The 109222-nt window shown below is 44.9% G+C and overlaps 6 protein-coding genes and 3 long non-coding RNA genes across 23 annotated transcripts; 3 read left to right on the top strand and 6 right to left on the bottom strand.

Annotated features, from left to right (window-relative positions):
• Positions 1-1608: 1608 nt before the first annotated feature.
• LOC125746166 (uncharacterized) lies at positions 1609-5621 on the bottom strand. Its single transcript, XR_007398870.1, has 3 exons — positions 5362-5621; positions 2913-3817; positions 1609-2818 (listed from the first exon to the last, which is right to left on the bottom strand). It is a non-coding gene; the product is annotated as an uncharacterized LOC125746166 (long non-coding RNA).
• mrrf (mitochondrial ribosome recycling factor) lies at positions 3663-17729 on the top strand. The gene is made up of 6 exons (XM_049019850.1): positions 3663-3840; positions 4154-4306; positions 9062-9180; positions 13284-13375; positions 16185-16344; positions 16546-17729. The coding sequence occupies exons 1-6, from the start codon at positions 3663-3665 to the stop codon at positions 16621-16623; spliced, it is 780 nt and encodes a 259-aa protein (XP_048875807.1). The 3' UTR covers positions 16624-17729.
• Positions 17730-31978: 14249 nt separating this feature from the next.
• On the bottom strand, positions 31979-40659 carry LOC125746842 (uncharacterized). Of its 6 annotated transcripts, none has more exons than XM_049021393.1 (9): positions 40405-40659; positions 40060-40079; positions 35235-35425; positions 34884-34976; positions 34647-34802; positions 34273-34490; positions 33835-33994; positions 33089-33228; positions 31979-32080 (listed from the first exon to the last, which is right to left on the bottom strand). In XM_049021393.1, exons 4-9 carry the CDS (start codon positions 34942-34944, stop codon positions 32063-32065), a joined length of 753 nt encoding a protein of 250 aa, XP_048877350.1. In that variant the 5' UTR covers positions 34945-34976; positions 35235-35425; positions 40060-40079; positions 40405-40659; the 3' UTR covers positions 31979-32062. The 6 variants fall into 6 exon arrangements, with proteins under 6 accessions (XP_048877350.1, XP_048877345.1, XP_048877344.1 ...); XM_049021388.1 differs by lacking the exon at positions 31979-32080 and adding an exon at positions 36511-36697 and having other exon boundaries at positions 32087-33228; XM_049021387.1 differs by lacking the exon at positions 31979-32080 and having other exon boundaries at positions 32087-33228.
• Positions 40660-41138: 479 nt separating this feature from the next.
• LOC125746402 (prostaglandin G/H synthase 1-like) lies at positions 41139-63826 on the top strand. The gene is made up of 14 exons (XM_049020339.1): positions 41139-41354; positions 41466-41543; positions 42737-42853; positions 44236-44376; positions 48696-48839; positions 49146-49327; positions 50010-50093; positions 52977-53223; positions 53485-53771; positions 54906-55053; positions 55511-55859; positions 60473-60651; positions 61436-61617; positions 61697-63826. Exons 1-14 carry the CDS (start codon positions 41348-41350, stop codon positions 62261-62263), a joined length of 2712 nt encoding a protein of 903 aa, XP_048876296.1. The 5' UTR covers positions 41139-41347; the 3' UTR covers positions 62264-63826.
• On the bottom strand, positions 51503-51936 carry LOC125746047 (uncharacterized). Of its 2 annotated transcripts, none has more exons than XR_007398833.1 (3): positions 51888-51936; positions 51718-51836; positions 51503-51632 (listed from the first exon to the last, which is right to left on the bottom strand). It is a non-coding gene; the product is annotated as an uncharacterized LOC125746047 (long non-coding RNA). The 2 variants fall into 2 exon arrangements; XR_007398834.1 differs by having other exon boundaries at positions 51509-51666.
• Positions 63827-64625: 799 nt separating the features above from the next.
• On the bottom strand, positions 64626-68252 carry LOC125746046 (uncharacterized). Of its 4 annotated transcripts, none has more exons than XR_007398830.1 (5): positions 67008-68252; positions 66457-66613; positions 65621-65729; positions 65434-65493; positions 64626-64881 (listed from the first exon to the last, which is right to left on the bottom strand). It is a non-coding gene; the product is annotated as an uncharacterized LOC125746046 (long non-coding RNA). The 4 variants fall into 4 exon arrangements; XR_007398831.1 differs by having other exon boundaries at positions 66457-67156; positions 67333-68252; XR_007398832.1 differs by having other exon boundaries at positions 66457-67521; positions 68018-68252.
• A 275-nt stretch (positions 68253-68527) lies between these two features.
• On the top strand, positions 68528-72271 carry LOC125746736 (uncharacterized). Of its 5 annotated transcripts, none has more exons than XM_049021106.1 (9): positions 68528-68626; positions 69226-69259; positions 69381-69518; positions 69735-69849; positions 69996-70108; positions 70344-70443; positions 70728-70849; positions 71476-71593; positions 71905-72271. In XM_049021106.1, the coding sequence occupies exons 3-9, from the start codon at positions 69428-69430 to the stop codon at positions 71927-71929; spliced, it is 684 nt and encodes a 227-aa protein (XP_048877063.1). In that variant the 5' UTR covers positions 68528-68626; positions 69226-69259; positions 69381-69427; the 3' UTR covers positions 71930-72271. The 5 variants fall into 5 exon arrangements, with proteins under 5 accessions (XP_048877063.1, XP_048877062.1, XP_048877065.1 ...); XM_049021105.1 differs by having other exon boundaries at positions 69378-69518; XM_049021108.1 differs by lacking the exon at positions 69226-69259.
• A 936-nt stretch (positions 72272-73207) lies between these two features.
• Positions 73208-81013, bottom strand: inpp5e (inositol polyphosphate-5-phosphatase E). Of its 2 annotated transcripts, none has more exons than XM_049020979.1 (10): positions 79293-81013; positions 78781-78904; positions 78591-78688; positions 78346-78473; positions 78136-78255; positions 77646-77753; positions 77408-77566; positions 75849-75964; positions 75307-75443; positions 73208-75150 (listed from the first exon to the last, which is right to left on the bottom strand). In XM_049020979.1, the coding sequence occupies exons 1-10, from the start codon at positions 80096-80098 to the stop codon at positions 75018-75020; spliced, it is 1929 nt and encodes a 642-aa protein (XP_048876936.1). In that variant the 5' UTR covers positions 80099-81013; the 3' UTR covers positions 73208-75017. The 2 variants fall into 2 exon arrangements, with proteins under 2 accessions (XP_048876936.1, XP_048876937.1); XM_049020980.1 differs by having other exon boundaries at positions 78346-78470.
• Positions 81014-82075: 1062 nt separating this feature from the next.
• Positions 82076-105636, bottom strand: sec16a (SEC16 homolog A, endoplasmic reticulum export factor). Its single transcript, XM_049020338.1, is given in 36 exon segments — positions 82076-83526; positions 84090-84167; positions 84848-84907; positions 86219-86290; positions 86452-86543; positions 86676-86816; positions 87019-87139; positions 87247-87303; positions 87553-87630; positions 87763-87798; positions 87800-87928; positions 88144-88191; positions 88280-88612; positions 91283-91537; positions 91890-92003; positions 92425-92565; positions 92802-92907; positions 93102-93213; positions 93353-93470; positions 93572-93653; positions 93818-93915; positions 95096-95338; positions 95817-95955; positions 96196-96257; positions 96352-96405; positions 96407-96495; positions 97381-97441; positions 97444-97533; positions 97535-97558; positions 98492-98678; positions 98778-98919; positions 99189-99271; positions 100152-100300; positions 100551-104045; positions 104047-104287; positions 105496-105636. Coding segments are annotated over 35 exon segments (7329 nt in total). The 5' UTR covers positions 104218-104287; positions 105496-105636; the 3' UTR covers positions 82076-83457.
• Positions 105637-109222: the final 3586 nt, after the last annotated feature.

Genomic DNA, 109222 nt, shown 5'->3' with positions numbered 1-109222 from the left:
TAAGTAATCAGATTCATTTTTATTGATAAACAGATGACAGTGCAGGAGGATTGCGGTATGTTGGGTTATAAATGGGGCACTTTTGACGCTCCTGTTTCTCCTGTTCAGTTCACTTTCTCGGTCCGCAAGTCCTAGGCTGTGTCTCACCACAGCATGTCGCGGATTAGAGCCTATATCTCCCACAGATAAATGTTTAACAAAAGTTTATTTTAAATCAAAAGCAGCCAGAATCGTAGCTGATTGAGTTTATGCATTTGCACTGATGTGAGTCTTTCTAGTTGCTAGGCAGATTTTGCAGCTGTAATCCGTGCAATTTGAGTAAATTAATTTGAAAAAGTGTTGGGTTTGTACCAGGAGAGTGGTAAAATGCTTTAGGCGTTTGATTAATCATGTGATCATCTCATTCAGCACTTTGCGAGATGCTTGGCTGTGGAGTGTGGTGACTCAATGGGGGCACAGTCACCTCACACCATCACCTAATTAATGTCTCTGTCAGATTTTTCATTTATGTGTGTGCATGTGTGCTTGCGTTTGTGTGCCCTGTGCTGCTAGGTTCTGCTTGTCCCTCATCGGGATGATGGATGGATGGATGGATGGATGGATGGATGGATGGAGATTTTGATAACATCATGAACTGATGTGGCTCTTTCCCTTCCCATATAGCAGGTTCAAGGCATGAATAGGTGAGGCTTGTACATAAACTGACAGCAAATGCTAATGACATAAAATACCCTTTGGAGAAATAAGTGGGTTTTGAAGCCCAAAATGAAATATTCCTGATTAGAATTCATTAAAAACAATGGCTTTAATATATGCGATTTTATTTTTACTCTAGTAAACATCGGTGTAAAAAGGTGAGTATTAGTATGAGGAAGTGCTCAGATTTTCACCTGTTACTTTATAGTATGATGGCGCTCCCTTGGAAACCTTTTCCGGGAGATGAAATGCGAATCGCAGCCTGGAAATATGTTGCTAAGGTCATGTGGTTGAGCCCTGCTGCAGAGTTCCTAGTATGAAACGCTTTAGAACAGCATGATTATCGCTCTGTAGGTACTGATCTCCATGAAAATGTCACATAGCTTCCATCTAAGTTTGTAAAAATCAACAAATTTGAGATAATTAGCCTATTAGTACATAAAAATGGGGGAATCGATGATTTCCATCATTCTTCCTTTTTTCCCCACATAAGATTATGTGCTTGTCGGATATGGAGAAAGAAGCATAACCCGTAAGCTGTAAGTAAGCTGTAAGTAAGCTGTAAGTAAGCTGTAAGTAAGCTGTAAGTCAAACCAGGCTTCCTAGCTCAGCTGGTTTTTCTGTCTGCCATCCATCCATCCATCCATCCATCCATCCATCCAATCTGAGTGTTATATGTCGATTAAATGACTTAGTTGTTCATAACTATAATATCTAATATACAATATAAAAATACAACTGAATGTAACTGACTAGTTGTGTCTATGCAATGTTAGCTAAAAAGTATTTATCTAGAATCCAAATACTACATGATTAGAGCATCCTCTATTGCTATATGTATGTGTTGTACCAAGAGGTTGTCACTGTAATGGATTTACATGAGTTATGAAGTTGAACTGATCCAGTACAGCATATAATAACATCATTTAATTACTGCCACTTGTACAGTAAGAAAGATGTTGGCATTTGTTTTGAACTGATTGCAGAAAACCAAAGCAATGGTACACCTGCACTGCGTTTATGCTTGAAATCATTATGATTTCAAAATAACATTTGCCAAATGATAATTAACATTGACTTTCACCATTTAAAACAGTTTTGCTGTGGAAATGTCCAAAATATTACATCCAAAACATGGTTTGGCAGCATCCACAAATTCTCAATAACAGATGTCGAACCGTGATACGCAGCCTGAGATGTTTTTATGGCACACAGATCCCTCCCAGAGCGCAAACAGATCTTTCGTGCGATAGTATCATGAGTCGACCAGCTGTCCATCCCCCATCCCTCGGACGAGGGCGTCGTATCGCACTTAACACCTGCATGGCTGTTTTCTGCTTCAGCTCCGACGTAAAGGCGTGGTGCTTTTTCCAGACTCGTGGCCGGTGGCGACGTTTCTGTTCCAACTGAGCCTGAATGCATTTCATCTTTCAGAAAATAAACCCCTATTTTTGTGACTGGGACGTCACTGCAGGTGAATCACGATGAAATCTCAATGGGGACGTGTTTGTAGGAAGAGCCATGGTGGCTCAGTTGTAGCTTTTAGCGATAGCGTTGATACAGTTGTAAACGACAGAATGTAAACAGGCCCTCCAGATTCCTTTCCGCACCTTTCACCGCGTGAGCGTGTTGGGAGGCGTTGTTTTGACTAGGCTTTAACCTCACGCATCGATGTTAAGCCAAAGCCTAGATCCACCTGCATGCCAGCCGCATCTTTCTGTTCACACGTCTTTTCTTGAAAGTCTGTTTCGTAGAGAGGGTGTCGTCTTCTGCTAGACGCTCTCCTCAATTGTTCCCATCCATGGACTGTGAAAGGTGCAGTTCAGAAAGGCAGCTTTTAGGAATTTTGCTATTGACCAGGAAAAAGAGCTGCTCAGCTAAATAGCCATCAGCTGTTTGGTCCTGCCACAACCCCCTTCATGGGGGTGCTCGTATTCTGTAAGGTATCTGCAGTGCCATCTACTGGTTATGTTGGTCATTGCGTTTTCACCCCTTTTCTTTATTAATCCTACCGCGCTGAGGTTTGCGGGGGTTAGGGGGTCACGTCTGTTGTTTGCTTTCATGCTGAGGAGTGACACCCCACTTTTTTTTTGCTTGGCCTTTGCACCTGAGCCGGTGAGCTCTGCAGCCATTGGTTAAACACAAGAAACCAAAACAAACTTAATGTTTTATATTCCCTCCTGGAACCGTGGAAATGGACCGGGAATGTTACTTACGCAGTCATGGTCAGCTCAGCAGGACAGAGGGGGAGTGAGACATCGCCAGCAGGGGAATCCGCCTGTCGTAGTACTGTGGAAGCGTTGCGTTCTGGATGCACGCTTTACAAAGGCAAACATCTGTATCTTACAAAAAGTATTACAAAAGCCACGTGGATCCAGTGCCACTGGTGCTTGGACCCCTAGTGACAGATTAGGTCGGCAGTGTGGTGGGTGGCACTGCTGCCTCATGCCTGCGCCATTCGGGGTTCAGATCTCACCGCTGCTCTGTGTGGGCTTTGCATGTTTTGCCTGTTTCCTTCAGGTACTGCAATATCCCAGTAGTTTGGGTGATTGGTGTCTTTATCTTGCTTGTAGTGTACCAGTGAGATAATGAATGTGTGTCCCCTGGTACCCCTCACCAGGATAAGAGGACAGAAGATTGATGGATAACAGCGTTTTATGGTAGTCACATTGAATGAGTCTTTCTCCTTTATGTCTCGCTGTGAAAATTCGCTAAAGTAAACATGTCCCTAGTGATATGATATTACATGGGATTCGAACAAACAACCTTCCAAATATTCACTGATCCATAACCTGACGGGCTACATACTGCCCCAGAAAATATACACTGAATGCATTTTTATGGAGTGTATATTTAGGAATTGAGTCGTGTATAACTGAATGAACCTGAGAGTGTCTGGTGAATCGACCTTCTCAGGCACGGTGTTGTGGTTTTTGTGTCTGCAGGTCGTGTCCCAAGACTAGGCGATGGCTCTGATTCAGCTGGGCCTCCTCCGCTCGGCCCTGTGTCGCTCTCTGCTCCCCGCGGCGAGGTCTTCCTTGGCTGAGTGCGTGAGGCTGCCCTCTGCCGTGCCTCGCAGCTGCTGGCGCGATGCGGTGCCCGTGGTCCCCCTCACCCGTCACTATGCCAACAAAAAGAGTAAAGGTGAGTGTGGCAGACGTGGCGTGTCCGTCCTGGTGCCGCCTGCACACGTGGGTGCACTCAGCGAGCTCCTGCATTTCCACATCGCGGGCTGGAGTGTCTATCTAAGGGACTAGGGTTCAGCTTGCTTGGGCTTCTTAAGTGTGTTTGGCTGCTTTATTGTGGTCTTATCAAGCTTTTGTTAGTAATGTCTCTGATGTGCCAGCATGCTGGTTCCTCCCTTTCATTTCTGCTTTCCTTTTAAGCAACAGCTTTAAGCACAATAGTGATGTTTCTCCTGTGTCCTATGCCCCCCCCCCCCCCCCCCCCCCCCCAGCCAAAGGGAAGGGGCAGCCGGGCAAAGTGAAGATCAACACCGAGTTGGTGCATGACATCCTCAACCTGGAGGAGGTGAAGGAGAGCATGGCTGCCATCCTGCTCAGCCTCAAGGAGGAGTACAGCCGAAATCTGAGCCTGCGCACCTCCCCCGGTGAGTGCCAGAGTGCGTGTGGCTGGTGGCCGCAGAACTAAGAACAGGCTTAACTTAACCTCCAACCATCCAGTTAGCTGGATAATCACTGTAAAGAGGAATATCCCCGTTTTATACCTAAAAATCACATTAGTTATTATATACCATATAGTACAGCTTAGACTTTAAAATACAGGCTTTTATCTTTATATGCATATTTCATATTCATTACAGACGCTCCTCTACTTATGAACTTTCAACTTACGCACTTTCAGACATACGAACGAAGAGGACTGTATGTCCAAATTGTGTTCATTGGGCTCCCGTTTCCTGTCCGCAACATTAAATTTTGTTCTGAGTGCCATTCTTGCCTAGTACGCCTTCTGGCCGCTATTCCCGCCGGAATCCAATGGGTTTTCCATCCTACCTGGTCTCTAATGAGCCACACATGATCTCAGGCAGATAGTAACTCATTAGATAGGATGGAAAGCCTGCTGTGTTAATTTTGACAGCATATTTTTATTTAGTTTTAGTCTCAGTCCTTTGATGAAAATGCACCTTAGTTCAGCATGTACACACGCGCGTGCACAGATTAGCTTACCTCTGTCCACTCTAGATCCCTGAAGGAAACATCTGTAAGGCTGTCAGTACAGCCTGCCATAAGGTTTGAGCATGCAGTCTTTAAGGAGGCAGATTTAACTGCTGTAATGCGGAACATCACTTTTCTTAAATGGCTGTATATGAAATTTATCATTAAATAAAATATAAAGCAAAAATTTAGTCTCAAACAAAATACTTAATGCACCTTCATTCGTATTATAAAAAATTAAATAAATAAAACTCTCATGTCCTCTCTCAAAAATGTTATCATGTATCAGACTGTAATGCGAAAAGGGACGAAGGGCTTGGGAGATGAAGATGGGGCAAACAAGCTGGGTTTTACTCAGCTAATAAACTGAAACAGAAAGGTAGAGGCTCACGGCAGGGTTGCCATGTTTGGTCAGCTGGCTGACGTGAGATTTTCAGTTCGAGAGAAGTTTGCACGCACATTTACATGTATGCAAGCGTTTTATTACCTTGTAAATCCTGTAAGCAGCAGGAAGCTGAACCTCACTGTGCCCCGAAGTGCGTCACGCCAGCGGGAGGGAAGGCCGATGCCCATCCTGTAAGGAGCTGGACGAAGGCACACGTGCTACCAGTGAGGAAGTGCATCCAGTGGGGATTTAAGGGGCTCAGCTGGTGGGATTGCAGCCGCACGCCTTTCTCTTGGAGAGCTAGCACTGCTCCTCCCCGGGCTTCCAAAATCGGCTTCCTCTTTGGATAGGCGGTCATTTAAAATGCCTGCATTCATTGCGCGACAGAGATGATGACCGAGTTATGCAGGTTTAAATTGAACAAGAATGCAAATGTGACGTTATAAATGTAGCATGTCACGGGCTGGTAGCAGTACAGGTGCTGCGACTTGCGATGGGATCACGTTCCGATGAACCCATCGTAAAACGAAAATATCGTGATTTGGATATGATATGACGATATTGTGCTTTTAGTAGACGTGATGGGAAAATTTGCTTAAATACTTTATTTATATCTATTATTTATATCTATTTTAATTATTTTTGTTGAGGTTTAACCTACACAGAACCCCTCCCCCCTCCCCAGACTTGGCCACCTGGGAGCGATACTTTGTTAAGCACTTTACGAGATGTTTATGCTGGTGATCACTACAGAGACTGGCCGCCATCACTTGGCATCAGTAAAAAGTATGAAATGGTACATCGGCATCCCGGGAACCGGTGATAACTCAAGGTTTGTATGGCTACTAAATGTGCATCGCGATTACACCTTTGTAGAGTCGAAATCATATAAGGATAACCATCGTAAAGTGAGCAGCATCTGTATATGAAAACGACGGCGTGACAGATTAACTAAAATGAGATGCAGGGAAGCCCCGTGTGAGAAGATCTTTGGGTGCTTCATGGTGCCAGCGGTGGACCTCGTGTTGGAGATGGTATAAGGCTGTGAACGCCTCCCCACATTCTGTTCCACGCCAGTAACGGCGCAGCCTAATGCAGTTTTATTCATGTAGGAGGAAGAAGATAAGATGCAGTTTATGCTTCTTTGTTTTTCAAGTGCTGTTGCCGTTTTTGTGCTCAAGTAGGTTATTGGGACGTTTCCCAGCAGCGGCAATGATTCATGCTAATGTGCGAATGCATCGAAAATGGCGCATCCAAGAAATACATATTTATACGCGCAATTGAGGAATGCCCAACCGATCATTTCACATTAGATCTGGCACTTAATTGAGAAAGACAAAAGACCACAGGATGTCAACACTGCTAGAAATGCAAAACCTTTCCAGCTTTCGTAAATGGGGGGGGGGTTGGATCTGCATCGAGAGTGCTGCGTTGCGTGCTCTGTCGGTAGACGTTGGCCGGAGAGCCGTCGTCCAGCATGCAGAGGGATACCTGCTCAAATGTAACGTGAAAGATGGGACGAATGGGGAAGACCCTTTATTAACAGAGTGATGGTTTGCTCGTCCGGTCTGGGTGTCACTGCTGCGCTTTTTTGCAGTGCAGTGTCCTAAGTCATGGGAAAGGTGGCGCTGTGGTGGCCCAGCTCCGGGATTCACTGTCAGGTTTGAGGCGCTTTCCCAACGAAATTCCGGAACCTGGTTCTGAGTTGCTGGGCCGTCTCGACCGGGAACTCCTGTAGCTCGTGGCTACTTCTGTGTGTCGCTTTCCTATCACAAAATAGGAACTGTGACCTTTATGCTAAATAAGCATGGGAGATGCAGTATTTTGTAGGTTGAACTTAACACGTAATTCCATGCAAAACTATTAAGTAGTTCGAACTTTCATTTTCCTCAGAATAAAAATGGATGTAATGTTATTCCAGTAATATGTGCTGGGAAGTTTCACCGCTGCTGCTGGCGATATTAGACAGATGTATGTCGGTTATCGTTTGAATTTTCCAAAATATGGAAATGGCAAAAAATGTATTTCATTTAACTGAGATACTCCACCACTTCTGTTTCTTTTATCCACACTTCTGCATAAATTTCCAAGTTAGCATTGGTGCTTGTGGTCAGCCAATCAGCAAAGTTTATCACAGTGAGCCCCACCCTGTAGTTCTCAGGCAAGCAAAATGTACATAGTCAAGAGCAGGAGCTAAAAAAGGTGCTGAAGTGCCTCCGAGGAGCTAAAATGGAGTCGAGTTCCTGTGGTGGGAATGAGACCAGCTCCTGGTTCCTGAAAAAGGACACTGCGGTGGGAAGGTGTCTTCAGAGTCATCTGCTGCTAGAAGAAGGACCAGATGGGACTGAGCTCCCCCCCATCCTCCCCCACCTGTGATGTCTTCCTTAATCTGCAAAGTTTACAAAGAATAACCACTCCCGCAAGTTTAACACACAGGCCTTATAAAGTCATGACATCATTGGAGAGCCCCAAGCTTCCTCTTACCTTGGTGTGACTCTCAGCCTCAGGCGATACAGTGGAGTGTTATCTGAGGATCGGCGAGTTCGGGTCACGCCCTGACTGGGTCCGTGCCCCTTCATTAATAACTTCCATGCTGATTCCCCCCTCTCTGCTGCTGGGGAATCATTGCGGTGCCCTTTCGCAAGTGCTAGCAGATGTGAAGGGAGCGAAAGACATTGTATTAGCTGCCTGCTTCTTATAGCCTGAGTGTGTAGCGTTTAAATCGCTTCTAATGGTTGACCTATAAAGATCATGTAAAATGTGGCTACAAATATCACGCTCTTTGTGAAGGGTTCATGCAGAAGTCTGGTCTAAAGGCCATTGCACTGTGGAGATTCTCCCCCCGAGGCACCTGCGAGATGTTCTCTGTGGAGTCTGCGTGTTCTCCCCACCTTCATGTCCGTATCCAGCAGGCATTTTGTTGTCTTTCCCCAGGCCAAAGACAGATGAGCACCTCTCATTTCCTCATATTAACTACCATGTTTGTGCATAAACCGATGTGTCCTCTTCTGTTCTTCAGGCTTACTGTAACCCCACATTAGATGAATAGATGTTTGATTGATTGATGGATGGATGGATGGATGGATGGATGTTACATTTATATAGCACTTTTCAAGACCCCCAAAAACGCTTTACAACATCAGTGGGGAGCCACTTCATCCACCACCACTGTGCAGCACCCACCCAGATGATGCGATGGCAGTGAATCTGCGCTGATATGCTCACCACGCTGTAGCTATGGTGGTGCCAGGGCAAAAGGGAATTAACCAGTTTGATATAGGGGATGACTAAGGAGGCCAGATCTGACAGGGCCACAGTGGGCAGTTTTAGCCTTTGGGTCCCACCCCTACTTTTTCGAAAGATGCGCAGGAATCTTTTATGACCTCAGAGATTCAGGACCTCAGATATACATCTCATCCAAATTGCAGTGCCGTTTTTATAGCGTAGTGTCACTGCATTTGGGCATTGGGATCCACACTCACCACAAGATGGGCTTCCCTGCTGGTCAGTCCAACACCTCTGTAGCCAATGACATACTAGGAAGGAGATAAAGGGACTTAGTCTATTGGCAAAGATCTATAAATTAATTGAGATACAAAAATGTAACAATAAGTGTAATAGTAGCTCAGATTATGCTTACCAAGGGACCTATGTGTTCTTAGCAAATGTAAGCTAAGTCTGAATAGTGGCAGAGGGTTTGATTGTGTTCAGATTCGGTTCCTAGGGACATCCAATCACAAGCCACTTTCAGACTGTGTTCCTATTGATGTCCAATCACAAGCAACTTTCCCTTCCTGCTCAGGTGCTCTGGATCATATCGTGGTGACCACAGCGAATGGCAAAGTCCCACTCAAGCAGCTGGGACAGATCTCAGTGAAGTCTCCACAGCTTATCATAGTCAACATGACCGGGTCCCCTGAGGTATGATGCTGTCGAACCTCGATCTTCTCAGTCTCAGTCATTGTACTGCTTTGAGATGCATCACTCCATTGAAAACGGGTTGATTGTTGATCTGCATGCACAGTGTGGTGTTATGTGTGTCTGTGTGTGGGCACACACCGCCTGGATGGCACGGAAGCTTCATTAAAAAGCTTTGTATGCATTTTTGGTAAAGAAGCCCTTTGTTTTTCATTTTGGAATAAATCCATCCTTGTTCAGTTCTGTGTTGCAGAAAGGCACCCAAAGGCAGGTGCGTCATCGGGTGTCCCTGAGCATGTGGAGATGGTGCCCTTTTAAATCACCATGGCTACAGCACAACAAAAATGATTTGTGTCCCTTTTAATGGCACAAACATCAAGGTGGCCAGGAACTATTAACGTGGGGGCGGGATGTGGCTCAGTTGGTTAGGGCACTGTGGCTGTGATTGGAAGGTCATCAAATCCCAGTGTTGGCAGAGTGATTTCACCAAGCAAGGCCCCCAACCCCCATTTGCTCCATGGACCCTGTATAAAAACGTCTGCTCGATGAGTTAAATGTCTAAATAAAAGCATTGATTGTTCTAATGGGAATGTTCTAGTTAGTTCTTTTTGGAATATTACAGACAAAAAGGGTGGCTGGTTTCCTTAAGCGTGGGATTCGCTCTGCGAATCTGAGGTGTCCCAAAAAATGGCAAAACTAATCCACTTGGCAGCTCAGCTTTTTGCATGCGAGGGACGAGGCCAGAGTCTGCTGCCGAAACAGGAATAAATAAATAAATAAACAGACAAATTGATTGATTATTTGGGAGCCTTTTGTTCTTCAAGAGCTATTGAAACAAAGGCTGAGAGTCTGCAGCCTGCTGTCAGGGGGAGGAAGTGACCGGGCGGTGCCCCCCCCCGCCCCCCCACTCCAGGCCAACACTTCACAAGCCACCGCCATGTTTTTCACCTCCCCCAGCAACATCCTCGGCTGTTATTGATGAGGGCCGCCTCTGGACCCAGCCTCTCTGCAGGCACGTAGAGATTAATGCGTTTTTTCCTGGATTATTTTCAAAGCCCTGTCTCTTTTTTATATACCCTGGGGGCATGTGTTTGGCCAGTGATCTTTGGTCACAGCTAGCACCCTCCCTTGTGCCCCCCGTGTGCCCCCTTGTGCCCTCCTTGTGATTTCGGCAGTCTTTTGGTTGGTGCTCGCGCTGAATCCGCCATCAGGGTAATTCCTGATCTCCAGCCTGGGTATGTCACCCATTCCAGTGACTGACTGCCTGCTAACTTGGACGTTAACCTAACTGGCTGACAATATTTCTTTTTTCTTCATGAGGCATTCAATTAATTAAATTGATTAATTAATTAAATTTAATGTGTAGTCTCGGGTCACTGAAATCATCTAAACAAACTTTTAAAGATTTTTTTAAGCATACTCAGAATTAGACAGTCATTTTGTAATTGTCCCCCATGTATTTGTCCAGTTTTAAAAATCATCATGGAGCAGTATCTTCGGTTTGTTTTAGTACCGTGTTTATTTTAAGTTGCTAACATAACTAGCTAATTTGCGTGTTTGAGATTGAAGCCAAACATAGGGTTAAATACAAATGTCCACTGGAGTTTTGTTAGAATCAAAGCAAATTAAAGCGCTGTAACCCAAAAGGTCGATCGCAGCAATTAACAAGAAGTTACTCTTAACTTTTCCAGAATTATCTAACGGAAATTTGGGTAACTGGAAACACACATCTGTAACAACACTGTGTATAAATAGCTTGATTAAAGTGTTTCTAAAAATGGGTGCTGGAAATGTCTGTAGAACCGAGGCAGATTTCAACAGAGCTGCTTGCTTTCCAGGTCTTATCAGAACAGAAATGGAATTACGTGGGGAACCGAAGGATGATATGAAGGAACAGAACTTGCCATGGTTCTTGGTTTGGTTTGTGTGGTTTTCCCCTCGTTCTCCGGCGGTGACACCCTCCCCCTCCCCGGGGTTAGGGTGATCAAATGCAGGAGTGGGGGCCACCTCAGGCACCTCGGGCTTGGTCTGTACCAGACTCTCACCATACCTACCCGCCTATTACAAGGAAACCGATATTTTGCTGCTCTTACGCAAAACAGTGTTTGGTCATTTGCGATGGAGACATAGCTACTGATGGAGCATCTGATAACTCGTATACTGGGCCACACTGGGGCAGCCCTCTTCTGCCCAGGAACTACTGGGAGAAATGCCCGAACTGCACTGGTAACATTTACTGCTACTTTATATTGTTGTAAAAATGCTTCATTAAAGTTCTGCTATCGGCACTCGGCAAAGGCCCATTGTGAATGTTTATGATGCTCGTCATTTGTCAGTTCATATCAATTGTGGAAAAGTAGGGAATTAGCTGTTAATTATAAGCTGATTGGCTTTTATGGTCTCTGCTGGTCCAGTTATTACATTACATAGGTGAGGTCGCCTAGCTCACACCTTGGTTCCTGGTTTATGACGCCCCACTTATTGGTAACGGCAATGAAGGAGCCGCCCTGAGCAAATTACCCGGCGGGCCTGTAAGCGTAGCTTCAGGGTGACTGCAAACCAGTAAAAACAAACAGTCTTGTAATGATTCTAATCCATTATGCACATTTATAGTTGGACTCTGATGTCTAGCAATTTATTCAAATTATATCCCATAAGGGTTCAAATTATAACCCAGAATTATAAAGCCCCAGAATGGCCGTTGCATCATCTTACAAAGAATATCAATTTCAGCACTCTGTTCCCAGGAGAGCACCGCTTGTGTATTCGCTCACCCCCCCCCCCCGCCCCCCCATGTTGGAGTCTCCGATGCCTTTGAATCTGCGATGCTTAATCAAACGCAGCGGAACTTCATTTTTAACAAGTTAGCCAGAATGGGCCAGCTGCTCACACAAGTGCGGAGGGTATCCCAGCATGCTCGGTGAACAACATGATATCGATATGGATTCCGTTTGAAGAAAACACAGTGGGAAGGTATCATACTTGTGCTTCTCTCACTTTGGGACAACATCTGGCAGTTAATCGAGACACGTGGACAAAGAGCGTAGAAATGAAGTGGTGTTTGGTCTCTGGTTCTCTTGTCTAATTTTTCTGCAGAATGCCGATGTTGTTTTGCCCGTTTTCATATGAGCTTATCGGCGTGGCCAGGCTCTCACTTCACGTTCTCATGCTTGTTGTAAGTACAAGGAGCCGGGCATTAAAACTGCAGTTTCTCTGTGACCTTGGGCGTAGCTGCGCCACGTGGCATCCCGTTCCGGCTCGCTGGGTCCTGCTGTTCCTCTGACGTATCTCTCTTGTGCTGGAGCAGCTTCCTCATGCGGCCTGAAGGCGCTGTGGTGGCTTTTATGCTTCCCTGCAGTGGCTTTTATGCTTCCCTGCCCAAAGCTCGCGTGTAACTCCTTGCCAGGAAGTTCTGTCGCGATTTTGATTGCATCTCTAAGGCAAGTGGCTGGGATTATCCCTGACAGCACTGTGGTTCCTCAAACGCTGCCTCCCCCCCAGGGAGGGGGGGGGAGTGCTCTGACACGCCACTGCAGCGTTTCCACCCGCATGGGCCTTGTTTCTGGTCTGTTTCTGTGTCTCTGTGTTTGTACTTTTCAGCCAGATTAGCTGTGACGGGATAGCCGCCTTTCTGAGGTTATGTGTCCCTCCCCCACCATGCAGGGAAATCAGACACTGGGGGGCTGTACCCACAAAATAAACATTTGTGTAATCTCCTTAAATAACAAAAAAAAACTTTTTATAGGGTTGTGAGATTTTTTTGGGGTGATTCAATGCAAAGCCCATGTACGTATGTGTGTGTGTATGTGTGCGTCCTCATAGAGATGAATGGAGAGTCCCCACAAAGATGTAATTACAAACCTGTGTGTGTGTGCGTGTGTGTTTTATGCTCGCCCATCAGTGAGGAGATGGTACCCAGTCCCCCCCATCTGTCTCAGATCAAAGCCCGAGAGTGGCCCACCCGCTTCCTGCCGCTTCTGCATGGAGGGTTGCGGTAGGGGGGTGGGCTGAGCAGTCGACAGGCAATGTCGGTGCAGGTAAGTGCACTCCAGCTGGTAGCCATTAGCACTGATGCCCCCCCGCCCCCGGCTTTGATCGACCCCCAGGTCACGGCGGTGGCTGCCCGCGCCCTGAGAGAGAGCAGCCTGAGGCTGAACCCAGAGGTGGACGGAACCATCATACGGGTGCCTATTCCCATGTGAGTGAGCAAGGCGCCCCCCCCACCCTCCCCACCCTGGGCCGCTGTGGGCGGGGCCTGCGCCCATCTGCCTGCCACGCCCACCACTTCCATGCGCCTTCTTGCGGCCCGCCGTCATTTGCTGATTGCTCGTCTCTAATTTGTTTCAAGTTTCAAAATGTTATTTGTCACATACACAGTAATACTGAGTACAGTCAGCACTGAAAGACATAGCTGCCCCAGACTGGGGGAAAAGGGGCACGAGTTTAATAGGCAGGAGAGAGAAACATGTATTACAAAAATTAGACATTAAATAAAAATAAGAATCTATGGTGTACAAAACTGGCAGTAAGCGGAGGTAGTGCAAGAGCCCAGAAATAATGTGGCTTTTATGGTCTGCAGATCCTAGACACTACCCTCATTTAGGGTCCCAATTACATTATTTGTTTGTTTGCTTATTATTCATAATATTAATAAATAGTTGTGGTAGTATTCATTATTATTTTGTAAGTAATACCACATCTATTTCAGAGGATAAATTATGAGAATTAACTTTATTGCTCATTATTAAAATGTTATTGTCATTTAAAAACATTTCCCTTGGAAAAACTCATTTGGAATTGTAATACTGTAAAATAGATTATCTTCTCATGTCTTCAGTTTGTTTTGTTCTTTTCAAACACCAGCTGCTATAGATTTGTATTATTCATCTTATTGTACTGATCTGTTGCTGCTGCTTGGGACTTTGCACACAGTAATTTCACTCAGCTGACCTCTACCAGGTATCAAGTGGTCTAACAAATACAGTGATTTGATTTGACTCTTTAGAGTCAGTATGAACGCTGCCCGGTCATTCCCAGCCCCTTTCAAAGATATAATTCTGTAATTCTGGCACTTACTATGGGAAGGTAATGTCAGTGTATTTCTTTGTTTGTTTGTTTATTGTTTTACATATAATTTAATTCACTATAAATGCACCTCATCATTTTAATTTGAAGGTACAAACTTTTTTTGTAGTTAACATAACTTTGATAATCATAATTAGCTACTTGTAATTTATACCGTCGGTATTTTCGATACGATTCATCCCCCCCCCCAGTTCAGATGGCTGTAAGTTTGCCCCCTAAACCCACTGTTTTCTCTGTTTATTTTCATTCCTCGTCAACACCGGTAGGTGCTCGTAGTGCAAAGTAGGATAAACGTTTCTCTCGGCAATCAGTCTGGGCACGCAGATTTACATTTCTATTTACGTCTGATTGGACCGGAAGATGCAATTACGGTTATTGTTTGCGATAAACAGATGCTGCTCATGGACTCTGTTTGCGAGTGAAGGAAGGCCGTGCCAATTAAGAGGAGCTATCGTATCGGCTGAAGACGTGCGACACGAGAACCTCCCTTAGACAAGCCCATGTAGCTAAATTGTTGTGATTTTTAAGTTTGAATCGCACCAATTACTGTACCTTTGAAAGATTCAAAGAATGGGCATAACTTTCAGCTATTTTTCATAAACAGATTAATAAATGTAATAGTGTTTGTAACAAAAACTAAAAACAAAGCGCTGTTTTGCTTGGTGATGTGTGCTCCTCCGTACGTAGTTTGCAGACTGTTCTCCCTCAGGCTATTTGACTTATTTATGACTGGCGTTCCCTCCCACAGATTTAAACTTAATTATTGTGGGCTAGTAATCATGCTGACCTGTAGTTCAGTACAGCTTATATATGCTTATATATATATATATATGTGTGTGTGTGTGTGTGTGTGTGTGTGCCACAATTACATTCACAAAAGCTTTGGTAAACTACCCTGACATCGGCATTTGGATTGCTTTCAGGTGTCTGCTGCATACTTATTTGTTGTTCCTGCGTTGTAAATCAGTACAAAGTAAAACCTTGGTTAGCAGTTAGACTAGTCTCAGTAATAATCAGACACATCGCTGTGGTATCAGTGCCAGCTCCCTCTCTCGCACCTTCACTTTCAACTTTGCCACAGTTCTCCCATTTGCACTTAACAGCGACTCAGCTGAGAGCCCAGAATTGCGCACGTCATAACCTTCAGGCCGGGTTTTTCAACTGAAGGTCTTGACGATGTTCTCCATGTGCAGGACTTTATTCCTGTCAAGCTCCCAAGGCATTTAGATGACGCTGTTAGCAAATTGGCATCTTTGAATTGCTTGAGGTGTGTGTCTGCATGTGCCACGTGATGAACGGCCATCCTGCCTGGAAGCCAGCCTAGTGCCCTGTGCTGCCTGGGACACTCTGCAGGCTCCCTGACACCCTGTACTGGGTAAACTGTCAAGATGTCCTGTTAGGACTGGATACATCATAGGAAAGTCCTTTGCAAAGTAGTAAATCTGCATTTCTATTACTTATTTATTTATATTTTGTGTTTAATTTCTGTCTCTCAAAGAACTGTGTGTAACTCACAGGATTGTTTTTCCCCTTGATCTTGATTAAAATTGTAGTATAAATACTGTAAATAAAAAAATAATTTATTAATTGGCTAAAAATGGATTTACCCTAATGAGGACACCGTTGCACTCCAGTGGCAAAATTAGTAAAGTAAACCACAGAACCTCGGTGTAGAAAGAATGGGGGGTGAGTTAAACTATGTCAGATCGCAGTTAGAATCCAATCAACCACTTAATTAGGCCGAGTTCATTAAGAACTCTGAGGGAGAGTAATCGGGCAGGTCACAGTGGGTCCCCGAGACCAGGACTCACACCCCAGGTTTAAGTCAGCAGTGTGTATAAACTTGGACTTGTTTTCCCAGAAAGCACTGTATGAATCCGGGGTGAGGAGGTCCTGCATTCATTGGCGTGTGTCCCCTGTAGGGTTACGCGTGAGCACCGGGAGAACCTCTGCAAGCTGGCCAAGGAGTTCAGCCATAAGGCCAAGGAGTCGTTGAGAAAGGTGCGATCAGGGGCCATCAGCACACTGAAGAAATCTAAGGATGGAGTTTCAGAAGATACCCTGCGCTTGATAGAGCAGCACGTAAGCCTACAGTGTCGCACTGGCCCTGGAGAGTAGCTGTAACGTTAAATTGTAACGTTAAGTCTGGGACTGTGTTGGGAGTCCTGTTATGCTCTGTGTTAGTCTGTCTTCTTACGCGGCAGTGCCTTGTCCAGCCCAAGAGTAAGTCCAGCTGGGCCGGTGTTTCCATTACTCTTCCTGTACCTTGTTCATTGTTCCCAGGTGCAGCAAATGACAGACAGCTTCACTGCTGACATAGACAAACAGCTCGCCGCCAAAACTAAGGAGCTTCTAGGATGAGACGTCCTGGAGGAGTCGCCCTCAAAGGACCTGCCAACGGACCCCAACCCCCTGTCATCAACCACAGAGCGGCTTTAATTGTCATACGTTGTCTGTTACTTTACTGTGGACTGGACATCTTGTTGACATGTGACCTTTGCAAAACGAATAAAAGAGACACTAGCATCTGTCGCTAAATCGGAATATGGAAAATCTGAGCCCACGGCGCTGAACGTGCCGCCCGGCGTCGACTGGCCTTGTCTGCCGACGCCCATAGCCAGTTGGGCCCTTTGTGTGGCGCGTCTTCAAACAAACCGACAGAAAATGGACTTTTAATGGGACTTTGAGTCCTCCTTCTAATCAAACTGCCGGCATGAACAGCGTGTTTACGCACGAAAGCGCCACACTGAATGTAAACTGTGGCATGAGCGTCTCCTTCACATGATTACAGGTATTAATGTTTGGCCAACATTTTGCTCCAAAAACGGCATAAAACAGATTTCGCGAGCTCGTTTCATCTTGTTTTCCACCCGTTGCACCATATCTCCTCAAACCTACTAATGTACACAGAAAAACGGCGACACCATTCACCCATGCTTTGAGCGTCTCACTTTGAGAGAGTTCTGGTTTTAGGTTTTTTTGTTTAATTTTTTTTTTTTCCTCCAAGCTCGGCTCCCTTAAATGAGAGCTGATTGTGACCACACTGCATCGATCTCATCTGTCATAGTCTTTTACATGCAGGCTTTAAGTGTCCCAATCTGGAGTTTCTGACAGATATTTGCTATGACGTGACCTGTTTTCCCCAAACAGATCTGTTAACTCTTGCCGTCGAGTTAGTGGGTCTCTGTACCGTCTCTCTACTGCTGTTAAACACTTAAAGCATCCTGTAATATTTTTGCCTTAAATTGTCAGAAATACCCCTTAAAAACTGTTTGATGTGCTCAGTAGGTTTTCTGAGATGCTGAGATATTTTCTGAGTGATTTTTAAAAGGCACCGTTATGATGTTGATTTAGCCTTCGAGAAACTCAACTGACTTGAATGTTATTCCTCTTGCTGTGTGGATTTCATGCATTTGCCGACTGAATATATCACACAGTTTGAGTAAAAAGGACACAAGTAATGATGACAGATGCATTGGATAATTTTGGGTTTATCGATCAGGAAATGAGCAATGAGCTCATGGTACACGAGACACGCAGACAGCAGCAATTTTCAAAAGAAAATCATGAGGTTCACTTACTGTTCAGCAAAGCATTACTTCGACTACGAGGCTTGATCTTGGTGATTTTGATAGTGGTGATGTTGTCGGAACCATATGTGATGGTTGCAGCATCTCAGAAACTGCCACCTTCCTGCGATTTTCACATGCTACAGTATCTAGAGTTTACAGAGAATGGTGTGATTTACAAACACCATCCAGCCAGAAGCAGTTCTAGAGGCTGAAAACATCTCGTTAACGAGAGAGGTCAGAGGAGAATGGCCAGACTCATTAAAGCCAACGGGAAGACCACAAGTCAAAAATAACGGCTCAGTACAGCAGTGCACAGAAGGTCTTCTCTGAATGTGCTGCTAGTCTATCTTAGAAGCGGTTCTGGGGGCTGGAGTGGGTCCTTTTTGATACTAGCTAGATGTACCTAATAAAGTGGCCACTGAGTATTGCTTCAACAGTACCACTATATTAGCGTAGTCAGAACAGGTATAATACTGCTGTACCAGAAAGACCTGCCCTACAATGCTGTCTGTACCTTTCGTCACCCCACTTCAGATACTGCTTTCCTGGGAAGTTCTACAAAGAGCAACGGGAATGGTACAATCTCAAGAGCTGCAGTCTAGTTAATGTGAGGCAGGGCCGGTCGATCCTGTAGGTCAGTGTTTCCCAACCTTTTTTGAATTGTGTACCCCCTGAGAGATTTTCTCATACCACAAGTACCCCCTTTGTCAAATGTGTTGATGATTCAATAAAAGTAGAACGTACAACTGATTATCAAATTTAAAACATTTTATTAAATCTCCATAACTTGAACATTTAATTCATTAAGCAACACATCCCAGATAGATTTTCTTTCTATACCAGGGCACAGCTAATGGAATGGCTGATAATATTTACCCATCATCAGGGAAATTAAATATAAAAATTTTTTCCACGTACCCCCTGTAATGTGCTCGCGTACCACTAGGGGTACGCGTACCCCCGGTTGGGAATCACTGCTGTAGGTGACATAGGCGACTGCCTAGGGCACCACCTTGTGAAGGAACTCAGACTTGCTGGTCAATTTCACTTTGTCTCAAACGTGGGGGGGGCACTTGGGCTAAGACAGGTGAGAAAGTATAATTAAATAAACACAAACGTTTGGTCTCGGTCCGAGTGACCCACATGTTCAGTCAGGATTCAGATCATGTGGTTCATTCCTTACACATTTCAATTAACGCGAATTAAGCAAGTTTTGTGGCATCCTGCCAGGATCGGGCCGGCAAACCAGGGCCCAGTCACAGAACCCGGGCGTCCTCTGGACCGGACCATGAGATGCCAGGTAAATCACCAGAGTCGTACTTGGTGGCTATGATGACAATGAATGGGCTCACATGTTGTGTTGGGTTACGGTCCATGCAGATATCAGGCAAATTTAAATCCTACACAAAAGCTAATATACAAAAAAAAAATGGCAGTGGCAAGATTTTTTTTAGTGTGTTTTCAGTCCATATGTCAGCAATTTGAGGGCATTGTGTATCTTGGCCAGACGTACTGATTCTTGATAGATGAATGAGTGAAACACTTGGGTCTGCTGCCCGAATGCAGAGCGGCAAATTGCTTTCAGCTGATGGCCTTCATTCACTTGACATTTATCAAGCGGATTACAGTATGTCTTTCTGTTTATTGCCGTGACTCAACAAACAACAAAGGCGAAACCGCCCGGGAACCTAATGTTTCTTTGTCCGTCGATGGTGAAAATATACAACCGCGAATAGGATCACTGCCCTCGGTAATTGATGGTGTGCTCACTGTCTGGACCCTGGTAGCTGGTAAGTCACTGACTCCTGTGCCGCTGATGTGACCCCACATCTGAACCTTTCGGCTGTAGGGAAATAGGTCTTGATGCGCTGTTAACTCGGTTAAATCCTAGACACACTAATGCTACCAATGCCATGTGTAAAGCTACCAAAACAAAATGGCTGGGGTAGGCCAAAATGGAGAACAAACTGACGACGGACAAAAGCCAGCCTGAAAAGGAGGAGAAGTGTGGCCTTGTTTGTGTGTCTTACCTGCGGTGCAGAAAGAGGCTCCGACATTGTTACCAGTCACTGACATTTAAGACTTTTTAGAACCTGCATGACACCTTCACTGACTAGGAAACCAGTGAAATTGTAATGGTGCAATTGTATAGATATGCATCGGTTATACGGTTATTTGTTATCATTTTTTAAGGAAAATAGAATTTTAATTAACTTGGGGGGGGGGGGGGGGGGAATATTGGGGGTTTTTGTTTCACGGTTTTCAAAGACCAGTTAAGGTGTCATTGCAAAGAATTTAGAGGAACAGATTTACAGCATGAAAAGTGATTGCTGTTGTAAATCGTTTGGCCAGATGCTGATTGTATTTTCTAAGTCGATTTTCTGTTGTTAAATATGGAAAATATGGCATTGTTTCTTTGTGGGCTATAGCATAATGCAAATGACCCAATGGATAAACTATTTTGCAATATTCTAATTTCATTTAGCTAAAGCTTGCAGAAATGGTTTTAGAGGGGGGGATCTACAATCTTGTTTGAACATTGAAATTAAATGTATAAAAAGTCAGGCATTTGTTGTTTAGCCGTCTGGTCCGTTTGCAGCAGCAAATCAAAATGCTTTTGACAGCGCAATTTCATTTGGCAGCTTCTGCTTGTGGCTCTGCTGGTGCGCAGAGGTGCTTATGAGTTTAGAACAAAAATATCCTGCAAGTTTCAGTGCATTTTATGCAGTAATGATAGTGACTCAACTGTGAAAACTCGAGTTTTTAAAGCAGGGAATCGGATAAAAGTAAGTAGGGTAAGAGTCACAGATCAAGATGGAAATTACAAAAAAGTACTAACATCTCTGAATATCCCACTGAGGACGGTCTACTCGGTCATCAGAAAAAATGGAAGAAGGGTCTCGCGCGCAGTGCCATCACTCCAAATTCAGCCGTCAGCTGAGGAGGAAGCTGGTGGCACCGAGGGGCCGGCGACAAATTTCCGAAAATCGCAAAAGTGCAAATGAGTGCAACGGCAGGAAATGTCCGCCAGCCAACGATATTCAGAGCACTTCATAAAAGTAGTGAGTGTGACAGAGTGGTGCAAAGTAAGGCATTAGTTAAAAATAAGCCATTCCAACGTGGAATATTGGCACCTGGAGCTTGGCGAGTGATACGATCAGGGGCAGAACCATCCTCACTCAGTAACAACATCGCTGCAGCTAAGCGTGGCGTTGGTGCAGAAATGCTACGGGCTGCCTCTCCTCACCATGGGCCAGAAAGCTTATTAGGCTGACAGGAAAAATAGATGAATGATTCAGGCAAACCTGTTGAAGTCTCGCAGCTGGCTGAAGTCTTCCAGCAAGACAATGGTCCAAAAGACACAGCCAAAGGTGCACTGGAAAAATGGAGAAACACTGCATCCTTGAGCTGCCCAGTCGAATTCCTGTGTTGAATCATATTGGGAATCTGTGGAAAGACTATAAGACTGATCATAAACAGCCTTCATGCAATCTGAGGGAATATTACCAAATCTGGCAGTGATGCTGGATAGCGCATTTACAGAGTTATTTAGTAGGTTTCAGTGTGACCTTCTGTCAACAGTGCTTCCATGAAACCCTGTCTTCACAAGCCTTAGTAGTTCAATCAAGTCTCAGGTAGAAGGCAGGGTTCACCAAAGATGGGATCGCAGGGCAATCGGAAGCACAGGCACACACAAAGATCACATGGCTGATTTTTTATGCATTTAATGAAAGCTAATTAAGCGAGCTTGCATGGTGTACGGCCAGGATCGGGACAAGCAAACCCAGGGCCCGGACACAGAGCCTGGCCGTCCTCGAGAGTGGGCCATGAGATGCAAGGTAAATCACCAGAGTTTTATATGGTGACTACCTCTTTAACAGTGAATGGGCTTGCATGGTGCAGGCCGATGGTAATGCATTAGCACAGACTCACACCAAAGCCTATTTCAATTGCCGTTTCATGCGAACCACAGATCTTTGTATTGTGTAAAGAAGCCAGCATGGCCAATGAAAAGTCAGACAAGCGTCAGGAGAATGTGCAAAGTCCCCAACCAGGACTGAGGCCGAGGTTGTGCTGGAGACAACAATGCTGTCTGGTTTAGATTAAATATTTTGTTCTTTTTTTAAGCTCGTGCCTTATTTCATTATTTTTCAAAACGAGACACAGGATGAAGCAATAGTTTTGCAAGGCTACATATAAATTATATTTAAGCATAATGTTCTTAAATCATGCTCATGTTACTGTGCAGAATTCCAGCAGTGAGGTCTGTGTTTTGCTGTTTCTAATAGCATTCTGTAACAATGTAGGTAATCTTTTTTACTGCATTACGTTCAAAGTCATACTGACTCATACAGCTGGATTTGAGAAACATGCTTATAAACCTGGAAAGAGAATTGCTAGTAAGAAGTGTATTTGACACATTTGTATGCATTTTTTGTGCTACTCATTCATGGGCTATATGGTAATAAATACATAAATAATACACCAGGGATCTGTAACTGGGTCCCAAATCAGAGTTAAATTGTTATTCGAGGGTGATAATTCTAACAAGAATTACTCCGGCAATGCATTATATTCATGAAATCATTGTTTGAAATTAATAGCGTAATATGTTGCGGAACATTTCTGCCTTTGCCTCTGATGATGTGAATGAGAGGGGATCTTAGCTTGCAGGAATAAGTAAATTACAGAAATTACAGAGAGTGATTAGAACTCAAGGTGAAACATGGTGTGACTTAAAATTATAGCAATTTCTCAGGTTTGCTATGGGGAATGACGCTGGAAGCCAAACCACCGGTTTGCACAGGACCAGCGTTCTGTCCATTTTATATGCAGATTATTCCGGATTAAATTATTTTTCAATTCTCTCCTCTTGGGGGCTTGAAGCAATGGCCTAATGTTGATATGCCAGTTTGCGGGGCCTACGTACTTGACAGGCAACGGGGTCCCCTACAATAAAGCATGCTATTATGGCATTCTGTCTGTGTGCACTGATTACAATTCATCTACACGTTGACGTTCAGACGGATCCACGGACTCAAGAGTGCATTTAATCACTTCTCCAGCATGGAATTGGCACCCGAACGCCCATCACATCCTCGCCTGTGGAGTGCATAAGCTACTGCACGTCCTCATCAAGAAACCAATCAAGACCGCACTTCTCATGTGGAGGAAAAAGATTTTGCCAGGACGTTTGTGAGATAAGGACATTACTGTGTATGCAGATTAGACTGGAAATTCTTCCCAACTGGATTCAATTTTCAAAAAGTGGCTCAGGTTTATGGGTTGGGGTTAAGGGTGAGGGTTAGGGTCCTGCTTAATGATTTAGAAAGTAATCTGTGCATAAGATGGAATGATAGTTAAAGCTCTAGCAATACAGGATTTGGGACCTACCACAGAGGAAACCGTGATGCTAACAGAGTTAATTTGTAATGTTATTTAGACTAACTTAGATCAATGTAAAGTTCGTCATATCTGCCATTGCTACAGCATCTATAGCTGTCTCACTTAAAGCCTGTAAATTATACTATGAATGGATATTTATATAGTATGACTGCTATGCATTATGGAGTTTCATGTTAGGACATTTTTATAGAAAATGAATACAATTTATTGCTTATCAAATTCATTTTTTTTTTAGTTTTCTCCTTTCATCCTATTTGTTGATGAGGTTTTAGTGAGTGTTATGGTGATGGTTTGGATAAAAATATGTTTTTAAATCTTGGCTTTAGAGAGAAGAGTGTTATCTCACTTTTGCTCTTTAGATACATTTTGTGGAGGAATAGGTAACCGTATAATCAAGTAACTAATTCCAGGGGGGAAATTGTTTCCTTCCCCCTGGCTGGATGTGAAGAGAGAGACTTGTTGAAATCAGCTCTGTGGAACATGTGCCCATCTGGGGGGGCGACAGCAGTCAGTGCTCCCAGGACACGGAACGTGCGCCCATTTTGGGGGGGGTGAAGTGCCCCAGACAGCAGTCAGCGCTCCTGGGACACTGGCTGCCACGGAGCCTCCTCCTCCAACAGGACTTCTTTGAGATCTGAGTGGTTAAACTGTCAATTCGAATAGTCTGGACACTGTAATTACTGGCGTGAAAGGAATTATGCATTTAGCTATACGTCTGGCGCAATTTCCTACTCCCGCGTTGATCCTAAGTGACTTGTGTGTTTAGTGTCTCTTGTCTCCCGAAGAGTTACACTTGCACCCCAAGAAAGCTGCAACTGGCGAAAGCAAAATGGGGAGTAAAGGGGTGGCAAGGATGAAACTGCTGAGGACTAAGAAAACAAAACACCTATTTATTTATTTTTACATATGTTTCTGTTATTTGCAGATGACGGTCTAATGGTGTCCATGGTGGCATAAAGTATGATGGCGCTTTGCTCAACTTCAGTCACTCAGTGTCCGGAGATATAAAAACGAGCAGGTTAGCCAGTGTCTACTAACCCTTATACTGCGAATAAACACTAAAACACTAATAATTACAAGGCTGCTGACTGACAGATTTTCTTGGGCTTCTTGTCCTGAGCACAAGTGGATTTACCTGCAGCAAACTTCAATCAAGATGATCTCCCGAAAGGATATAAGGGTTTTATTTGTCACATGCTGGCTATACGGCCAGATTATAACCGGCAGTGACTGGTAAGGTCATTAGCTCCACCATGATAAAGATACTGGGAGGCAATAAGACAGGAAGGTAGGAATATAATTCATATAACAAATAAGGAACCGAGAGTCATACTGAAATAAAGAAGGAAAAATAGACCACAGACATGCAACACAGTTCAAATAAAGTACGAGGTGCGTAAATAAGAAACAAATGTTAAATTTTAACCGTGGATTAAGTATTTTGTAACCTGTTTGGCTTGAGAGTAGCCACTCCGGAGCCTCTGGGTTTTCACTGAGAGACAGTGGAAGCTCTTACCAGTCCGACTGGCTCGTGTCCCTGCTGACTATAAGATGTAGAGCTTGCCTCTAATGCCTACCTCTACTACCCATTCGCTTAGGGGGGCGTCCACAAAGGCAGACAGGCCACAGTTTCCACAGTTCGCTCTCCCCGCTGAGGAACAGAAAAAGGGGGTACTGGATTATCAGTCAGCAGGAGGGGTCCAGCACGCCGGCGGACATGATTATCACCTCGGTCAAGAAAAATTATTCATTAAGATTAATACTAACATGAATTATTTATATTATGCTAATGGTGATTCTCCCACGCTGTCTTTAATGAAGTATAAACATATAAGATAGCTGCATGCTATTTCCCGAACGTTTCTCCAGAATACTCAGAGTAGGTCGTTATTAAGGCCATCGCCGATTAATCGGCTAGCCAGCTCTTCCACTTCACCAGAGAGGACCGTGCACAATGAAGAAATGGCGGATTTCCTTCCTGGCTCGTTGCACGCCTGACATATCGGTCACCCTGTGCAGCACTGAGGTTACCCTGATTGGCCTGCATTTGGAGAGATTACTCAGAGTCTGCTGGAGTAGAGCAGGGCCTGTGTTTTTTTTCACTGAACTGTGCCTGCTCTCTGACACATGACGGATGAAGGCCGCCAGTGTCCCTGCCCCCACACCTTGGCCCCACACACCTTCAACCCCCCCCAACCTTCCCACTGGTCCACAGTGGGGATGAAGGAATGGCAGACATACCTGTAAGCAGCCCTTCATTAGCTGCAGATGCAGCCAGACCTCTAGGTTTTAAATAGTCTCTATTCTAGCATGTACTTGCGCAGATCTGGCAGCTCTTTGGTTAAAAACACAAAAAACAATAATTATTATTAAAATTAAAATAAATAATTTAAAAAAAGTTGCAAAATTTTTAATTTATAGACCAGTTTTCACACAGGTTCACATACTTTATTAGTTTAGATTTATTCTTAAAAATGGACAGCATGTTCTCAGCACCCCTTTTGCAGGCACGCAGTTAGCATCAGGGACCGATGGGGTGGGTCCCCTTCAGATTCAGAGTGACCTCGATCCGTCCCCCCCCACTTACAGGACAAAAAACTTACAACAGGCTAAATATGAAAGCCTTTCTAGGGTATCGATATTATGTTAAAATTAGTTTCAGCATAATTAAAATTAGTGCTGTCAGCGTTAATGTGTTAAGGCAGTTTTGACGCAGATTAATCTGACTCTCCGTGCTCCGAGCGAGCATAGCAACATTTCGTCAGGAAAATGAGCGAAGAGACTGACAGCTTGGTCTAGCCTGATGCATCGGCCCCTTTCACATCATTTCACTTTGTGACCCCTAGTACTTGACATGTGTTCACTACACGGTGGCAGATACTTTCTGCTTCCACCAATCACTACAGTTAGGTTGTGACATGTGATACGTGCTGGAGTGCATCGTTTGAATTCAGCGTTACTGCTTTCAGCCTTCCCTCTGCTGATTGGCCCGGCTCTCTGACGCAGTTCCTAGAGGTCAATGAAATTGAGCGGCGCTTGCCTGGCTAAGCTTGGTCCCCCCAATTCAAAAATCCCATCTGTGCCACTGGTGCTTTGTACACGTTGTAGTGACTGCACCCTGTTCCTAACCCCTCCGCTTGATATCTCATTTACAGAATAAGCACCGCGTGTAACCACAGCAAACTCCATCCTGTCTGAAAGTTATTCATCTAAGATGGGTGACGCTACTTAGCCAGAACCATTATTAATACAAAAAATATTATTACGATTTTTTCCCGGAATATTTAGTTGCATAATATTTACTGTAAGTAGAGAATGAAGTGGATCACACTCAAACTGTTGAGTAATCACGTTGGAGTACCTACACCAACTAAGCTACCCCAATAACTCCTGTAAGGAATACATAAACACAGAGTAGGGCCTGCGTTTATTATTGTTTAATATTAATGTGTGATGTTTTATGTCTTTACACTTATGTTAAAGCATTTCACTATACAATATACTAAATATGACTGTGATGGTGACAAATAAAAATTTGATTAATTGATTGATTGATTGATTGATTGAAAAGGTCCCAGTGGATATGAAAGGATGCAGCTGAACATATAATGACTAACATGAAAGTTGGGTCATTTATTTTAAATGATGTACATAGACTGTACTTTTATAAAGGATTTTATTCAATAAAGAAATGTAGAATAATCAAAGTGATCAGTAAGACAAATTGAGTATTGAACAGACAGACAGTGTGGCCTGTAAATGCGTGTGAGAAGACGCTCACCTGGATACCTGCTGCTAAAACAAAGGATTTAAGTGCAGCTTTCTAGCGAGGTGTCGCCTCACTGTGATTTATTGTCTTTCACTGCCTTGACAACAAAGACAACTGCACGCAGTTACAGGTTAATACTAATGTCATTTTTTTGCTAATATGCAGTTTGTGCTGCACACCCACATTCAGGAAGCAGTACAGGCCCGAACACTGCATGGCGTTGCCGTGGAGACACCCATGGTCATACCTCTATGTGAAATGAAGTTCACGAACCGTGCCCGAGATAGTCCAGAATCAGTTCAAAGCGACTTAAAAATCCGATGTCAATCAGATGCTTCTAATTCCCTGGGTTACAGAAGACTTCGTCCCCAGCTCTAGGCACCGTATAGTTGTATAGGAAAGATTGTCTTAAGTAATACATGATGACCCTCGCAAAACTATCAGCTGAAAAGCAAACGCGTGGAATGGACAGGAAGTCTGCTAATCTGTAACGCAATACCGAGGAAGGAAGAGGTCCGGAAGCAGCCTTCAGAGCTTTCGCCAATCATATTCATCACAGGCTTGGCCCAGACTCATTAGGCTGCATTGCTGCACTTAACTAAACATCTTTTTCATGAAATAAATGCTTCCAGGTTACTTAAAGCCCAGGTCATGCAAGCATCTGATCTCAATTACCACGGTGATATCGGGCCTTTCTAACACGGTAAACCTACAGTACCATGGCAACCAACAGACGGTGCACTTCAGTATAGATATGTGTCGTCCTTCTCTTCAATTTGGCAGGGGGGGGTTATTAGGTAATTGATTCCTGATGCACTTCTTATCGTGGAATATTAATTGCCCAGTGATTAAAACTTCTTTGCATTGTTATAAGGATGGTTGAATGGGGGCAGCGTTAGCATTCGTAACTAATGGTCTTAAGTGTCACTTTGAATGAGAATGAGATCAGATGTTCTAAGTTTAACCCCAGACAGTAAAGTTCCAGCTTTTCAGAACTGCAGGGGTAGCTAATGATCGTGGATGTGTAGTTTTCCTGTGCATAAAATTAATATGAGAACAACTGAAGCAGGAAAAACCTGCAGCACACATGTTTCCTTAGTGAGGGAAAGTTGCTTTTTTTTCTGGAAAATGCACCATTTGGATGGGAGGATGGAGAGCTGGCAGAACGGCTCAGACCGAGCCTGGCTTCTCCTCCTGACATCCACAAAAACACAAGGTAACACAAACCTCTTTCTCTTGCCTTTCATTTTTTCGGGGGTTGGAGTGGCATGGCAGTATCCATGGCAACAGAGTGCTGTACCATTTCTAGCCCATTAGTACGAATACATTGTACGCAGTCAATAGAGACCGATATATAATTTAGACAATACTCCCCCCAGTGGCCAGATACTGCACTTTTGATACGGATACTGTAACAACAATTAAGAAATGTTTTCCTCAGTTGCTGGTCAGCGAACTGGAATTCAAATACAATTTATGAAATAATTAAATTCATATTCTTAAAACTGATACCAGTTATGGAAAGTATAATGATTTTTAAAATTGTTTTTAAAATGATTTTTTTATAACAGACCAGAAAAAGGGACTACTCTCAGAAAACGTATATGGGTGATTAGGAATGATGACTTTCTGTCTGTTCAGACGATGAGGAGATGTGATAAAAGACGCTTTAAAGTTTACTAACAATTAATATCCCCCTGGGATACTGCAGAGTCAACGTGACGATGGAAAAGAGCGTTTTGGGCAGCTGGTGTGATCCTAGTTATATGTATTACATTACATAACACTGACTGCTTCAGTTGCCGAAGACTTATTATATATATATATATTCTAGTGCTAATTTCTTAGATTTAAAGGGTTACAAATCTAAGGTGTTATTACATATACGATACAATAAAAATTTACAGATTTATTCGGAATATTAATTTTGTATGCTCAACTTTCAGAAAATGAGATTTCAAACTATGATTTGCACATTATAAAATTCAATTCAGCAACGCTGAAATCTCAGAATTTGACTTTTCACTTCCCTTCCCCCAACCATATTTCACCAATAATATAAAGTAATAATTAAATTCTAACAAGTTCAGTTTTTCATTGTATGTTATTTTTGTGTCTTGTTCTGGTTACAAGCACATATCACTAACAGATTACTTTTATTAATCTAAGATACACTCAAAAGAATTGTTCAAGATAACCGTTACAAAAAAAAACAAAATATAACATTTTCTTTCTTTAAAGCTTTGCCAAAACTGTGCATCACTTTGTTGCTTTAACAATTCCGGACATGTTGTATAATTTGAAGTTACAAGTACACACAAAACCTATGCAGGCATTTAAGGATACCGTCTCTGAACACTGTACCCTGAAAGTGCAGTGCAAAGTGCAAAGTGTTCTATAACAGCTACTACATACAGCTTTCATTTTAATGTAAATTTTAATGGCTGTTTATGTACCATATACATAAACTCTAGGCATATTTATTTACTTAACTCTTCTGTGCAACATAGTCTGCAATGCATATTTTTATGCAGCATAATGTAATTTTATTTTTCAATTTCTTAGCTTCTGTATTTCGTGTAGTTTCTTAACAGAAACCATTTCAGGTGATGCATGGAAAAATTAGTTTTGCATTGGAAATGTAAAATGACAATAAAGGCTTGTCCTATTCAGGGTCGCGGGGGGTCCAGAGCCTATCCCTGAACCTAGGCAGAAGGCAGGGTACAACCCAGGCTGGGGCACCAACCCATCGCAGGGCACAAGGCAGGGTACAACCCAGGATGGGGCACCAACCCATCGCAGGGCACACTCACACACACCATTCACACCTATGGGCAATTTGGTCATTTCAATTAACCTCAGCACGTTGTTTGGACTTTGGGGGAAAACCAGCGTACCTGGAGGACACCTCATGACAACACGGGGAGAACATGCAACACAGGGAGAACATGCAAACTCCACGCATGGAGCCATGGGGGAGACTCAAACCCAGAGACATGAGGCAACAGAGCTGACCACTGCAACACGATACAGCCTTTATCTATCTATCTATCTATCTATCTATCTATCTATCTATCTATCTATCTATCTATCTATCTATCTATCTATCTATCTATCTATCTATCTATCTATCTATCTATCTATCTATCTATCTATGCAATGTCTAATAAAATAAATTACTTTGATATTTTCCATGAACATTTCATGACGCTGAATCTTCGAGTTAAAAAATCTGATAGCTGAGCACTTTTAAGAAAAACAAATAATTTTATTAATCTAGTAAATAGACTGCAAGCTGCTTTTCTTAATTGCCATTTAAACAATTAAAACAGTAAAACCATTACCCAATTAAATTGCATTAACTGCTAATCATCATTATGATGATTTGCAATAAACAATGTAGTTGCTTTGGGGATTCATAAAACCTACATCACAATCCTGACTCAATCATGCCACTGATTCACATACGGTACTATAGTTTCTTCAATAAATTCATGTAAACTTAACAAAGTTATAATGCTTTTTGACTAAAATTCAGATTTTCAGCTGATACCTGAATCTATTTATATCGGCCTATATCTTTTCTTCTTTGCCATGTATGGACTCTCAGGTGTTGTTTTATCAAGGCTTACTGTACGAAATGGACAGTTATCTTGATACTAATACGAATCAATTTAGATATTAGCGTGAAATACATTATATTGCCTGCTAGTCGAGAAATTATTTTGCATGCACTGAGACCACCATGCATCATGCCAAAGAACTGTTTTTGCTTTGCTTATTTCAAGAATGACAACAATAATGACACTTATATGGATATATAGAGACTTAATTTATTATGAATCAGCAGGCTTTACTTCAATCTCGATTAGTCTGAGTACCCAAAATCTAGTACAGATTTAGCTAATAATACGTCTGCTTACCTTAGCAACATTTTCTGACACACACAAAATACTTTTGACAGGGTGCTTTTCTACAAAAGCCCAGAAGAGGGAGGCAAAGCGTTATAAACAGTATATTTTTCTCATTTTTCTCATTAGATTTATTAACGGGATAGTACTAGTCTGACTGGTGTAAGGGATCATTTTCATTATTACAAAAAAAAAATCTCAATAGATAATAGGACGATTCTCAAAATAACCATACAAAGGAACTTTGATATAACTGACTCAGCAGGTTATGTACAAAATTGACTAGTTTAAATTTATATTCTGCAAAGCTTCTTAATTAGGTGTGATTTCAGTCCACGAACTGTTCAGAGGCAATGAATGAGTAAATATGACAAAAATATGAAAAAAGATCATATTCGAAGTCAGTGGAGTTGGTAGACTTACCCCAGATAGCAAAAATCATTTGGCCCAGATCTGGCCCAGATCGTTCCTAAGTTCTGGGCCAGTTCCGCACAACGGACTTGGGCCGGTGTCCTTTGGCACAACGGGCCAATACCGGCGCGGATCCGGTTTCCTTTATCTGGACCAGAACTGGGCCAGCTCCAGACCAGATGAGGATTCTTTTATAGTGATTTGGCCCAAATCTGGGCCAAATGTGGACCAGTTCTGTAGTGAATCTGGTCCACATTTGGGACAGATCAGGGCAAGTCTGGTCCAGATCCGTATTGAATCTGGACCAGCTCATTTCGTGGATTTTATAAATACTTAATATTACTAGTAAAGCAAGTAGTAGCATACATTTGCTGAATGTCAAGCTAATTTTATTATGCCACTAATTCAAATTAGTAACTAAATCACCACTAGGAACTAGATGCTTGAGGAACAAACTCCTTTACGACAATAAAGTGGCCCATCCATCCATCCATTTTCCAAACCGCTTATCCTATTGGGTCGCGGGGGGACAATAAAGTGGCAATTCTGGGAATTTAGCAACATGACAGCACCACCTTGTTAAAATACATTTATATTTCAGATTGGAAACGTAGCATTTCTGGCATTATGAAATATGACTCAAGAAATTTGAACATTTGAAATTTATTACAAACAAAACTATACAAAATTACAATGGTTTTACATAAACATTTTGTTTCCCAACGTAGTGCTTAATCCTCAAGAGGCATCTGCAAACAAAAAGACCAAGAAAAAAAGCTGTTAGTTGAATATTAAAGATTTCAGCCAAAAACAATAAAATTTCAGGGCTTCTTAAGTTTCAAAAAGTTAAATTTAAGACTAAGATCTCTTTAGACCTCTTTGGAGACATTTCACATTCATACTGGCAAAAAAGTACAAAGGCTATGAAACAAAAGTGATCTGAAGTTTTAATCAAATTTGATTTATAGGTGACATGAGGGAGAGGTGGGTGATTAACCGATGTTCAATCATTTCAGGTAAATGAAGTTTTTATGTCGTCCAGCTCCTGTTTCTAAAAGGGTTTACACGGGTCCTTAAGTCTTAAAATATCTTATTTTTATAGTTCTTAAATGTATTGATCATGTCTTACGAACATGCTTTTTAATGTTATGTAAACTTTACCTCTATAATGTTGCATTAAATGACGTGACACCTGTGAGCTAATTCAGGCAGCCACACTTGAATCCTGCACTGTGCACTGCATTCACATGGCACTTCCTCTCATTGAAACATAAAACATCAAAGCGCATTAACCATGGCAGCAAGGTAGAGCACTGGTGTTGCTTTGTCACCCGGGCCCAAGATAACGGTGCATTTTGCTGGTCCAGAATACAATTTACGGTAGGCTAAAGTTTCGCTCAGTGTCAAGTGGCTGCATGACCCAGCTACAGACAGCCGTTTAGGAAATACATTTTGTATGGTTATACTGTAATATTATATCTTGCCATACAAATGTGCTGCAGCTGCATTCAGGGAGCACTGTTATTGTAGCAGGGTATGACATTAAATGCTAAATGTCCTTTTCCTTTTGGAGGTCAGCACCTATTGCTCAGAATATGATTCCACATACTAACTGTACTATGTTGTGAACACGAGTCAAGTCTAAGTCTCAGAATAACCAAGACAACCCAAGTTACATTTTTAAAATTGAACCAAGTGCAAAAATCAAAGCTAAAAAAACACACACTGCCATAATGCTTCTTCCATAGAAATTTCACCTCAGTTGATGCCTCTTTGGCTCTTGCACGTTCTTTCCGGCCACCTCCACGGTCAGACGCCAGGTTAAACCAACGGATGGTGTAAGAATCGACCTCACTATCTGCTACACCGGAGGAAGACTGGTTCTTCCTTACAGCTCCTGTTGAGAGAAAACATGCAGCACTTGAGAAGCATCCCCAAAACCCCAAGCTAATAAGGCCTTGATTGAAAGCTCTGGTGTGATGTAGATCAGGTAAGGAAAAAACAGCTATGTCAGTGATTAAAATATAAATTTTAATTGATCAAAATTGATCACATGATGCGCAACTTGAGGAAATACTACACATGATGAATTACTACATGCTGTGCCTTTCTGTTTGCAAGGACAGAGTTAGAGGTTTATGGACTCGGGTTGTTTTGCTCTCCAGGGCTAATTCTTTTGGCAATGAGTTGGTTCACTATATTTTACCTGTACAGAAACTCTGTATAGAAATAGAAACTCTCAACCATCAGTCAACTCAAAGACATGCATAACCTAATGCTGAGACAAAACAGAGCTGCCCAAGAAACATTTATAGCCAATTGTCCAATTATTTGAGTTCTTGCAATGTTGAAATGTTTAAAAGAAATACTAACTTGCATAGTTAAAAAAACTGTTTTAAAAAAGTAGCATCTTTGCCCCATGTACCATGAAATTCACATCTTTTATAACAGTCCTGCAAGAAAGGTGTCTAATACCCAGCTTCTCTGTATATACCATACTTACTGATCAACAAACTTCTTGTATGCATTTCTTTAAAGCACTTTTTCCCATTAACTCCTTTCCAGTTTATTTTTTTGGCTACTGCATCTGAGAAAAGCCTTGAAAGTATGTTCCATGTGACTCGTTTAGCGTTTTGTCCTCCTGTAGCACCCAGAGCAGAAATCTGAAAAGACAAAAATATTTCATATAAAAAGGCAAAGATAAGTATACATACTAACTGAAAACCAACTGTAGAAGATCCTGATCGTACATCAAATCATGTCATACAAACAATTCAGGGTTTATTAAACCTAATTTATTATTCGGTTTTGCTGTTTTCATTAACTATGTTAAAGTTAATCGATGTAAGAAGTCAGTTTTCAGAGATCTGATACAATAAGCAGTATATTGGCCCAGCAATGATTGTTTTATTTAAAATTAAAATTTAAAAAGTTACAATACCATGTTTTGCTTAGCATGCGAGTTTCTTGAATCTTTAAGCCACTCCTCCAACTCCTCAACTTCAGACATGGTGGCCAGTGGCAAACTGATATTGGGAGGCATTTCAGCAACAACAGTGTCTGTCGCCATACGTGCAGCAAGATTATTAACGATAGCAGCAAGCTGCATCTGCTGTTCCTTGATATGTTCCAACAATGTTAGGATGTGCAGTTGAGCGGCTACAAAGAGTTGGGAAAGTATTTAATTAAAATAGTTGATTTACATATTTTTTATAATGTGGTCACAAGGTCAATATTATCTACCAAGTTCTCAATATTTATTATTTTAAACATCGTTTAGTCACAGACTCAGTTTCCAAATTAAACGAATTTTACCAGAGCAAGGAATAGGTCCAGTGCCTGTCCTCCCCAGTCTAAACCTGGGGTTAAATGAATGGTCTTGATGTTCTTCAGAAAGAGGTGTAGCAGAGACCTGGCTCATAGAGCTTGAGGGCATGTGAGAGATGGGGGTGGTAACTGCATGCACTGGAGCTGGAGAAAGGAAAGCAGAATGCATGTAAGTGATCGCTTTCATGAGCAAAGCCTTATAAAGTAATCATAAAAGTATAGTACCTGTGTAACGGCCGTGTTCAGAATGTCTAATGGAGAAGTGGTGAAGAGGACTGGAAGGCATGCCAAGTGTCGTAATGGGGGCAGGTGGCACAGCTGGGAAAAATGACAATCATTATTTTTATGTGAATATTAGAAATAAACACAGCTATTCGTATATAAAATAATTCACTATCATAGCAGTAAATTAAGTTTCAATGACTCATCTGACTGAGTTCTGCTAAGCACATGAAATTACAGTAACTGTCAGTCCTTCAGAACTAAGCCGACTGAATAGTAATATTAATGTTTAATAGGTGGATATTAGCATAACCGGTGCTTACAGAATAATTCAAAGACAACAGAGGAACATACTCGTAAAACAGGGATATTCAGTATGCCTCAGGTTTAGCAGAGGTCCAGTAGAGGTCTGGCAAGCTGAATCAGAGGGTATGTCAGGAGTAGGTGGAGGAATAGGTGGTGCTGGTGCAGAGGAGATACTGCTGCATCTCCTCTTTTTACCCACTTCTAGTTCATTGTCCGAGTCTGTATCACCAAAAACGTGCCTAACAAACAAAACAAATCAAAATCAAGCACAGTTAATTTTTTGGCACGACTAAAAACAGTCAAAACCGACAGAGACTCCTTGTATCAGACTGTGTTCAGTTTGTTTAAACTACATCAATAAACTACATTAAAATGAGTAAGAATTGCTTAAATTCAACCAGGCACTAAATATTCAGTCTACTCTATAGATCTTGTCAATGAATCCCTGTGTCATTTGAAGTTGTGCAGAAGTAATAACCACACTACAAACTACCTTTTACTTATTTGATAATTAGGGAAAATTACCATAGCAGCACAACATATCAGTTTTGCAACACCTAGTATGTCCTCTCTGGTTAAATATATCTGCCTAAATGTTCTTATATTTTCAAATGTTGCCTATGTCTCACATATCAAACCTTGGCTTAATTTTTCTTTTCCTAATCACTTGTTCCTCGTCGTCTGTTTGTAACTCAGACGTGTTACAGGTCAGTGAGGCCCTCAGTTTCTCTCTTGCCTTTCGATAATCACCTGATCAGAATTCACAAAATGCCAATAAATGCAAACTCACACATAAGAAATGCTTAAATGTATCACTTTACACAAAATACACAAGCAGTTCCATTTTGTGGCATGATCTGGCCCTTTAAGTAATGCTGTTTTCATGCATGCGAACTCCAACATGAAGGCTACAACCTTACCTGCTGTTGTGTCTTGCAAAGCAGATTATTTACACACTGAGCTCTAGTTGAACTATTATTTCCTATTGGTCACTATACTAGCTAAGTAGTTTATTAAGCAGAGTACATTTTTAAGATTCCATTTAAGAAATAATTTACACTGCTGTCCTTTTCTCTTCTTTGAAAAGAAACTAATGCCAAGTTTATAGCAAAAAAAATAGTATGTGTTCCAACTCAACCAAATGCAGACTTAAATTTATGTAAATTAAGGGATACATTAACATAGTAACAGACATTTGTATAAAGCAAGTAAGCAAATCTTGGTAAAGCAAGTTCATAATTAGAATTTTAATTGTGTTCATAATGGAGTCCGTATATTTCAGAACACAGTTGGGTTGAATTTTGTCTCTACAAGAGATCCTTACCAGTTCTTGAGAGGACTCGAACATCATACTGTTTCCAGCCTGTTCTTGGTTCCTCACACTTTTGTACAGCTCTGTTTATGCGTTCATCATTACTATAATTTGGCCACCAAGTGACACCATCCTCAAACCATGACTCGGCTATAATATTAACAGTCTTGGTTTCCAGAAATTCAACAACCAAAAACATCTGAAAAAGAAATTGTTATACATTTAAATACACAATCCATAAAATATTACTACCCCTTTTGAATCTATGCTCAAACCTTTTTGACCAAACCTCAACATTTTCTTTCAATAGTCATTTCATGTCTTTACATTCTGTGATGAATTCTATTACAAGCAGAGTCTGCCTTTTGTTGCAAAACATTCAAAATGCACACGTACAAGGAATTGTACAGTGTAATCCAGTGTTGTGGTACATAATTTAATCTTATGGTTAGAAATCTTTATCACTTGCTGTCTTTCAGTCACAACAGGGTTAAGGTACAGTAAAAGCAATGGAGAATGGGCTAACAAATAGCACCAGCTTACTCTCACATCAAGACCTCCTCCTGTACTAAAGATATGGTTGATTAATAAATGTATGAAGTGCAATTAATAATATTGATTTTGCACAATATTACCCAGCCCCATAATGTTTCAACATGATCAACAAGATTTACATATATTATTATGTATAAGATTTAACATATATTAATTGAAAATGTCTCAAATGGGCTGCAGCAGCTAGTTTTGGCACCACTTTTATTATTATTCACTGGGTATACTCACATCATCAAAATGCACATACATACAGAAACTTTTGTGGAAAAAAACAGTTAATCTTCAGTTCTTCAAAAAGTTAAGTCAGTTGTCAGTCAACATAAATTTTGTCGCCCACTACTCTGCTCCCAAACATAAACTTTCCACAACTCCACCTATAACCTAGTACTAGAACTGTTGATATGTAAGAGGGGCATGACAACAAACCTCTCTTTATAAGGCAAAAGCACACACTTATGAGAGACCTGTGATGCTTTGGCCACCTTCAATGGCCCTGTAGGTTGAGACACAATAAATATTCTGAGAAAATCAGAGCTCATCGGGTAGTTGAAGAAAGTTTCCATTTGTGTAAAAACTTTAATTACTACATATATTCCGTCCACAGACTGAATGATGTTATGTATGACACAAATGTCTCCATCTATAGCAAAAACATTATCACCTGTGGAAACTTTCATTGACCATTGCTCAGTCTGCAGCTCCCTGTACTGTGCTGTTGCTTGAAGGCCATCAGGAACAGGTCCAACATAATGTTGCATCCTTAAATTCCTACAGGGCATCTCAATAATACTGATCTTTTTAACCTCAGATAACCTTCTTATAATTTGTGCAAGGGGAAATTCTGGCTTTCGTACAAACCTCTTCAATTTACGGAGATAATTTTCATATGGAAAAGCTGAGACAGAGTCCAAACAACCATGCAGTTGGGCATCTGCAGATAGGTGGACCAATGCATGGACATTATACACTAAGGCATCCTTGCCATAAAGTTCCCCAAAATGACTTACAAATGTTGTAAGTAATGTGTTTGCATAGTTACAGTACAAGGAGCACAGCTGAGGACTGACAAGGATGCAAATACCTGTATAAAATAACATGAAATTGTTATATAAATTACTATCTAAATGTGGTGCCAGAGCAATAGAGCCAGTATACAACAGAAACTGCCTTAGTTCAGTTGCTTTCCAACGGTCTATCTCTCTTAGAGACCTTGGCTTCCTTGCAAACTCCACTGGTATATATGTACGCATCTGAATCAGACTTTGAGAAATTCTATCAACGACATTAGAGGATAAGCGAAATTTCAAAGGCCCCCTCAGCCAAACATTTAACAATCTACGTGTGACACCTAAACATGCGAGGTGCATGTAATCTAGAGGGAATCTAGTTACCATACCAACATCTAGACCAGAAAATCCATGTGGTCCATTGTGGTGATGGTCCTTGTCAACTCTGTCTGAAAATGATGAATCATTGCGCAATACAAAATTATTTATGGGGTATGTCATTCTGTTGTTAACGTAAACACCTGGCTGGCAACACTTGTCACATCCATGATATGCATTGTGAGCCTTTGTGTTTTTTACAAATGCCCTAGCAGGGGTATCACATACAACCGAAGCCAGTTCAATGAAGACCTTTTTCCCTCTAAAATTAAATCCTTCCTGCAGCTGCTTTAGCTCATGGGTAAAATCACTTAAAAATTCATCAGGGGCATTTGGTTTTTTTGTACCACAAAAAAGGCCAATAACAATGGGTTCCTTCATCGGGACACTTAACAAAAGTCCTAAAATGGGCCATAACTGTATATTTGTGCTCTTGAACAATGGCAAGCCATCAATATTTATCTGTAATCTAAAAGTAAAGCCATCTGCAACATTCTTAATTAGCTGGGTTAGTGTGTCATGCAGTGCTGTCAAGATACCTCTATAATGATACAAACCACCACATTTTTGTTGGATTTTATATTCAGTGTTTGTTTGAAGGATGGTTCGAGCATCCTTGGGCAGTTCTGGGTGGTACACTCTCAACAAACTAAGGAGGGCTGTGAGTGCTACTAAAGAAACTCCAAACTGTACAGACCAATTGGCTAAGCTTGCAACAAGGCTGACTGGCTTGTCAACAAACTGAGACTCTGACTCAGAATCAGACTCTGAAGCATCTAGTCTCTCTGCCTCTCCTCCAGTATCATCTGTGCAAAGTGCATCTAAATGGTCATCTATCGGAGAGAGACTTGAGTCACTGCAGCTATCAGTGTCATTGGTGGTGAACTGAGAGTCAACTCTGTCAGCTGTTGTTTGCTCTGATTCTATCAGACAGTCTTCTGCAATGTCATGCAGTCGTTTTTCTAAAGAAATGCGAGCCCTCCGCCTGACTCCAGAGCTTGTTAATGGAGATTCCCTCCTTTTCATTGTCTCTAAAAAGATTTAAGAAAAACAGCTTTACAGTGCATATGTACTGCAGGAATATGTTGCCACTAGCCAGTATAATTTAGCTGCACGTGCCTTTAATGCGTGTGTGTGTGATATATATCTCAATGACTGAAGTCATTTTTACTCTAAAAAAATTTTTCACATTCAACTAAATGAGCAAAGAAATATGAAGAATAGAAAGCATGAAATATACAACTATGGTACAGTTACAGAAAAAACGTGAATGGCTTTTTCACTCAGAACTGATATCACAATTCTCTCACGATTCTGCCTCGAAACGCTAATTTATAATGTTCAGTATAAATACAGCCTTCAATACATGTCTGTATGATTTCTGAAGGTATATGCGAGTGGAGCATCGGTTTGATTCACAGGCGAATCTAGCCAATAATACTCAAAACAAAAACCAAATGACACTGAGACACTGACCGTGCACTGAGATTCTGACCTATTCATTAACGTTTAAACGTTTCCCCCCTAATTTGTATTGTATAATTATCAGACAACAGTTTTACACGGTGGTATTTCTAATTTTTCCAGATAGCTAGAATATTACAATAAAAAAAACACTTACCCTTGGATATGTGGTCGAACCTAAAACGGAGAGAGTATGCTATTGAATGTCAAATGTCTGCACTTTCTCTCGATTAATCTACTAAATCACCCGAAGAACACAATTAATTGAAATACATAACATATTTCATGGTATTATAACTCTCAGTTACCTTTTATTAACCGACCCACGCTTATTTTAGTAAGAGCTATAGCTAACAGTCAGATCAGTTGCCGGTTAACAAACTATATAGCGACAAAAGTCACACATTTTAAGATTAACTTAACAATTAACGACCCACCATAATCAAAAAGGTATTAATTTACTTCTAACACAGTTTAACCGCACTGTGTGTCTTGTACGTACCGGAATAAAACTGTTTCCTCAAACTTTTCCTGCGCCTCGACCCAAGCTGCGGTTATCCTGTCAGATTCCAGAAAATGAAAATTCGCGCGCTCGTTCCCCGGATCCGGCCCGTAGCTGCTTTGATTCTGCTGACATTATTGCGTTCCCGCCACTGAAGCCTAGGTCCGGCCCTTGTCCGTATCGCAGCTGTAAAACGGATTTGACTGTAACGCGGATTTGCCGGCTTAGATGCGGATCCGGATCGGAGTCAGCTGCTGTCTGGGACACCACGTGCAGCTACATTTCCGATTAAAACATACAGCATGTTTTACAACGTTTTCACAACTCTCCGCAATATCCAAAAGCTCATATCATTTTTTTAACTTATTTGTCTCTTTATGTTTCTTCGAAATATATAAATATTTGCCTAGCTTTAGCATCGCGCAATTTAAATTCGGGGAGGACAAATTAAGTTGAGTTTACACTGGATCAAGGAAGATTGTTCGCTGCTCAACTTGTAGTACTACCTATGTTCATAGTCATATTGTTTAGCACTCATGAGCTTTACACGTGTTTTTACACGTCTAGAATAAACGCAAAAACACTACATCTTAAGTTTGACAGACAAAATTTGGTCGTTCAAATCAATCGACTATTCGTCATTCTTCGAGTTGTCGAACAGTGTCTCGTTTTATCATAGCAACCAATGTTGGAAGCGCTACACAAAGTTCTGCGTCAATGATACGGTATCACACCTTAAATTCGATAGGCAGAGGGCATGGGGGTGGGGGAAGGTATGCGAGCCTCAGACCTTTAGATTACAGGATTTACGTGCTGTGGAAGCGCTTTATCTGGTTGCGGCACATTTTTGTCTTTTAGGTAATTTTCATAAAAAATCAACAGCAGTATTTGTGGATGTGCTGTGCGTGCTTTACTTCATTATTTGTAAAAGCTTTGTCGTATAATGAGAGGTGAGTAACCCTGGAACTCGGCACGTACCTAAGATTTTTCTTCTTGATTTAGTTTTAAGTTAAATAGATTCAAATGCTAAAACGTGTATAACGTGAAATGTGCTTGAACAGTTCCCAGTCCTGCATCGATATGTGCTGTTTTTCTTCTGGTGCGAGGATTTTTTTGCCAAGGACAAGATACTAAATCAAGTAAGTGCAAAGTCAACCAATGCTGCGATTGATTATTTGAATAACAGCAGTTCATGATCTGATGTTCATTAACAATATTAATCTTACGTTCAGTTGCCAAGGGCTTGTGCGTATTTTATCTTAAATTATTTGAAGTTATTCCTTAAAATAGTGCGAAGAAAAAGGGGACAAAAATGTCTGAATGGGACGAAGTACCTCACACCTCAGTTCAGAGACAAACTTCTTCTTGTGCTGGGACCCAGTATTATAAAGCAGGTCTAGAGAAATAATTCAAATCAATACTTCAGAAATATGTCTGCCTTTGACTGGCCATATACAAGTAGCACGGTGTCTCATGCGCGAGCGATGTGAATTTGTGGTTTCCAGGACGGTCACTTATGAGTTGCCTATACGTTAACAAAAGTTGCAGTTATTATTTGTTCAAGTTAACGAGACTGAGGAGTATTATAAGCAGTCTTTCTGTCCTTGTTTCACTCTTACAGTTCCATTGAAAAATACGAGCATTTTTGCGCTCATTGGGCGCCATCTCCTTCCTCTGCATCAGTGGTATTTCGGTGATGTAATGAACATGTCTGATCATGGACAGGACCAGGTTGTGGGTCACGTTTAACTGCCCCTGCGGTGGGGGTGGGGGACGTTTTAATGCCATTCGCGATTTCGTTTCTATTGTATGATGCCTTTAATTGTATATTTTTTAGGTGTTGTATCCTTCTTCCTCCAATAACGGCCTACACTTGTAACTAGTCATTCATTGGAAGCTCAGCCCATCTGCACTTACGCCTGATTGGTTGCATGACAACTGTATGTTTGTAACGTGCTTTATTGCCAATGTGCTGTACCTGCTAAATAAAACGTAATGTCAAATGTTAGATCAATTAAATAGCTTTTCTGTTGTCTAAGACTGAGGTATGTGATGGTCTTTGAATATGGTGAAAGAAAAGTTCAGAGAGCATGTCCTCTCTCTGTTATGTGGGTTTGCCAGTATGGTGCCCTGTGACGGGCTGGCGTCTCTGAATTGCCCATAGTGTGTGTTTGTATGTGTGTATGTGTGGCATTTCATCCAGGTTGTACTCTGGCCTTGTGCCTATAATCCATGTCCATGTGTGACCATGTATAGGATAACAGGCATTCAAATGAGTGGAATTCACATTTTTAGTGAACTAACAGTCCTGAATGTGTATGTTTTCTTGCAGCCAATCCCTGTTGTCATTTCCCTTGCCAGAACTGGGGTGTGTGTGTGAGGTTTGGCATAGACAGATACGAATGTGACTGTACTCGCACTGGTTACTATGGAGAAAATTGCACTATTCGTAAGTAAACTCATTCATTCATTCATTCATTCATTCATTCATTCATATGCTTTTTTATTGGTTCAGTTTGCCCCCTCCAGAATCATATGTCGTAACTGTCACAGACATTTCCCATAATGCCCTGGAAGATTTAAATGTATGAAGAGCTAGTTGAATTGCAATTTTAGATTTTATTAGAGTTTAATCTTTCTGTTATACCGAGCCTTTAAGCAGACTAGACTGGTATATTGAAGATAATTCGCTTACTATTGGTTTCAGCATTTTCACTCCAAATGGAATTATGCCCCCGCAGTGGACTGCCATCCCGTTATGCGGTTCTTCTGCTTTATCAACAGGAAATAAATGTTCCCCAGTTTGCAACTATATATGACCAAATTTAGCGGTTCACTGCGATTACACTCCAGTGAATCCTGAAGAAAGCAAAGCGGGTGCAGGTGGCAGGAATGAAAAGTGAAAGTTTTTAAAATAATTTTTATTATTAATTGCAGTTGCTAATTGTGGGAAGCCATTATGATACCCGTAACATCTCCTCCTGCTTATTACTTAATATTCTTACAGCTTTCAGTATGTTTTTACCCCATTCTCGCTAAGACGTGTATGGAGTATATTATTGTTCACTGGCTGTATTGGAACACTGCTGGGAAAACACTACCACAGTTATAGTAGCTGAATTCTCAGGTGTTTTCAGTCTTATTTGGGGTTGAGTTAAATCCTGTTGCATTGCAGTAACAGTGGGTTTGGGTTATGTGATGAAACCTGTTATTCTGACGTTGTGGGGCCCATTTTTTCTGTTTCCACAAGGGGAAATTCAGTTTTATCAAAATCTGTGACTGGAATCAAAAAACTATAAAGCCAAAAATCATGTATTTTGTTTGGTTACTTATGGTTAATGTTAGAACTGGGTGGGGGTTAAGGGTGTCATACTTGGGATTAGAGGTTTTCCCATAGAAATGAATGAATGGTCCCCACAAAGACGTGGATACAAATGTGTGTGTGTACAGACACACCGTGTGGAAAATATTTACTTAATTCATTTTTATGCATAAGATGCCATTTGGATTATAATGGTAGGATTTTCTTTCCTATTTTGTTTTTTTAGTTCTTTTCATTGACATTTAATTCCTTGTTTAGATCAGTTTTGAAATATTTCCCTTTTCCTCTGAAGTCTGTAACGTCGTCCTACAATGTTTTTAAGTCTAGTTAATTTTACCATTTAACCAACAGCAATAACTAGTGAAAAATATTAAAAAGTAGTGAATAGTGGTATTTAGCGTTTATACATATTGTACAGATTTTCATTGCCCTCTTAATACTGGTTTTTATTCAGGAAGGCATTGTGGATGAATATCCAGCTTGACATGTGAAATGTGTGTCGTTTACAGCAGAGTTCTGGTCCAGAGTTCAGCAGCTGCTGAAACCCAGCCCTGATGTACTGCACTACATCCTCACCCATTTCAAGTGGCTGTGGGACATGATCAACCAGACATTCCTCCGTAACATGCTGATACGCTTGGTCCTCCAAGGTCAGAAGCCTGCGGCTTGGTCTCATGAAGTTATGAATGTTGGCATCAGCAGTCACTGTACATTATGCAAATCAGCTGCCGTGCTTCAGGAAACTAGCATCAAAGAGTGATTGATAGCAGGAAACCATTGTTTCGAAAATCTAAGTCTCTAACCATCTTGCTGTTGACTTGAGAGCATGGGAATGAATTTAGGGGGAGCTAGTAGGTGGGAAGGAATCAATGCCTACTATTAGTTTTCTTGAAAACTTACTTGTGTTTGGATATGACGTACATTTTTAGCTGGCCAGTCACGAGCCCTGCTGTGCTGTCAGCCTGCTAAATTGCAGAAGTATGAGAATTTCAGGCATTGGTGGGACGATGTCTGTATCTGGGCTCATTCTACTGCTTCCTCCAGCATTTGTCCTCCGCAGTACTCGTCTCCGAAGACTGAAATCAGAATCGTTTATTCACCACCAAGTACTTTTACATACGAGGAATTTACTTTGAGGTGTCATGTAAAACAAGGACAATCAAGAAAATTGCGGAAGAAAACTCACTTCTGGCGAGGAGATGGTTGAATCAGGTATCCTTTATTAAAATTTGCACCCAGGAGCCCTCTAGATGAAGACTCAAATGGTGCTTTTCCACTGAGCTGTACCTGAGCATAACCGCAAACTGGCAGTTTTCCATTGTAAATTATGTGAGGTGTACCCAAGCCATACATGCACTGGCAGGACGCTGCTTACCAGCAGGGCAGAAAGCATGACAAAACCGGGCTGATTGTGTCACCACAATCTGATTAGTAAAAATGCATAGAGATACCGATGTTCTGTCCATGGATTATCTGAAGAAAAAGCATATATTCTATATTATTATTATTATTAGTAGTAGTAGTAGTAGTAGTAGTAGTAGTAGTAGTAGTATTACACGTCACAATGTATTTATGCATTCCCAATAACTTAGAATTAGAAAGTAATATAGAACAGCTGAATGCTGATTTCCAATTACTTTGGAGGTCGGAAGCTGGAGGTGGTACTGACGTCACCCCCGGGTTAACCGCGTTGTAGTACAACAAACCCATTTATCAATACCATTGCCAACCAGGTTCATTGTTAGCCGTTGTTAGCAATATCAGTTGATAAGATCACATTATGTGGTATTTTGCACAGTAAACAGCATAAGAACATGTCCAGAGATAGCGGATGGACAGTATTACGTGAACAACCAATTTAATGGCCGCAAATAAGAAGTATGTGCTAATGCACAGCATAAAACTACAGCTTTAACTTCTGTTGATGAAGGGCACAGTCATCTCGAATTCTGGGTTGCAGAGGTTACTTTGAGTTCCTTAGTCAGAACTCTGACTTCAGGAGGCATTCAAGTTGAAATTTCCAACTAGGAACTCAGAGGAGCCCATATTCAGATAGATCACAGCATTACATTCTGTTTCACTTGCATACAACCAACTTAATAAATTTTATATATATATTATATATATATATTTATATATATAAAATGAAATAAAATGATGTACTAGGTACAGATAATGTGCATAGTGCGATGTAGTATAGCAACAGGTTTGTTAGACGGGATATAAAATGTACACAATCAGTGGCTGTTAATGAGTCCTCGGTAGCAGGGGATAAACTGTTGCTCTCGATGGAACTCATACTGGGAGGGAGGGTTTCTATTCCTAGGGTGGGACAGTCGCTGTTCCTCGTCCCACTCCTATGCAGCCTTCGCCCTAAGGCACCGACATATTGTTCTTTCATATTCAGTCATATTGTTCTTTTGGTCGTTCTCTGCAGTGAAGACAAGCCAGATTCTCCAGCGTGAGAAGCAGGTTGACTTCAAGAAGTCTTCTGCCTGTACAGAAGAATACTTGAATGAAATTAAAGCTTTCTTGCATAGTTAGTAATTTGATATGTGACTGTTTCATGCCATGACAGGCTGCACTAAACTGTCAGTGCAATTTTGTGCAATCTAAGAAGCAAGCAATTTTCATCTATAATGAATACCGATTTACGTTATATGGACAAAAGTATTGGGACACCTGGCCATTACACCTACAGGAACTTTTATCACATCCCACTCTAAATCCACAGGCATCAATATGGAATTGTTTCACCCTAAGGCCCCAAATTAGGGTTAGGGTTAGTAAACTGAGGCTAGGGTTAGGGCTAGAAAAACTATGGCGTTTTCAGACATCAAAATGTGTTTTTATGACAGTTCTTCTCCCCTGTAGGATAGGAAACCACAGATTATCACACTTTAGTAGCATATATTCTACTGTCCAACAACCTGATGTATCACCCTAAGGCCCCAAATTAGGGTTTGTGAACTGAGGCTAGGGGTATGGTCAGAAAAATTATGACATTTTCAGGCATCAACATTAGTTTTTATGACTGGTCTTGTTCCTCATAGGATAGCAAACTACAGATTATAATGTAGCAGTATAATCTTAATATATTAATTAACCAGAAACTAAATGTTATGTACTGATCCCATGTTTGCTCATCATTAATCAATTATGAGTTTATGTGTTTCATGCGGTTACTATATTTGTTCATGATTTGTTCTTGAGTAGTAATTGAGTTACTAAATTACTTGTGCCCCCTCAAGTGAAGTGTTACCAAATAATGTTTTCAAATTTCTCTCTCTGTGATACTTGACTTCACAGTGCCGATATTCATAGTGAATCGGCAGCATGAATTTTACGTCACATCAGAGTCTGAGTCTTTATAGCCACATGACCAAGGCCAGGGGAAATTTATACCCCACTTGCTACTGTTAGAGACGTGACAATAGGGAATGAACAATTACAGACAGGGATTAAATATAATACACAAGGTAAGTGTCCTAACCCTTGAACTCAGAATTTGCTGCAAGCACATTTGGTTGAAGCTTCGTGCCTTTTTGGGAAAGTGAGTGCCAGCTATTCACACATTCTCACTGCAAGTTCTCATCAGTTGATCCGTGTTCTTGGAAAAGCATGCAAAGTGACTTATTTGCCAGACTATCAGGAAGCTAATCTTTTGGGGGGTGCTGGGGAGCGGGGTGCTGGATTGCATTAGCACCCGTCCTGTGTATTTCATGTTGTAACCCACCTAGATTCAAAATCTTTCACAGCCCCATTTTATTCCTTGCAATTACCTTCATTAACCACATTCATAGTCTCCCTGACTCTACTTTTTTGTTGGACACATTTTCATGTCCTGCAGCTTCTAAATTGCTTCAATTCCACGAGAGCAGGAAGTCATATCTGTGCATTAAAGTAATTCAAAGATACTATCTAATTTGAGCAGATTTCAGCTATTTTATCTTGATTCTGTAGTGGTCCTTTTTTGTAGTTTGGAAAGCCAATATCTCTGAAGGAAAATAGAAAGTCCATAACTGCATGCCACTTACACATCACCCCAAGGACCTGTTTAAAAACCGCCATGACTGTTGCACGCAATTAAAGTCTCTTAGTGGTAATTCTGAAGACTTTAACTTGATTTCAAGCACACCATGTCATCTTGTTTCTTAAGAACTTTGACGTAAATAAACGTTTTTTTTCATTACCCTCTAAAAAGTGGAATCATTTTCAAGGTCACCAATAACTCTTAATAATATTAAGTTGCTTTACTTTGTCCTACGAGCACAATTAACACACATGGAAATGATGGAAGTATATGATTTTTTTACACACCACGCTATAAAGTACCATAGTCTACTAACGTTAGGTAGGGAAAGGAAGCCACCAGGAATTTTGAGAAAGTTTCTTTGGATAGTTACTAAATTAACTTGCAGCCTCATGGTTTATGACATTGTGATTTGCAACCCAGAATGAGTGATTTCTGACTATTTCTGAATTGAATCATAGACCTACAAGTAGCTTAGCTGCTGGTATTGAATGCAGAAGAAGAGCACGTGAGGGAACGAACAAATTCGAAAGGCACTGTAAGAAATATCTTTATATGTAAGAATGATTGTTTGTAGTTTGTTCCTTGAAGTCAGGCTAGATAAAATCAGCTATTCACCGGAGCGAGGAGATTTCTCAGAACACAGCTGGGGGCTAAAAAGTGAATGGGGGGGGGCAGCCTCCGAGGGTGGATCAGGTGACCACGTTTGATGATTGCTTCCAGACACTTGGAAGCTGTTTGACTTGTACAGCAGGCAGCTACAAAATTCACAGCCCTGCCCGTCTGCACTCCAGCAAGTATGAGCATTTTGTGTGTGTGCGTGCCCCCCCCCCGCGTGACTTCACCTGCCCTAATTCAGTCACCGCACATCTCATTATTAACACACACGTCGGAGAGCAAATCCATTGACTGTTTATCTTTCTCTTTTTGCCCCAGTAAGGTCCAGTTTGATCCCCAGCCCCCCAACCTACAACTCTAAGTATGATTACTTGAACTGGGAGTCATATTCCAATGCCACTTACTACACTAGAATCCTGCCTCCAGTGCCTGAGGATTGTCCAACACCCATGGGGGTCAAAGGTCAGTCCTGACTGGGGAGAGGGGGTGTTATTGTTCTCTTACAACAGACTTGTTAGTCTGGTAGTTAAATATCTTAAATGACTCGTTTTAGTATTCTAATGGCAGAAGCCATATTAATAATTAAGAATAAAGATAATCATAATTTAGAAATAAGAATAAGATAGTCTTAAACGTATAAACAAATGTCAAAGTTTGTTTTTCACTGTAACAGTTTGCAGCTGTGACATTGTAAAACTCCAAAGTCCAAAATCTCTTGCCAGCAATTAAATCTTGTTGTTGTTTTTTTTTTTTTCATTTTTTTCACAGGAAAAGCAGCACTTCCAGATCCTGAGGTTCTGGTGGAGAAGTTTCTACTGAGGAAGAAGTTCAGACCAGATCCACAGGGAACCAACCTGATGTTTGCTTTCTTTGCCCAGCACTTCACCCATCAGTTTTTCAAGACCCACAACCGTGTGGGACTGGGCTTCACCAAGGCCCTGGGACATGGAGTATGTCTGCAAGGGAGGGTGGGGTGGTCTTTTACAGCTGTGCTTCCCAACCCAGTCCTCAGGGACCCAGAGACATGCCACATTTTTTCTCCCTGCCAGACAGTCCACATTTTTGCTGCTGGGAGCTGGGAGGGAGCAAAAACGTGGACTGTCTTTGGGTCCCCATGGACTGGATTAGGAAACAACAATTTTACAGGGATCTGCTGCTGCTGAAGCTATTAAAATACCACTGATTAAAATACCACCATGCTTCTCTGGCTCACAAAAATCCATATATAACGTTCTTATTTCAGAACTAGAATGTCCCACTTGTTGTTGGACATATGATAGCATCCTCCAAAGTCTGTCAATTAAGAAATCAATTTGTTAGTGTAATCTAAAAATTGTCACACTTTTGTTGATGGAATATGGCTTGTCATAGGTCATAGGGATTAGTACTGAAAAGCTGCATATCAAATATCAAGTAGCATAAAGTATGAATATGAATAAATTATTATTAAAATGCCAGAAAATGAAATGTATTATAATACATTTTGAATTCAAAGGAAAGGAGTGTCTTCACCTTCCTGTTTACCCTAATCCTTCATCACTGTTTGATAAGCCAGCTTCTCATTCAGTTGATCACATAACTTACCCGTATGTAACCTAGCCATGTTTTGTAATTTGTGTGTACCTTCACCAGGTGGACGCCGGGCATATTTATGGTGATAATCTGGCTCGCCAGCTCAGACTCCGTCTTCACAAAGATGGGAAACTGAAATACCAGGTAGGAGACCTGCTGGCAAGCAAGTTTGAACACATCTGGAATATTCTGTTCCCTAGCTGTGACTTTGAATTGGCAAAAGGTAAAAATAAATCTAGAGGGAGTAATCGAGCAGTCCTGTCCCCTGAAGTGAAACTCACCTCTCTTAAAGGGACACACCACCCTGCAAGGAGCTTTTCGCAAATGCCGTCCTACATATTCAAAGTAAAGAGTATTACATGCACTGTGTGGCCCTTTTTTACAAAAAGATTACTAGGTGGTAGCCCCGCTTTTATTGGAGGTCTAGAGGGCATTATCTGTCCACTCTGTTCATATTCTGCTTCCCATGAATTGCTAATGCTTCACTTTCTAATCCTCGGCTCAGATCCCCAAGATCTACTGTATATGTCCGTGTAGAGAGCTCTTCATTTAATTAGGAACTGATTGAGAGTCATTGCATGGGAGAAAGTGGTACTTGAACATTTTTTTGTTGGATACTATGCAGTTGTTGATTCATCAATCCCTTGTTACCCTGTACTGGGTTGGTATGGATGGATGCATGGATGGATGGATGGATGGATGCAGACGGATAAGCAGATAAAGGAAACAACAGGCTGATAGGCAGACTTTGTCGTGTGGGGTTCTCTCACATACTCACCGTTGTTTACTTCCCACTGTCAGCAGAAGCGGATGTGAGGTCATGCACTGGTCTTTTGAGCATTTTTAGCACTTCACCCCAGCACATTCACATATCTACGTTAATAAGACCTCTGGCTGTGATACACCGGGCAATTTCATACCATATGTAAAGTGTAAGACATGGGAGAGGAGGACCCTGGAGCTGCTCTATGCCAGCTGTACAGTCATATTGTTCTTCTTCCTCTTGTCTGACCATAGCCTGCTCATAAATTAAGGGTGTACTCACACTAGGTGTAGATCTAGATCCGTACTAGACTAGACCCGAACTGAGCACGAGCATGTTTGACCCCTAACATCCAGTTTTAGTGTGATCTCTCTGTATCATGCTCAAGCACAGGACACAAACTTGACATCATTGACGTGATTGGCACACACATGCACCCGTACACTATCTGTGAACAGGACACCGAAGGAACGAATAGGGCAGGCTGTACAGATTGAGCAGCGACAGATATTTAACAAATATGGTGGTGATGGGATTACTTTGGTCCATGGTACAGGTGCAGTGTTTCCTGGAAATTTGGGCTGATGAGAATATCCAGGAACAGCAGGATGTGACATGAAAAAACTGAGATATTTTGTAAACTACAGGATATCTACTTATACGTGCAGGCAGATTAAATGAAAATCACTGTGTTGCATCCTCATTAAATCTATGAGGGCCGTGTGTCATCACTCCCAAAATGGCTTCAGAGAAGCCACAAATCAGGACATTGATCATGAACTCCATTCTCCTGTGAGATAGCACTTATCTTCCTATATCACCTTCAACACAAGAAGTCGCACGCTGATAACAAAAGCATGCTTGGATCGTTAAGCACAATGTGATCGCAGACCAGCAGGGGGATGGAGTGGAGTGCCCTCCTTGTCCCTGTGCCCTCCATGTCCCTGTGCCCTCCTTGTCCCTGTGCCCTCATTGTCCCTGTGCCCACCATGTCCCTGTGTCCACCATGTCCCTGTGCCCTCCTTGTCCCTGTGCCCTCCATGTCCCTGTGCCCTCCATGTCCCTGTGCCCACCATGTCCCTGTGCCCTCCATGTCCCAGTGCCCTCCTTGTCCCTGTGCCCTCCTTGTCCCTGTGCCCTCCATGTCCCTGTGCCCTCCTTGTCCCTGTGCCCACCATGTCCCTGTGCCCTCCTTGTCCCTGTGCCCACCATGTCCCTGTGCCCACCATGTCCCTAAATAACTTTGTTATTTATTTATTGACCAGACTGTAATACAGGGACTTTGGTATAAAGGAGTATCTGCCCAGGGGAATTAGTCATGTCCTGTCTTCTGTTGTTTACAAATGGTGTTTTTCCTCTGGCATACAGGAACCGAGCCAAACCCGAGCCAAACCCGAGCCACACTGCATTAGTTACAGTGCGGTTCCTGCTTGCTTCGGGTTTCCACTGCAGAAGGGTTTGCTTGGGCAGCGTGTGGCTCAGTGGGCTAAGCCTCCATGCCTGTGATCTGAAAGTTGCTAGTTCAAACCTGGCTTTGGTGCGCCTGTGGGTGCTGGAGCAAGGCCCTAACCCCGTCCCCCAGCTCCCTGGGTGCTGCAACAGGTGGCATCTGGCTTGCTGTCACCTGCAAAGAGCAAGTTGGAGGAAGAGGTGCAATGAGAATGCCCCCCCGAGGGGAGCAATAAAATATCACGTATTATTAATAAAGGCGTTACTGGTTTGTACAGTGACTTAAAACCGAAGAGAGGCTTTTTTTTCACTGTTCACGCAGTATACATCCTGATTTACTGTGTGCTAATTTCTCCTAGTACATTCCGACAGCGGAATTAGCATTCGCTTGCATAAATTTGCATCACTAATGCGTTCCGTTCAGCCATTCTATAGTACCTAGAAGGAGGATGGAAATTTTCAAGTTCAGAGTTATTGGGAATGCACCAATACATCACAACGTGCAAAGCTATAAATAATGAATAATATATGTACATAGAATATGCTTTTTTCCTTCAGATAATCCATGCATATCGATGCAGATCACCGGTATCTCTACCAATCTGATGGTGATGCTCAGTTCAGTAGGCAGGCCCTGCTAGTAAGCAGGTCCATATCAACACGGGTGTGGCGTCTTACAATGGAAATCATCTCTTTGCGGTACGGGTTGGGTACGGCTCAGTTCATGGTGGCAGTGGAAAAACGCAAAAGTTGAGGTTCCCTATCCCTTTCTAACTGGTGGAATGATTGATCACCCGGTTAATGCTCATTGACAGATGATTCATGGTGAGATGTACCTTCCGACGGTGGCTCAGGCCCCCGCGAAGATGAGCTACCCAGAGAACGTCCCCGCCAAGCAGAGGCTGGCCATTGGCCAGGAGGTGTTCGGCCTTCTCCCAGGACTGACCATGTACGCCACGCTCTGGCTGCGAGAGCACAACCGCATCTGCGACATCCTGAAGGCCGAGCACCCCACCTGGGGTGATGAGCAGCTCTTCCAGACCGCACGTCTTATCATCATCGGTGAGCGCTACCTGCAGGAAGCCGTGCATGTGGCCAGAGTGGCTAACTGCATAAGTGCCAGAGAATCTGCTGTGGAGGATGGACATTTTGTGTGTGTGTGTGTGTGTGTGTGTGTGTGGGTGTGTGTGGGTGTGACACATGTATATGTGCCCTGTGATGGTCTAACCCTCCATCCATGCTACTCCACTGCCTTGTGCCCAGTGCTTCTTGGGATAAGCTTCTCACCTCTCATGACTCCTGGCAGTGTCTTCTTTTGTCCAGGTGAGACCATCAAGATCGTGATTGAGGAATATGTCCAGCACCTCAGTGGCTACCTGCTAAAGCTGAAGTTTGACCCGACCCTAATTTTCGGTACCCCGTTCCAGTACGGGAATCGCGTCTCCATAGAGTTCTCTCAGCTGTACCATTGGCACCCATTAATGCCGGATAGTTTCCATATCAACGGAGATGAAATTCCTTACCAGCAGTTCCTCTTCAACACCTCCATTATCACATACTACGGTCTGGAGAAGCTGGTGGAGGCATTTTCGAAGCAGCGTGCTGGCCAGGTGAGGTTCAGCCACTCACAGGCGATTTATGTCTATGGGTGTGCCATTCCTGTAATGTGATTGGATGGCATCCCAACTGGGGTGTGTCCTGCTACCCACCCTGCTCTTCCTCCTATGCCATGGCCCTGCATGGGATGAGCGGTTATGTAGAATGATTAGCCCAGGCTGTATTCACTGGTCAGCCATCAGTTTTGGGACAGATTAACAGTTTATTAACCTGTAAATATGATTGATTTAAATATTTTCAAAGCACAGAATCCTTATCAGTCCTGATAAAAGCATGCCGTTGTATAGATGTTGGTAGTAAAAGATTAACCTTCCTACCACCCAGAAAATATTCCAGCGTATTCATTCAGCTTCTCACATTATCAGATGCACAGAGTAGACAGATACCTGACTCCCATCGCATGCAAAATTCATTCAGAAATGTTGCTCATTCTTGTGTATCTAAACAAGTATTCCAAGCAAAGGAAAGGGTTTAGTGTATCTTTTTCTTGATATTCAGAAGGCACAGATGAAGATAATCAGCGAAGTATTTAGTGCCTCCCTGTCTCGAGCTCCACAGTCCAGTCATTGCTGTTGCTGCCTGCATGTGCTGCCTGGTGTGTTCTGTGTTCTGTCCTGATCTTCCCTACCCCATTTTGACCCCTCGTGGCTCCTTTTATCCTGCTTGTAGTCTTGTATAATAAAACCCCTTTTGCATTCGCCTCTGCCCTTGCCTTTGACTGCTAGTCTAAATGGGACTCTTACTACTGTACATAAAATACTTTTTGTAATTGTGTATTACAATGGCATCAGAACTGGTTATTCAATGTTCCAAAGCATTAAAGAAGATAAATATACTTAGTGACTACAAATTGCTAGCATACCGAAGGCATTGCAACATTTCCGATAGTCTGGAAATTTATTTGGTCTTGAGGGTCAGAGCAAGGACTTTAACACCTAATGCTGTAAGCATCTCTGCAATGGTGATGTTCCTCTTGTGTGTGATTACAAGTACAGATGTTTGACTCTGTCAGACCTGACAGATGTAGGCAGCTGTGCTCTCTAAACTCTTCATTGCCCCCTGTTGACACCTTTGAGCTGAATTCCAGTAAACCTCAGCAGTGTTGCTCTCTACGCCATGTGTTGCAGATAGGTGGTGGTCACAATATCCATCAGGTGACGGCCAAGGTGGCTGTGAGCACCATTAAAGAGTCCAGACACTTACGTTTCCAGTCCTTCAACCAGTATAGGAAGAGGTTCAAGCTGAAGCCATACACATCTTTCGAGGAGTTTACTGGTAAGAGATCACATGGGAGAACCTTTAGACTGTAGTGGAAGAAGTCTGCTCCAGCTGAAGACGGATCCAACTTGATTGTGACATCCTCAGTCAATCCTTATAAACTATGTGCTTGTACATAAATTACTGTTTTCTACATGGGTGTGAAGAAACCACAGTAGTATGGACTTGGCAGGAAACCTTCTTGTTTGCGATAATACGTGGAAATTGGATGTTGTGCCATCACTGTTTCCGTTCAGTAAAATGTTCCTTTCCCAGTTGCATTAGGCAGTTGTTCCTTCTCCAGAGCTGAAGATGACAGGAATAATTAATCAAAAGTGTTTTGCTACCCTGTTGCTGTTAAATAGTCCCATGGCCTTTGGCTTAGCACTAGCACTTTGCAATAACTGACACAGTGGGGGTTTCTCCTCAGGAATGTCCTTTTCATTCTGTGTTCCTGACTGCTCCTGTTTGGCAGGTGAGAAGATTATGTCTCGGGAGCTGGAGGAACTCTATGGCGACATCGACGCCCTGGAGTTCTACCCTGCTCTGCTGCTGGAGAAGACGCGACCTGGGACAATATTTGGCCAGAGCATGGTGGAGATGGGGTCTCCGTTCTCCTTGAAGGGGCTCTTGGGAAACCCCATATGCTCCCCGGAATACTGGAAGCCCAGCACCTTTGGCGGGCAGACGGGATTTGACATTGTGAAATCTGCCAGTCTGGAGAAGTTGGTCTGTCTCAACACCAAGAAGTGTCCTTATGTAGCGTTCCACGTTCCATCAGCTAATGACGACCAGCAGCAAAATGAACCGAAGCAGCAGACTGAGTTATAGCTTATCGGGAAAAAATCCTGTAACTTCACATTTTTATATTTTTTAATAAAACTGTTTTGAATGGACAAGCTTGGCTTCAGAGATCAGTTTTCTACTTATTAGTTTAGTTTACTGATTTACTAGTGCTTGTTATTAAAAGAGCTAGTTTCAAGCTTAAATTGATCTGTAGTCTGCACAATTTATTGTGAGTTGAGGGATGGGTTAGACACTTGCCACATACAATGTCTGCCAAGTTGATGTGCAGCACCTTATTCTTATAACGTATAACTAAGGAAAGTCCCACATTTGTAAAGCATTTTTTCCTATTTAAAACAAGTGACATTCATGAAGCATTTCAGAACTCTGCATGTCACGTGGTTGTTGTTAAAAGAACCCATTTAAGTTAATATGCTACAACTGTGTCTTTAAAAACGTTGGGATGCTGTGTAAAATGTAAATAAAAACAGAATGCAATGATTTACAAATCATATAATCCCAAATTTAGGTGAAAACAGAACAAAGACCACATATCAAATGTTGAAACAGATTTTTGTTTTATGGCAAAAATATGGGCAATTTGAATTTGATGCCAGCAATACGTTCCCAAAGGGTTGGTACAGGGGCATGTTTACCACTGTGTTATATCATCTCTTCTTTTAACAACACTGTGTAAATGTTTGGGGACTGAGGAGACCAGTTGCTGGAGTTTTTAAAGTGAAATGCTGTCCCATTCTTGCCTGATACAGGATTTCAAGAGTTCAGGGTTTCCTTTGTCATATTTTCTGTTTCATGATGCACCAAATGTTTTCAGCGGGTGACAGGTCCGGACTGCAGGCAGACCAGTCAAGCACCCAGAATCTTCTACTATGGAACCATGTTGTTATAATATCACAGAATACGGTTTTGCTGAAATATACAAGGCCTTCTTTGAAAATTATGTTGTAGCATAGTCTGCTAAAATTTAGACAGATTGCAGACAAAACTGGGCAAGAAGAAAAACGTATGAATTGCTGTGTGGGCTGCACTTGTGAAGTACCTCATGAGGGGTTCATCACACTGGAAATCTAAGAGATTTTGGGTGGTGACCATTACATCATCAAGAGAATTACAGAATTAAAGACAATTACATCATCAAGGAGAGAAGATCTACAGAAAAAAAACCAAAAACGCTCATAGGCCTCTCCTAGGATGCTCAACCAATGAGTCATTGTCACAGTCAAATGGCAGGTGGCCGGAAATCAGCTCAGTTCCTGTTCAAAGATATCCAAGGTTGTGGGACTCAATCACCCCAATGTCCATTGCATTGAATTTGTTACAAGGATTTTTGTTCAAGTCAATACAGACCAGGGTCTCTAGAAATTACTGCTGTTCTGATCAACAGAATATCCATGCTTGTCCCATTGTTGCATTTTTTTATTATATAATACATGCCACGTATTTATAAACCTGGGGTGCAGAAATATGAGAAAATCTCTGCTCTGCCGGCCTTTCCTGTTTAGAACATGAGAAATAGGAACATAAAAAATTACAAACGAGAGGAGGCCATTCCGCCCATCAAGATCTCTTGGGAAGAATTCAGCTAATAGCTCAGAGTTGTTAAAACCTTATCTAGCTTCTTAAAGGAACCCAGGGTTTTAGCTTGTGCTACACTAACAGGAAGACTATTCCATACTCTAACTACATGCTGTGTATATCAGTATCTTTTTGCCTCTGAGATGAATTTAAAAAATTATATGTATATATACACACACACACACACCAAAATCAGGGGATCTAAGGCTCACCCAGACAAACAGGATACACAAGTTCATTTATTACAAACAGAAGTGATTAAAATAAGGATTTTATTTTATATTTAAATGAAATTTAAAAACTATTTCACATCGCAAAGTGAACTTTTCCTAGCTGCCTGTTACGGGCGGCGGGTGTCTGTGTTCTAATTCATGTCTCTCCAGGAATTTCCTCAGGACGCCGTCTGGGTTGAGACCATTATTAACTATGTCGATTATGGTCATATCTCGATCACTTCCTGAATCATATTTGCCTTTATATATTTCTGTCTTATATAAATATAGTAAATGGGGCGACGAGCAGTGATACGGGTGAGAGCGCGTGTTGTTTCAGTGATACGGGTGCAATAAGCGCCATCTGGTGCTTATACCCGGAATTTCCTCTGCTGCCTAATTAATGAGAACATGGCTCAACGACCCACTATTACTATATACATGAATACAGATACAAGATATAGTAATATGCAGATACAAAGTATAGTAATATGATAGAGCTAATCGCGGAGATAATAGTAACTTCACACCTGCCCTCCAGTGGATGAATGGTAATACATATTTCAGCAGGATTAAGTTGCCGTCCTTCTAACGCGGTTAGAAAATGAATGGAAAACATTTTCGAGTTCTTAAACCTGAAATACATTTCAAATTCATCCTTTTTACACAAGTGAGTTTAAAATAGACTATAATCAGCTAAATTCAGGGGCGTAAAACAAGCCAAAATTCTCAGGGGGCACTATTAGAATTTGAAGAGATTTAATTTTATACCGTGTACGACATATCTTGAATATAAAGAAGGAATTATTCATATTTTACAATCCGCCGAACGGGGGTTGGTCTATTTCGAATGGAAATACCGCGATTCCATAATACCGACCCATCCATCCATCCATCCATTTTCTACACCAGTTTGTTAACTGCGTTACGCACGTTAATTCATATTTATGTTTTACATTTCTGTATATATACGCACGTATATTTTACATAGATATTTTTTACTTTAATAGTTTTACCTTTGGTGGATATGTACTCTATATTTAATATCCTTATCTATTGTGCTATGCTTTCTGGTTTTGTTTTCCTTTTTTTCAGCATCTGGAGATGTCATCAAACTAAGAATTTCATTGTGTTGATACTGCCCATATGACAATAAATAGCCTGAATCTTGAATTGGATCCATTAGGATACTGGCGTATTTCAAAATAAAAGATTGTCATTAAGATAGTATACCTTTAAACTTAAAATGACCGCTCTTTGGCTGATACTTTTTCAGCATAAAATAACTCAATACTAAGGTTAAATAGTCCATGAAAATTTTAATTTTAATAAAAAATTTAATTTCATTGAAAATAACCGAGATTTCTGCGGGACAACTATCCGTACCGGATATGCTTGTACGTCACACAGGGCCTATTGCGGTATAGCACAGTTTATGCGCCGCAAATATTCCAGGATGCTTGCATTCATTGGTTTATCCTCCTGTCAATCTTACAGTTTTGTGTCTTAATTGGCTAACGCTTATTGCGAAACCACGGCGGACACGGCCTGTTCACTGTTTACTAACCAACAATCCGGAAAAGGAGAGTAATCTGACGTCTTTTTGGCAGCCAGGAAACGAGGTACTCACTGCTATGATATTGACTTAACACTTATTAACATTTATTTAGCGTATTTTAGCTTGCCTGCTCGGTTCATCGAAGGTTTCTGTCTACTGGTTTATGCAAACGGTTAAAATGGTCACTGCGTATAATCTAATCCCACTTCTAGCCGTTACTGGTCACCTACCGTAACAGATTATGTACCACTACAGCTTGCTATACTACTATTCTATATAAACTTATTTGCCGAATTTTACAGTTTTACTGTTCAGTTAGCACGATAGATGTATCAAGTATTTTTCTATTTTGCTATTACTCAGACGTTAATTATGTACCGAATAAGCAACTATGTTGCTGGTGGTTTGGTTACACAAAGCTGCTATACCTAATAAATCTATCTGCCTGTCAGTATTAACACCAGTACAGTGCGTAGTTATCGGATGTGATGGTAACGCGTTAATCGGCACCACTAGTAACATCCAAGAAAATCTAGTCGGATCGTCTTCATGTGCAACCGGCGGTTCGGGTGTCAGTTCCGCGAACTGAATGTATTCGCATAATGGGAATAAGAGTATAGTGTCCGCTTGAAATGCAGTCCTGCAGATGCACTAAAGAGAGACGGGGTGTTTTTACCTAGTGATCGGCCTGCAGCGTCCTTCCGGGTAATGGCTCCTGTCCTGAGCTCATATAATCTCCCGTGAACATTTGATTCGGATAATGGTGGCTGTAATAATAGATGGTAAATGTGTTATGCGTAAAAGGTGTCTCGGTGGATTATTTGGTAACCCATATTTTTTAGTGGCTTTATGCCAGTGTTGTTAGAGGAGTGAGTTTGACTGCGCTAAATGCACGACAAGCAGCCGATGGGAGCTCTTAGCTTTGAGCTGCTGCCATTTTCATCAGCCTGTGTGTGCATCCATAGGTATCTCCACGTGTATAACTAGGGACACTGCATAGCGCCACACGTGTGTTCCGAGATGAATGTCATTTGAGTTACATGAAAGAATGCATTTTATGAGGGACTGTACCAGTACATTTGCTGGTCCTTCGCTGGGCAGCGTTCCAGGCGGATTATCAGCGCTAAATGCATTGGATTATTATAGAGCCAAATACACGGGATTATTATAGAGCTAAGTGCATTGCTTTGCCATTTCATGTAGCTGATGCATGATATGTGAGAGGAGAAATGGGGATTGACCCTTTCAGAATAGCCCCCATTGGCACTCATAGTTGCTCCCGCAGGTGGGTTACCATGACGACACTGGATGACAAACTGTTGGGGGAGAAGCTGCAGTATTATTACAGCAGCAGTGAGGACGAGGACAGCGACAAAGAGGATGAGGCTGCGGAGGACAAGAACATCCGTAACCCAGAAGTGCTGGAGGCAGAGTATACGCAGGATGGCAGCGCTATCAACACAGGTGAGCGCCTCTTTCCCTGTGCCATTGCTGTGTTACGTTATTGCTGTGTATTACACAGCCCACTGATTCCTAACACTCTGCTGTCACCCGTCTGCCGTGCAGGGCATGTAAGCACCCCCCTGCCGGATAATCACAGCTCACACTGCCTGCCTGCTGTGTCTGTCTGTACGAAACGGCTCATTTCAGTGAGATCCTCTAACACAAGTACTTCCACTATCTAACGTGAAGTGACAACTATTCCATCTTCCAGCCTCTTATCCTGAGCGAGTCAATTCTGTATCAGGCTTGGTTATGTAACCAATCTAGTTCACCCTTATTTGCTTATAGGCTAAATAATTAGGTAACACTTTGCCATGATTTTAATATTTACAAACAAATAATAATGCCATCATAAACATGGCGATAATGTTATGCCTTTTATAAATATGTATAGCCATGTTTATAATGCTTCATGAATGTATTATAAGGCATTATAAATGTGTTTATAAATTACTAAAAAGATGGCCACAAGTAAAGTGTTACCATTAATTAATCTTATTCATAGAGAATCCTTATGCAAAGTAAATTATCCAGCCTTCTGTAATTGCTTAACCGGTACAAGGTCATGAAGCAGAGGTGGGAAGTTCAGGTCCAGAAATCAGTTTTGTTTCAACCAACCAGCCGAGTATAAAGTTGACTCCTTGACAGCCGCATGTTTGTAATGATGGTGTCATTCGCCTGACTCCTACATGACTTTGGACAAAGCATCTGCCAAATTAGTACATGTACGTTTGTCCCACCAAAGGGCCCAAAGGCGTCATCAATGACTGGAGGAAGTACAAGCAGCTGGAGACGGAGCAACGGCAGGAGCAGAAGAAGGAGATGGAGCTGCTTATTCAGAAGCTGTCCATGACGTGCCGCTCACACCTGGATGACGAGCGTGAGAAGGAGAAGCAGAGGGAGCTCCAGGAGAAGATCAATGGCAAGGTGAGGTCCGGTGCTGCCTGGGCGTCCTTCGGGGGGCAGCCCTGCACGGTCTCACGCGCACTCCTGCCCTCCCCCCCAGATGACCCTGCAGGAGTACAGCCAGCTCCGGGAGGACGTGGACGATGAAGACTTCCTGGCTCAGTACCGCAAACAGCGTATGGACGAGATGAGGCGTCAGCTGTGCAGTGGGAAACGCTTCGGCCGCGTGACCGAGCTCAGCTGCGGGGAGGAGTTCCTGGATGCCGTGGACAAGGAGGGAAAGGCCACTCCGGTGATGATCCACATCTACGAGGCAGACGTGCCCGGATGCGAAGCCATGGATGGCAGCATGCTCTGCCTGGCACAGGAGTACCCGCTCGTCAAGTTCTGCCGCACGCGCAGCTCCGTCGTGGGCGCCAGCGCGCTTTTCACGGGGAACGCCCTCCCCGCCTTGCTGGTGTACCGGGGAGGCGAGCTCATCGGGAACTTCGTCCGCATCACGGACCAGCTGGGCGATGACTTCTTTGCCGTGGATGTGGAGGCCCTGCTGCAGGAGTACGGGCTGCTGCCTGACAAGGCGGCCATGACCCCCACAGCCATCCGCGACGCTGCCGTCGCTCAGCACTCCCAGAGTGACGAGGATGACAGTGACCTGGATATCGACTAACTTGTCCCCCCCCCCCATGCATGCCTGCATTAGCAAGCCCCACCAGAATATAGATATGTCTCCCTGTTCTCTTCAGAACATCCAATACCACCTATTCTGATGTACCACATGACTCAGCCCCTAGAAGCATCTGTCCCTTTTGCCTTGAAGGACCTAGTCAAACTAAAATGTGCACCTCAGTGCTGCATGAATATTTAAATGTCCCGGGTCAAAGGTCAAGCTGTGTCGTTCCATTCTTCACCCATAGGGCAGATTCAAGAAGGGTTATGATTCCTGGTCTTTTTGTTTTTTTCTGTTTAAAGGATAAATGGATAGTAAATTATTGTGAATCTTTTCTCCCCATGTTCTACACTGTTAGCAATTTTTTTCTTACATCTTGTTTGGTCTTAGTTAGCATTTAGTTATTAACGTTTTGCTTGAGGCGGCTTATCTGACAATTTTATGTATTCAGCCATCCTACAAGTGGTGAACAACAAAGACTTCCTTCACAGTCTATGCACAAACAGCCTTACTGTTCTGTACAGAAAACATGTCAGATCTTTCCTTTGGTAGCCTGGAGTTATTGTAAAATGAAAAGGCCCAAAATCACAGAGTGAGGCAGGTTCTGGGCGGCATGGATTTAACCTAAAGGAGGTGGATCAAACCGTTCTGCGTTTCTCTGGGCACCCTATGCTAAGCTAACACTTTCATATTACTTCAAAACCGTTACACATAACCAAGTTTAAAGGAACTATTTACTGTTTCTTGGAACAAAAGGCAGCTTGTTTACACATTTTTGGAAACTACAGATGCCCTGCCCCTCCCCAGTAATAGTTGTAAAAACCACACATAAATATTATTGTCGCAAACTACAAACCAGCACATTGGCTAACCTGTGTTAGGTTAACATGCATGTTATGTTGCAGTGTCGTTTCCAGCCTGAGGGTGGAGTTTCCACTTTAACTTCTGCATGGCTTTAGCATGGTTTCCCATCAGGTCCTCGTGGAACGGTTCATGTTTTTACTCCCTGCCAGACTACACTTTTTTGCTAGGGAGCTGGGGGGGAGCAAAAATGTGGACCGTCTGGAGATCCCTGAGGAGCAGGTGGGGAAACACTGCTTTAGTGTACATCTAGACGGTCCTTTCCAGCAGTTGCATCATTGCTAGAAAAAGGTCTGTGAACACAAATTAACTACCAAGGGAAACCGCTAAAAATCCAGGCTTGCATGTATGACGCCCCCTTGGCTGTCTCAGTGATGGACCAAATCATCACTTCTTAATGCAAGAAATGATGTTCTATTCTATTTGTTACTGGACAGGAATTGACTTGCTTCACACTGACGTTCACTGTAGCTGTTTTTACACGTTGGCATAATTCTTGGTGTCTTTGTTTTCCATGGTAACTGCAGGCACATCACACTCTCAGTTATATACATTTTATGCGTCTGGTAAATTTGAATTCTCAAACTGCAAATACAAGAAGCAAGGCCTGTATTTTGTACATCTTTTTATACTGTAATGTTTTCTTTGTGTGTCTAAAAGCTGCTGTTCACAGTCTAACATCGTATTAAATTTGTTTGCAAACGTTTTGTCAAGTTTCATTACAAGCCGTAGTGTTACACATACAGTATAAGCTTTTATTAATCTGGAAGCACGTCAGAGTATCAGTTTTTATTAAACGGCAGTCATATTTAAGGTTTTTCACCATGTGTTATTTTACTATATAGTGAAACATGATTGTATAATTTCAGAAAATCATTTTAAGAATTTGCGCATTCTAAGAATAACAGCAATAATGCACACTGGTTTAGTTTTAAGGTTTTGAGTAGTGCAGCTCAGTGGGTAGAACTGTCACTTCACGCCTCGAGTTCTGGGCGGTTTGGGTCACTGTATCTAGTCAGGTTCTCCTGGTGGTCTGCAGCTTAATCCCTGCAGTCCAAAGAAACACAGTGAAAGCTAAACTGTATCCCTGAGCTGTGAAGGGTGTGTGACTGCATGTGTGTGATGGACGGGAATCCTGTGCAGTGCAGGGTGTGTGACTGCATGTGCGTGTGATGGACGAGAATCCTGTGCAGTGCAGGGTGTGTGACTGCATGTGTGTGATGGACGGGAATCCTGTGCAGTGCAGGGTGTGTGACTGCATGCGTGTGATGGACGGGAATCCTGTGCAGTGCAGGGTGTGTGACTGCATGCGTGTGATGGACGGGAATCCTGTGCAGTGCAGGGTGTGTGATTGCATGCGTGTGATGGACGGGAATCCTGTCCGATGTTCATCCCTGTCCCCTATGCTGCCTGTGACAGGTCCCTTGGCAAGGATAAAATGGTGAATAATGTTAGTACGCCGTACTTGTTTCTAGTACAGAATCTAACCCGAAATTAAGGATATAATACAACAGTGCTGTCATTTATTTCAAACGTCACATCTTGTTCATTTTACAGGTTGTGTTGGTCGTTGCGGGACACCAATGGGAAGCCAATACTTCTTTAAACCTCCGAATGGTATTAGAACAAAAGAAAGCTTAAATACATTAACGTAATCAGGAGGAGGGCAGAATGTGCCCGTGATGAGCTGGCTGTAGCGTGGAGATCATGCTCACAGAAGACATGCTCCAACAGGCGATGAGTCTCTGCACCTACACCTGCAAAGGAGGGCGCCGCTTAATCCCTCGCAGGTGACATGGCCTGCCTACAGAAACCCAGGCAGCGGCCATCAACACAAGGGCTCATGTATGAATCCGAAAAATGGAACAGGGGGCTGCTCTTTCTGATGTACTCAGGGCCAGACTGGGATTTTTAAAAAGTGTTCGTTGTGCCTAGGCGCGCCCAGCAGTAGATCGTGAGCATTGGAGTTGCATTATAAATGCCGAGGATTCAATGGCAGATACGGTCATGTGCCTTTAGTTTTTCAACCTGAATTTGACATTTGTTAAACCATTAAAAAATACATTTTTTTTACAGTATGAATGTGACAGTAAAAAGTAAAGGAATTAAATAATCGAAGTCAAACATAAAAAGAATTCTGTGCTTCAGAGATGGCTCACAGAATGGAAAATGAAGCAGAAATGAAGCTTTATGGTAATATTCTGTATGACTGCTGTGTGTATATACACAAATCCAGCAGAGATTTGTTTTTATGACTGAAATCACCATGAATGGTAAGATGGAAAAGTCATGTAAATTCAATAACTTACCATGCTGCATCCATTCGTTCTTCAGACGCTGTAAATCAGGGTCATGCTCATTCCTGGTCTCTTTTTCCAAAAAATAAAGCGTTAATTCCATCATTCTATAATTAAATTTATTAAATCATTGCATCCACGTAATTATGCTGAAATTTTGGTTAAAGACCTCAAGGTACCATACAAGAATGCAGCTCACCTTCAGAGTCATTCCACAGCAGCTGTTTGAGCTTCTGAAGAGCTTGTGTTAAGCTCTCCAACTGGTCGTGTAGATGCATGTTCTCTTCAATCAGAGCATGGATGGTATCCTGCAGTTCAAAGGTGTCCCCACATTTAGGAAACGTGGACACCACCCATAAGGTGAATGCTAGTTGAATAATGCACATCCTGTCGGGTTCCTTCAAACCGTAGGCACACTAATTCATAATGCACTCTACGTGGCGTTTGATATTTCTATGTTTGAAGGGAGCCACATTAAATCCCTTGCTTTCACACAGGGGACTTTGAAGCAAACAAGCCAATGCACATGTACCAACGCAATGATGCCTCAGAGGCCTGAGCTGATGGGACGTCAGTAAGATATTTCTAGAAATCAATCCCATTGTCCTACATCGCAGAACACAGCTGGAGTTCAGCACAACCGAGCCTCAAGCTGCCATTATTTCGAGGGCAATGACTTTATTCTCTTAATCGGGATGTTAATAAATGCAGAAATGAACCTCAGGCTCTCTCAGACTTCGCTATGATATTAAGAGAGGGAAGCCCATTATTAGTGTAACACCAACAGTAAACGCTAGAACTGCAATATCGTGCTAATTAGTCATGTCGAATTTGAACTTCCAAGAGCTCAAACTGAAATTCATTCACATTCACGAGAAGTTCACTATCCGGCCACTGGTTAAATATTTTAAAACTCAAAATCAGATTTGAAGTACAAGGCTTTGCCCTAGTTAAAACCCCATACCGACAGTAAATCAATGACTCTTCCTATAATTACGCGCCCTGCCTGGAGCCGCCTTTGTTGTGTTTACTTACAGCCCAGCGCATGCAGCAGAGGGCGAGGCTCTAACAGGACTTTCTCGCATCATCACTCCCACGCAGCTCATGCCCTTTTGGCAGCTCTGCTGCGCTTCGGCTTCACCATCGCAGGCTTCTGGCTTCTGAAAACGGCACTGGCGCAGCAAAAGGCCGCCTGCAAACACCCGACACCCACAGCAAACCGCCATCTTAGCGCCAAAACGCCCAGCTGGCCTGTAAACTTAAAGCAGTATTAGCTCCGCCCTTAATATACAAAATATGGACAAAAGTATTGGGACACCTGTAGTAATTACAGAAATTGGCCACGTGAGCAGAGTTGCCAAATCTCACACATCTGGCATAATACTCACGCTTTCATAGACCCTCATGCTCATGCAAGAAATCTTACAGCAAATCTAAATTATTATATTATAAACCTAAAATTACGTCAAAAGCATTGGGATAGTTTGCAAACCCTACAGACCATTTACAGTTACTAAAACTGTTACATAAATATAAATCAGTGTGCAGACTGTCTGAAACTGAAAATCTCACACCAGCCAGCTCACCAACGTTGGCATCCCTGCCAGAGTGGGTCATACAGAGGAGGTTCGTCAGCCCGACACGGTCACTGGACACCTTTCCGTCAAGTCGGCTCTCCCACACTGCTATCCTGCTACAGTTGCCCTGGATGAAGTGACATCTGGGACAATTTAAGCTGCAGGGTGGGGGCCAGAGAAGCTCACAGAAAGGGATCTGATCACCCAGTATCAATACCCAACCTGAATGGCAGCAAATCCCACCAGCAATGTTCCAACATCTAATGGAAAGCCTTCCCAGAAGAGCACAGGCTATTACAGCAAGTAAAGGTCTTAGCCAACTTCATATCATTACCTTATGATTCAGTGAAATGTTGGACAGGCTGCTGTCCCGATACTTTTGTCAATAGAGTCTATGTTCCTGTCAAATACAGCCATGTGATTGGACACACACCATGCACTAGTCTTTCCGGTAGCAATTCTTGCAAAGGACGTGTCTCTGACTGCTCAGGATGGCGTGCCAGTTCTTGTTGATGGCAATCTTCTAATATAACAAGTCATTCCAGAGCCAGAATATACACATTAACCTTTATTTAAAAAGCTTATTTATATTAAAATTAAGTAACAGTTTATTCCATTAAAACTAAAGGAGTTCCTGGACTTCAGGTTGTTAGATTACAAAACACAGACGAAGCATAAGTAGAGCTCGACTGCTTCCTTCCTTTGAAAAACCGTAACACTGGTGGGACCGGTGCCAGCCCTGTAATTAATGTCAATAGCTTTGTGCAGCCATCCTCTGTTGTGGTGTCATTGTGTTGTAATGTCACATACAGTGTGATGTACATAGGCGCAATATGCGCCACCTTGTGGCTAATTTAAATGTAATTTATTGTTGCTCAATGCGACGCAATCCTTTACCTGTATCACAGTATACATATCTTTGTTTTGTACACATTACGAAACACTGTATGAACAAAAGGCAATCATAATACATGATTACATAATACATGTCATAAAACATAAGACATGCTTGCACACACCTGGATGAGGGGAGAACATGCATATTAATAGCTCTGAAAATAAGGTCTCTGTAAAACGTAAAGAAACGTAAGACCAGCTTAGATAAGCAAATGAAATGTAACCGATTATCTCCAAAAGAAGCGTCTGGGACAGCCAAATATTAAAGTCAGTGTGGACTGTCAGACCATTGCTGAATATTTTAAGCAGTTGAGGGGAAACTATAAACACATAGCAGAACCGTGTTACCTTCCCTAACAAGAGTTGGAGCGGAAGGAAGCTACTTTACAATGGGGCTTTCAAGATCCTTGCGCGTAAGAAAAAAAATCTTGATACTTGTAATATAATTCAAACTCTTCTAATTGTGCTATTATGTTTTACATACAGTATTGTATCCATATATTTATGACAAATATAAATGTGAAATTTAAGGGAATCTTGTCATACAAGCTATGCACTATTTAAGTATGATCTCGGATGGATATTGACAGTAAAGTGTTTGCCGCGGCAAGTAAGTCTTATTGCGTCATCAGTTTGCGCCGGGTAAATAAACACCATTGAGTACAATAAAAAAATGGAGCTCAACAATGTCGATTTTTTGTGAGATTAGTTGGATGCATGCACATACATAAGTAAGCTGCTACTTTATTGACGTGTGGCCATTGCATAACTATTTTAACTTGGTGGTTTAGGCACTTGTGTGAATGAGTTAGCAAGCTAGTAATGGCGTGGATAGTGAGTAATAGGGCTGTATTAAGGTTTAGGATTCAGATTACTTGTCGCGAACTAGAAATAAAATAAGCACTTAATTCACTGGAGGAATAATGTTTTATTGAATGTATTTAGCTCCTGTCGCAACGTTATACATCTCTGAGGAATATAAATATTAGCTTATTCATCCTGCTTTGGCTGGTAAAGTAAGCCATTGTGGATAGTGTTTACTATTTATCTTTACATTACTTATGAAAAAAGGTACCTTGGATAAAGACATATCTCCATCACTATAGAAATCGAAAACGATTAAAAAGTAAAAAATAGTAACACAACAACTACGTCTACTTATTTCAATCGAAAGTATGTTAAAGAAAGAATATATTGAAATAATATCGTTTATAAAATACCTTAAATATGGGTATAAAAGTATTAGTGCTGGCAAGCAGCAAACCAAAAAACGCCACATTTTATTAATAAAGCGTTGCCTCCTGTGTTTTCCTGTCACTTCTACCCCTAGCTTTACCAACCAGAGCCGAAATTTCCATTACAAGGTACTTCCTGTTAAATAAGAACTGCGCTTATCCATTATGAAATGGTAATGCTGCACGCTCGTTTCACGGGCTATCCTAATATATCCTGTATTGTTATGTTTTTTTTTTTTTTGCAAAGAAGAGAATGAATAATCATATCGACAGAGAAGACTGAAAACCAGTTTGATAATGGAAGAGGAAGAGGATGTCGAGGAGCTGGGGGAACGGATCTATAAATTGATTTATCCTGGATATTCGAACATGGCAGGAAAACTTACGGGTATGTCCACGGACAATGTTTCTGCCCCGAGGGAATATGCAGAGGGAAATATGACTCAGAAATAATCGCGGATGCGTTGCAGTATTGTAACATCGTGTTGTATTGTGACATTGTGATTTCATGGCAGTCAGTTATTAGCATCTAACTAGACTGTTGTTTTACTGCTGATTTTGAGTTAAGAGTAGTAGGTGTAAGTCCTGCCCCCGGGTCCTGCAGGAATGTTGCTGGAGCTGCCCAGCTGTGTGCTGGCACAGATGCTGCAGGATGAGAGCATGTTGGCCAAGGCTGTGGAGAAAGCACTCAGTGCCCTGCAGCCTTCTCAGCACACCGGGTGGGTGGGTCAGGAGCAGTGCTCCACAACCCTCCGTCAATTTCCTGCAAGAAATTATGCGACGTTCATCCGAATTGAACTTCTATCTGAAGTGGTTGGTATTACGAAGCTGATCTTTAAATCTTTTACCTTTGACGTCTGGGCAGTAAGATGGAAGCTGAAGGAGAGGATGCAGTGTCAGCATCCTCAGACTCTCTGGGTGAGCAGCTCTATGAACTCGTGGACACCCACAACACCGGCTTCACAGAGAAAATCACAGGTGTGTATGAGCGTAGTGTGGCCCAAGGCGGAGAGCTGGTTCCCAGGCCGCTCTGCTCAGTAATCTGTTTGCTGTCTGATGCGATTCAAACACATTTCTAACTTTGTTGGAATAACATTGTAAAATGTATTATCTTGTTACTTCCTCAGTTCTTTTTAGCCATCAGCTTCCATGTGGGGCATCATTTAGTGACGATACATTATTTACTATTTTCACTTGATTGTGCTTTGATCAGGCATGTTACTGGAGCAGAGGAAAGAGGACGTGCAGAAACTCCTGTCAGACCGCGGTCTTCTGGAAGAGGGGATTAAAGTCGCACTAAAGACGCTGGAGGAGTACGTTTTACCGTCATTTTTGCATGTCTGTTCATTAAACATGTATAGTGTATGTGGTATTTACATTATAGAGATTATTCAAGATTCGGTCTAAAATTGGAAGAAAAATCCTCTGGTTTGAATTTGAGGGAGAATTTGTTGGATTTTCTGAAAAGATTTACACTGTAAATTACAATATAAAGCAAACTTACGTTAAATATATAACATGGTGATTAATATCATGTTTTACTACATGTAAAATATCAGAAGCTTTTCAAATGTCGTAACTATGGTTTCCTTTATAGACAGAACTCTTCGGAAACTGATGTGAGCGACAGCTCAGATCCTGATGACATAGACAGGATGGGAGAGAAGCTCTTTGCGATCGTGCAACAGATCGACGCTCAAAACTGTGCTGACATTACGGGTGAGTGAGCTGCTGTCTGAAGACACCAAACAGGCCTCCTCCTCACTGTGTCAGGTCTGATGGCTTGAGCACCCCTGTGGGACCGATACTCCAGAATACATAGTACATGATTGGGCTGACTGGATAATTTCAAAAGAGTTTCCTTTTCCTAAATAATAGGGTCTGGGTAGAAAGGGGGTGAGCTTGACATAATTTTTAAACACAAAAAAAAGAGTCATTTTGGAGGATGTGAAAATAAATGTTTTGTGGGACAAAATAAACCAAACAGGAGAGATAACTGGTGTGCAAATTTATGGGAAACAAAATATTGATTGATTTATCTATACTGTGGAGCAGAACAGACAGGTCACCTGACTGTCACATGACTCTCCTTTATGGCTGTCACGTGACTGTCCTTTATGGCTGTCACGTGACTCTCCTTTATGGCTGTCACGTGACTCTCCTTTATGGCTGTCACGTGACTCTCCTTTATGGCTGTCACGTGACTCTCCTTTATGGCTGTCACGTGACTCTCCTTTATGGCTGTCACGTGATTCTCCTTTATGGTAAGGCTGGAAGCCGCTTGCCCCAAAGTGTAATGGCGTAGCTGATCACTTTCTGGTGCTTCTTTTTCTTTTTACTGGCAGGAATGCTTCTGGAAATGGAGCCTAAGATTCTCAGGCAGCTTTTCTGTGACCGATCCATGCTGGAGGCAGCCGTTAAGAGAGCCCAGGCAGCCATAGTCACAGCAGCCCACACAGCCGTGTAGGTGATGCAGCTTCTACCCAGTGTGTTAAAGGAGCCCCAGATTTTGGCTGAACCTTAAATAGCTTTTTGGTGCAAGTCTTAAGTGTCAAATGTCCGCTGTTAAAAATTGCCAACAATCCTCAACGGTTACTAATTTGCATTTTTGATTTTTATTGCATTGTCTCATTTATGAGAGATAAAGTTTTGAGTTTAATTTTAATATTGCTGCTTGATTTTTTTTGTGTAATCTTGGTTTCGGCAAATTTCTAAATTCTTTGATACTGACATGATTTTAACATTTTTTGTTATAAATGTCATGCATTTTGAAGAGCTGTAATAAAGCAGAAAGCCTGAGTGGAAAACAATAGTCATTCCCAGACTGCAGTATATCGCCTGCGAGGGATTCCAGCACACATTCATCCCCTGAAAGGAATTTCTGGATGTCTGGATGCACTGGATGTCTGGGTGTGGATCTGTATGATTTTAATGTATCAAATTCCTTTTGAATGTACAGTAGATCACAAAAGCATATTTAATGTGCAACGCATCTCCTAAATTAACCTGATTTTTGTTGTTGTAGCATGATGGTTATGTTGCACTGGGTCTATGTAAAACATGTTGTATTAGGTGTTTCTTTGTCATTTATTGATTTATTGTGTTGATTTGTTAATATGTAAAATAAATTGTTTTAAATGATGTTTTTATTTGTTGGTGGGTGTGTGTGGTGTTGTGATTGATCAGATTTACAGCTGCTTTTGTCTCTTGAAATCCTTACACCCATCTTCCAAACTCCTACCCTGGACATGACCTTCAGGGGCCTGGAGCCTGTCCCAGGACGCACAGGTACGATTTAGCATACTATGTGCCGAGATACAGCATCAATGCTTGAGCTGAACCTTGCAGCAGCAGGAATGTGAGGGGTGTGAGTGCGCGCGAAAGGTCGCCGGTTCAAATCACGTGGTCGGCTGACCCTGATCTCTCAATCGTTTGTCGCTTTGGATAAAATTGCCTGTTAGCTTTATAGCCAGCCTGCCTGTACACACCGTGGACCACGCAGGGTTTAGTAAGCTGCTCCTACTTGGATGATGAGCAATGCCTCCCTGCAGTTACCTAACCCAGACAGTTAGTGGCACCACTGCGCTGGCCTAGAAATTAATTCGCATAATATAGACAGATATCTGTTTTCATTTTCGTCTCACCCTATACAGAAAAACATAGTTTTTTTGCAGGCTGTATGGATATACACAGATCAAATTGCACCATTGCAAATGATCGCAATACCTGCAGGTAAATATATCAGATTTGCTGCTGCAGCAGAGTAACAGCACAGCCACATCCAAGGAAGTTGGGTGACAGACAGCAAAATCATTGTCCAATTTATGTAATTTAAAGTGTGATTAAACGCTGGAATTTGTAGGTCATCAGTCAGTGGAAGAATCGTGAAATTTTCTCTTAGGATGCTAGAGTGTCAGCAATTATTTTTCACTGATAGTCTCAAATGGCTGTTTTTTTAGGTAAATACAGTATTTGCAGGAATGAGCTCTCATTTTGTCCGAGATCGACAGTCAATCTTGCGAAGGTGTTTTGCATATGACCGAGTTCATTTAATCTCACAGGCAGAAGTACCAGACCTTTTGAAATTCACAAAAATTTTGGTAGCTGTTTTATTTCTTCATATATTTTGTATATTATTACACTGATATCAGGGTCTGTTTATTATGTGTACAATTAATTACATGTTAAAATTACAATTAGTACACAATTTTGAGGACTTTTGCGTGCAGTACTTTCATTAAAAGCTGCAGGCAGGTATCATTTCTGCAGCAATGTCATATTCACCGTTCATTTATGGCGGCTGAGATGTTTGGTTAAGGCTGAATAAAGGCGAGATGGATAAAATCGAAAACGTTACAAAAGCTATTTTTTTTGGAGTCAAAGTATTCAAAGCTCAATGGCTACATCTTTTTCTGGACTGTAAATACAGTGGAAAGAATTGGTAGAAAATGCTTTTGTCCTTCACAGCTGTCAGTGAGAAATGTCAAAGGCACAGTTAGTAACCTTTAAGCTCACAGTAGCAGTTGATTAAAAAGACAATGTATCGCTGATGTCATTAAGGAAAAGCTCTTCAGCGGCCACTGCTCCTGTTGTATAAATATGGTTTTAATTGATCTAGCTGCTTCATGGTGGTGCAGTGGTTAGCACTGCTGCCTCACCCCTCTGGGACCCAGGTTCGAGTCTCCCCAATGGCCCCATGTGTGCGGAGTTTGCATGTTCTTCCTGTGTTGTCATGGGGTTTCCACTGGGTTTACCTCACAGTCCAAAGACATGCTGAGGTTAATTGGAGTTACCAAATTGCCCATAGGTGTGAGTGAATGGTGTGTGAGTGACTGGTGTGTGAGTGTGCCCGGTTTGTCAGTGTGCCCTGTGATGGCTTGGTGCCCCATCCTGGTTTGTTCCCTGCCCAGGCCCCCTTGTGACCCTGAACAGGGTAATGGATGGACAGACATTACACTGGGTGTATCAAAGGCCCTGCCACTGGTGAATGACATTGGGTATGTTACCAAGGCAGACCTTTAAGGCAATGACATCATCACGATGGCTGGTCTCACATGGGGAAACTGGCCCAGGCTCTGATTCCCTTTTAACTTTGGTCCTCAGCAAATACTGCTAGGAATGTCCAGTAGGATAAATAGTCGAGTCCACTTGGAAAAACAGGAAATTAGCCCAGTGATCTCCAAAACGCGAGTCACTGGAACCAAATAAGAGACAAACGTAATACACATTCACCGTGCTGGTTAAACGTGAATGTAGGAAACATTAATGTACAGCATCTACATGCATTAGTGTAAGGCTGATTAAATATGTAAATAAGGTGACCAGATAACCCATGTCAGGGAGGACACTTTCGGCTGGGACACGGTTTGTAAGCTACCTTTTCAATCAAAAGGACCTGGATTTCACTTATGCACACAGTTCTTCCTGTGTGCTGATTGGTCAGTCTCCTATATTCATCTATGTGACAGTAATGTTAATACGAAATGGTTGGATGAATATTTCAATCAAGGAAACACACCAGTGAAAGCACAAAAACTAAATAGCCAAGCAAAGGAGCCTTTCAGTTTTAAAACAGTTTGTTAAACGCAAAGCAACGTGTCCACATGACAGGGACTACCTGGTCATCCTAATGGAAGTTAATGAGAAGACATTGAGGTCGAAGCAGTTCTGTGGAGGAGTGAGTCGCAAAGGTCGGCTGGCAGTGTAAGCAGAGGACCAGCTCTTCCAAACACCAAGGTCCTTTGGCTTCTGCGGTGTGCAGCACAGCAGCTGTCCTCACTGAAGAGTCTCTCTTCCTTTGCAACCTCCATGGCTGAGATCATCTGCTGCTCTTCTTTGCCTGCGATATGCCGATCTTCCACGTGCGGAGTCACTCCGGTCCCTTTGCTCAGGAGACGGAGCAGACGGTGCTGTTTTTCTGGCTCTTCATGGCCTCCCTCCTCTTCAGCTCCCTGCTGATCCTCCTGCGGATGCCCTCCAAGTACAGCTCCCTGTCGAACTGGCCGGCCCCAAGCGGAATGCTGGAAGACAAGGGAACCAGTCGGAAAGCGCTTAGATATCTATGGTGGATGCTGGATGCACAAACGCTTCACCTTTGCAGTAACAAACACAAAATCACATCCTCAGCTTCATAAATCTACATCCTGCTATGCAGAAGATGCGGGTCTGTTACTCACTTGTCTCTTCCAGGGCGAAGTTTGACCTGGAAAATCCCGATGACAGGGCGGTGATCGGATGTCCTGATGGACGAACAGCAGCTGTACTTCACTACAGTTATATCGTCCTTTTGCCTGCTCCGAAACAGAACACGGTCCTACACCAAGGAACACGAGATGCAATGGGGTTACTACAGACATCTCCTTGGGGATAAAACATTATCAGCGGGGCGAAGAAATATACTGCAGAATGAAAGAGAGCACATGTGACCCCAGGAATAAGTAAAGCTGCAGCCACACTGGCCTCATCCACTTCCACTATATCTGTGTGATGCGAAAATCAGATTCTTCACTTCCTGTAGCAGAGTGATTTTGTGCCCATTTCATCTTAATTGAACTTTGACCCATAAATTTGCATAGCTCAGGGGTGGGGGATCACTGCATCCCTTATTAACTTCACTGCACCAACACTGCCCTGAAACGAAACGTCATACCCTGTGCCACGCCCTCTTCTGTTGGTCTAGTGTGGCCGCCCTTTAAGACAGGAATATTACACCACTTACCGTATAGGAGGGAATTCGTTTCTTTGAAGTTGTATCGTAAACATCACAGCCAATGTCAAACTTGTAGGTGGGCAGGAAGTTTATCGGTGCTTCCTGGAATCCTTTAAAGATGGAACCTACAGCAGAGCAGGAAGAGCTTCATGTCATTTAATGGCCATTCACTGTAGTCTAATAGGCTGGATCAAGGCCACCTTGAATTTTAGCATACCGGTCATGTTCTTTAATTCAACAATTAGTGAAATTATAAAGCGGCTGTGAATTTTCAGATGAGGTGATTAAGAAAAGGTAAACATGAAACTGGCGCTGTGCAGGCAGAGGCTGCACATTCCCCCCCGCGCGCGCACATTCCCCCCCGCGCGCGCACATTCCCCCACGCGCGCGCACATTCCCCCACGCGCGCGCACATTCCCCCCCGCGCGCGCACATTCCCCCCCGCGCGCGCACATTCCCCCCCCGCGCGCGCACATTCCCCCACGCGCGCGCACATTCCCCCACGCGCGCGCACATTCCCCCACGCGCGCGCACATTCCCCCCCCGCGCGCGCACATTCCCCCCCGCGCGCGCACATTCCCCCCCCCGCGCGCGCACATTCCCCCCCGCGCGCACACATTCCCCCACGCGCGCACACATTCCCCCCCGCGCGCACACATTCCCCCCCCGCGCGCACACATTCCCCCCCCGCGCGCACACATTCCCCCACGCGCGCACACATTCCCCCCCGCGCGCACACATTCCCCCCCGCGCGCACACATTCCCCCACGCGCGCACACATTCCCCCACGCGCGCACACATTCCCCCCCGCGCGCACACATTCCCCCCCGCGCGCACACATTCCCCCCCGCGCGCACACATTCCCCCACGCGCGCACACATTCCCCCCCGCGCGCACACATTCCCCCCCGCGCGCACACATTCCCCCACGCGCGCACACATTCCCCCACGCGCGCACACATTCCCCCCCGCGCGCACACATTCCCCCCCGCGCGCACACATTCCCCCCCGCGCGCGCACATTCTCCTCTCGCCAGCTTCACTGCACAGACTCTGTCTCTCTGGGATGTTCCCAATAATCTTACTGACTTGTTGCCAATTAACCTAATTAGTTGTGAGACATCCTACCAGGTGTTTTGTTTTAGCATCACACAACTTTCCCAGTTTTTTAAAAAAAATTTTTTTATGTGTTACTGTCATCAAATTCAAATTGATCATGTATTTGATATATTTGTCATAAAACAATAAAATCTCACTGTTTCAACAGATGATTTGTTGTCTTTTTGTCTATTTTCAATTAAATACGGGTTTATATGATTTGCAAATCATTGCATTCCGTTTAATTACATTTTACACAGCGTCCCAACTTTTTTGGAAACAGGGTTGTACTTCTCATGGAAAATTAGACGCTGAGCAGTGATTAACAGTAATGAAGGCCGAATGATTAATCTTAATGACATAATAACGTAAATGTCCATGGAACAAAACCGTGCTAATGTCTCCTTCTCAGAAGGTAATGTCCTGCACACGGATTCCTATACTGCACGTTTACGCTAATGAGCCAACATACCATCCCGCATTTCCTTAGCGAGCTGGTCGTACTGCAGCAATGGACCCCGGTCCGATTGCAGCTCTTTCAGGATGACTTCCACTCCCTCACGATCCTTTTCCAGACGGAAGTTGAAGTCCCCGAACCAGAACACTTCGTCAAATCTAGTCGTCACGTCCGCTGCAAAAATCAGAACGCGGTGTTAATCCTCACAGAAGACCCACCATGGCAGGTTATCCTGAGAGCCTGTCGTACTCACAGGAAGTGGAGCGATAAGGGTTGGTGTCAGGAAGGCTTCTGGGAAGGGCAAGGGCTTCAATGATCTTGTTATAGTCCAGAATTCTCTCATATACTTTGGCATCTCCAGCTTGAACAGAACAGAAATGGCAGAGTTTACATAATAAACAAAAGCTCCTACAAATGACACTTAATCCTGACCCATTTAATGTCACCAGCCACAACTGTCACCACTTGTTGTCTGAGTGCCCAAAAAACTCCCGGTAGATAAAAGCAAAGGCTAGCCAGATGGTATATTTGCAATGTTATGTTGCTAGTGCAATTGTCACATGACCAGAGCAATTTAATTCCTTCATGCTCCCCCATGGCAAGGAAATCGTTTGGATTAAACAGGTTAATAAAATGTGGGATTTTGATGACATGTCTACAGAAGGTTATGCGGGAATCTTTGAGGAACGTGTCTGCGGACCATGTGACAGCGTCACGCCTTGAGAGCAGGAAATCACACTCACAGGTGAAGTGGGAGGTAATGAAGAGGAACGAGGTGCCGAAGAAGGTCAGGCAGATTCCGACGGCGCCCTTGGTCTTGATCTGGGAGATGATGCGCGTGGTGACCGTGGCGTGTTCCACCTCTGCCATGGGACAAGGTCACAACATGGAAGCTTCAGCACAGAGAGCTGTTTCACTGAAACACTGCAACTTGGTGGCTTTCTGACTCGCACCTGAACAGAACCAGACGAGGTCCCTTCTAATAAAGACAGAAAGGTAAAGCACCCCATGAGTGGCCGCGTTTAGCATGACATAGTAAGGGCCCAGTGTTTCCTGAAGACGGGTTTCCCATTCTCTCCTGCTGAGACAGAAAGACACATACATAAGCCACAATTCAAAAAACGTCTGCCGGTTTAACTCTGGATATCTTTAAAAAATAATTTTTAATGGCCGCAAATCAGTTAATGTATTACAGCACCTGTCAGCACAGCCCTCCTGGACTCCAATAACGTAGACGTCCTGAGCAAATTCTGAGTCTGTAGGGAGCAAAAGGTCATCCAGATCGGCAGGGAGCCCCTGTGGACCAGAACGTACTGAGATGATATAATTCATTTCCTAGGTGGTGTAGCTGTCCTGAGAAGAACAGGCCATGTGAAAACCTGGCTCACCTTCTCCCCTTGCATGTTCCAAGTGGCAATGTAAATTCCCAGTCGCCTCTCTGGAAAATATCGGTCCAGTTCGTCGGCCCCAAGCAGTGCACCGTGTCCCAAAACGCTACCCTCCAGAAAGCTCCTAAATGAACACAGCATAGTGTGAGAGCCAAAGACTCAGTCATTACTTTGTCCACATTTTGCTGTGAATGAATGAGAATTAATCCCCACCAGATCCTCACACTAAACATGTTATTCTTCTCCTCTTTTTTATTAACAGTTTCCTCTAATCATTTATATATATCTTCATGTAAATTTACAAGTATGAAGCTCTGTTCAATGCTAGTTCTATAGTACAAATGAACAAATTCCTTAAGTGTTTGATTCTACAAATTTCAAGACAAAAATTCAGCCTGTTCAGTTTCCTACCAGGAAACTGGAATTGTACAAGTTTAAAACTTCCACAAAAGGTGAAAGGGCCCTACATTAAGCACCAGGGATTACAATGAGCGGCGAAAGCTTTAACAGACCTGTTTCTTACGTCTCTGGGTCGGATGGGGTTGAGCACACTGGAGGTAGACTTCATGGAGTTGAGGGAGGTGTTATCAGACACCATGGTCTCTAATAAGCGGCTGTCACTGAGGTTCCTGTGTAGGCATTCCGGTCCTGTTCTCCTTGTGTCGCCATAATCCACGCAATCCCTGTCAATGCGATTAGCCGTTCTTAAGGATGTGGAAGCAGTGCAGAGCTCCACTGCAGGCATGGGCCCTGAGGGATGTATTGGAGACAGGCGGATCTTGGAGGAGGCAGCGCTGTTCAATGTTGGTTCGCAGTTTTTGAAGCTCTTTTTGTCAGGATCCGACAAGCTGCCCCCGCGGTCTCTGGGCGGGCAGAGACTGACTGGCATGTCCGTAAGGCTCCCGTCTATGGACCACTGTCTGCTCGGAGACCGAGCAGAGCCATCAAAAGTAGGTGGGCCCAAGACATCATCCTGAAGGGAGTCTGATGAAGATCCGGTCCCTGTCCGGTCTGTCAGACTCTCCTGGCTTGTTTTAAGCGGCTTTATTCTCCTCCTTTTCACATTGGCCTCCAGTGATGAGTTTTTACTGGTTTTCATTAGACTGGGCGGCTTCGGGAGATGCTGATGTAGTGGTGAAGAAGAGTTGGCATTACCTCCATTGTCCACCTCGTCGGCAGGGAAGCGAAGGGCGTCATTGGAAGTCTCCTCATCATCTGTGCAAGACTTCTCAGACCGCTGCCCACTGCGCGATCTTCCAGTGCCCTCCCCTTCGGGTGTTCCTCCTGACCATACTCCGTTCAAAGTGTTCATTCTCATCTCCAGCACATCGCAGCCCCGTTACAAATTACTCATAATAATACTACAGCCTGTGCACATTTATCGCAGTAGGAAGGTGTTAACGCGGCATCATTCGTTGCTGTTTCAGGGCGACGACTCGTCAACTGTTAATACGGTAGGCTGTTAAATTGTAAATGTGTATTATAAAAGGACAATAGTTAAATATGTGCAAACATCATAAATAGCGTTAGCTAAAATAATCAAAATAAGTCCAAGTTGGTGTAAATGCTTGGAAAATGCACGATATTATTAGGGCCATGCACACGATATATGGACCAGGTTACCGTTAAAATTACAATATAAAAACAAACAATTTAATCAATTTAAGATCTAATTAACTATACGAAAAATGGCTCCCCTTATCAATAATCGTTATACATTATGCATGCATTTTGATAATTCGATTACTATTTGCACTTAACCATTCAGATAAAAGAAACAGTCTAAAACCACATGTGTAATATCAATAATCTGTGTTTCAGAGCCGGCTAGCTATGTTCCATTACAGTTAGCTTGGTAGCGTACTCGAGAGACAAAAAGAAAGGGAGACCTAAATCTGACGTTACAAACGCACCAAGCGGCTTTAACTTGGTATAAATAAATAATAGACGAGTACATTGATTCGCTATTAACAAAAAGCCGTGTTTTCCCCTTACGAAAACTAATAGAAGCCGGTTATTTAAATGCCCTTTCTGTCCGCTTAATTTAGAGCCGATGTATTACCGCTTACCAAAAGTTCGTGTTAAGGAAGCACTTAATTACATGTGTTGTTCATTCAAATGAGAGTAATATTAGCACGCTATTCTACAAAATTAAACAATAGAGTGCTTGTTTTCTTTTTTTGCTTTAGATAATACATACATCGCAAATGAATCACTTCCTTAGCAACGGGAGCACTCGTTACCAAGGAAAGACATCAGCAGTGCCGGAAGCGCGCTTCGGGGTTTACACAGCGCCCCCTTTCTAGTGGAGGAGCAACGTGATTCCTAACCCAACTGAAATTGCAACGTATTCGAATTAATAATCAACAGTAAAAGTTTAATGGAATCGTATTTATAAACCCGCCAAGATATACCTTAGTTAAAGTTACAGGGTCCTTTCAACTTCTCACAATCTGTTATGGGGAGAATTCGGATTTAACTGATACAGGGTTGCCAACTGTGGTCAGTTTACATGCATGTAACAATGGTATTATATGGTAAATTGCCTGTAGGGTTTGCAAACTACCCCAACACTTATAATGTAGCTAATCCATCTCCTACCGCTTTTCCAGGTCGGGTCGCAGAAGCAGCAGTCTAAGCAGGGAAACCCAGACTTCCCTCTCCCCGGCCACTTCGTCCAGCTCTTCCGGGGGAGTCCCGAGGCGTTCCCAGGCCAGCCGGGAGACATAGTCCCTCCAGCATGTCCTGCATCTTCCACGAGGCCTCCTTCCAGTGGGACATGCCCAGAACACCTCACCAGGGAGGCGTCCAGGAGGCATCCTACTCAGATGCCCGAGCCACCTCATCTGGCTCCCCTCGATGCGGAGGAGTAGTGGCTCTACTCCGAGTCCCTCCCGAATGACTGAGCCTCTCACCCTCTCTCTAAGGGAGAGACCAGCCAATGTAGCAAATTTTAGGTTAATAATGGAATAATACAGATTTGCCGTAAGATTTCTTGTGTGAGCGTGAGACTGAAAGCGGGTCATGCCAGACACACAAACAACCCTGCTTATACAGTTAAGTTAAATGCTGCACAATGTGATGATTATGTAAATTTCGTAGACAGACACAAATACATGCACACTATTACAGTGGGAAGAAAACCCACAGCTTTAAGGTATGTGACCACAGCCCAACTTGCAGAACCACCAAGCAAAGCTGCAAAATAAAATAATCGCTCCTTGTCTCACCAGGCCTCAAATGCAATGGTGGACCTGACATTCACAGAGTCTGACACACAAATCAACCAAAATAATCAAGAGCGCAAAAATATTTTATTCATTTCGTATTCTGCCCAAGAATTTTACAGTGTCAATTTTGAAACACAACAGGGCTCCTTCAAATGAAGGACTTTATGTCAAAAGTTTTCAGTGGTCTATATAGAAAGAGCTTTGGAACTACATTAAAAGGATTCTGCATACATTAAATATGAATTCGGGGAAATAATCACAACAGTTAAAGGAAAAGAAAAAAGGTGGATGTCTGTAGTCAGAGCAAGATCTCCATCACTTATCACTCGAATTCTTTCCGTGATTCATACACTGAAGCGCTTACCTACAACTGGATTAGAATGGCAAATCTACGGCATACAATGGATAAATTAGAAATATTAGTTGCTTTGCACACTTTTGACTAGAGGTCATAAATACAGTCTGAACAGATATACAAATTATTTGGATACATGTGACAATTAAAAATGGTGACCAATCCTAAAACTGCTGTAGAAATCATTCACGCAGTTCCTCGAAGACATAAGAGTTGGACTCCAACAGGCTGTTATTGAGAAAATAAGGCCATGGCTACTGATAGCTAGGATGTTGGGCTGGCAATCCAATAAATATCTTAAAATAACCTTCCAACACTCCAAGACCACTCAGGTACACTAACAATTCGGGCTGTTATCCCATCAAGAAATCTTATTGAAATTAGGTGACAAGAAAAGCAAAATGTTACTATTGCACTTTAAAAAAAAAAAAAAACCACACAGTTCAGCTCTGGAAGAGTTTGACAGCATCTTCTCAGCATAGGATCACCATAAGATCAACAAGTACCAGAGGGTTTTGGACAAACTGATTTGGTCTGAGATCTTTTAAATGAGACACAGAAACATGAGAAGACGCATGAGCTCAGTGACATTAACGTGGGAAAGTCAACAGAAATAGGTGGCGTGAATGACAGAGGTTCCACTCTTCCTGAAGTTCTACTTCTCATGTTCAGGGTACTACGTTTAGATTATTGTCTTTTTCAGCTTCATTAGACAGCCAAGGCCAGATGCGTCTGCAGTATCGATTTGCGGGTCCCGAAATCAAGGCAGTTTTCGAAAATTTGTCTCCAAGATCACTGTGCCACTGCTAGTTCCAGTTGGATACCAGATAATCTTTTGAGCTGGACCTCAAGCTACATACTTCACATAGCAAATGAGTTGAGGTTAAATCCAGCAATAATGATTTAGGGCTGAGGGAGAATAGAGGTGCTGCTGATTTGGTGGTAGCCGTTCTGCATTAGGATCGTTCACTGGTTGTGACAGCAGATGAACTTAATGCCTCTTGTTGTCCTAATTCTGGAAAACTGACCATCTCAGCAGGAGAGATCCTGCCACAGATCTAGAACGGGTCCTTCTTCTGAAGTTGTCGACCTCTACTTCATCGCTAGATATTTCCTCTGGCCAAAAGGACCCTGTTTGGCTCCACCCGAGGGGGGGCTTGGCTGTGGGTTGGCGAGGGAAGAATACAAATGATCCAAAGCATACAAATCTCACACATACGAAAATAACACTGACAAGCATTCTATTCATCTGCATCATGGAGCCTATACCAATAATGTCAAACTGGAAAAATTGACAGCATGACCACATTTACATTTCATTTATGCTCCATGCACACAGTGAAAGCAACTTTAGTTTTACTTACATCACAGCTTAATATTATTTTCAGTTAATATTTATACTTGGCTGAAATTTAGGCAACTACTGCTTTTAGTATGCTTGTTTAACAATTATAGGCAGAATATTCTACTTAAGAATAAACAGCTGTTAACAGAGTGTAGGTTATGTATAGATGTCGGGGGGTATATTTCCAGCCCCCTGCCCCTTGCCAACATGCCCACTGATCATATATGCTCTGTTATGTTGTGATGACAAAAGGCACCTTCATTTTAGATGACACTGTGAAGACTGAGGCGTTCTAAGTTAAAGAACAACAACCCATCAGTCCAAATGAGTGAAAGATTCCCACAAATTTCACAATACAGCATCAGACACCGAAACATACCTGTGCAAACTGGGTGGGGTTGTAGAAAGTCACGCCTCCAGCAGGCGGCCCACCCTGCACTGGTGTTTGGGTGGGAACCTGTTGAAACCAGAAGTTACCACGGTGACCAAGAAGCAGAAATCAAACCTTAATTTTCTTGGGAACTTGATTTTTTTTTCTGTAAAATCCAAACGGTGGGTCAGTTTAGCTTCCACCCAAAGAGCTCCTCGTTGTTACTTAGGTCTATGAAGTAAATGAGGAGGGGCTGCGGATTGGATGAACCCTTAAGAGCTCAGCAACGTCCCTCCCATCCCAGCACGGCGTGGTAGATGAGAAGGCGGCTCGATGGATGTCATGCCCACTAATGTTAACGGAAGCATGCGGAGTGTTAAGTGGTTAATGCAGACATGCACACGGCTGTATGGGTAGAGAGACAAGGACAGCAGCTTCGGGGCCTCTGTCTCCAGCAGCGCAATAATGAGACTTTTCAGCCTGCATCCCTATGATCTCATGCCGAGACCGACAGACAAAAGGTCTACTGCAAGAGCACGAAGGGGTCAAGGTGACCCCAGAACCACAGCCCTCCCTACTTAGCGTATTGAAGCCATTGCAAATTCAAGCCTGAAGTGATTTTGCCAAGCTAGAGAGTAGACAGTCTGGCCCATTCAGCACGAACAAATCCTTGCTGGAGACAGAGGATGCAGACATGTAAGGACTGCAGGGTTAGCATGACACATGTAGGGATTTAGGGGCGGCAGAGGACGTCCTGCTGGATGTACCTGGTTCAAATGCTGACTCACTTCACGTGATAAAGAACTCATTGAGCTAGAACGCGAGAGCTAAAACGTCAAGGGTAAACAAACGAACAGAAACAGACGACAAGCCAAAATTAATACATGCACGTGTCAGCCCATAGGCTCCTCTTTGGGATGGGTTTTTAGGGTTGGGAAGGTGGGCAAGGGGTGGGGGATGGTGTTTCAGGACCAGGAAGTGCAAGGGGGGGTGGGGTGGGGAGAGAGACACAAACCCGACCTTCAGGTAACCAGCAACAAGCACAGGTCATCACTATGAACAGCACATAGCCAATGAAGTGTTCTATATTAAAATCTTAAATGCATCTATAGTATTCCGTCTCAGTGTCTAAATGGACACTATGTGTGACATTAACAATATTCAATATTCTCATATCCAGAGCAGACTGATTCCAAAGTGCCAGTTTGGCTCTATTTTTCATCCTGTGATGAACACGACAATATGGAGAAACCCGATGGACATCTCAACACACGCAATCCACCTAATCATGCCCACAAAGCAGGGTGCGCAATTCCTATGACACCCTGCCAAGCACATGGCCATTATACACGTCACAGTAATCTCACAGCACTGCCTAGAGTTAAGGCTTCTTGGGTAACTACTTCAGTTTGAAGCTTGCAAAAAGCACGTCTGCAGGTGTTGATTAGACATTGCCTAGTAGTCATTGTCCAACTGATGAAACTCTACTTCAGAATCATGACATCTGAAGAAGAACGACAGACCAATTTTCCTCTCAAATCAATAGATTATTTCCCTCCTTTAATCCATCTCTCTCTCTCTACCTGCCTGCTCTTGGGAAAGGTAACCTTTGCTCTTTAAAGCCAGGAAGGTTACCCTGACCGCTACAATTCTCAAATGACAGACATCTTTCTGCTAAAGAACACACCAGCACTGGTGAGGTACAATGATCCTTACTGCAGACATACAAGAAGCAGGAAATCAATGCAGAAAGTCAGGATTAGCAGAAAAGCCTGAGGCCAGCCTGCTAGCATGGCACTTTGGAATCAATCCAAAACGTCCGGAAAAACACCCGGGCAAACATCACGCAACAGACAGATTTTGAATGTAGATGTTTAACAGGTATCTAAGCTTCCATTAAAACATTTGATGAGGTCAAGTTGAAACACACAGAAACATGATTAAGTAGAGTATCATTAAGTAACAGTCAACATTTTACATGCAAGTGTTAATGGTCTGTTTCAGCTATGAAAATGATGCAGCCTAGATGAGTCGATGCCCTGACAGTGAATCAGTCCACTGTATATTTCAGTGGTAGCTGTGAGGAGGATGGGTACATGAGTGAAGCGGCTCCAAGAAATGTGTGGGTGACACGTTACCTCCCCGGATTGAGTTCCTTCAATGACAGGTGCCCCCTCCTGGCCAGGAGGGTAAAGTGTTTGCTTAGTCACCTGGGGACCAAGTCAAATAGGCGTTATTTACAGAGCAGAGAAGATACACATTTCTAAAATTAGGTAAAAAAAAAATCTTTCATTCTTTCTGGGATTCTTTCTGTGTAGGTGCTCCGCCTACACAGTGAACCAGATTTGCCTCCAGATGATGGTGACCTCACCTGTGGTGCTGCACTAGCACTGGGAAGGTTTTGACCTGGAGGTTGACTTGCTTCTGGAACACTGCCCTCTAAAGGCTGCTGCTCATCAGGGGCTGCATGGGGGAAGGATGGGACTCGTCATCTAATTTCACTTTCAGTTTCAACTGTAAATATCAGTCTCTGTTCTGGTGCAATTCTTGGTCTATCCTCAAACCATCTCCTACGTCAATTAAGCACCAACTGACCTGCACCAGGTACAAAGACGTTGGTGGGCATGGGCATCGGGGCCAGGGGTGCGAAGACTTCTGCTGGGGCGGGAACAGAACTTGCAGGCTTGCTGCTGGTACCCCCTGGGTTCAGGAAATCCACATACCTACTCTTGGTGCCTGTGACAGTTAATAGGTCAGTGGAAAGAAGCAGCGAAGGGTTCGCAGATTACAGGACCCCCCCACCCCCCACCCTGACTGAGCAGGCTTAGAGCCCAGAGAAACAGAGGGGAAATTCGGATAATGGAAGAATCTAACACTCCTCTTCCTAGACAGAGAGAGCCTCCCCTGTCTTCCCACACCAAAATTAAGATGAACTCACCTGCTTTTCTGGAAAACATGTTGACTTGTGGTCCACCACTAGGCGGCCCAGCTGCACCCCCTGGCGCTGCCAGGGGAGCCATTTTGGGGAAGCTGGATGGGGGGGGCGGCAGTGGTTTGTTCTACAGAAAGGGGGAAAAAAAATGTCAACACCAACATGTCAAAATTCTAGAAGGAAGAGAACAGCCTTTAATCACAAGATGCATCCGACATTGAGACATTAACATACCTCCTCCTCGGGTTCGTCCATGTTGACCCATCGCTTTTTCTGTGGATCCCAGACTATCTGTTAAAAATAATAGATTTATAAGTTAAACTGACTCAAACTCTTGTGTACCGTCTCCTTAAAACTGCGACACAATTCATACATAGGGGTTCTGAGCAAACAAATTTTTACTCAGGAAGAATACACTACTTTCCAAAGTTCTCGACATACTTTAAAACTACGGTACTTGTGAAGCATCCACAGCATTCTATGAGACCGACTGCCATTCCTAGGTGAAAAGCGTAAAACGACAGGCTCCCCACTGCTCACCGATTTGTTTGTGTCATCCGGCAGGTGAGCTTCATTCTTTCCCTTCCAATAGAGCCAGCCCAGCCATCCACTGCTTCCCTGGAAAGACCCAGAAACCCCGATCACCGCCGGCCCCCCGGACGCCCACACCGGCCCCCACACGCCCACGCCGGCCCCCGGACGCCCACGCCGGCCCCCCACACACTTCACTGCACAGGCAGCTTCAGGCACCTTTTTAGGAGACTCCTTCTTTTGCTTCTTCGGCACCCTCCTGGGGTGGCTGTTCCGGAATGGGCTCAGGGGTGGGCAGGGACGGTTTGGCCATGGAGTTGCTCCTCTCCCGTCCCGCAGAGTGGGTGGACGACTCGGAAGTCGTGCGGGAGCGCCGTCCCTGACCCTGTGTGATAATGGAACACGCGTGTTTGAAAGAGAGAGAGAGTCTGAAAGGTTCAGCACGTGCTGGAAAGACATCTGACAGGGAGAGTGGATTTGAGGATGGGGTAGAGGAGAGAAGAGTCTACAGGTCAGGCCAGAGAATAGGTTAAAGATCAACAGGAACACCAGATGGACCTTGTAAGAGAGAAAGTGAGGATTAAGAGAGCCCAACCCTACCGTATGCATTGAGGACTGCGAAGTTGTTCTTGACCTTCTTCCAGGACCCTGGTCAGACACAAAGGCAGACACGTCGCTCTTTAACACGCACAAGCCCTTAAGCCTCTGCACCCCAGGACAGAAAGCCACTGCTCACCATGAATTCCATTTGGTCATAGAAGTCCATCTGGGGGGTGAAGGTGCTCCTGGAGGGGGAGGCTGGCTGTGAGGAGGTCTGGGGAGGGGCATGATGCCCCTGGGGCGAAGGGGGCGACTGTACGTGGGAAATCTGCGAGGGCGCTGGAAGAACAGGGTACGTCTGCTCCATTGGGTAGGGCGGGGCCATAGACAGGCGTGGGGGGCATGGCTCCAGACATCTGGGCTTGTGGGGGGGGTACAGGGCCAGGAACTGGACAAAGGTGGCTGGGCGGAACGGGGGTAGAACTGGACCCCATCGCCAACTTGTGGAGCCGGGGGTACAGAAGTCACGCTATCAGCCAGGATGGCGGGGGGGTGCTGGGAGAAAGGCCGGGGGTACAAGTAGGTTAGAGGCTGGCAAGCCAGACAACATATTACCATAGAAAAGAAACACACTGTATCTCCACAGAGAAAGACGGGCGGGCGGGCGGGCGGGCCGACGCACAGAGAAAGACGGGCGGGCGGGCGGGCCGACGCACAGAGAAAGACGGGCGGGCGGGCGGGCCGACGCACAGAGAAAGACGGGCGGGCGGGCGGGCGGGCCGACGCACAGAGAAAGACGGGCGGGCCGACGCACAGAGAAAGACGGGCGGGCCGACGCACAGAGAAAGACGGGCGGGCCGACGCACAGAGAAAGACGGGCGGGCCGACGCACAGAGAAAGACGGGCGGGCCGACGCACAGAGAAAGACGGGCGGGCGGTGCGGGCGGGCCGACGCACAGAGAAAGACGGGCGGGCCGACGCACAGAGAAAGACGGGCGGGCCGACGCACAGAGAAAGACGGGCGGGCCGACGCACAGAGAAAGACGGGCGGGCCGACGCACAGAGAAAGACGGGCGGGCCGACGCACAGAGAAAGACGGGCGGGCCGACGCACAGAGAAAGACGGGCGGGCCGACGCACAGAGAAAGACGGGCGGGCCGACGCACAGAGAAAGACGGGCGGGCGGGCGGGCGGGCCGACGCACAGAGAAAGACGGGCGGAGCGGGCGGGCGGGCCGACGCACAGAGAAAGACGGGCGGGGCGGGCGGGCCGACGCACAGAGAAAGACGGGCGGGCCGACGCACAGAGAAAGACGGGCGGGCCGACGCACAGAGAAAGACGGGCGGGCCGACGCACAGAGAAAGACGGGCGGGCCGACGCACAGAGAAAGACGGGCGGGCCGACGCACAGAGAAAGACGGGCGGGCCGACGCACAGAGAAAGACGGGCGGGCCGACGCACAGAGAAAGACGGGCGGGCGGGCGGGCAGGCCGACGCACAGAGAAAGACGGGGCGGTGCGGGCGGGCCGACGCACAGAGAAAGACGGGCGGGCGGGCGGGCCGACGCACAGAGAAAGACGGGCGGGCGGGCGGGCAGGCCGACGCACAGAGAAAGACGGGCGGGCCGACGCACAGAGAAAGACGGGCGGGCGGGCGGGCGGGCCGACGCACAGAGAAAGACGGGCGGCGGGCGGGCGGGCGGGGGCCGACGCACAGAGAAAGACGGGCGGGCGGGCGGGGCGGGCGGGCCGACGCACAGAGAAAGACGGGCGGGCGGGCGGGCGGGCCGACGCACAGAGAAAGACGGGCGGGCGGGCGGGCCGACGCACAGAGAAAGACGGGCGGGCCGACGCACAGAGAAAGACGGGCGGGCCGACGCACAGAGAAAGACGGGCGGGCCGACGCACAGAGAAAGACGGGCGGGCCGACGCACAGAGAAAGACGGGCGGGCCGACGCACAGAGAAAGACGGGCGGGCCGACGCACAGAGAAAGACGGGCGGGCCGACGCACAGAGAAAGACGGGCGGGCCGACGCACAGAGAAAGACGGGCGGGCCGACGCACAGAGAAAGACGGGCGGGCCGACGCACAGAGAAAGACGGGCGGGCCGACGCACAGAGAAAGACGGGCGGGCCGACGCACAGAGAAAGACGGGCGGGCCGACGCACAGAGAAAGACGGGCGGGCCGACGCACAGAGAAAGACGGGCGGGCCGACGCACAGAGAAAGACGGGCGGGCCGACGCACAGAGAAAGACGGGCGGGCCGACGCACAGAGAAAGACGGGCGGGCCGACGCACAGAGAAAGACGGGCGGGCCGACGCACAGAGAAAGACGGGCGGGCCGACGCACAGAGAAAGACGGGCGGGCCGACGCACAGAGAAAGACGGGCGGGCCGACGCACAGAGAAAGACGGGCGGGCGGGCGGGCGGGCCGACGCACAGAGAAAGACGGGCGGGCGGGCGGGCAGGCCGACGCACAGAGAAAGACGGGCGGGCGGGCGGGCAGGCCGACGCACAGAGAAAGACGGGCGGGCGGGCGGGCCGACGCACAGAGAAAGACGGGCGGGCGGGCGGGCCGACGCACAGAGAAAGACGGGCGGGCGGGCGGGCAGGCCGACGCACAGAGAAAGACGGGCGGGCCGACGCACAGAGAAAGACGGGCGGGCGGGCGGGCGGGCCGACGCACAGAGAAAGACGGGCGGGCGGGCGGGCAGGCCGACGCACAGAGAAAGACGGGCGGGCGGGCGGGCAGGCCGACGCACAGAGAAAGACGGGCGGGCGGGCGGGCCGACGCACAGAGAAAGACGGGCGGGCGGGCGGGCAGGCGGGCGGGCGGGCGGGCCGACGCACAGAGAAAGACGGGCGGGCGGGCGGGCCGACGCACAGAGAAAGACGGGCGGGCGGGCGGGCCGACGCACAGAGAAAGACGGGCAGGCGGGCGGGCAGGCCGACGCACAGAGAAAGACGGGCGGGCCGACGCACAGAGAAAGACGGGCGGGCCGACGCACAGAGAAAGACGGGCGGGCCGACGCACAGAGAAAGACGGGCGGGCCGACGCACAGAGAAAGACGGGCGGGCCGACGCACAGAGAAAGACGGGCGGGCGGGCGGGCAGGCCGACGCACAGAGAAAGACGGGCGGGCGGGCGGGCAGGCCGACGCACAGAGAAAGACGGGCGGGCGGGCGGGCAGGCCGACGCACAGAGAAAGACGGGCGGGCGGGCGGGCAGGCCGACGCACAGAGAAAGACACACCTGGTGGCATGAGCTGCACGGCAGACAGGGGTGGCCCTGGGTTCGGCAGCAGTGACGTCATGAGCGCATTGTCCGGATTGGCCGAACTGTCCATGGGCATGCCCATGGGGTCGGGGGGGGACGGATGGTCGAACTCCGAGCTGGGTGTGCTGCAGGCATACTGCTGGGGGGTCGCCCTGCCCGAGCTGTAAGAAATCATCCCATCCTGCAGCGGGCAAAGTGGGCAGACACAAAGGAGCATATACATGCATGAAGTGTTACGGGTCTGAACTCGTGATTAAGGCGCCATTGGAACGACACCCAGGTGGAAACAGATTGGCCAGCTGTTTTTAAATCTTATCTTGTCTACTAAACAACCTCAAAACCGAGATACAAGGTTAACCTCATTTAATTACTGTAATAATTATTGACACGAGGCGGAATGAAAACATGTACGCACGGCAGCCAGAAAGCACAAGGCCTGATAACACAGGGAGGTCAGAGTCTCTCTCACAGTGGTTCTGTATGCAGACGATGGCTAAAGTCCGTAGAGTGCGGATTCCGGCACCCACACTCACTCTGATCTGACTATCTAGATGCCGCAGACGGACCAGCCAGCCAGGCTCCACGAAGAGCTCCTGCTCTGGCTTCTCCTTCAGCTGCGGGTCGAAGAAGCGCAGCTTGATGGACATCTGTGAGAGCGGAGAGACAGCAATCAGTAGCAGAACCTCAGCGTTAAAACCATTTAACCATCCATCCAAGGCCGAAATGCTTATACTGCTCAGGGTCATAGGAGGCCTACAGGCTACCCCGAGCAGAACAGGACCAAGGAGCCAGGATGTCAGTCCAATGTGTGTGAGTCTTACAGGTAATTCAGTGACACCAACAAGACCAAGAATGAATCATTCCCATTGGACGATCATGACTTCCAGCTCAAGTTAACTGAGAAATCCAACTTCATGGAACACCGCCCCCAAATCAAGTATTTCCCCAAAAAAACAAGGGAATGCCAATACCAGTACAAAGTTTACACCTGAACAGCAACAGACTTCAGGGTTCGACTGCGATGACGCAGACCGGGGTGAGCAGAGCGTCTGTCTGAGGTGTGCCTACCTGAATTAGCTGGTTGATGAACATGGGAGAGTGATAAGAGGGCATGCTGAGCACAGCCTTGGAGATGACCTCGCAGTAATGCAAGGCCTGCGCGCAGAGCCCAGCCTCAGCAAGCCTGCAGGCGTACAGGAACTTGTAGACCTGCAGGGCGAACAGGAAGAGCAGAGATCAAAGGTCAGGGGTCATGTCAGACATAGATAGGCAGCGAATTCACTATGAGTAACCCTCAAATCGTGTATGAGGTTTAGTCTTTAAAGTCTGAGTTTGCTGAAGACTGCACTCCTCAAAGAACAACAGATTTTATGCAGGCAGCTGAGGCTGCATTGTAGGAGCCATCCATCCATGTGTTGGAGGATCGTGAGAAAGGCACTGGGCACCTGGAAGTTGGGCAGGGAGCAAGGCTGCGAGCCAAGGGACTGGGCATACTCGTAGGCCTCTGTCCGCTGGATTGCTTCATTGGAGGCAAACCTGAAGAACGGCAAGCTGGGGGGGGCAGCAAAGTGAGCTCAGTGAAGAAGCGTGTATGAGAGCTGAACAGAATGAAACTAAGAATTCTGAGACCATGTGCAGCGTCCAAGGGTCAGATAGGAGTAATCTACCAAGAGGCATCCAGCTGTATAAATGGACATCATGCACCTCTACAAATGCATGTAGGAAGGATGGCATGAGGGGCTAACCTGTGGTTGGAGCCAATCAGCACCATCTTTGTGCTCTTCTTGGTGTAAACGCCCAGGCCGACTTGGGCCATCATGTAGCAGAAATGAGCTGCGTCAATCAGCCCTTTGGAAGCTGAAGGCGAAAGAGGCCCAGATTTAGCCTGAGACAAAGCAGCCATTTTCCTGTCACACACCACAGTCTAACCCTAATCAGAGCTCAAGGGGGGGGCCATCCTCCAGGGTGGCATGAGGAAGATGGTGACGGGCCTTACCCAGAGTGTCCCCCATGGTGGCGACAGTGCGCATGTCGAGGTCCAGGGCGTGCGTGAGATTCGAAAGCACCATAGCTAGGTGGGGCCGCCAATCTCCCCATTTCTCATCTCCACAGCACTACAAGGGGGGGGGGGGGGGGGGGGGGGGGGGGGGGGGAGGGGAGTTAACAGACCGGAGAGGACCCAGCAGATACAGAATTACCGGGGGACCTAACTTACCGTGGCTGCAGCCGGCATCCTCCCAGACATCAGCTGGTACACCGTCTGCAGCGGGTCGTTGATGGGAAGGCTGTTAGCAAACCTGGCAGGCAGGAAGAGACAGGAGAAATGATAACGATCACAGGCAGCGTGAAAGCCACCGACTGGCCGTTAGCCAAAAGCGCCATGCATCTGCATTAAAAATGGCCACAAAAAAGCATTTGAAATGCTGGAGGATAAAAACAAAAAACGAGCGGGGTTCCCTACCTGGTCATGACACGCGCGTGCGTCCTGTTGTCCATCTTGCTGGCAAGCAGGAGGGCGTGTCCCCAGAGGCCATTCTTCATGGCCGACTCCAGAGCATCCTAAAAGCAAAGCAGGCTGCCCTATTAGTGTGCCGTACACAGCAAGACGAGGGCAGCAGGGCTAATGGGGATCATCCTGTCCTGTCAAAGACCAGAGGATGGGTCTAGATGTCCAAGACCAGTGCTGTATTAGAACAGAGAAGCTGTACAGGACAGTGTGGCGAGACCCAGCCCCCAAAAAGGCTGCATGACGCACAAGTTTTCAATCCCTACATCACCAAAACTACCAGCAGTTTAGACTGGAATTAAAACACAAGAACATAAGAAATTTACTAAAGGAGAGGAGGCCATTTGGCCCATCAAGCTCGTTTGGAGGGAACTTAACTAATAGCTCAGAGTTGTTAAAATCTTATCTAGCTCTGATTTAAAGGAACCCAGGGTTTTAGCTTGCGCTACACTAGCAGGAGGACTATTCCATACTCTAACTACACGCTGTATAAAGAAGTGTTTTCTCAAATTCAGTGTAAAATGTTCTCCCGCTAATTTCCACCTATGGCCACGAGTTCTAGTATTTGGCTGAACAGCATCCAGACCTGTTAGAATCTTATATACCTGGATCATGTCCCCCCTTAGTCTCCTTTGCTGAAGGCTGAACAAATTCAGCTCAGCTAACTTCTCCTCATAAGACATTCCTCTAAGACCAGGAATCATTCTTGTAGCCCTCCGTTGAATCCAAAAGAGTCATGCTGGACTCTAAAGGTGCTTTTCCACCACCGCCGAGAATTGAGCTGTACTGCAATCTGACGCTTTTCCACTGTAAAGAACCGAGGCCATATCTGAGCTGTACTGCAATCTGACGCTTTTCCACTGTAAAGAACCGAGGCCATATCCGAGCTGTACTGCAATCTGACGCTTTTCCACTGTAAAGAACCGAGGCCATATCCGAGCTGTACCCGTACTGACAGTGTGTCCAAACCGAGCTGAATTAGGAAGTTACCACACAGTAAATCATGATGTGAACAGTGCATAAGCCACTCCTCGGGTTTATGGCACTGCTGTCTTTACTGAGCGCACTGCTCTGCAGTGGAAAACCGAAGCATGCTGGAATTGCACTGGAACTAGGTCTCTTCTCGGTAAGGCTCCATTCCTGTATGCCACTGGAAACGCATCATAACCCAGCCTCCCCCGACACAGATAGAGGCAGGTACAGAAAGGGACGAGGGAAGGGGGGCGGTCTCACCTTCTTCCTGCCAAAGAGTAGAAGCTCCCGGAAGCGCTCGGTCTCTTTGCCCGGGTTCTCAGGCACCGTCATGAAGGTGTCGGAGAGCAGCGAGAGCGGCACCGAGCCCGGTTCGTCATCCGCACGCTCCAACGGCTCGTTGGTGAAGTCGATCAGATTCGCCTCGTTGGGCGACTTCCCCGGCAGCCACACGGACCTGTGCTCCCGCAGCAAGAGGTCTGCTATGTCCGTGCCCACCACAGTCTGCAGGAGAAAAGCAGTTACAGAACAAAGACATTCACTGAGCGTCACTGTCCAGTGCAGACGTCCCTGTTTCTGAGACTAACGTTCTTCATGCCAAAACTGCAGTGGACTCGGCAGATGACAGAAGATGCTACCGTTCAACGACTGAGTGACGATCTCTCCCTCTAAATTTACTGACTGCAAATTAGCACTGTAATGTGTGTCCTGCCATGAATGCATGGGTAGATAAGGAACATCATTTCCTTCTGCTGTGTACATTATCATCTGAGCCATGTACAAGTTTGGCCTGACCTAAGCAAAGCTTTGAATAAACAAACTGGACTCTGACATACTGATGGGGCAATGAAATCACTCTTGGCTTAGGCTAATGAACAACACTATTTAAAGGTCGAGTTGGCTCAGCCTGCGAGCGACGCGGGAGCGAGTACAGGTCAAAGCCCCGGCTACTGTAAACCCCGGAGAGACGGCGGGCACAGACCCCGTTCTGCCTGCACAGCAGCATGATGAAATCCCAGATGAGTCTGGCCGAATCCTTGTCCATGAGGCCGTCGTCCCGTTGACACTCTAAAGACTTGTTCTGGGCAAACTTGATCACGTCCACCTTGTGTGTCTCATCCCTGGAGGGAAGAGACGATGACGACGCTCTGCCGGGATTGGCCAGGCAGCACAAGGCGTATGCATGCCACCACGACACACCAGCATCCAGTCAGGATGCCCACAGGCCTCAAGATTACCAGAACAAGCCAGGATCTTCTGGCATATGCTATGATGCTCAAAGGCTGTGAAACATACTAGGTAACCTCTCCATGTTAAAGCAGGCGGAGAGCTCCTGCTGAGAATAGGAAGACAGGGCTTACTTCACCAGAGGTCCAGGGAAGGAGCGCAGGTCCTCCTGCTCTGGTAAGTCCTGCAGCATGATCTGGGACCAGAAAAGGGGAGGGGGATTGTGAGGCTGGTACCTAAACAGCCATTTAAGATCTATAGAACCCTACAGCATTTCCCTCAGCCCTCACCTCCATGCTGTGAATCTCCACCAGCGCTGGCTGCCCTGCTGATGGCAGGTTTGGGCAGCACCTGCACCATCTGGCCGCTGGGCCCGAATCTGGCACACCGATGTGGCATCATGAACTTCTCAGGGGTCGCAGGGCGGGGCGGGGTGCTGAGGGCGGCGGGGTGGGGGGGGTATCAGAAAACACCTGTGCATCACCGGAGCCTAGTAATCGAATCCTACACATGCAAGCAGTCTGATCCACACTGCACCAAAACCACACGACTGCAGAGCATACATGAAGCAGAGGAAAAACTTTAGCAGAACTAAATTTTGGCTTAACCCTGACTCGCCACCTGCAGATACAAGCTTTAGATGGAATAAACCTGAAATACTGAATTAATCCCTCGTGCAAGGAAAACCAAGTGTTACTATCAACCTTAGAGTACCTAAAATGACAACATGCTGACAGCTGATGGCTGCTAACCGGCAGCCCTGAGAGAGCCGGCGAGGCGGCAGGCCGCTAACCGGCAGCCCTGAGAGAGCCGGGGAGGCGGCAGGCCGCTAACCGGCAGCCCTGAGAGAGCCGGGGAGGCGGCAGGCCGCTAACCGGCAGCCCTGAGAGAGCCGGGGGAGGCGGCAGGCCGCCAACCGGCAGCCCTGAGAGAGCCGGGCGAGGCGGCAGGCCGCCAACCGGCAGCCCTGAGAGAGCCGGCGAGGCGGCAGGCCGCCAACCGGCAGCCCTGAGAGAGCCGCGAGGCGGCAGGCCGCCAACCGGCAGCCTGAGAGAGCCGGCGAGGCGGCAGGCCGCCAACCGGCAGCCCTGAGAGAGCCGGGGAGGCGGCAGGCCGCTAACCGGCAGCCCTGAGAGAGCCGGCGAGGCGGCAGGCCGCTAACCGGCAGCCCTGAGAGAGCCGGCGAGGCGGCAGGCCGCTAACCGGCAGCCCTGAGAGAGCCGGGGAGGCGGCAGGCCGCTAACCGGCAGCCCTGAGAGAGCCGGGGAGGCGGCAGGCCGCTAACCGGCAGCCCTGAGAGAGCCGGGGAGCATACTTACGTTGCTCGACAGCCGGCCAGCCACCCTCGGCAGTATAGCCCGCAGGGGTACTGGTAGGCCCGCATCCGTGCTGTCAGGATACTGGCCATAGGAGAAGTCCATGGACAGGGTGGGTGCCTGGCCTGGGGGCTCGTAAGTCGCAGACACGAGGTCCCTGTTGACTCCTGTATAACTGACTCTGCCGGGGAAGACAATGATAAATAATAATCTATTATTATTGCATCATTCATTGGGGGGGTACAGCAAAAAAAAAAAAAAAAAAAAAAACACAAGTCTGGAGAGCATGGCTCCCATTGGGACTAAAATTGGGACTAAAAAAACGTGCCAAGAAACGTTGGCAATTTTTAAAACTGGAATCGTTTAGGAAAAACAGGTATTTAATACTAATGTATCTGGATATTCAAATATTTGTGTTTCTAGTGGAAAAAAAAAATCACCTCACTGCAGGCCTTAAGATGACATTTAAAAACACACTGCTGCATTGGAAATGGCATGCATGGCTGTACGGCCACTGAGGTCAGGCCTTCGAAGTGAGGCCTCCTTATCAGGAGGCTGACAGACACTGAACTGGCAGAAGCACAACAAATGTGTAAAACCTCAGAGCTGCACAGAAACCACCTCCTGCAGGTGCAAACACACACACGCACACACACACGCACACACACACGCACACACACACGCACACTTCTGATGGATTCTGTCCAATAAGGAATTTCTAAGCCAAATAAATGAAACAAACAAATGGTAGAAATTTTGCATGTTCTGGGAACAATGCCTTTTTGTTCTGTCGACCTTGACACACAAGACGTGAAAAATCCTGAAATATGCAGACATATACTGTGACATACACAAGGACATTTTCCTGCTCTCCTAGACTCTCATTCATCCTGGTCTCATTGCGCTTGAATAGAGGCACACATGCAGAGACGCACAAGACACACACAGCTTCATGTATTTCTATCATTGTGGAGACTCTCCCTTTAATTCTATGACCCTAACCAGGATAACCCTAACCAGGATAACCCTAACCAGGATAACCCTAACCAGGATAACCCTAACCAGGATAACCCTAACCCTTAGCACGAACGCAGACGCACGCAGACGCACACACCTGCTGTGAGCGTGAGCTGAAGCTGCTCCTGCGGCTGTGCGAGCTGCGCAGGCTGTGGGTGGAGTGCTCACTGTGCACACTGCGCCGGTCACACTCGTCACCGTAAGCATCCCGCTGGTAGCAGGTCTCGTCGAAGCTGGAGTCGTAACGCGGGTCGTAGCGCCAATGGTCACCGTAGGTCTCACGCCTGCAGCACAGCGGACAGGATGCTCTCCCACTGCCAGTGGCTGGCACGACCCCCCTCCCCCTCCCATACCCCAGCGCGAATCTACCACCGGCACGCTACCTGTTGGCATAGGGCTGGCTGTAATACCCTTCTCTGCCCCTGTAGGCCTCAGGGTCGTAGTTATACCAATAGGACTGGTCGTAGTAGCCCCTGTATCGAGGATCAAAGGCCAGCATTGGGTCATAATGCTCCCACCTCCGATCTGAGAAGGGGACAAAAATCAGGGCGTCTAAGAGAGGATTACAGTGATGTGCCAAAGTCTCTGCATAAAGTCACTGATATCATGATATCATGTTGAACAGCTAGATAAACTTATTTGATATCTTGCTAGATGGCTTGGACTGTTTGAGATGACACACTTTGACGGCCGTCATGGCCTGACACCAACATGACCACATTGTTTCCTTTGGGCCTCCGAGACTTTTGCAGAGGACCGCAAGGGCAAACTCAGAATCACAAAACATGACTTACCTCCATAGTTTTTGTAATAGTCGCCATAATATCCGTCGTAAGCACTGCGGTTCGCCCTCTGGTAATCTTCAGAATAGCCTTGCCTGCCGCGAGGACATGAACACAGAAAAGCAGGACATGAGGATAAGGGAATTGCTTAAAAAAACATTACAATATTTGTAAAGGCGACAGACGTCATGCCACTGAGACATAGACCTACACTGAGAAACAGATGCGATTTGCAGGAGAAGGAATTTAATGACAAAAACAATTGTGCATTATGACAAAGTGCGGTACCACTACAGTTTTATGCCAATACATTTGAAAAGGACACGGAAATTACCGGCGATCTTCACGCCAGAGATTCACTGTCTATGTAAGATCAGTATAGCTTTTCCAGTTATACTGAGTTCTGTTTCAAGCCAACAATGATTTCAGCTGAAGGGTGAACAGCCGACGGTGTGAGAGCCAAGCAAACACACGGCGTGGGAAGCGAGGAAGGACGACAAAGGGGTCAGAGGTCTAGCTTCACTCAGACTAAGTGACAGACTGGTCACTTTAACATCCCCTGGAAATGGTTCCTTAGATTAGAGCAGCGGTTGTCGCAAAAAGTCAGAGAACCACGGTACTAGACAACATGCAACACCCTGTGCAGTGACATCACTCCGTTTACCCACCAATAAGCACCCCCGCCCTCCCGGACTCCTGACATGCTACATATACGAAAACCATGAATGGTAAGACAACACTAAAGATGGCTCATTGTAATGAGTGTTTTATTTAGGTTCACACTAACCTTCCCTAGACAAATGAACAGGCCAGTACAAGTACTGAGGCAGTTAATGGCTTTTTCTGTGAGTACTGTAAATGCAAGCATGGCCATTCAGAACACGTGACTTTTTTAAAAGCAGGTTGGCCAGCAGAGCAGCCAGCGGCTGCGTACACCACAGCGCCCAGCACAACAAGCATTTAAAATGCACTGACCTGGACGAGGGTCTGTCAGAGTTCTGGCTGGCTCGAGAGCTGGGCCGCTCCGGCTGCTCCCTGTGCTGGTATCGCTCCGTGTCCCGGTAACCCAAGTTGGACCCTTCATGTCGGCCGTAACGCGGATCATACCTTCGGTAGGGATCGTCCTGCGTGCGATAGCTCTGCGTCAGAGGTAACTGGCACCCGTTAACAAACAAGCAGCCTTTATCTCGCTGTAAACCTTGAACCCAAACTACGTCGATGCTGTTGGTTTCCCTTTGCCAATTTGCAAGCTTCACAGACAAACCAAGTCAACGGCAACACTGCCTCAGGCGCTGTTTGTAAATGCATTCAATGGGAAGTACTTTATATTTACTTTACTTCCAAGACTAACAAGTAACACAACAAGAAAACTACCTGGTAGTATGGTTGTGCTCTGGGGTCGGAGGGAGGGTACTGAGGGGGGTATAGTGGTCTGCCATCCACGTACTCAGAATAGGCGCCCCCATAGTATCCTCCATACATGGGTCCAGGCATTGGAGGCATGCCCCCATATCCCGGAGGTCCACCCAGGACCGAAGGCGGCCTGGAGGAGTTGCCTGGCTGGGGAGGATAAGGGGGTTGATGCGGTTCACCAGACCCTGGAGGGACAGTTCCTGGTGGCACAGAAACACCTGGCCCAGGTGGGGCCTGACCCGGCACTGAGGGATGAGGATACTGGTTGACTGGTGCAGGAGGCTGAGTGGTTGGATTTGGAGGGGCACCACCTGCAATAAAGTTAGGCTGAGACTCGGGCCTGTGGGATGAGTACAAGGCAGACTGCTGGGCACTGGTGGTGCCCCCCCCTGGCGGGACAGTAGAGTCAGCCAACTGCTGGGGCTGGGGCTGAAGCTCACTCCCCCCACTGCCTCCTTGCTGCGGGTCTTTGGTCACCTGTCGATAAAAACCTGCCGAGTTACTGACTGGCGTTACCGTCTTCAGTCCCGCTGCCGTGGATGGAGCACCAGAAGGCATAGTACTTGCAGTGGTAGTCTTGTTTTGATTACTCTGAGGGAAAGACATCGCGAAATCGAGCAGCTCATTAATAGGCTGTTTATGATTATCAGCGAGAGGCAGAGCCTGAGAATTAACAGGGGGAGCAGAGTGATTGGGACCCCCGAGAGGATCAGGTTGAGGAAGAGAGGAGTTGCGTGGCCTGCCTGCGGATATCGCAGTGGGGTTATCTGGTTTTACGACCTGCCTGCTCTCTGGGGTTAAATTGAGAGGAGATGGATTTGGAGCAGGCCTGCAGTTCCCAGAAGAGGTGACTGGTAAAGCAAAGTGCTCCAGATGGTTAGAAACTTTCGCAGGACCTGTTGGCGCAGTGCTTGCACACATGTCTGAAGGCTGCTGCAAAGGCAGGATTCTGACATCAACCCCGGGATTCGGTGACACTTCATTAGAGACGATTGAATGAGGATTGTTTGGTGGAATTAGAGAGTAATTTGTTGAAGGGGGTGCAATCAAAACAGGCTGATTGGGGAATGATTCCGCGGGTGGTGTAGTAACGAGTAGAGAAGCGTAGCCGAGACTTGCCTGAGGATGCTTTGGATCAGCCTCAGCCAATTTTGGAGGGTTCTCAAGGTTCTCTGATGAGTGGTCGGGTCTTTCGGGGGGACAATGAACATGCTGGGGAACCTGCAAGTCTAGTGGGCCATCCTCAGGGGGCTGAATTACCTCAGCGCTGGGCTGCTTTACTAACCCATGCACTGGCGGGGCAGCAGGGGCCAACACAACGTTGGCGTTTGTGATGGCCATCTCGTTCTGTGCCCAGAGTGTGGTGGCGGGGCTCTCACACTTAAGACGAGCTCCCTGGGAACGGGAAGAGGGCCTTTTCTCTAGAACCCCTGCACCCGGGTGCTGCGTTGAAGTCATGAAGATGTTCTCCAGGTTGTCCGGCGGCTGCTCCAGGTTGCCCAGAGAAGCATCTGGGACACCTACCCTTGGATGAGCACCACCTCCCTTCTCGGCTACCACTCGAGCTTGGTCGACCCCAAAGGGCCTGACGCCCACGCTATGGGCATGGACAGGCTCAAAGGAACTGTTGGGGCTGGCCTGAAAGATTCCAGTGGGCTTCGGAGGACTAGGGGTGACAGGCTGAGAGAGCTGGCCATGGCTTATTTTAGCTGACGCACGTTGCTGGGCGCCCTCTCCAGCAGGCGAAGTGTCAATCTGCTCAAAGTAGCCAGCTGAAGAGTCCTCCAAGGGTTTGGCTACCTCCTGCTGGATGAAGGTGCCCACAACGCCCTGGGGGCGCCGAGCACCAGACACACTCCCCTGGCTCACATTGCTGTAGCTGGATGAAACGCTCTCAGGCCTGACTGGGCCTGCAACAAAATCTGGGGTCTCCAAATTTGGTCCACCCTCATAGTGGACACCACCATGAGCAGCGGTATGAGCCTGCCCAGGAGCAGCAGTATGAGCCTGCCCAGGAGCAGCGGTATGAGCCTGCCCAGGAGCAGCGGTATGAGCCTGCCCAGGAGCAGCGGTATGAGCCTGCCCAGGAGCAGCGGTATGAGCCTGCCCAGGAGCAGAGTTTCCACTAACAGTCTGGGCCATTTTTTGTGGCTCGCTAGGAAGAACCTCTTGGTTAGGCACACATTCCAGGTTCTCCACGTGATCAAACTGTCTTTCCTGTTTCGGGGTGCCGCTCACAAATCCACTGTCATTTGCATACGGAGCGGCAGGATCAGCGGTAAACGGACCACTGCGGTCTGCGGGCGTGCTCAGACCCCCTCGCTGGGAGACCTCAGATCCAGCCGGGGACTGCACAAGAGGCATTTGAGGACTGGGGGGCAACATGTTCATCCCATAACCTACCCCAAAGGTATCCCCAGCTGAAACACCATTGACTGCCTTCCCTTCTCCTGCAAGTGTTTCTTCATTTTCAACATCATTCTCTTTGAAAAAAAGTGAAACAGTGCCAGGATCTGCAGCATATGGCAAAGGGCCTGAGGGGCCCGGTGGCGGCCCTGGCTGCGGCCCCGGCTGATCTTTTGTAGAGTTTGGCCGATTATCGCTCGAGCCCCCACCCATCTGGTGATAAAAATGTTCTCGTGAGGGTTGGGTGAACCAAGGGTCAGGTGCTGTGCAGTTCCGACCAAAATAGTTGTGGGCCTGGAATTGAGAATTCTGGTTCTGGGTGACACCAGCGTTTCCCTCAGGTTTGCGGTACTCAGGCAGACCGGGTCCAGTGGGAGTGCCTTGTGGACCACCAAAACCTGGCTGAGCTGAATATGCCTGTTTCTGGGCCAGAGGATAGGGAGAAGGAGCAGCCTGAGCTGTATGAGGAGAAGAGGCTTGAGGGGGAGGAGCTATGGAAGAGGCATGGGCTGAAGGAACAGGGGGAGCGGCGTGCTGAGAAGGATCAGGGGGACAAGCTGAGAGGGACGAACTGGTAGGCTGAGGCGCATTATCACTGGTGGGCTGGAAGTAGTTCTGGACTGAAGGGGGACGACTCCCATGGTCAGACATCCACGGCGACGCTGTTGGCGGCATAACCAGGGGCTGGTATAACGCAGGTTCCAAAACCCCGGCGGGACATGGGTTTACACCCTGAGGTAGGGCTCCTGCTGTGATATAGGATCCATGTTCCTTGGTGTTCAAATAGCCTTCCTCTGCGCTGGGGGCATTTGGAGTCGCGAGGCCAGGGAACTGCCTGGGTGGTGGGGCCGAGGATGCAACATTTCCTGGGACGAAGCTGTTGACTCCAGCAACCATGGGCTGATGACCCTGGGCAACTTCCGGCAGATGATGTGCTGGCTGACCTGGGGTGGGGCCACCCGAGTAGAATGGAGCGAGCGGTGGGGATTGCACAGGTAGGTTACTGTTGGAGGTTGGATGGTGATTTCCCGCAGGAGGGGGGGGGACCGGATGGGGCCTGTCTGCCAAACGCGAAGGGGTCAGTCATAGGTGGCACGGGCTGAGCCGGCCCCAGCATCCCACTGGGATTTCCTGGCTGCCTATGAGGTCGAGTCCTTCGAAATGCATTGGGAATGCCCCCAATTGGAGGCGGCCCCCCGGCCCGAGGCGGAGGTTGCATCATAACACTTCACCAAAGCTGCAGCACCCTCACTCCAGAATTTAGCCTTTGGAGGGCTTGATTTTGAACTCAGCTGTGGGAACAGAAGAAGTACTAGTGAGTAATAAAAACCACAGCAAGAGGCCATACCAACTGAACACATGGTAAACATCCTAGGATTGGCCTTGCTGTAGAATTCCAGTAAAATGCTACAGCTGTAAAAATGAGTGAAAATTGCAAGTTAATCAGATAAAAGCTCCCACTAAGCAACCAAATATAATGCTAGGTGACCAAAAACGTGCAACCAGGAGAGGCAATCCATGCCCTTCCTTTATTTAAAGAAGCAACAATACAGCACTTAAAAAAGGAGGGATTTCTATGCAAATTACCTGTCAACAACTGGCTGTGGGGCCAACTTGGATAGAGGTTTTGCAAATAAACAAGCACTGACTCTCCAATTCTAGACATCACAGTCGTAATACCTGAATGACTGAATGCTCTTTTGCACCATAAGAGAAAATAAATCCAACAGGAACACCACCAAACAAGCCTACAAAATACGGCACACTTTCCGCGAATAATTCATCACAGTCCCAAAGAGCTTAACGCTGTAAACAGCTATCCACCCATCCATTTTCTATACTCGCTGCTTAATTGCAACACACATATCCGTAGCCAATCCTAAAATAAAATTAAATGCCATGACAATCTAAAATTGACAACTTTAAGAAGCGAAGCTCGTTCACAGCGACTACACGACATTACTGGCGCATACCTAAAATACGTCCTTCAATAATAGATAACCAATCTGTGTCGATGGCCGGGCAGCGGGCTCGGGTGCGGGGCGCCTGGGGCTCGCCTGCGCCGCGCTGTCAGACACACAGCCAGCGAAACGACGACTGCGATCAAGCAGCAAAGCTACGCGGGTCAGCAGCGCGTCGCCGGAGGAAGCTAACCCGACATTATACGGAACAGATCAGGGACGGCACGCGAAAAAGTAATCGCAGAAGCCCGGACCCAACCGGCGACGCAGCGAGACGAGCCGAACCGAGCCGAGCCGAGAGGCCGCAGGCACCCGGCTGTCTTTACCGATAAGACGAGAAAGTCCAAAGCGGTCGGAAATCGATGATGTGTCACAGATCCGGTTTCCCAACAGGACGTTAGCGGCTGAATTTCGCCTAGCCTAGCCTAGCCTTACCGGCCGCATATCTGAATAAACAAGCCAAAGAGCCAGCGCCATGCCCTGGCAGGAGCTTCCTGCCGCTAAAGCATTAACATATTCCCGTGAACGCGAAAGCTTACCTTCAACTGACAAAACCCAACTCGATACCAAGCGGGATTAAATGTAAATTCTTACAAAAGAGCAGGACCGTGGAGGGGATACACGGCCGCCATGTTCGGAAAGCACGTCCTACTGGGCGACGTGTACCTGAGACGTCACCGCCCCAAACACAGGGCTTTTTACTGTCATCTGCGTGTTTTTTACCATTAAACCCTTTTTCTGATTTAATCTCACACACTGGCTATAAAACTACCGAAAATCCGGTTTATACTGATGAAAATTAAATAAATAAATATTTTACAAAGTTCACTTTAAAGTGACCGGAAATTGGCCCGCAAAACGGAACACTGCCCTCTACAGGTTCAGACTGGCAGTGCAGCGTAAAAGAGCTCGTTTCCTCAGCTGCATCTCTTGTTTCATGTGTGTGGTGTTCATTTCAGTTTCTCCTTTAATTCATGACAAATTTTACCAAAGTTGTAGCTACACATTTATTTGCATGCCTGTATACTTAGAGTAATACTGCATTATGTAATTGGTGAATCTTGACGTTGATGAGCGCAAGCAATGGGTGAATTCAAGGTAAATTATTCATTCGTTTAAGTCCAGGCACTAGTGGAAATGGTGATGCTCGATCCACCTCCTGACCTCAGGCCCTGTTAGAGTAAACGAAGTGCCTTTAAAGGAGTATGCATGTAATAAACAGGAATTGACATAACTGGCAGTCAAATACTTATTCGCCATATAAAGCGATACGCCTGGTAAGTTCTTGTCGTACCTATTTTATGTGATTTGCACTGTTCTGACAAAAAATACAGCGTGTGTTCATCTTTATACGGCGAATGTGCACATAATGCGCGCCATAAATGTTTCTTGTAACTGTGCAAATGCGCATAAAATAAGTACGATGTAGTTTTGTCAGTCCCTGTGTATGAAGAGCCACACAATTAAATTAAATAAATTATTCAAGAGCTAGAACGGAATGCTGAAATAATGAATAATGTGACACTACAAATAAATATTTAAGGGTAAGAATGATATTTATGTCAAAATAAGTTATGAGCAGCAGAAAGCGTCTGTTCTGAACACAACTGTTTTTTTTCTGCCAGCAGAGGGCACCATAGGGTTGTAACATCCATCTATGCGTCTTCCATACCAGCTTATGCAGTCAGTGGTTGTGGCAGAAGGCAAGTACAGTGGACCCTCGAATTACGACCGGCCTGACAAACGAACAACATGAGTTATGACCAAAATTTTAGTTTTGACTTGAGTTACGACTCGAATGCCGGTCGAGGCCAAAACGTGTATCCGCTTGAGCGGCTGTGAACGAAGACCCGAGATGACCGAGAGGCGCCTCTAAGCTGGTGTCACTAAAGGTGTTACTCAAATTAGTAAATCATGATCAACAGAATTAGATGAGGTATAAAGGCTGTTATTAGTGTGGATAAACGAAAGGCAGATGGCAGGTGATAGCCTGTCTGAGTCTGTAATTTGTGAAAATGTTAGGGCTATAAATGCAGATCTCGTAAAGTATAAGCCATTAACGAGTGATAATGGTGAAATTTCGTGCCAGTAAGGAGTGGTTTCACAATTTTAAAGCGACAACTGCTTTTCGTAGCGTAGCTGATCATGGTGAAGCAGCCAGTGCCGAAAACGACACGCACCACTTCGAAACCATGACACAGAGAAATGGTGAGTACAGTATGAAGTAGGCTAGGCACGTTTTATATGTACTTTTTGGTGAGTATTCTAGGAAAATTATTGGTGCTTCTGGTAAATTACGCACATTATACAAATCTTTTTTATTATGAAAAGGTTAGGTAAGGTGCCTTGGGACGTTCGGCATGCAGTATGGTTATTTCCATTATTTTTTATGGGGAAAATAGTATTGACTTACGACCAACTTAAGTTACGATCAACCCTCGAAAACGAATTGAGTTCGTAAGTCAAGGGTCCGCGCGTTAGGGATGCGACGCCCTCCGGAAAAAGCCGAGTGGTTTACGTCCACGGTTCGGCGCCCGTAAACACGGTTATGATTTGTAATTTTAGTCACTGTAGTTTCTGCTTGTAAAAGTTTTTTAATCCACCGTTCTGAAAAATAGTGTACTGAAGTATATACTTAAAAAATACCCTTAGCACAAAAAAATATACTTTCAGCAAAGTGTATTAAGTGTAAAAGTGTTAAATTATATCACTAAAAAATGTATTAAAGTTCATGGGGGCAGCATGTGCCTCAGTGGGCTGGGCCTATGATCAGAAGGTCGCCAGTTCGAACCCGGCCTTGGCATGTCTGTGGGTCCTTGAGCAAGACCCTTAACCCCCAGCTGCCTGGGTGCCACCACCCTTCATGGCCAGCTTACTCTTCCCTACAAAAGAACAAATTGGGGGAGGTGTAAAGAGAATTTCCCCCCAGGCGTCAATAAAAGTATAAATTATTATTATTACAGATATACTTTTATTTGGGTGTGCTTTAGTGTACTTAATTATGTTTAAATGCAGAGTATATTTTCTAAAAGTACACAAAAGTATAACGTCAGTGTTTTAAAAAAAATATGTGCAAAGAGAATGCATTTTTATTACACTTCTAGTGATCAAAGCGCACTGTTAACACAATTTTTTCACAAGGGCAAAAATGGACATAAATGCATTTTCTGTGTGGGCCTCACACACGTGAGCGTTGCAGCCAGTCAATAGCTAGTTCATGCGTTCCCGGTTTGATAAGGAAAAACCAGACATGGCTAACGTCCCGCCACCATATTGGCCAGGTGTGCGGGAGCATTCCGGTTTCTCGATGATTTATGATGGAGACGGTATCCATCGTAGCACTGCAGCAGTCTGCAGACATTGCCCCGCACGTTTCCTATGCTGCCGGCAGCGCAGTTGGTAGGAGGGCTCATCTCAGTGCCGTAGCCGAAAGAGGCGGGTCCACATAAAACTGTAATGAAAACACCAGAAAGTTTTATAGCCAAGGATTTGCAGCTGAACCCCCACTGACTATGTTGCTATACATTTGACCTGTGGGCCCATCAGCTTCCTGCTTACTTGATTTTTTTCCTGTGGACATTCATATCACATTACAGCTGCAGGAGTTAACATTATTTGCAGCACTATTCATATATTATTAACATTATAAGAATTATAAATTTACATTTTCAACTAGTTCAGCCTATTACTTAAAGAAAATGCATTTAGAAAATGTATTTGATACTGAGTAAATTGAAATTTTTATACACTGAATACAAACTGCACCAAATCAAAACTCTATTTATCTGTGATAGAATCCGAACCCAATGATGTTTGCATGAATGCATCTCTGGTGTACATATGTTTAGATCATCGTTTAGATAAAATGCAATGTGATTTAGATACAAACTTTACATTATTGCACTTGTACCTTAGTGGGAACTACTTGGTGTTGAGTTAGCTTTATTCTTGATGCGGTTATTTTATTATTTAGCCACTCCTGCCCCTACATTATTTTATGACTGGTATTTTTTTTAACTCTGTGGTGTCTTTTTAGTGTCTGAGGATATCTTAAAGCATTGTCATGTAGGCCAGGAATTCCCTTTATATTTAATTTCTTTGTCAAGAATCGTGCTGCTTTTCTAAATAGAAAATTATACTCTCAGTTCTGGATAGCTGAGGGAGTTTGGGCATGCCGGCTCTTTGTCCAAGGCTTGCTTCGCCAAATGTCCCGTGGGGCTTTTCTCAACAGCAAATTTACACCAGCCCCCCCCCTGCCTTTATACA

The sequence above is a fragment of the Brienomyrus brachyistius genome, chromosome 7 (assembly GCF_023856365.1).
Source record: "Brienomyrus brachyistius isolate T26 chromosome 7, BBRACH_0.4, whole genome shotgun sequence".
NCBI classification, from domain to species: Eukaryota; Metazoa; Chordata; class Actinopteri; order Osteoglossiformes; family Mormyridae; genus Brienomyrus; species Brienomyrus brachyistius.
This window is presented reverse-complemented; position numbering and strand designations above follow the sequence as displayed.

What these genes read in the sequence shown, in the direction of transcription:
- LOC125746842 (XM_049021391.1), bottom strand. Translation starts at nt 34,944, where the DNA reads ATGCCTTCCAGTCCTCTTCACCACTTCTCCATTAGACATTCTGAACAC. An exon ending in TGGACCTATTCCTTGCTCTG is followed by an intron (nt 34,491 to 34,646) that starts GTAAAATTCGTT and finishes AACTCTTTGTAG; the next exon opens with CCGCTCAACTGCACATCCTA. An exon ending in CGCATGCTAAGCAAAACATG is followed by an intron (nt 33,995 to 34,272) that starts GTATTGTAACTT and finishes TTGTCTTTTCAG; the next exon opens with ATTTCTGCTCTGGGTGCTAC.
- inpp5e (XM_049020979.1), bottom strand. Translation starts at nt 80,098, where the DNA reads ATGAGAATGAACACTTTGAACGGAGTATGGTCAGGAGGAACACCCGAA. An exon ending in GGAACATGCAAGGGGAGAAG is followed by an intron (nt 78,689 to 78,780) that starts GTGAGCCAGGTT and finishes TCTGGTCCACAG; the next exon opens with GGGCTCCCTGCCGATCTGGA. An exon ending in CAGGAGGGCTGTGCTGACAG is followed by an intron (nt 78,474 to 78,590) that starts GTGCTGTAATAC and finishes TTTCTGTCTCAG; the next exon opens with CAGGAGAGAATGGGAAACCC.
- LOC125746736 (XM_049021108.1), top strand. Translation starts at nt 69,428, where the DNA reads ATGGAAGAGGAAGAGGATGTCGAGGAGCTGGGGGAACGGATCTATAAA. An exon ending in GCACTAAAGACGCTGGAGGA is followed by an intron (nt 70,444 to 70,727) that starts GTACGTTTTACC and finishes TTTCCTTTATAG; the next exon opens with ACAGAACTCTTCGGAAACTG. An exon ending in ACAGCAGCCCACACAGCCGT is followed by an intron (nt 71,594 to 71,904) that starts GTAGGTGATGCA and finishes TGCATTTTGAAG; the next exon opens with AGCTGTAATAAAGCAGAAAG.
- LOC125746402 (XM_049020339.1), top strand. An exon ending in AACACCCATGGGGGTCAAAG is followed by an intron (nt 48,840 to 49,145) that starts GTCAGTCCTGAC and finishes TTTTTTTCACAG; the next exon opens with GAAAAGCAGCACTTCCAGAT. An exon ending in AGGAGAAGATCAATGGCAAG is followed by an intron (nt 61,618 to 61,696) that starts GTGAGGTCCGGT and finishes CCTCCCCCCCAG; the next exon opens with ATGACCCTGCAGGAGTACAG.
- mrrf (XM_049019850.1), top strand. Translation starts at nt 3,663, where the DNA reads ATGGCTCTGATTCAGCTGGGCCTCCTCCGCTCGGCCCTGTGTCGCTCT. An exon ending in TGCCAACAAAAAGAGTAAAG is followed by an intron (nt 3,841 to 4,153) that starts GTGAGTGTGGCA and finishes CCCCCCCCCCAG; the next exon opens with CCAAAGGGAAGGGGCAGCCG. An exon ending in ATACGGGTGCCTATTCCCAT is followed by an intron (nt 13,376 to 16,184) that starts GTGAGTGAGCAA and finishes TGTCCCCTGTAG; the next exon opens with GGTTACGCGTGAGCACCGGG.